Genomic DNA, 118,765 nt, shown 5'->3' on the forward strand with positions numbered 1-118,765 from the left:
AGCACATAAGACACTACCAGAAGATAGAAACACAAATATGAATATTTGTGAAGTTTTATTTTATTATCTCGAAGCAAAATTACAGAAATTTGAGGCTCTTTGCCTCAATCCTTAAACGCTCTTGCTCTTCAAAAATCTGCATGCCTTTCCTATCTAAAGGAGCAGCCACTCGAAAAGAAGATTTAAGCAATGATTTTAAATCTCTGTTATCTCGCTTTAGTGCCTCTATCTTCATGTTGGACTCCAGAAGAAGCCGTTGAAGGATAGCAATATTCTCGTGGAGTTTGTCAACCCCACCAGTCCTGGATTGTAGTCGCTGAGAATATGCGACAATGGCTGAAGAGTATCGGGTACCGAGACTCACAAGCTCGTAAATAAGTTTATTATCTGACTTATTAGTCAGATCATTATTAGATTGCATAATAGCACCTACGGAAGAAGCAGAAATAATTGGTGAACGAGGTGCAGGTAACCTTGTGTTGCATGTCTCGACGCTTCAAATGTCCGTCCGATCCCAAACGGAATTTGGGGGCGTCACACTTATTCTCAGTCAATCTTGAATATAATTCATTTGCTCTTTCAGGTAAACTCTTTTCATCAAGTCTCTTTCCTAGCATTTCTGCAAGTTCATCTTGAATCTTTGTCAAACTTGGACTTTGAGACACTACTGCAGTTACAACTTTATTAAACAAACTCTCAGCTTTGACTCTTCTAGCTATTTCTTTGGCCATTTCGGTCTTTCCGATCCCACCCATACCACATAATGCAATCGTGTCGATCTGCTTATCCCTTAGAGCCTCCAAAACATTTCCAATTATTGATTTTCTCAATTCAAAATCTTTAAAACGTTCTGTGGATGTTGATCTAACTTCCAATGGAGTTTTAATGTTGTACACCCGATCATATTTTTCACGGCCTTCTCTTAGCAAGTCATTAATAGCTTGAGTATTTTTTTGGGCTTTCTTACTCAAGGAATAGCGTAGCTTCAGATTTGGATATCAACGATTCAAGCACATTCTATTAGCTTTGACATCTTCTTCAAGGAATTCTTGCACTTCTTCAATTTTTTCCCCACATTTGTAGGAAATCATATAGGCAAACTGTTCTCCAATTGGACCAACCAAGTATTCTCCTATTTTTCCAATAATTGAAAAAATAATTTCCATTTTTTCAAAAGTAGTTTTTTTGTTTTTGTATTTATATATTATATTTTAAAACGTTTTTGTTAAATAACACCAAAAAACAAAAAAATCAGTGAAACATTCGGCTAAAAGTATATTAAAGAAACGCTAAAATGAAACGAATAGTTTTTGGAATATCACACGGAACGAGCATATGAACTTATCAATGCTTTTTGGAGAATATGTCGACGAAGATGACCACTTTTGGGGCACAAGGGGCATAATCCATAGATATTTAGTTCGTAAGCCCAAGTCAAACCAGGTCCATTTGGTTTGGGGTTTGATATCACAGAAGTTTAAAAAATAATAATAATAATAAATAAATATTTCAACCACTTTTTTGTAATAATTCTTCTCAAACTTTAAATTGACTATCTGACACCAAAATTTTTAATTTGAGGTCCGTTTGTTTCGTCGTAGAACTGTTTTTGGAAATAATTTTCATAATTTCTTGGTGCTTGTCAGCTTCGAAGAGCTTTGTAAAGTTAGGGGTTGCTTGCGAATTTAGATGAGATAAGAAATTCTTATTGCAAAAATTCTCATAATTTCCTCTTCAAACAATACTTAAATACAAAATACTTTTCACTTTTAATCTACAGTATTTTATATAATCATTAAAACTTTTCAAACTTTTAAACAAAACACAAAAAATAATACAAGTTTTTCAAACTTTAAAACAAAACTAATATTAAAAAAAATTATATTCAAATAATTTTTTAACTTTATAATATTTTTGTATAACATTTTTTCTATCATTTTCCCAACACAATAATTTATCTGAACTCAAATCAGTTCACTCTATTAAGAAACTATTTCACTATTATTTACAAAATTTTATTCTCATCTCATTACCCAAACGTACCTTTAGTCAACACAAAATGATTTTAATCAATAAAAAATCAAAGCCATTTTTTTAAAATCTTTTTTAGCTCATAAGATTTGAAAACAAGCTTCCAATCTTACGCCATGGAGAGACTATATAAATCTTAAAAGCATGTAGGATAAAAAGTTGATCAATTAAACGGCACAAAGAGATATTTTTCTATAATAATAAATATCTATGCTATTACTACAGTAATGAATAGTAAAATCACATTCCATTTCCGTGTTTTATGTTTTCACTCTTTCTTTTGATTTTTGTGTATACTGTCCGTGTAAAAGTTTTTAAGTTGTGATTATAATACAAATATTTTTCTGATTGTGCAGTCTAAATTTGTATTTTTTTGACTTGAATGATGAATTGTGCCAGTGATGTTTTTTATGTGATTTCCAACGGTTGTATTGGTACTAAATCTGCTGTTATGTCTCCTCTGTCAGTTGGTCACATTAGCGTGCGCATAGAAGTTACTCTTAACTTTGGTTGCTATGCGTATAGGTAATGACAATTTGTCAGATATCATAAAAAAATATTAAAATTCTACTGTATATAAGTGGGAATCCGTTCTACTACAGTGTTTTCATTTAAATTTTTTTTCAATTTTACCCTTAGTTATATTTAAAAATTGCAAGCTGTTTGCTTTTATTTCTATTTTGCAGACAAATAATTTAGTCTTTTTACCTTCCTGACCGACAAATGTTTTGATCTATTTTCACTCCACTCCACTCCACTCTGCTCTGCTCCTCTATTTTCGCTTCCCAGAAAAATCTCTCCCTCCCGAGTTCTCTCTTTCGAGTAAGACCTTGTCTTTTCTCTCTCTCCGCCTCGCCTTGCTTCGGTTGCCACCGTCAGCAGTCGCGGAGCAGGCCGGACAATGGCCATCCTTCAAGCAGCAACAGCTCTCTCACAATCTCTCCTACATTTCCCTCTCGCAGCCATGATGCAGTCACAGTAAGGAAGGCCTTCTCTCTCCGTCTCTATTTCTACATTTCTCCAATCTCTTAGCCGCTGCCCACACCGCCAGCATCAAGTCCAGCTTCGCTGCTGCCAAATACGGGGAGGGATCTTCTTTGGTTGCCCAAATAATCTGGGGTGGTTAAGAAAAAACAAATTGGGATTTGATTGGATCTTGTTTGGTTGCCCAAATAATCTGAGGCAGTTAAGAAAAAAAAATTGGGATTTGATTCTTTTATTTCTTTTGTAGTCCTATCTGTTGTGCGGAAGCAAACAACTGAGTTGAATGTCTAAAAAGATTGATTAATGTCTAAGCAAGCAACGGACACCAGCCCCGTTGCAGTTCTCACGGAAATGCCACCGTGAGCCTCATCACCAGAGCAACCCCAACACTGAGAGCCACCTCCAGCAGCCACTGATTTCGGCTCAACCACCCTAAAGCAAAAAATTTGGTTTTTCCCCCACTCTCTCGTTGCTTTTGAAGAAAAGGGTAATTTTCTGATTTTTTTTTTTGTGCATGTTTATTTTCTGATTTTTTTTTTTCTTTTGCATGTTTGTTTTCTGACAAAAAAAATGTATGCATTTCATTTTTTTTGGTTTGCAAGTCATTGAGTTATTGTCTTTTTATTTTTTTCTTTAATTGATCTTGCTTTGTGTTTTTTGCAGGAATTTTGGATTGTGGACTGGTTTTTGTTGATGTTTTTATCTGCTTTGTCGATTGGTTTGGTTTTTTCTGTTCATTCTTACAGTTTATGAAAATATTGGTTTTTATGGCTTGCATGATTTCTTATTACTGTTATGATCATGATTTTTATTGTTCTTTGATAATCAGTATACTTTAATTCCTAACTTTTAATGCATATGGGACAAAAAATGTTTATATATAATGCTTCCTGTTATATGAAGCTTTTCATTCTGTTTCTTCAATTTTCTTTTTATTAAGGGTGCTTATATCAAATATTTTGTGGTTGGAGGGGGTGATTGCAATTTGAGTAGTAGTTCGAAGGGGGGTCTTGTGCATTTTTCACCTTATTTTATTAATACGATTTTTTTGGAATTATGTTTTTTTGGCCAAATTTACAAGAGAGCCAACATTGCATATTCTGCCCTGTGAACTAGGTTAGGGGAGCAGAACTTTCTCTTAAAGAACAGGTGACTCTTTTGGATATCCAGTCTTAGATATTTATGTCCTTTAACAACAAAGTGTAGATTATTTTTTAAATATGAAGTGCAATTAGCTATAATACACTGATGTTTGAGACTAAAGTACTTTATGATTTCTGTTTTTGATTGTCAAGAGAATATCTTCAATTTAATAGGTAAGTTCTTTTGTTTCCACCATGTTAGGCCTTACTTAATGGACCTCAGAAGCACAAATAAGACTCATATTAATGTAAGTTTCTCATATTGACATCTCTTTTACATTTTTCTTAATAATTTGTTCAGTTGCATAAATAGCGTCAACAAAAATGAAATTCGCTTGTCATTTGTAGCCATTCTACAACATGTTCTGTGATGTTTGCAGGATGGTGCCATTGAGCCTTAATGTCATTGCGAACTTTTGAAAGAGACACTATCGATTTGGTAATAGTAGGTAGGCCACTCATTAATATCTAACTTATGCTATCAAATGTTTGGATCAGATTATAGTATTTCAGTCCATTTTATGATGAATTTGCCTTTGAGTCGGACTATTGTATTTTATGTTAATAGCAGTTTATGGTGTCTTTTTTTAGGGATTGGATATTTGTAAAAAACAAGCAGTTCAAATTTATGGCCATAGGTGTGCATTTGGGTTTTTGTGACTGTTACATGGGTTGATGTATTGACGGAAAATTCCTAAATATAAGAAAGATTAAAAAAAATAGAAGGGACATTTTTGTGGACTTCTGATGTTGTTGGAGTGGTATCTTATATTAATTGATATGTTATAGTTTTCTAATTATGAATTAAGAAAGAACCCGAGTAGGTCGCTTCAGTGTGCGTGTTTAGCTACATAGTGGAGATAGAACCTGAATAGTTCACTTCAGCATGAATGTTTCAAAAAAAAAAAATCCAATATTTTGTCTCAATTATTTTCTGGGTGATTATTTTCAAGAATAATTTTCAAGAATAATGATAGCCTTACCACTATTTTACCACTCTTTTACCATTTTTTTTAATTTTTTAATTTTTTTAAAATTTTTCTTTTACTTAATGATTAAGCAAGTGACTATCACTAAAATTATATATTTTAAAAATTTTTTCTTAATGGCTAAGGATGTTAAAAAAATATTTAAAAGAAAATGATAAAAAAGTAAATACATTACAAGTGGTAAAATAGTAGTAAAAGAGTGGTAAGTGTATCATTACCCTATTTTCAAACTCCACTTTTACTCATGGATACTATATGTTAGAGTTTCTAAGAGACTTGGACTCGCCCTCGTTCTTGAAGAATAATGAGTGCATTCCAAATGAATCACTTTTTTAATCTGGAAAACAGCACACCCAAATGTCTCCGCCGTCGTTGTCTTTAATGTATGTACTTGGGAATCTTTTATGGATGGCTAACAACTGGATTTTGACATGTATCAGTCCTGAATTCCGTTGGAAATAATATCAACCTCCATTTCCCATTATTTCAAAATAAACAAAAACAGTTAAGTTTATTGGATATATTAAACTTTGTAAGGACAAAAAGAACTTCCCGGACATAGTTTTTATTGGCAGGGGTTCTATTGAGTCTTATTGAGAGTTTCCTACCTCATACAGCTCAACAGTACGTTCTTTTGGTGTCCTATTTTTTTAGTTTACCATATGTAATTGATAATTGAATGAGATTTGAAAAAATAGGATTTTGTGAAATAAGGTTTTGATATTCAGTAACTTCTGTTAAAAAAATAATTGCAGAAATCCGACATTTATCTATGCATCCGCCTAGGACTTAGATCTGAAGTTCTTTTGTTTAACACAAGTTTGTGAATTAGAGCTTTAATTTCATAACTTTTTTTTTCTTTATCAAGCTTAAATCCATAATTAATTCTCACTATTTGTCTAATATTTATGATATTATTTAATTTTATGATGGGTACAATTTTAAATTCAGTTTATTCGAACTAACACACACACACACACACACATATATATATATATATATATATATATATATTATGTCTCTCACACCTATCAAAAAAATTCTCACTTAATTTTTTTATTAAAAGTTATTATTTTTATTAAAAATTTTATCTCACCTAACTAGGTAAACGTGTGCAACGCGTTGTCCTGACCTAGTTATATATATACACACCAAACAATAAAAACCTTTTTTTATGAAAATTTTCTCAATTGACGAACAAACACGAGAAAATAATTTGTTCTCTAGACTCTTGTAAAAGAATCTGCTAAAACAATTTCCATAAAACAAATGTTTTTTATCCAAACCTAAGGACCCCTGCCACAATTATGTTTCTCCAAAAGTTTGAGATATATTTGACTTTTACTAATTTTGACATTTTTTTTAATAAAAAACTTAATTTCAAGCTAAATATATTTTAAACATTAAAACAAAGGATTTTAAAGAGAAGTATTTATCCAATTATTTATCCATCTCTCTACAATCAAAGACTATACGCTCGCCGTGGATCTATAAGTTAATGATCCACATAGATCCACGACTTGCACTCGTGGGTCTGTGAGCTTTATGACCCATGGCCGCAACTGTGGGTCTGCAAGTTTTATAACCCATGGCTGCTGTTATGGGTTTGTGAGTTTTATGACCACAACCATGGTTGTAAGTTTGTAAGCCTTTGGAGCCACAATTGTGGTTGCGGATATGTAAGCTTTCTATTAGGGGCGAGCATGCACCCGAATGCCCGCACATTACAATAACTAGAGGCCCGAGCCCAAGCCTACTTGGGTTTTCACCTGTACACCTGGCCCAGTATATATTTATATATAAATATATTAAAAAAAATAGATATGATATTTACAACCTTAGAATGTATAAGCCCCGTTCACTATCTCAAAAAGTGGATCCCACTCTTTTCAAAATGCACACTCTTAGGGGTGTATAGAAACCGATCAAACCGGCCATCCCACTCTCTCTCTCTCTCTCTCTCTCTATTTCATCGCATCTGTAGCCCCAAGCCCTATCCAGTCGCAGTCACCCCCAACCCCATCTAGTCACCATCACAATCTCTCTCTTTCTTTTCCTCTCGCCATTGTCCCCAACCCCTAACCCCAGGTATATATATATATATATATATATATATCTCTCTCTCTCTTGCCATGGGTCAATCCTCCATTGGCCCTTAGCATCTAGATAAGGGCACCCACCCATGGAGAACGGGACACAGGGTCCCATCTCCCATCATCCCCCATCATCCCCGCATGCCCATGCGATGTTGGGGGTGTGGCTGGACGTTGCTGGCTCGGGAGGTATGGGTAGCACCCATAAGCTTCATGAACCACAATAGTGATTGTGAATCTGTGTTTTTGTGGAGAGATATGTAGATCTATGCACAATTGTGAGTTTTTCGTTGGTGTTTTGTAATTTGTTTGATGTATTTACTTAAGCTATATACTTTTACAAAATAAAGAAATTTAAAAAAAAAATCACATTTTAAAATTTACAACCCGAAAATAAAATAAATTTCAATTCTATCTATCCAGGAGTGTTGTTGGCAAGCCTGTGACGCCCCCAAATCCCCACGCCCGAACACGGGGAAATCGGGACGTCCGAATGGTGACAACCCGGATCACCATCCTATCGACGGGTGCCAAGTGTGTGCAAAAGCAACAGAGTGCACAAGATAAACACAGCGAAAAGCAAGTCAATAACTAAGTATCAGAATTTTTTTTTTCTTAACGTAATACAAGCTGTTTAAAACTTACATAAATAAAATGTTTCAAAACACAAATACAGCTTTAAAACAAACATAAGGCATAGCATCAGCAACCCGGCGGAGCCGCATCCTCGGGCTCAGCCTCCTCCTCCTCGTCCTCGAACTCTGCACCAAAAGCTACGGAACCAAAAATGGTTTCGCAGGTAAGTATAACCCAAACACTACCAGATAAAAACACATATAACTCAAACAACATACATGCAAGAACAACCAAAACACATGCCCCGCAAAACACATTTTTACCACGCACGCCAAAAACCCATTTGGCCCATAAGAACATATCCACAAAACAAAACCTCGTCATTATCCCAGATAATGGCCCAAACCACCATTTTCCCAGAAAATGGCCCATATCCGAAAAACCATAACACAACCCGCTCCGTATGCACCATGATCTCCCCTAGGGATCATCCGCACACCCTGGCTCAGTGCCACACCGTAGAGAACGGCTACGCGTGTGACACCTAAACGAGCGATGCCCAGACTCGCGCCAAGCGCGTACCGGGCCAGGCCATCCTCTAGCCCTCGCCAGCGAAGGGCCACGGAGTCGGTGAATAGAGCGATGCCTAGACTCGCGCTCAGCACGTACCGGGCTAGACCCATCCTCTAGTTTCCGCTCCCGGAGTCAGTGAATAGAGCGATGCCTAGACTCGCGCTCAGCGCGTACCGGGCTAGACCCATCCTCTAGTTCTGCTCCCGTCATCGCGAAGGGCCACGGAGTCGGTGAATAGAGCGATGCCTAGACTCGCGCCAAGCGCGTACCGGGCTAGACCCATTCTCTAGTACCGATCTCGTCAGCGCCCAGCGACAACTCAGGGGACGTCACTCAGTATTGACCGCTCCCGAGTGACCAGAGGAGCTCCACCGTGATAATAACCCATCCCGGCTTGGGCTCGTGAGACACACGCACCCAAACACCCAAAAACGCCGATAAACATGATTACCCAAATAAAACAAAATGCACATGTACGCAATATGTAACGCACGCAAACAATATGCAACGCACGCAAATAAAATGCAACGCACGCAAAGAAATTGCAACGCACGCCACACGGCACAACCAAATCAACCAAACACAACCAACCAAACAAAACACTCCATCCTCAATCCATCCGACCCCCGAAACTCCTCGGACTCAGTCCGGAATCAACAACCAACAACAATAAAATAATTGAATGAGCAATATATATTTAAATCTGAAAGTAGGGTTTGGAAAATACTTACAGCGCTATATGGCAATTTTAGAAAACACGAGGCGATGCGAACGGCGGAAAAACAGCAACGTCACAGTGGAAATTCACTGTGGCCGTGGGTCTGAAAAACCCACTTTTGAACGGGGACAAACTAGGACACGAGATTGATAGGGGATGGTCAAGGGATGGTTGTGAAGCTATTGGAAGTGATGGACGGCCGTGGGTAGCGGCGGAATCGCCGGAAATGGCCGAAAATAGCAAATCGGAAACTAAGCTCGTAGGAGCTGTTTCGGTGGTCGTTGGAGGTCGGAAATGGGTGGGTTAGGACGGCAAGGGGCCGGTGATGAAGTGGTGAAGAAATGGTGGCCGGAGGTGGAGCGACGGCGGCGGATCGGAGCAAAATCCGTGGAGGCTTTGGAGGCTTTTTCCGGCCAAATGGCCGGCCGGTTGGGGGTGAGTTTGGGTGGGGTGGTGCGCCGGAGGGAGGGGGAGCTTTTGGGACCGGTGGGGGGCCGAGTGGTGGCCTGACGGCGGTGGGCCGGAGGAGAGAAGGTCACGGCGCGAGGGAGAGGGAGGAGAGAGAGAGAGCCGATCGGGGGGGGTTCGAACACGGGGAGAGAGAAAAGAAAAAAAGAAAAAGAAGAAAAAAGAAAAAGAAGGGAAAAAGGAAAGAAGAAGAAAGAAAAAAAAGAAAAAGGAAAAAGAAAAAGAAAGAAAAAGGAAAAGAGATGTAGGGAAAAGAGGAGATCTAATCCTCATTCCGGGAAACAAAACTAACCCGCCAAGAAGAGATTAAAAACCACAAAATAACTAAAGAAACTAAAACACAACATCAAATAAATTAAAAGAAATAACTAATATATTAATTAAAATAAAAACACCTATTTCAGCGAAAATACACACAAGAACGGGTCATCACAAAGCCCTTGCAACCTGGCTTGCTGCCCAATCCGCTAGGGGATATACGGGCAAGTTTTGCTTGCCACGGGTGAGGGTGTAGATGGCACAAAAAAAACCCATGCGGCGAGAGTACCCCACTCGTCCACCCATATAATATATATATATATATATATATAGATAAATTGAAAACCTTATATAAATACATAAAACCTTAAACTTTTATCTCTCTTCTCACTTTCCCATCACCGCTACCTCTTTTCTCTCTCCATTCTCTTCCTTTTTATCATTTTCTTCTCTTCTTCTCCTTCGTTCCATGTCAACACTACGCCTCTCTACTAGCTCACTTTATCTTATGTGGACATCCCACCTCTCTACAACCAAAGACCATAGCCTTGCTGTGGATCTATAAGTTAATGATCCATGGCTGCGCTTGTGGGTCTGTGAGCTTTATGACCCATGGCCACAACCGTGGGTCTATTTGCTTTTGCTACCCCTTTTAACTATTCAATTGGGCTATAAGTTATAAGGACAAATGGACATAGCTCCATTTTTTTTAATATATTTACCTAAAATATAACTTTATAGCAAAATATATGTGAACTATACATTCTTTGGTTGTTTAATATTAGCTGCAATATGAGATCTTGTCTAAAGCCAACAAATAAAGGAGAAACAGAACAAAGAAGTATATAGCACTACTAAATATCAAAGAAGTATTCCATTGAAAAAAAGAAAATAGCTTTGAATTGGAACAAAAACATGATGAAGAAGAAGGGAAAGTTTCTGAAGCTAACCTCTACGGCCTTCTCTAGAAAGCAGAGAATTATATGTATGCCACAGAACTGTAGGTATGGATTTGAGAAAAAAGTGATGATGGAAAACAAGAGCAGAGCAGCAGCAGAGCAATATTGAGCAAAATGTACATAGGGGAATGAACATCATGCCATGTCTCTACTTATAATATGAGTCTAAACGCCTTTCACAAGAAAATGAAGATCTGGTTCTTTCTTGGGAATTTTGTTGATGATGTCCTTTTCTTCACATACATTCCTACGTCCTTCCTTGCTAACCAATCTCAAGAAAGGATATATGTAAGCAAGTGCAGATTCACTTTCAACAATGGCAACTCGCTATCATTTCATTAATTAGTTCTGAGAAAAGTAAAGAAGAAGAATAAACTATTAAATAATAAAAGGAGAATGGAAAAGGGAATGTGATTCTTGCTTGGCCATTTTGCATGGAAGATCTTTTCTTTACAAGCACTCCTACGTTCCTTCAAAATCTCTCTCAACGACTATTTCTATTGCATATATGCGCTCATTAATTCTCTCTTGACGCCATAGGAGCTCCTAGCGACACAAGATTTCATTTTTAAGGTTGAGAGGGCGAAGGAAAGGTTTGAGCAGGTTTTGGTTCATCTTTTTATTCCAATATTCTTTTGAAATATGCCAAATGTATGTGCATTTGATCAGTTAAATTCCTTATAGGTCTGAACTGTGAAGGTGATTGAGTTGAGGGAAAAACATTTAAAACTGAAAGTTCCTTTGCTTTTGAGATTTTTCTTCATATTTTTAGTGAGATGGTGTGGTGCATGGAAATTATGGTTAGTAATTATTATACGTCTTCTTTTGGATTTACAGTTCGTTTGTCTACTATCAAGCTAGGGAAGCAAATTCAATAAGAATACCATACTGTTTTGAACAAAGGAAATTCAATTTTTTCTAAATGCTAAAGAGAAATAGATACTTTTCACATGGCATATGGGCTCCATACTTAATACATTCGAGTGGTTTTTCCTTAGATGTTATTAAAATTTTCAAGAAAAAAAGAAGAAGAAATATTTACACTTTATACTAAAACTACAATATGGCCAAGAAATTTCTAATTCTAACCAAAAGTTGTCAAGTGTCGTGAAAATTCACTTGTTCTTGATTAATTGGACTTTTTTTTGTTTTTTTGAGAAACAATGAAACACTTCGCATGAAAGCAAGAATGAGGAAGTGTTGGGGAGCTGGTCTGTAATTTATTAAAACAACTTCATGTACAGTTGATCGTTTTATTTTTCCTGCAGATCATAGAAAAATTTATCCAAACAAATCTCGAATACCCAAGTCACCAAGTGGTCTGAATTGAGTTTTTAATGACATGTGGAGCAGATAGACCAGATAGTCTTGGACCTTCAAAAGCTTAAAGCTAATAAGAAATATTTGATTAATCACTTCATCGGTATTCTAATGTGCTTTTCATATGTGGATTTAAAGTTTAAAAAACTTTTATGTCCACGCATGGACTGTGCACCGAGGGTCAATGGTGACCCACCAACGATAACATATTTTGCCATGTCAGCACATATATAAAAATGAGAAATTCTATTTGCAGTTCCTAAGTGAGTACTGTATGTGTAAGTCATTTATTAAATGAGAAAAAATATTATTTTAGGAGGGATCTTTTTATAATTTTAAAACATTTTAAATATAAAATTACCCAGACTTGCATTGCAGTTCCCAAATAAGAATTATATGTAGCATTGTTCTATAAAAATTTGCTGACGTGGCATGCCAAGTCAGCTTCAATTCGCCAAGATCAATGTTGACTGAACTAAAGTACTGGCAGCTAAATCCACGTGCACACGGCTGATCTAGATTTTAAAACTCATATGCTTGATGTAGGATGTTGGACGAGTAATTCTAAATTATTTTTATTTTGTTTATTCTTTATTTTAGTAAATTGTTATTTTATAATTCAAAAAATTGGATTATTGTCCGATCAAGATTAGAGTTCTGTTATAGTCAAATTAATTAGAATAAAAGTGCTTTTATTTGAAATAGAAGTCCTCTATAATCTTAGGTTGTAATGAGACATCATCCCTTAACAAAAAATAAGAATAAAAATATGAGATTAGTCATGAGACTCTTTTCCTTTCGAAGGTCTATCTCTATTTTTTATTCTATTTTTCATTTGTTTAAAGAGGTTAGAGTGAAGTCTAGGGTTCCCAACTTTAGAATGATTAGAACCGAAGTTTTATTTGTTTGATAATTCAAAAAAAAAAAAAAAAATCCTTACCATACACAAGTTAGCCTAGAAGATCCTCCATAATAGATTGAAAAACAGGCACGCAAAATATTAGTTTGTGATTGGAGTTTGAACCCATTTATTGCGATCACAACAGAGTGGATCCAAAAGCTCAATCTTCATGTTAATAGAAGAGTATTGAGGCAGATATAGACATCCCTGTACACAAATAGACTGAAAAAGAAACAAAGGAAAAGTTCAAAGAGAATGTGATTCATTCTTGCTGGCCATTTTGCCATCGTTCAAAGTTTCATTTCTTTACAAGCATTTATACCTTCCTTTGAAACCACTCCCCAATGGTATAAAAGCAGATTTCAGCTTTACATTCTTCTTAAAAACTTGTGAAGTTTTTCGTTGCATACTCTGAAAAATTAATTAAGAGAATAACTTACATTCTCATGTGAAGTTTTTCATTGTAGCCGTGGGTCGTTTCTTCAGAAATTATAGTCCACAAGCATTGAACTCTATCAAGAGACTCAAAACTATCGGTCTAGATAAACCATATGGCAAGCAGTGATGGTTGCCATGATAAACCATTTATATATATGGTCATCTTCTGAATATTGATATAGGAAAGCACATCTTTCGCAACAGACATGGATTACACTTTGGCACAATACAAGCCTGAGACTTTTGAATCTCTTGCTTACTTTTGAAAAATTCTATTAGCAAGCCTTTATATTGACAAATATCTCAGCGCTGATTTAGAAGCCTTCAACATCAGTTACATTAAAATAAGATTGGTGTTTTAATATTTTCTAAAAAAATTATGTACTTACAGTATGTGGGGGAAGAAGGCAAATGCCAGCTTTTATATTGTATTCAAAAGTATGAGGGAACGATATGGGGTCAAGCAACATGTATTTCAAATGTGGTGTTTATGACGCACCAGCTGATTTGAGTACCTATATGGAACCGACACTACAACAAAAATAGGTTTTAGTGACAGATGAAACATGTCACAAGAAATGCAAAAAACGTCAAGAAATATATTTGGTGACGGTTTCTGACCGTCACCACAACTGTCACGTAATGTGCGTCACGGATTACATTTGGTGACAGTTTACTGTACAAGCGTCACTAAAAATATTTTTAGTGACGGTTGGAGATGTGCCGTTTGAAATAACGTTCGAACGTATTATTTTCTGTGACGGTTAGAATCTGTCACAGAATATAACGTTCGAACTTAAAATTATACGTTCGAACGTAAAAAAGACAAGCTGACATCCGAACGAGAAAAGGTAACGTTTGTTGATTATAGTTCGGACGTATAATGTAAACGTTCAAACGTTTATACGTGCGAACGTTACGTTCGAATCTCGAATCCAACGAAAATGAAATAATGTCCGAACGTTTGTATCATGACGTTCGGACGTTAATTCGAATGTTAAGAGAGTAGAGTTCGAACGTAAAGTGTACGTTCGGATGTTTGTAACGTTAAACTTTTTTGACATTCGAACGTTTTTTTAAATTGGGTTTAAACGTTCGAACGTTTTGTTACTATTTTGCATGGTTACGTTCGAACGTATTTTTGAACGTTTAATACTGTTGAAACGTATTTTTTTTACATTCGAACGTACATATCAGAAATGCTAAACTCATCCACTTAATAAACAAACCAATTGTTTCACATTACAGTACATATTTCACAACCAATATTGTTTGAAACTGTTTTCAAATTAGATGTTAAAAACGTAATACAGAAATAAGATTCATTTCTTTTTCTTTCCTCGCCCAGCACGATTCTGTTGCAATGACATAACACGCTCCATTTGCAGCATCATCTCCCGCTGCACTTGCTCTTGGACCTCACTACGGATTCTTTCCTCATGTTCTCTTTGTTGGTCCTGCAAACGCGTCTCTAAATGAGACTGTCGCTCTAAGAGGGACTCCAACTCTTGCTGTCTAGACCTCATATACTCATTCTCGCGTCGTGCAGCTTCTAAATCTTTGATAAGATTATTAATTTGTGATGTCGATGAGGTTGAGGAAGATGAACCGGAATGCTTGAAAGATCGTCCCAAACCTCTTGCCATACTAGAGTTGGGCCCAAGCACCTGTGAAAAAATGTCCAAGTCACTAGGAGAGGAATCCCCAGAAGCTGACTGCATCTCCATCATTTTTCCCTGCAGTTTGAAAGATCAAAACACACAATAAGTAACATATTAAAAGAAATACAAATAAAAATTAATTTAATCACGTGTTACATAATTTATTCAACAAAAGGAACACCGCTTACATAATTAATTGCAGCTGCAGGATCCATCCACTCACTATGCTCATTAGTGTGAGCAGCAGCATAGACATGAATGAGGGAAAAGTTTTCAGGATCATCATGTTTCTAAGAAAACGACATTAGCAATTTGAAAAAGACAATATTAGTACTTATATAAAATAATAATAAGAAAAAATATGAATTATTGCGTTTATTAATTACCATTTTTTCAGCAAGACGATGAAATGATCTTGAACCAGCACGATGGTGAATAGTCAGAGCAGATCTATTATTTGCATTTGTAGAACTTAAGTGCTACAAAAATAATTCTCACCGTTAATTGTAATATATGTACATACATATAATATAAACAACAAATATAAATGTAAATAATTATAGAAAATAAATCTAGAATACCTGATATTCTGGAGAGGCAAAAAGATCACAACACTTTATCCAGTCGTCTAATTTCATCTGCTGGAAAGGGGACTGTGCAGCCTCTTCAAACGACTCAAATTTCTTGAAATGGTCGTGACATCGTCCCTTGTGACGTCGGAATAGTGTAGCCATTAACTCATTCACAGTTCTCAAATCCTCGCTACGACCAAAGTCGAGGTCAAATTCATCCTAATTATAAATTAATTACGTTAAAAATATAATAAACTAATGTAGGTGAAAAAAATGATATAATAAGTAAACTCACCAGCACACGACTCCGAATGTGTTCCTTAATCTCATTCGGCACATCTCTCCAGGAGCGCACATAAAATGGAGCGTAAGCTCGAATTACTGTGCCAATATAGGAGGAAAGCGCTGCTGCACTATCATTCACTCCTCCAGTGGAATTATCAGGAATTGTGATTTTCAATTTACCATGCCTTCGATTTTTCTCAAGTGAGATGCCGCGTGTATAGCCACGACCGCGACGAGCCAATTGTTCATCAACTAATAGATGATAGTATAATTTTGAAGGTTATATATATTATTTATTGAAACAAACATCTTCAAGTATATATAGTATTAACGTAAACATTCCTTACCGGTAGGTGTCGACTGTGCATCGTTCTCTGTAATGTTAACTTCATCTTCGGGAACAGACTCCTCAGGTGGGGAGTCCTCAATGGGTTCAGGACTTGGACTCGGTGGAGGAGGCACATTTCTCCTTTGTCTTTTTGGCGGCATACTTGGAAATGATTATATATAACAAAAAAATATTATTAGAATAAATTTATATTTATTATAAAATTCTATAATGGTTGTATATGAATAAACTTTTAGTACTTTTAGTCTTCATCTTCGGATGTATTTTCCATGTTTGTTTCAGAATCTCTCTGTATAACATCTTCGTCATCATCATCAAGCTCTTGTTCGTCATCCTTATCCACTTCCCCCCCGGATTCTTGTTCGTCTTCTTCTTCTGACTCTTCTTCTGTACTTTTCTCACTTTCTTCAATTGAGTGATAATTTAATGAAGACGGGTCGAGATGGATGAGTGGGACGTCATCTCTACATAAGGGGAGCAACTCGAGTGCACCGAGGTCAACAAATAAGTTAATACCCCCTCCTCCATCTTCCTGGTAGGCCTCTACATTGAAAAAGTCATCTTCATCTCCACTATTATCATAATCTGCACTCGTTCCTACTTCATATATATTTCGAGGGACAAATTTTTGTACAACTCGCCAAGTTATCTCTCCACTATCTTCATCAGCACTTTTCATTGGATCAATCAAGTAATAGATTTGAGTAGCTTGACAAGCCAGTACGAATGGATCATCTTCGTACCATTTAGATGCAGTATTGACACTCGTAAAATGATTATCCCTATATATTGAATCCCGACCACCGCCTAGATCCCACCAATCACATTTGAAGACATATGTTATAGACCCACCCAGATATTTCAATCCGATAATATCACGAATGACACCATAATAATCAATATCATCTGTTCCATGACTCCCCTCGACCAAGACACCACAGTTTTGAGTTTTTCTATTACGTTCACGGTCCAGAGTATGGAATCTATAACCTCGAACTGTGCATGCAGTGTATCGAAGTGCTCTGTTTGATGGACCACAGGCCAATGCATACAATTCAAAAGAGACTGATTCGGGATCACGAGCACGTTGTTCCAATATCTAACAAAATAAATAATGTCATTTATTATATATGCTCTAGAGTTAAAACTTTCATCATGTAACATATAGTATAGAGTTTAGTTCATACACGTTGTTCAAACCATCCAGAAAATTCTGACTCGTGTCTTGCCACTATATCCTCGACGCCTTCCATCTTAAGTTTGTCCATGTGCTCACTGTATAGTATATATTATCATATTATTTTACATAACAATAGTTAAAGTTGTATATAATCTTTAGAATTATTTAAACCTTGTACAACGACATACCTGAGATAGTGATCAATCTCCTGACAATTATTTAGTACGTACCACCGAACTTTACCCAACTCTGTATCAAGTAAATCGTAACCCGTTTGTGCACCCAAAGGTCGTACATTCTGAGAAAACACTGATAGCTCACGAGAAGGCGGAGCAGCAAGATCAGCATTTCGTTCTTGACGAATAAATCGTGTCTCAACACCACGAAGATATAAAGAGCAAAATGTTAACCATTCATCGTGTATATAGGCCTCTGCTATTGAACCCTCAGCTCTGGCTTTATTCCCAACAGTGCGCTTTAGTCGACCTAAATATCTTTCAACTGGATACATCCAACGGAACTGTACTGGTCCACCCAACATGATCTCCCGGGGTAAATGTATTGCTAAATGGACCATGACATCAAAAAATGACGGTGGAAAGATTTGCTCAAATTTACATAGTATAGTAGCAATGTCTTCTTCCAGTTTCTGCAGCATATCTCGCTTCACTACCCGAGCACACAAATCCTTAAAAAACATACACAGTTCAGTTATGGCAACACGTACAGCAGATGTTAGCTTCCCACGAATTCCCACCGGTAATAACTTCTGTAAAAATACGTGACAGTCATGACTTTTCAATCCACCAATTTTCCAGTCATCATGACTTACGCATCTACTGATATTTGAAGCATAACCATCTGGCAACTTCACACCTTGCAACCATTTGCAGAAGTCCATCCTCTCCTCCCTTGTCATTGTAAAACATGCATGCGGCATGACCACCCTCTCACCATCCACTCGTAAATGCAAATTATGTTTAATTCCCATTCTCTCAAGATCTTTCCTTGTCTTAATCGTATCTTTCGTCTTTTTATTGATGCTCGTCAATGTACCCAGTATATTATCACAAATATTCTTCTCAATATGCATTACATCCAAACTATGTCGCAACATGCAGGACGACCAATACGGCAACTCAAAAAAAATACTACGCTTTGTCCAATTCAATTCTGTTACGCCTCGTTTTCTCTTGTTCTTTCCCCGACCTTTGCCAAAATTGTTCGCTGCCACATGTACCAATTGTTCCAGGATCTCTTCCCCAGACAACTCATTTGGTGCAATTCTATCTTCTACGCGTCCATCAAACTTAGCGGATTCTGTTCTCCATGCATGATTAGTTGGTAGATAACGTCGATGACCCATGAAACACAACTTTTGAGAATATTTTAACCACTCACTAGTAGTTTCTTTATTACACGTCGGACACGCTAACTTTCCTTTAGTACTCCAGCCAGAAAGATTCCCATATGCCGGAAAGTCATTTATCGTCCACATTACCGCAGCATGCATCTAAAAAGTTGTTGATGTGGATGCATCATAAGTTCTGACGCCTGCTTCCCATAACTCTTTCAACTCTTCAATCAACGGCTGCAAATATACGTCAATGTCATTCCCAGGTGATCTCGGGCCGGGGATAAGCAAAGTTAACAAAAAGTTGGGCGCCTTCATGCACCTCCATGGTGGAAGATTGTACGGAATCAACACTACAGGCCAAGTGCTATAACTTGTACTCATATTTCCAAAAGGGTTGAATCCATCAGTTGTGAGTCCGAGACGCACGTTCCTTGCTTCTATCCCAAACTCTGGATACTGATTATCGAAAGATTGCCACGCAAGTGAGTCAGCAGGGTGCCTCATAAATCCATCATTTTGAACTCTTTTCTCTTTGTGCCACTTCATATCGTGAGCTATTTTCTTACACATGTATAATCTTTGCAACCGGGGTTTCAATGGGAAATATCGCAATACTTTAACCGGAACGCTTTTCTTATCCTTCCACCTCGACTCTCCGCATACAGGACATGCTTGTTTCTCCTCGTTCTCATTCCAAAATAAAACACAATCATTCTTGCACGCATGTATGGACTTATACTCAAATCCTAATCCCTTTCTCAACTGTTTCGCTTCATAAAAGTTCTTCGGCAATGCAGATCCTTCGGGAAGCACTTCGTTAAATAAGTCTAATACCATGTTAATTGCTTTGGTTGACATTCCACACAATGATTTTATGTGAAGCAACCGCATAATAAACGACATTTTAGAATGTTTTGTACAACCTGGATAAAGCTCACGCTTTGCATCTTCCCACATTTCTGGAAAATTATCTGAATCATTCCGTCGCCCACTTGAGCCATTGTCGTCAACCTCATCCATAAACATCCCAGCTCCAATGTCACTCAACATCTCCTCCATCTCATCTCGCTCATAATCATCATCCACGTTGTGTAAATTTTCCCGCTGACTGAATAAGTCATCCGCTGATTCAGCATACGGCTCACCATGCAGTACCCATCGAGTATAGCCCAAATCCATACCATTCACAAATATATGACTTTCAGCATCATCCAATCCTATCGCACACAAATTTTTACAACCTCGACATGGACACTTAATGTAACCACGACTATCAGCAGACGCCTTTGCAAAATCAATGAAGGCCCTTACTCCACGCGCATAGGGTATGTAATCTTTTCCAAGTCTATCGCGTAGACGCATCCAACTTTTATCCATTTCTAAAAACATCTAATTTTTTAGTAATTAAGGTAAAGTTAAATACACATGCATGTCATGATACATCATGTTCAAAGTACTCTTTCTCAAGGTAGTTGGTCCTATCCCATTCGAGATTATATTCTCCATATTGCACAAGTCCCGTCACTCTACTACTTTGAACGTTAGTAAAAATTTCGGCAGCACTTCCCCATAGTTCTCCAAGTATACATGTTCACATATAGGGATTATGACCCTAAGAACAGTATACCCGAAGAACAAATGAGGAAGACACCGAAACTTCATACTAAACGTTCAAAGTAGGAATAACGTTTATGTGCAATACAGATAATATAATCTCAAACTGTCCACACTGGACAATTCAAGAATTAATGTACACCTAATTGTACACTAATTCCCAAACGGGTCTAAGGTTATTTATGCAATGTTATACAATATCTAACAAAAAAGTCTACAAATAAATTAGCGCACATTGTTTGAATTATACCGATGTACTAATAATATTTATATTATTAATGATTGATAACATTTAGGAATTATTTGTAGACTTATATAATTCCTAATTTATTATATTATATGTCATTTATCAGCTATATAATATATAACACTATTATAAAATATCTTATAATTACTATTATAAGTTACTAATAACACTTATATTTTATTTGTTATTATATAGCATAAAATGACAATTTTTACTTATTTATCTCGTATTTAATATAATAGCAAGTAAATTAGATTATAATTACTAGTGCCACTATATATTGATAACACTTAATTATTATCAGTTATTATATAATTATTACTATTATTGCCAAAATTATTATAATTATTATAATAATTTTTATTATTAAATAAGTAATCCATATTATAATTACTTATCTATTTCTTATTAATCATTTTTTAATACTATACATTACATGATAATTATTATTATGGATTAATATTAATATATACTCTATACTATATATTATTAGATAAAATATTTAAAAATTATTGAGCTATTAGATAAATAAGTATTATTATTTGATAATACTTATTTATATTATCATTTTAGTAATACGATTTTTTATATATACTATATAGTTATGCCTTATAATTGACACTTAGGGTCATGTGATAATTTATTATATTAGTTATTTAACTAATTATATATATAATAGTTATAATTGTAATATTATAATTTATAATTATGATCATCCAATAAATTATATACCAAAATTGTTATTCTTACACAAATAATCACACTATTTATTTATACAATAAATTGTTATATATATTCTTTTATAACAACAAATTATTAAAATAGACACATAAACTAACAAATAATTATTATTCAAAAACATACACTATACTAAAACATTATCACATTAAGAATAAACATATTCAATAACAATAATTTTTCTTTTTAATTCATCCAAACAACACAAACTTAATCACAAATTATATCCACAATAAAATATAACAATAGAGTTTAGTATATATACCTGTGCTTTAAATAAATTCTTCTTCAAAAATCACAACTTCTCAACAATTCACAACAAATGATCCTTCAAAAAATACACAATACTAGTTAGTTAAATATATATGAAATAAAACATTGATAATTATCATGTATATTACAAATAAAAAATGAGAAAAACCATTTACCTTAATGCTTAAAAAAATACCTTTGCAAACATATACTCACTATATACCCTCCACTTCTTCTCTTCCTCTCTCTAAAACTCTCTCTCTCCCCACTGCTTTCCACTTCCCCGCTCCGTCTCTCTAAAACTCTCTCTGTCTCTCACTCTAACACGCACGGAGGAAAGCAGAAATGAATCTGCTTTCCCGTGCGTGAAAGTTTTAATTTCTGCTTGTTATGCGATTAACGTTCGGACGTTCATTAATAAACGTTCGGACGTTTAATTTTACGTGCGAACGTTTAAGCATTAACGTTCGAACGTAAACTTATCCCGCCCCATAATTATACAGTACGTTCGCACGTATGTACGTCCATCCAACGTATTCGTCATCAACGTTCGAACGTTTATATAGTACGTTAGAACGTACTGTGCAAATTTGGTTTAAGCGGGAAATTTCCCTCCGAATTTATTATAACGTCCGAACGTCCGAATTTAAGTTCGAACGTTAATATTATTATTTACATATTATATATTTAGTATATTCCTCATAATATACTTATATATTAAATTATAAATTATACAATATTAATTAATATATAATTTGTACCAATTATATAATATATAAGTCTAATATTATATAAGAACGTATATATATATATATATATATTATAACTTTATATAAATATAATATATATAAAATATATATTATATTATAACTATAATATATAATAAGTATATTATATATTATAGTTATAACAAGTATAGTTTTAATATATTATATTGGAAAAATTGTATATTATCCTAGTATAGTATACTTTAATATAGTATATCTTATAACTATATTACTTTTCTAATAACTATATTAAAGTAATATAGTTATTAGATAATGTAGTATAAATATTATATAATATATTATCTATACTATACTTATAATATAGTATAAGTATTATATACTATATTATCTATATTATAGTCTATAATATAGTATAAGTATTATATAGTATGTTATCTATATATAATAACTATATAATATCGTATAATATATTATATAGTAAATATATTATAGATATAATATAGTACTAGTACTATGTTATATATACTACTTGTATATAATATAGTATATATACTACAAATATAGTGTAATATATAGTATACTATACATATACTTTATATGTATATACTATATATATTATATACTATATAATTACTATATAATATACTATAGTTATTATATAGATACTATAGTATATACACTATAGTATTGGATATATAAATAACTATATAATACTACTATATAATATATACTATATATATTAACATTATATACTACTATATAATATATACTATATATATTAACATATTAAATAGTATTAAATATATATATTAATATTATTACAATAATATATACAATAATATTATATAAGTATACACTAGATATAATATAATATATTAGTATATATAATATAATATATAATAACATACGAATATATATTATATCTATATATACTATATAATACGTATATAATATACGTATATAATATAGTATACTATATTATTATATACTATATAATATAGGTTTTAATAATACGTATATAACACTATATACATATTAAAACTACATACTATATAACACTATATAGTATACACTATATAGAACATAAGTGTAATATACTATATACTATATAGTATAACACTATATAGTATATAGTATACATTATATACTATATAGTATAACACTATATAGTATATAGTATACATTATATACACGTATAACAGTATATAGTATACGCTATATACACTATTAACACTATATAGTATATAATATACGTATATTATACGTATATAATATTATACATTATATAATATATAATATATAATATTATATATCATATTATATAGTAATATATAGGTAATATAATATATATTATATTATATATATTATATAATATATATAATATAATATATAGTGTAAAAACGTTCGAATGTTATGACCAAAACGTTCAGACGTTTTGATTGACGTCCGAACATAATAGACGACGCACGTTCGCATGTATACGTGACGTCCGAACGTAAAAGTTATACGTTCGCACGTATGCTTTTAAGTCCGAACGTAATCTACATAACGTTCGCATGTGGAGTTAACGTCCGAACGTTAATTAATTAAAGTTCGGACGTTAACTGTATATAAGGCCAGGCACGACGGTTTCCAGGCCATAACTTGTACGAAACCGGTTATAAAACTCAAACTCTCTCATCCTCTCCGCCACGCACGCCGCCGCAACCGTCGCCATCCGCCACCGCAACCGTCACTAAAAGGTAATGTACCCTCTCCCTCTTCTATTTCCTTGCTTTTAATCGGTGGGTTTCAAAAATTTGAAACCCACCGTAGCCTGGTTATAAACTTGCATTTCCGGCCACCATTCGCAGTAAAATGATAGAATAGGACCGTAGAAACATTTCCCATTTTTGAAATGCATATTTTGGTTGTTTGTGGCTTCAAAACATGCGTTTCGAAGCTTTCGGTAATGGCTGAGTCGACTCAGCGATTCCGTGTCGTAACGTTCGGACGTCACGACACAACGTCCGAACGTGTGACCTTTTGTATTCTTTACGTTCGCACGTTATATTGTTACGTGCGAACGTATTAGTTTTACGTGCGAACGTTTTTATCCAACGTTTTAACGTAACGTTGGATAAAACGTTCGAACGTAAACCGTTGATCTTCTTCGGCTAATAAGAACGTCCGAACGTATGACGGTTCAAATTCATTACGTCCGAACGTTTAGGTAATACGTTCGGACGTAATGAACTTATTCGCACGTTTTTATCGAACGTTTGAATGAAACGTTCGATAAGAACGTCCGAACGTAGCATCTTTGTATATTCGGACCTATTTTAACGTGCGAACGTACATTGTATTAACGTTCGAACGTTTCCTATTAAAATTTTTTTATATTGTTTCTTTTAGGTATTATTATTTTATATATTGAAAAAGTGAGTTTCTTTAAAAGTTTTACTCACAAAATTATGTAAATTTATAAGGATGATATTTTAATTTTTAGTATAATCTATATATGTCATAATACGTATGTATCTGTGATTATAATCATTTTTTTTAAATGTTATAACTTATATATTTTTTTTAATTTTCAAGATATGGCTCAATATATGACGACAAGGAAGCGAGGGAGGGATGGAGGCAATCCGGACATCGCTCGACTGGGGGCACGAACTGTTATGGGGGAACGAGAAATCCTCATTAATGAGTTTGATGAGCTCAGCTGGGAGCAAAAGACGCTGAGAGACATCTTCGTCACCAGAGGCTGGGGCCCCATATGCACATTGAGGGGAAAGATTTACCCCACAATGGTTCGAGAGTTTTACATTGGGATGGCCACCATGCCTAACGATGCATCATCCCATACTCTCAGTGTACGCGGTGTACAGTTTCAGTTCTCGGCGGATGTTCTCGCCGACTTGCTCCAAGATTCCGCGTATGCTACCTGAGTCGACAGCTGCTTAGGCTGATGACATAGCAGCTGCATTTTCCCTGGGCATATTCGAGGTAGATCCAGCCGCTTCTGCTTCATCTTCGGGCCCTGTTGAGTTTATGCCCAGTCATGAAGAAGATCGACCCGAGGGCGATCCTATTGCTGCTGAGGTTGGTGAGGATGAGCGGGACCAGGATTTCTACATCCTCACTGGCTCGGACCGCACAAAGCTCGATAGGCCGAACTCCTTTAGCCAGAATCAGCTGCTGCCTTTCTTTCGCATGTTGCACATTTTTGTTGCAACAAATGTAGACCCGGTGGCACATAAGAGCACATTCAGTCGGGCTCGTGCACAGTTCCTGATTGGCTTGGCACGTGGTGAGTCCATTGACTTGCCCCTTGTTATATTTGAGCGGATCCGTTACGAGGCCAGCATCGTTACCACGGATAATCTCCCGTACGGAGTCATCATCAGCCGCTTATTACTAGCCCGGGGAGTGCCACGACAGGCGGAGGAGATGGTGATAAACCAGATGAGCCCTATCGACATAACCACACACCGCCGGAGCATTGGACAGGGGAGAGGCTCAGCTCGGCGTCAGTCTGGTCCTACGCCAGATCTTGTTCCCCCGACTGAGTCTGGGGCCGATGTTGCTCACCCGTCGGCGAGTACTAGTCAGCAGCCGGGAGTTACATCTGCTGGGGATGTGCGACCTGCTTGGGTTGATACAATGATGACAGATATGAAGGCGCATATAGACCGACAGATCGATAGACAGATTGCACATATAGATCAGGCTGTCGCACATCTTGCACATCATGTAGATGTGCTAAACAATAAGGTTGAGACATTGACTGAGGAGTTTCGATCTTTCGTAAACCAGCAGTTCTGAAAGTGATTTGTAAAAATTTATCATTCGATCGTTTTTTATTTTCGACATATGTAATGGACACACATATTTAATGTATGTATTGTGTAGCTTAATTTCTACTCTTAATTTTTTTTAATATCACGTTACTCAACCTTACTATTAAAAAAATATATATTATGGTTAATTTATGTAATTTAACATATAATGTTCGAACTTTATCACATTAACGTTCGAACATTGGCGCTAATATATTCACGTTCGCACGTAAATAGTTAAAACGTTCGAACGTTCGCGCTAATTTTTTTACGTTCGCACGTAATTTATACATAACATTCGAACGTTACTGTGACGTGCGAACGTATTATGTGAAACGTCCGAACGTTTTGAAATTCTTGCCCAACATTTAGTGACAGTTCTCACAAACCGTCACAGTAAATACGTTTTAGTCACAGTTTGGAAACCGTCACTATTTATAATCTGTCACTAAAAGCCATATTTGTTGTAGTGCGAGCTGGAAATGGATCAAATTAACTTAGTAACAGCGCCTGAATAAAACCACTAAAGGAAACACCATCAAGGAACTGCATAGTTGCCACAATATCAACTTCTATATAATATTATGTAAAAATGAACGTACATAAAATGTGACATATATAAGATGTGATACATTTATAAGTTGGATGATCCTTTATTATATACTTCTTTATTATCTAATAGTGATAAATGTACCACATCTTTTATAGTGAGATGAAAGTGAGATGTGAGTGTGGTGTATAACATTACTCAAATAAATGATTTAGAAGAGAAAAACAAATATTGCCCAAATCCAATAAAGATTAATCATTTCTTACCATATTTATACAAATCTACTTTCTTTAAAGTAGTTCAACACTATCAACGTATATGCTAGACCCGAATGCCCTCATTTCAATTTGAGTTTGCATGATTAAGCGCTATCAAACATTGTAACTCATAAGCGCTATCGAACATTGTAACTCACAAGCTGGGTAAGCATTAGATACACCTATAAAAATGAGAAATTCTATTTGCAATTCCAAATAACTAATATCTAAGAGATATATTGAAACATTCTCTACTATCTTCCTCTTACACAGGTGTAGCTTGGAGGGTAGACTATCCTTGCAAAGTCTCCATGCAAACACTCTAACTTTATTGGGTACCTGAATTTTCCAGATGGCTTTCCACAATTTCTGGTTTTGACTGGCAGTAGAACTCTCAGCAGCTTCCTGTTTTGAAAGATCTTTGAAGAACCTATAGCCACTTCGAACACTAAATACCCCATTTTTCTCTTGCTGCCACATCCATACGTCTTCATGTTGGCTAGGACTGAGGAGGATTTTCAGGATGTCTGAAGATACTTTTGGATTGAAGAGAGCTCTAACCTTTGAAACATCCCACCAATATGTCTCTTCGTTTATCAAAGAATCAACTCTTGCTGAGAGATCCCTCTCCTCATTTCCAGATACTTCACTCAACAAAGAACAGTGGCCTGGAACCCAAATGTCTTGCCATATCCGTGCCTTAGCTCCATTCCCAATTCTCCATTGGCACCCTTTTTTTAGCATATTTCTAACTTCCCAGATTCCTCTCTAGGTGTATGAAGCATTGTGGCCCAACTGAGACTCAAAGAAAGAAGAGTTACGAAAATATTTTGCCTTGTACAGCTTATGGACTAAAGAGTCTTCTGACTTGAGCACCCTCCAAGCCTGTTTAGCTAACAGAGCCAAATTGAACAACTTGAGATCTCTGAAGCCCATCCCATCTTAGATTTTGGCACACAGAGTTTATCCCAAGAAATCCAATGAATTCTTCTCCCATCATTCCTTTGTCCCCACCAGAAACGAGCCATCATTTTCTCTATTTCTCGGCACAAGACTGTTGGTAATTTAAAGCAACTCATGCAAAGGATGGGATTGAAAAAGCAACAGCTTTTAGTAAAATCTAAAGACCTCCTTGAGACAATAGTTTTTCCTTCCAACTTTGGAACCTTTTCCATACTCTACTTTTCATTTCAGCAAAGGCAACAGATTTAGCTTTCCCCACCATGGGAGGTAACCCAAGGTATTTCTCGTATTGTTGCACCGTACTCCCACCCCACATAGCCATAATTGATTCTCTCATATTAGTAGGCACATTAGAGCTGAAATTCATGGCAGTTTTCTGTTTATTAATCATCTGGCCAGAGGCTTGTTCCTACTTCCTCAACAAAGCTTGAATGTTAACTGACGTTGCCACATCCGCATTACAGAATACTATGGAGTCATCAGCAAAGAGTATATGGTTGATACTAGGTGCCCCCTACAGATCTTGATACCCTTTACGGTTCTCTCCATCTCAGCTTTTTTAAGTAAGACAATTAGAGCTTCAGTGCATAAGAGGAATAGATAGGGAGACAAAGGGTCCCCTTGTCTAATTCCTCGAGAGAGAAGGAAAGGTTTAGTAGGGTTACCATTCACCAAAATAGAAAAAGAAACTGAGGTTACACACTTCATGATGAGATTAACCAAACTGTGTGGGAATCCCAACTTCCTCAAGACTCTTTCCATGAAATCCCATTCCACACGGTCATAAGCTTTGGACATGTCTAACTTTAGTGACATGAACCCCTTTTTCCCCTTCCTTCTGTGTTTCAGATAGTGTATCAACTCATAGGCTACTAACACGTTGTCAGTAATAAGTCTCCCAGGAACAAATGCAGATTGTGTATCAGAAATAATGGAAGGTAACACACCTTTCAAGCAATTAGTAATAACTTTAGCTATTAGCTTATAAATTACATTACACAAACTAATAGGTTTAAAATTAGAGACTGAAATAGGTGAGCATGTTTTAGGTATCAACACTATCAAGGTATGATTTAAGCCCGTAGGAAGCTGACCTGTATTGAGAACTTCAAGTACAGCAGTAGTAACTTTGTCTCCAACGATGTGCCAATATTTTTGAAAGAATATTGGTGACATCCCATCTGAGCCCGGGGCTTTTCTAGGATGCATTTGCTTAAAGCAGTAGAAACTTCTTCAGCAGTGTAGGCTTTCTCCAGCTCAGTATTCATAAAAGCAGTCACCTTTGGTTCCATCCATTCTAGTATATCCACAGAGCCTCTATCAGAGGAAGTGGTAAATAAGGAACAAAAATACTCTCTTATCAACAAATCTCTGTGTACTCCCTCTCGCCAAGCGCCATTTCCATCCTGTAACCTCTGGATAAGATTTTTCTTCCTTCTTTGGGAGGCTTTCTGATGAAAAAATTTCTTATTTTTGTCCACACAATACATCCACTAAACCTTTGATCTCTGCTGCCACATAAGTTCCTCCCTCTCCAGCCATAACTAAACCTCTTCCCTTGCTATCTGGTGCTCTTCAATTTTCTCATAGGTGGGATCTGAGGATTGAAGGTTTTTCAGCTCCTCTTGGGCCACTTTGATCTGCTGGTGAACATTCCCAAATTTCTGTTGGTTCCACCCATTTAATCTACTCCCACAAGTTGAAATTAGCTTCATGGAAAGGGCCATATGATCTCCACCTCGTGTTCCTTGCCAAATGTCCTTGATGATTTCCTCACAGTCAGGGTGTCCAACCCACATAGCCTCAAATCTTAACATCCTTTTCCATTTTTGTTTATTAGAGAAGCCCTCAGTATTTATCCACACAGGGAGGTGATCTGAGTAAGATACATCCCCATGTAGAACTTTAGAATCAGGAAATAAATCCAATCAACTGGAATTTGCTACGGAACAGTCAATTATTTCACAAATATGTGCTCCTGCTTCTCTTCTATTGCACCATGTATAAGCAGGACCAGAGAAGCCCAAGTCCATCAATTGACAATCCGAGAGAACATCATGAAAAGCATCTAGCTGGCATTGTGGTCTCATTCTGTCGCCCCACTTGTCATTATGGTCTAACACTTCATTAAAGTCCCCATACACCAGCCAAGGTTTATCAATTGAGCTAGCAATGGTTCAGAGTAAATCCCAAGTTTGGTTTTGTTTAGAAGTTTTGGGATGGCTGTAGAAGCCCGTGAGAAATCATTCCCTAATACTCCCATCATTACTACTAATTCTAGCATGTATATGGTTAGCCGAGAAACTAAGAACTTGCAAATTAACATCTGCATTCCATAATAATACCGGCCCACCACTTCGGCCACAACAATCAACCGTAAGGCAGTTGAGAAAACCTAACCTGGCTCTGTAGTTGTCCATCACACGAGAGGTAATTTTTGTCTCTTGCAAAAAGACCACATCGGGAGCTTCCTTCCTGATTAAATCAAGAAGAGTTCTGAATCCTCATGGTTTCCCAAGCCCACTAGGATTCCAGCTTAGCAGCTTCATTGGACCCGACAAGGCTACCCTGCAGCTTCCACCGATCCGTTGTGTTCCTCAACCACCAGCAAACCCTCAGGTAAGCGTGTGGAGATCTTCTTTGCCATCCTCGCATCATCATGTTCGATAGTTGGAGCTGGCCGTTTTCGACCAGCCTTGGTAGTGGGTGGGTTGTTTGCTTCAGTCCCAGTGGTCACTACCCGCTTTCTGATTCTGGTTCTTTATTTGGGCCGAGAGAGCCCATCAGAAGTGGTCTCTGGTGGACCCAGCAAATGATCCTGTGAAGGCCCATGAGAAGGTGAACTCGAGACCCTGGCCCTTGAAGGGGTTTCCTGACGGTTGGATATGACCTCATCCGAGACTTTGGCAGCTCCTTCTTCCTCAGAGTGTACCTGTTTGCTCAGGTCATCTTCATTCAAAATCACCCCATCTATCCGTTTATCTCGAGGTTGTTGTTCAAAAATAGGAACATTGAAAAGCTATGCAGGCTCAACTGCCTCATCCTCCTTATCACGGATATTTGAATCTCCCGGTTGTTCATCCTACGAAATTTGAGTGTGTCCCTTGGAGAGAGCCGCAGGACTCGGGACGGGATGCTTTCTAGTGGTACTATCTTTCTGTCCGTGCTGCTGGTTGTTGGCTCCCCATCCGGTTGACGGTGCCGCCCTCAACCATTGTCCATAGGGAAGGCTCTCACCTTCAGAATCTGTGCTTCGAGATTTCCAAATGTCACACTCACGGTGGGAGTGCCCCAAACTTCCACACTGGTAGCAAAAATCCGGCAACCTCTCATAGGTGAACCGAACCCAGTAATCTCGATGGTCACCCAGGCTTATCTTCTTCCGCTGTAACAGGGGCTTTGTGATGTCCAGTGCTAGTCGGACTCTCATATACTCCCCCCAGGCTAGATCGTCATAGTCTAAATCCACCTCGATAACCTTACCCAACGTGTCCCCAATCAATTTTCCAACATATTCATTACATGCAATCATTGGTAAATCATGGATTCTTACCCAAAAGTCTGCTGTTGTCATAGAAACTTTATGTGCCTGTAAATGGCCCTCAAACACCTTGGTTAGCACCAGCTGTTTGTTGAAAGTCCATGGGCCATTGTGAAGAACTCGTATCTTGTCTCTAGGGTCATCAAATTCCACCAACATCAGACCCAAAGTTAGGTCACGGAACTTAATGCTAGGGGTGCTAGACCCCCCCCCCCACCCCCCGCCCTCGCATGGGGCGGATGGGGAAAATCTCCCCCGTCCCCCGCCCCAGTGTGCGGGGGCGGGGTACCCCGTCCCGCATGACGGGGATGACGGGGTACGGGGTGGGGGGTAATCCGTCCGCCCCCCGCACCCCCCTTCTGTGCCTTGGGCCCAGAAGCATTTTCTGGGCTGAAAATGGCCCAGAAGCAATTTCTGGGCCATTTTGGGCCCAGAAACCTCAGCAATGGGCCAAAATGGCCCACAAGTATGTATTTTTGGCCCAAAAAAAGCTTGTAGGCCATTTTCATTTTTCAGCCCATAAAATTATAAGTAAAAAGGAAAAAAAATTTAAAAACCAGAATAAAAAAAAAAAAAAAGTGTTATGAATGGTAATTGATTTTATGGCTAATAAAAGTTACTAGTCTAAGAGTCTAATATGTAATAAACTAATAATAATAACTAATCTATTACAAAATTGAAAGGCTAAACAATTACAAACATAAAAGTGTCCAAGGGACATTGTATCAACATTACAAATTATTGAATACAAAATTTGAACAAATAATTAAAAATTGAATATTCTAAAGAGGCTTGTCAGCTGTGGCTTGTCTTTGAGTCAAGGGGTGTGACAGTTGGGGCGGCCCGGGCTTGCGCACATTTTTATGTTGCAGAGGTGCTAGACGTTTCATGTGTTACTACAAAAATTAATATTAAAATTAATAACAATGAAATGGAAATGAATATAAATAAATTAAAATAATAAAATAAAAAACAATTACCAGGTGGTCCAAATCCAGACTGATCACCACCCTCATCGGTCTCCTTAAAATCTAAAATATCCGGAACATGAATATCATTTCCTATCGTCCAACTCTGTGTGCATATCAATGCCTCTACAGTTGTAGGAGACAATGAACTACAGAAAGGATCCAATATACGACCTCCGGTACTAAAGGCTGACTCTGAGGCAACGGTGCTAATAGGGATGGCCAAAATACAACGGGCAATCTCAGAAATGATGGGATATTTCTTTGAGGCATTCTTCCACCATCCTAATATATCGAAATGATCATCATCATCTTGGACCATATCCGCTGACAAATAGTTGTCTAACTCAAAAACGACCTCTGTAGATTGATGGACTAGTGTGGGATTCTGTGCGAGGGTCTTAGTCCACGGCATTCTGCGCTTCTTTGTAGGAGGCCCGATCACGGTGTCTGTAGAAGGTGTTGGGGTCGGTGTATGTGTCTTCGATGTAGTACCACCCTTAATTGCCATAAACTCGTCATACAATTTTTTCAGGGTATCTCGGGCCAATTCACCAATAATTTCAGTCCATACCTGATCGTGAACAAGTCCCAACCCATATAACAAGCCTGAAACTTTCAGACGGGGATCAAGAATAACAGCCACATATAAGAAAATATTCATTCTAGTCAAATCTCCCCAATACTTGTCATATTTTAGCATCATGGTCACTGCCATCCCCCTCATCCTTTCATTGGAACCCCTACGCATATCTTCTAATTCTTCTTTTACCCTACATATTTGTTGACAAAACCCATGGGATGTAGGGTACAAAGAACCAGATATATTCAATGTGACATCATAAAATAATCCAAGAAAATCAACGAAAGTAGAAACTACCACCCAATCATCATCATTAGACTTTCGTGATCCCTCGTGCTCATCAAAGTATTTGACATATTGGATGTCTTCATCACCCAATAATTGAAAGGCTGCCCTATATTCTTGGGCCGCCTCCAACATCAAGAAGGTTGAATTCCATCTGGTAGGAACATCAGTACAAAGACCCTTCTTCGATGTTATGCCCGCAGCCTTTGCAGCAACTTTGAATTTCTCCAATCTAGAAGGAGAAGACCTCACCCATTTCACTGTCATTCTAACTCGTGCAACCGAGTCATCAACATCTTTCAACCCCTCAGTCACAATTAAATTCAAAATATGTGCAGCACATCTAACATGCAAGTATTCACCACCCAAGAATGTCTTCTTTGCATCTTTAAGATAATTCTTTAGATATCCCAATGTGACATCATTAGACGACGCATTATCAACTGACACAGACAAAACCTTTTCCAACCCCCACTCCTTTATTGCGGCCTCCAAGGCCTTCCCAATCGTCTCACCCTTATGATCAGTTATTTGACAAAATTTAATAATCTTCTTGTGCAGAACCCAATCAGCATCAACAAAATGCACAGTCAATGACATGTAATTCATATTTTGGATTGAAGTCCAAGTATCGGTAGTGAGGCAAACTACCAAACCCGCCAATTGGCCCCTCAAAACATCTTTATCACGGAGGTACATCTTCTTAATATCCTTTGCCACAGTGTGACAAGAAGGAAGTACAAAACTCGGTTCCAACTCTTGGACAAATTCTTGGAACCCTTTACCCTCCACAAACTGAAAAGGCAGCTCTTCCATGACAATCATACGAGCTAACTTCCTTCTACACTCATCGGGGTTATACTTCGTATACCCCTTCAATGTTGGCCCCCCGGCCCCACTACTCCTATCCGTCATTTTAAAATCTAGCCTAGATTGACCCTTCTCTACTAAGGATTTTAAAATTGGACTCTTCTTGCATTATTCCTCTAGATGGACCTTCAGCTGGGATGTGCCATGTTTCCTATAGTGACATCCATACATTTTCCCACAGTGATTACATTTAGCTTGTGGGTTGTTGGGGTCACCACCCTCTAGTTTGGTAAAGTGTTGCCAAACTATGGATACAGGTTTCTTGTCCTGTGTGGGCTTCGGAGCAGGGCAAGGTGTACTCGTTATACGGGTAGGAGTAGGGTTAGTTTCTAGGGTAGGGGTGTTGGCTGGGGAAGGCGAGCTATCACTGAAATCCGAAGACATTCCTGATTCTCCAACAAAAAAAAATAAAAATAAAATTCAAAGTGCAATCCAACACAATCAGGGCAAACTGCATACAAAATCAAATACATCAAAAAAATAATTGGGTTTCGGATTGGAACCCCAAATTGGGGTTCCAATCCGAAACCCGACAATCAAATTAGGCCCCTCATTGATTGAAACCCCTAATATTATTTTTCATGATTACACAAATAAATATTCACTCACTTACTTTATTATGATCTTGACAGACACCAAACGTCTCAATTCATGCATGTATTATTTTTAATGAATAACCTATACAAATTAGTGATTTTCTCTTGATTATGATCTTTAATTCTTACCACTCTTTTGTCATAAATAAATAACCCGTCAATTTTTGTTATTTTATTTTAACGTAATGTCATGATTCAAACTCAAATACTTATTCTAATATTTTGTGAAATCAACATTTCCGACACTCACATACATAAATATAAAACGTTACTTTCATATTTGTCTATAATATATTACCAACTTTTTGAATTTGGGATTTAGGGGTTTCAATCAATGAAACCCCAAAAAAAAATTAGAATCCGAAACCCTAAATCAAATTAGGGGTTCCATTGATTGAAACCCCTAATTCAATAAATCTCGTGGTGCAAAAAGGGCATTTTAGTACTTAGTAGTACCTTTTAGATAGCAAGTAGCATTATTTATTTTTAAATTACTAGTGATGAAAACTGAAATATGAGATTTTAGATTAAAAAAACGTATATTTTTAATTAATAATATTCGTGATAATACAAGTTATATATATATATATACACTATATAAAGTTCAAACTAAACTAAAGTTTATAAGATTTTGTGATAAAATTAATATTTTTATAATTTCTTATTTGATTGAGGATATGCCAATGATTATAAAAAAAATATATCACAAAAATCTTATAAACGTAAGTAATAAAAATTGTATAATCACCTATATTATTAAGATTTCCACCCCAAAATTAATACTTTTTTTATAGTTCTGACCCCAAGTTTTACAAACCAGCACACTTTATGACAAGTTATTATCATTTTTGAAAGAAGAAATTGGACTTCTTTTGGCCATTACATGTGATAAATAAATAATGCTACAAATGAGTTTGGGTATAGCAATTAGACTATAGTACTCTTCTCTTTGGATAAATACCAAGTGTTGATAAAAATATGATAGAAATAAAATATTAAAAAAATAAATTCTAATGTCGTATAGTATTTTATTTTATTTTATTCTGAGTTACTTATGTATTATTTTCTATTTTATTAATGAATTTTATTTATTGATTTCTTTAGACATATCATTTCCAAACGTAAATATTTTTTTGATTATTGGATAAAGTTAATAGTTTAATAATAAAATTGATATTAATAACAGTACTATTTCAGCCAAATCTACTATTTCCAATGTAATATGGCTTGTTCCCCTAATTTCCTGCAGTATTTTATTTCCTACAATTTTAGATTATATAAATATTGAATTTAATTGTTACATTTCTTATTATTCTTAATTTTTTAATAGTTTACAAACTAGTTTCTAAACCCCATAAAAAAAATAGGGTTTCGGATTGGAACCCCAAATTGGGGTTCCAATCGGAAACCCTAAATCAAATTTAGGGGTTTCAATAGTTGAAACCCCTAAATCAAATGTAGGGGTTTCAATAGTTGAAACCCCTAAATCAAATTAGGGTTTCGGATTGGAACTCTAATTTAATTTAGGGTCCCAATCCGAAACCCTAACCCCTAAATTGATTTAGGGGTTTCAAATCATGAAACCCCTAAATCAATTTAGGGGTTAGGGTTTCAATGAAATTTACAAAAAAAAAAAAAACAATCCAATGAATCCAAAAAAATACCAATCCGAAACAATCACACAATCACACGAATCCACAGCACACAATTCAGAAATCCCATCCTTCATCTCCGATTCAACCCCATCCTACCTCCAATCTCTGATCAAAACTCAAAAAAAAAATAAATAAATAAAAAATCAACGGAGAAAATCAAAAGAGGAGGAGAAAATTTACCGTGCGGCGTCGTGCGCCGTGCGAGAGAGAGGGAGGATGGAATACGTGCGGCGGACGGACTGGTTGCGAGAGGGAGGAGGGAACACCGAACACGGGGGCGTTGCAAACGGGGAAGGCCGAAGGGGGACTCAGGACTCGGGAGGGGAGGGGAATCAGGGGATCGGGGGGGGGGGGGGGGTATGGGTTAGGGTTAACCCATTAATCAAACGGTGCCGTTTTGTGGTGGACAAAACGGTGTCGTTTCAGTTAGTGAGTTAATAATAAAACCCTTGAAATGAAACGGCGCCGTTTTGTCCACCACAAAACGGCGCCGTTTCATTTAAGTATCCGGTTATTATATATATAATATATAATATATTATATTATATATATATATAACCGGTGCGGGGCGGGGGAAAAACGGACCGAGGGGAGTCCGTTTCCGTCCCCCGCCTCCGCTGGGGGTGGCCATACAGGCCGGGGGGCCCCGCCCCAGCCCTAACGGTGCGGGGCGCCCCACCCCGCCCTATGCGGGGGCGGGGCAAACGGGGCGGGTCAGCGGGTTCCGGGGCCCCGCTGTCCACCCCTACTTAATGCTCTTCGTTGGTCTCCAAACTTGCCGCATTGTCTGTTTAAATGCCTCCCGAAAGAAATATCGCTCTGTGAGGAGCTTGACCATCAAGGATTTCTCACCATGAGCTCTAACATCCTCAAGCCGTCCTGTTTCAACCATTACCCCTGCCGATTCCTCTGCAGTAAGGGAAAGTTTCTCGTAAAGTACCCGTAGTTCTTCTTCCATGACTATTCCTGCCATAACCGTAACGGCCTCCGTACCCCTACCTGAAGGGAGAGAAAAGCGACCCTCAACCACCTACACAGGGTAGGAAAAGGCCTCTATGCTACTCTACAAAGAGAGCAGAGAGAGGATGACACCTTAGTGAGAAATTTTCCCAAATGACTAATATCTCAAATGACTAATAGCTTAGACAATCAATGCCCAGTTGCAATTGTTCCAGCATCAACATGATGAACCTGCATATAAAGTTGTGTGATATTGCAATTACATATAAACTTTTACATGATTGAAAACTTAACAACTATCCCAAAAACATTAGTAGATAGGAATGGTGGTTTTCATCATTTAGCTGATATCAATGCACATAATCTGCAACCCAAATTAAACTCAAGAAAAAATGCAAATTTTCGACCATCATAAAGGTAACAACAAATTAATGAGATTTTTTCTAAGGGAGCTAGTTAGAAGACAAGTGTGTAAAATTATTTAAATTCTACTTAATCACAGCTTAACAATTAGATTATCCAAACGTTTCTTATTATCCAACATACAGTGGAACTCACCATAGTAGAGTACTAGGGAAATTCTCAAAAAGATGCATAGTGCATTGACATAAAATGTAAGATTGATTGGAAACTTAGAGTATCTCAAAATATTTGTGAATAGTAGTAAAATTGTTTTTTGTGTATCGTCAAATTGAACAGATCATGGTGGGTATCTAATCCCATTTTCTTTTGATGATACAAATTATGTCACATAGCTTTTGTGTGGTATAAAGTCTTTTAAATAAAATTATTCTTAAAAAATAATTTTTTTATGTGAGATCTAAATTTATTCAATTTTTTCAAAAGAAGCACACAAGACTCCTAAAATTGTAAATATTATTTTTTTCTAAATATATATATATATCTACTATTACTCAATTAAAAATTATGATTTATTTTTATGCTGACTTGAAATCAATTTATTTTTATTTTTATTTTTATTTTTATTTTTATTTTTATTTTTTTGCTTTTTCTTTTTTGAAGTAAACTTTCATTCCATATCAACGGGTACCTATACAACTCTTATCAAGAATCACTGTGCTTTACACTTCTCTTGGACAGTCTTCCATCCAAACTTTTTCAATCTCACTAGACAAGCCTAGCCTAGTTTTGACAAACAATGAGCTATGTTATTTCCCTTTTGATTAATGTTTTGAATCGAACACCTATGCCTACCAGACAAAACCTTCCTAACATCCTCAATTAATTGACCATACCAACTCCAACATTCCTCCTTGTTGTTTACAGCCCTTACCACTTCTAGCGCATCACCCTAAAAAACAACCTCTCCATATTCAACACGGCACAGACCTGCAATGCTCCCATAGAGCCAAAGTCTCTACAATCACAAGGTGAGCCACCCCTTCTCGGCTTGAACACAGAGTCAGTTGCACTTCCCCATTTGCATCCCTAATGATGATCCCAACCCCTATCCTTTTCAACTTTGAGTCATAAGCAGCATCTGAATTTATCTTAATTATATCACCCACTGGTGCCTGCCAACTTATAATCCTCTCTACTAATACACCAATACTTGTACTCCCCATTTGGCTATTTTGGGTTACCTGTAATTCCTCTATTTGGATGATTTTTGCTTTAATATCCACATCCGAATGAGTAAATGTTTTCTTAAATTTTAGCTAAAAATCATAGTTCCTTAAATTTTTTTTCTAAATTTTAATCATCTTTTCAAAACCTTCTACATATCACTCCCTATTTTCTCTTTATTCTATTAAAATAATATTTCTCTATTATTTGTTTATTATTTTTTAACTTATTTCTTTTTACATTTTCTTAACTATTCAGTTATTTATCTTTCTCCTTGTATTTTGAACTATTAATTTCTAATAATTTTAAAAATAAATAAATTATTTATCTATTGAAGATTGTAATATTTTCAAAATTTTTCGTTTTTAATGATAATATTTTTTTCAAAAACCATCTTTTTGGGAAATGACTATAATTTAGGCGATGGGGGTTTTGAATCTTTGATCAGTCGGATGCCAATGCGGAGGGGAGTCTATATCATGTGCGGCGGCAAGGGTTAAGCGGTCTACGGCTTCAGTATGATTCAGGAAATGTCTTGAGGTAAGGGCATGAATGTAATTTTGTTATTTCAGTAAGGGTCTTTAAGTCATTTTGTTTTTGTGTAATGGTTGAGCCCGATAATGGGCTAGTTATTTTAGTGGGTCAAGTGTTTTGACTAAGTCCAGTTATTTTTCAAGTGGGTTGCAATGTGTTAGAACGTGGGTAGTTGCCTTTGGGCTGTGCCATCGTGCTAGTATTGGGTCATTCATGTAGTTGTTTTGATCACAAATCTGTACGATAAGTGGTTTAGAGTATACACCATCTATGATGTGGGGGAAAAAAGGAAATGCGAGTTTTTCTTAATGGTATCCAAAAGTAAGAGGGATTAGGGGTGTGCAACTGGATCCAAATCCGAATCCGGATATCTAGCAATAACCAGATCTAGATGCTAAAACTTGGGCGATTATCTGCCTAACCGTCCAGATTAATCTGGAAATAATTTTGGCGACTAATCGGATTCAATCCGGATATTTAGATTGTAATTGGATATCTAGGTTTTTCAATTTTTTTTTACTACAAACCTGGATATTCGAGTTATAACTGGATTTAATTATAACTTGAATATCCAGGTTTTTAGTACCTTTTTCTGTTTTTTAAAAAAAAATTATGATATCATGCTTAAATTGCCCAGATTTTTTTAAAAATAATTTAAACACTTTTTAAAAGATTTTTATGTAAAAAAAATTAAAGAACAAAATAAATAAAAATTTAAAATAGATAATATTGTTGTCACATCACAACGCAAAATATAAATTTACAAAGAACAAAATAAATAAAAATACAAAATAGATAATATTGTTGTTACATCACAATACAAAACATAAATTTACAAAGAACAAAATAAATAATAATACATTACAACTAATTAAACTAATACAAAACAATGCAAAATAAATAACATTGTTGAATATTTTTTTGTACAAGTACTGATCAAACAGCTTGTATTATCAAATTTGCAACAAAAACAATATTTTTTAGAGAGAGAGAGAGAGAGGAAAAAAACCCAGTTATGGAAAACCGAGTTAAAAACCAGATCCGTAACCAAATTTTCGGGTTTTGAATTGGACCAGAAAAAATCCGACCCAATTCTACACCCCTAATGAGTGGAATGATAGAGGGGAGCAGGCAACAAGTGTTTTAAATGTGGTGTTTATGATGTGCCAATTGATTCAAGTAACTACATGGAATAGAGTTGGAAATGAATCAAATTTTATAGCAGAATACATCACTAAAGCAAATACCATCAAGGAACTCCATAATTGTCCCGATATCGACCTCTACATATTATTATGCAAACCTATTTTTTTAAAATAGTTCAGCATTATCAACATATAATCTGGACTCGAATGCCCCATATCAATTTGGGTTTGCATCATTGTAGTTGTTGAACAATGTAACTCATAAGCTGGGTAGGCATTATATACACCTAGAAATTAGAAAGTAATTCAAGTTTACTTGAAGTTGAATCGTGTTTTAAAAAATAGGAACACTACAAGAAAAACGGATTTTTGTGATCAATTTATTGCAACAAAAAGACTATTCGCAACTAATTTTGGTCACAAAAACTCATTTTTCTTGTAGTGAAAGCGACCGTGTCATTCAATTTGATTCCCAATAATAATGCCACATGCAAAAGTTTCTTATCCAAACGCAAAGCGGAACTCGACATAGTGGAGCACTTGGGAAATTCTCAAAAAGATGCATGGTGCAGTGACATACAATGTAAGATTGATTGGTCTTTCAAGTGTCAATATGCATAAATTAGGCTTGTTTGGTCACTTAAAGTTTCTCAGAATATCTATGAATAGTAATGAAATGGTTTATACATAGCAGTGAAATTGTTTGAATTAAGATGTTTTATTAGGTTTTTGAAAAATTAGAGAAAAAATTGAATAAAAATATTATAAAGTAAATAAATTGTTTGAATATAATTTTTGTTTTAAAATTTGAAAAATTTATTTCATTTATTGTGTTTTGTTTGGAAATTGAGAAAAGTTGTATTAGGTTTTGTGTTTGGAGAATGATTAGATAATAATTAGATGAAAAAGTTGATGATTTGAAATAAAAAAGTATTTTGTGTTTTAGTAATGTTTGGAAAGAAAATATCTAAGAATACATTGTTAACCAAACACGGCATATTTCCTTAAGATAGGAAAGTAATACGATGTTTTTCCCCTACAAAACCATATTTCTGAAGAATTATTCTATTATCAAATTTGTGTATAGAACAAATTATCCACATCATTTAAATAATAAAATTTGATTTGTAATATTCAAATTTTAAAATTTATCTTCCAAATCAAATTATATCATGTAAACAATATGTGGTATAGAGACTTTAGAATATAAGCAGTCATTTCTAAATTACAAATTTTTTCAACAAGGTTTAAAACATTGAACTCTTTGTTGGGCTTGGCAACATGTACAAAAATTTTCAACTAATCCATATAGAAAGTGAATCATATATGTATTGTTAACTTGGAGAACTTACCTTAATTGAATCTATGGAATTATAGATGCCAATGAGCCTTGGTAAGTTATTTAATGATAGTAACTCTAGGAGATGAAAGGTATTAGGTGGAGTACTATCCGATGTGGCTTCGAGTAGATATTCTAAATCTTCACATCTATAAATTATTAGATTCTTCAAGTTGCATGGTAAAATTCATTTTTCCTCTCTCAAACCAAATATGTTTCGAATTTTTTGCAATATCCAAATTCAAAACTACAACATTCTTCAACACATCCCCAATTCTTGAATTCTCTCATGTACAACTCTTCTAGTCCATATAAACCAGATAATACACCAACTGCTATTTGCTTTAGAGATCTACATCCCTTCATATCCGATAACTTTAATTAACTAAGATTTCCTATTTCGACGGCAAATCCTTGATATTTGAATTACGAAAGTTAAGAATTTCTAGGGTTCCAAGAGTTCCAATTGCCTATACATCACCTAAGTGAACACTCCAGATTCAGCATCTAAACGTTCTGGATTGATGGTGGCAACGATGTCAAGGAGTAGCAACCTTTTTGCAAAAAAAACATCTTCAGCACCTTCATCCCATTAAACAAATTGCTTGGGAGCATTTTTGAATGGTTTAAATGATAGTCGCAAAAGCTGAACTTTGGGACACTTTAACTCAGTAGGAAGCCCTTTCATTTCTCCAAGTAAAAGAAGAATTGCGGTGTAATGTCATATCTATCTTTCTATGGCCATTCTTCAAGTTCTCTATCCAACACTACCAAACCATTTTTGTCTCTGGATGCAATTGATATAACAAAATCTTGTACAAAATCATGCATTTTGATGCATTCGACCTTGAAGCTATCTAACAAGAGATTTGATCTTTTAAGATTCTTAACTATTGGGTGGGTTTGATACACGCCGGCTTGAGGGAACACTTGAAGAGACGGGCCGTGCTGTGAAGGTAAAGTGTCGACGGCAAGAAGGGCAAGAAGATGAAGACCAAGAAAAGTAGTATGGAGACTGGGCTCGTATGGACCTTAAGGAAATAAAGAGGCCGTAGGCCTAGAAGATTAATTAGAATTGCTTTCAGTGGCCGTGGGGCTTATGTTATAGTAAGGGTACTTTCGTATTATGTTAGTAAGGGTACTTTCGTATTTGTACCTGCTTTATTATATAAGCCTAGTAGCTAGGAATGTAAGGATTATCCAGAATATTCCTAGAAGTGTCTACACAATTAAAATATTGTTAATGGATTATGCATATGTAAATGACATTTTTGATGAATATAAGATAAATTTAAATTGTCTATTCCATTCACGTAAGTCTTCATATTGAAATAATTATTTTATTATTATATAATAATAAAATAATATAAGATAAATTTGACTTTGACTATTCACATCAAATCTTCATATTGAATTATCTATTTATTTATTTATTATATAATAAAGAGTAATTAATAATTAAAAATTATTTAATTTATTTAATTATTAATTTATTTTATTTTATCATAATTTATTATTTTACCTATTATATGTTAATTAATAATTATATTCAAATTAAATTATGGGTTAAAAAATTATATTTTTCAATTATATGTACTCTAATTTCCAATCCAACCATATTTTTTTCTACCAAACATTTTAAAAATATCCAAAGGAGAGAGGAATGGTTACAGAAAAACAATAAAATAAAAATTTACTCCGGGTACAGTAACAACTAAATTTGATTTTATCTTTAGATTTATTGTAACTAAAAACTAAAGAATTAATATTGGGTAATCTGTTGCAAGCAACTTTTATCTCTAACATTTAAAAAGTGACATATTAGAGGAGCCGCCCTCAAAATAGGCAAGACCATATTCAATACATGGCATACTTGCGACAATTTCACTCTTCATCTACACCACCTAGGCACTCCAGGCTTCAAATAGCTCATCAAAATCACCTTTATCCACATCCACTTCCCAGACTGGCAAAATCGCATCAGCACCCAACTGCATTGAATGTCCCGTCGTAAGCACAACTTCCCACACCTAAGACCACGAATTTACATTGAGACAGCTGCAACTGACTTTAAAGTCCTTTACGCTCTCGGAGAAAGAAGGGCGAGAAGGGTGAGTCGAGCAGGGACAGAGGAGAGAGAATTGGTAGGGATTTAACCCTCTGGTTCTAACCTTTCAGGAAAAGTGGCAAATTGTCGCAGACTTCATGTTCTTAGAGCTCAGGGAGGTTTAAGATTTCGAGAGGTAGGAAGACTGGAAGAGCATATAGAACCTGAAGACGACAGCGGTTTGGCTCTCAAAAGAGAGTGGGCCCTGTGGGCTTTGTTATCCAACTGGACTATTGTATTCTTCATGGGCCTCATGTGTAATGTATAAATTTAGGCCCAAACAAAGCATATCACTTTTTTCTCCAAATGTATGGGCTCCGTCAAAGGAGATAATATTTGCAAAAGAAATACTATTTATCAAATGCCATTCATCTATAGTCTCTTCTCATTTAAAAGAGAGTTTTAAAAATAGTTTAACGTTGTATGTGTATCTGTAATTTTTCTACATATTTTCCAATTATTTGATATTATATCAGGAAATTATGAAAAGACGATGAATATCACTCTTTTTTTTTTTAAATCACACTTTCAAATATGGTGGTATTACCCTATAAAAATTATTGAAATCTTTTATTTGAATTTCAGATTTTACATATTTTCCCTTCCATGTAAAATGTAGTTGTAAAAGGTGTTGAAATTTGAATGGATTTCATTAACACAAATTTTTAATAGCGGATCTCACTCTTTTTCAAAGAGAGTACACATGAGTTGCACGCTCTAAGATTGTATGTAGCATTACTCATCATTTAATATTGTTTCAAAAGATGGTGAGAAAATGATAGCTAAAATTCAAAAAGACAATGAATATCATTTTTTCTTTTAAGAATTACCCGGTATAAATTTCTTTAAATGTCACTCATTACTTCTGAATTTAAATTACTAACAAATATGATTATATACTAAGACAGTAAATATTATATACTAACAAATATGAAGATTATTTTTATTACATGACAACTGCTCAATTGGATCAGTATGATTAAATAACTATCTTTTATGTTTTTAATTGGTTATTTTTCAAACCTTCTCTCTCTTTTATTATTTCATTTGTCTCTTTTTTTTTTTTTTCTGAATAAGTTAAAATTAATTAAAATTAACAATATGGTACGAGGTGCTGGGGTTCTCAACATATACCCCCAAAACAAAAAGTTACAATGCAAAATATAAGACAGGCAAACTCTTTGAGATCGATTGTAAGATCATTGGATGTCTATTCGAGCTCTTTTCTGTAGATTCTCTCCCATGCATCTACAAATATTACTACTCTTACTACTTCCTCTCGTTTATGGCATTATGGACTGGCCATATCTCTTTTTCTTATGTTCAACTTTTAGCTTCTTAAGGTTATCTAGGATCAATACAATTTGAGTCTTTTGATTGTGTTTCATGCCAATTTGAAAAATAAACACATTTTTGGTTTAATAAAAGTGATCATTTTCTTCTGCACATTTTGATTTGATTCATTTTGGTATTTGGTGACTCACTCCCATTTTCACATAAGGGGTCTCGTTATTTTGTTATATTTGTTGATGATTGTTGTCCCTATACTTGGATATATCTCTTATAGCATTATTCTGAATTTGCTCAAATTTATAAAAATGTTCACAAAATAATACAAATTCAATTTTCTCGTACAATCAAAATCCTTCGTTCAAACAATGTTTTAAAATATGATTACAAATCTTTTCTCGATTTCTTGAGTCAACAAAGAATGCTCACATTATTCGTGCCCATATACTGGTCAACAAAATAGACAAACAGAAAGAAAAAATCGTCACACTTTAGACATCCTAAGAGCCATTCTCATTTTGAGGTAAGGCTGCTCTAATTGTTGTCTGCACAATCAATGTGCCTTCTCTTACTGTCCATAATGATATTATTCATCAATGGACGTCGACTGCTTTCATCAATGGAGTTCAAAAATTTGAGGTGAAGGATTGAAGGCTTGGTGACTTACACTTCAAATGTGTAATTTCTGCTGCTCCAGCTACTACATGGAATCAAGGTAGAGAGACTTCAAGATATATATAAAAGCATTAGATGATAACTAAGATCATTTTGTATTTGCCTATTCCTTTTAAATTTAATCCCCACATTGAATTATTCATTTACTCTCTATATAATAATAAAATATTATTAATTTAATAATTTTTTATTTAATTTATTTTTATCACATTTTGTAGTTCTACCAATTAAATGTTAATAATAATAATTATTATATTGTAATTAAATTAATATTAAAAACTTGTATTTTTTAAGGTCATTTAATGCTAATAACTAAAAATCTTTGATTAAACTCATCTAAAATTCCATATAAATTTCTTAATTACTAACCAAATATCTACATTTTCTATCAAATTATATTCTTTTACCAAAATTTCTTCGCAAACTTTCATCTATCAATTACAGCAACATACAAGTTACAAAAAACACCTACACAAATCTGCACTTTCCAACAAGAAATTAGCATGTCTAGCAACATACTTGTGCTTATGTCAACAACACATAACAACAGCACAAAAAGAAACACCCAGATTACAACCCAATTCGTACAATACACACATCTTTTATGCTAAATAAAAAAACTCAGATCTATCATACTAAGTTGCAAAAATCATCCATATACTAAGTTACAAAAACCATCCACATAAAATCTGCAATTCCAACAACACATAATAGCATCACAAAACACAGTTTTCAAAGAGTTTCAGCAATGTCGACCAGCCACAAATGGTGTTCTGAGTAGTACCTGCAAAAACACAGCCATTCATAAATGTTGGCACAGTAGAAAGTATGCAGACTTTAATAAGATAAACAAGATAAACTAAATGAGACAGACTTTAATAGTTTTCTAATTATTAATTTTCTTATAGCCACATATATAAATTCTGCAATATTAAGACCAGAATTAATGTAAACTGTGGTTCTTGCAATTGTGAGCAGAAAAAATGCAAACTGTGATTTTGGCAAATCTAATCATACTTCTCCCTCTATGAGTATACAAGAAAAAACACCCATGAAAGTGCCAATGCAATATCCCCAACAACCATCCTCAGAACAACCACGAAAATGTGAAGAAGCACACACCCCTTGGAAAAGAAACTTTGCAACTCTGTCCTTGACAATAGAAGCAAACCAGAAGTTGATTTATTGTCTTATTTCAGGTTTGTATTTATACAAAACTATTTACAAAACTAATGAGATAATGACCCAAAACATTACAAATTACCCAAGATGACCAACAAAATAACCCAGAATATTATATCTCATTTTTTTACAAACAAAACAAGAATTGCAATCTTTAGCAGTGTTGATTTCCCGACATCAATAATTCTTCAACTACAGACAATGTGTTCAGAAAACAACTAGACAGTGTGCATCACACTTTGCAACAAATGTTGTTTTAACATGTTAGATTACACAAATCATGTGCAGGCACATATCAAGGTGAATTGGCACATATAAAGGTGCAGGCACATAAGTAGAATCAGTCACATATCAAGATGCGGGTACATGTACGGTTCCTATACATGTAAGAGAATTCTGAAACTAAAGGAGAACTTTGTCCCTCAAACAATCTAAGGAATTTTGAGACTTAAGTGATGCTCTCCAGGCAAAGGTGGGAAATACAAGCAAGTCTCAAAGCAACACTTCTAATTGTTATGCTCCAACATGAAACTTAATTTAAGATGATCTCAAACATATAGCAGCCTCAAACTGAAAGTATGGGCATCTCATATATTGCTGCCAATGGCATTAAGATCATCTCAAGACCCCAAAAACTTTCCCAACTTACTGCATCACGGAAAAAGCTCAACTTAATCGAAAATAAGAGGCTGTCTTTTCTATATTTTAAAGGCTAAGCATGCATATTTATTGTATTTTTTTAATCTTAATCTTAAGCATCCCGCTCACTTTCCTAGTTGAGGTTTCCTTCTTTTTCAGCCTAATGAAAAATAGGTAGCTCAAGAACATTTAAGTAACCAGTGGCTAGTAGAAGGATAATGCACATGCATAACTCTTGTCCACTTCAACCATTTTATAACAAAAACTAAGAGTTATCTCCCAAACTCCAAAATAACCCATAAGGAATAACACGGGAAAAGAAAAACTAAAACTGTTAAAGCATATACACATACAGGATACATAAAATAGAATTTCTAAGCTCTCCCTCTTTTTTTCATTTTTTTGAATGAATTTAATTTTTGGTTCCCTAGCAGTACTCAGATTTCAGTCTAGTTATTCTGGGAGGAATAACAGGACTTATATGGCAAAGGTAATGGCTACAACGTAAACTACCATGTTAAAAAAAAAAAAAAAAAAAAAAAATCAAGAAATCTCCATCAAAATCAAGACGTCCCCGTTCTTCCCCTCTTACTATTTTTTCAAACAAAAAGTCAACAATAACCATGTTCAACAGTAATAAATTAATCAAGAAATCTCCCTCAAATTGCAAATTAAAAAAAAAAAAACCATGCTCAACAGTAAGAAAATAATCAAGAAAAATTCCCAAATCACAGCAATAACCATGCTTGAGAGAAATTTTACAAATCACATTAATAAGGGCAAACGACTGCTAGAAATTATGAGAGAGTTAGGAGAAGAGATAAACCAAAGAAATTAACAATCAAGCTGTCGTCGAGCGTTTTGTGGCTGTCGTCGAGGAGGAGGGGCTCAGTCATGGAGAGGGTGTGGTGAATGTCGATCGGTAGGGGTTTCGGGAGTGAGAATAAAAATGGAGAGAGGGATTTCGAGAGTGAGCGAGAGGAAGGAGAGAGGAATTTCTGGAGTAAGACTGGTGGCAAGTTTGGAGAGAGTGGGAGTTTCTCTATCTCTCTCACAAGGCACAGCCGTTGGGTTATGGAAGTGAAGGTTTATGGCAGTGAGAGAGAGTTGCGAGAGTGAGGGAGAGAATGGGGAAAGTTACCAGAGTGAGTGAAGGTTCAGTGAAGAGAATGGGAGAGTTACAAACTTACAAGAGTGAGGGAGAGAATGGAGAGAAGGTTCCCTGAAGAGAATGGGAGAGAATACAGTGAGAATGGGAGGGTCTCAATAGCGGGAGGGTTTCTCGCGAAATTGAGAGGAGCGAGAAATAAATATTATAGTGTGTAGTTAGGTTACTATAATCTCTGTCTTCCCTTAAAGAATAGGCTACATGTGTCTTCTTAGATAGGGGAAAGTTGATACATGCATTAGGAATTAGGTCTATAATACTTGTGTTGATCTTTATTTGAATATTTGAAATTTCTTCCAACTGGTACAAATAACTACCTCATAAAATTAAAAAGAGAGAAATAATACATAATTTCTAATGTACAGGAGAAGTAGAGAATTAATAGAAAATTCACCTCGTAAAGAGGACCAAGACTACCGGCCAAGATATTGAGAAGATCAGAAATCTAAGATATCTGAAATTCAATAAAAAAAAAAAAAAGAGTCAAAATTTGGGAATCGGTCAAATATAGAAATTTACCCTTCTGTCCATGCAGGTAGGAAATCCAAAAAGCGAAGTATACTAAATTGTAAAGAAACTGAAATTCAAAAAGAATAATTTTAAGGAACAAAAACATTGAATCACGTGATTGAACCCCTAAAAGCAAAGAGAATCCATATATCAAAACCACGTCGTGAAACTCAATTATTAACTCATAAGACGCCTAGCAATTGGAAAATTGATTGATAGTACTCTTGGGTATCTAAATACTGGGTATCTAAATACTACGTTACTACGAGTATATGTTATTTGAGTTTTATAATTAATTATATGCATCTCTACTATTACTGTAAAATGATCAACAAATAGTTCAAGTAAAGACTTTACCATTAAGCAATGTTTGCTATAAATTGTAACATACCTTTTCCTTTATAATAGTTTTGGATCCACGCACTCCCTTTAGCTCAGGTGTTTTTGTACTTGTTGAAACAAACATTTTTAATTTGGGGCATCCAATTATTTGTATTCTATTCAGAGATGGCCATTCAAGAGCATGATTATCTTCTTTGTAAAAACATTCCAACTTTGGTAAATTCATGACAATGAGCCTCTTCACTAGAGGAAATGCAATCACATCTCTATTCTCTTCATCTCCCGATTCTTTTGCAAGGATTTCTTCCATTTCTTTGCAACCCCTTACCATTATTTCCTCTAATTTCACAAGAAGTTTTGCTATGGTTGGTGTGAATAAACATTTCAAACTATGACATCTCCGTACTTCTAGACATCTCAAGTAATTGAATCCCTTAATTTCTCGTGGGCCTTTCTTCCATATATGCAGCAGCTTCGGTAAAGAACTTAAGTACAACAGTGTCAAATTGTTGAAGATATTGCTTTCTTCAGCATTTAGTCCCTCAAGTTCAAATATTACTTCCAATAAATCACATCCATGTGCAGAAAGTTGTTGTAGATTTTCCCAACTTTCAATCAAGTTGTGTCGAAACAGAGACAACATCTTCGTTTGATTTTCAGCCTCACTCACATTTTGCTTCTCTTGCTTTGCCAATGTAACCTACCAAAACATCAAAAAGTGTGAAGGAGTATATATAATATTTAAAAAAATGACACTTTCAAGTAGGCTCGTACGTAGTCGTAGGAGGATATTTTTACGCTCAACTTCAATTTGAGAACATAAATGACCACATTTTCTAAATTACAAGGCCAAACTAGCAAAATCAATATTTTGTTATTGCAAATAACCGTTTTATTTTATTTTATTTATAGTCTAATGAAAGTCTAACATATTTAAATGAATTGTCCAAAGTTCCTTCTGGAGCTTTAGAAAAAATATTGATAAAAAATAAAAAATAAAAAAAATAATTAATGCAATTGTATAAGGAAGTGTCCAAATAACTTACTCTTTTATTTATAGTCTAGTGGAACTCTAGGATCTTTAAGCCTCATTTGGATGTTGAGATAGTTTTATCTCATCTCATCTCATCCAATCTCATCTCAATATCCAAACATCACTGAAACACATAATTTTTAATTTTTAATTTTTAAATCTCCAACTACTCATTACCTAATTATTACAAATTTTCTAAATTTTCAAACAAAACACAAAAAATTCAATTTTTTAAAATTTCAAAATAAAAATAATATTAAAAAAATAATATTTTGATAATATTTGAATTTTATAATATTTTTATTCAATATTTTCTTTCTCATTTTTCAAAATCCCATAAAATATCTTAACTCAAACTATTTTACTATTATTTACAAACCATTTCACTATTATTCACATATTTCTCATCTTATTTCAAAATCTAAATGAGGCCTAAATTAATTTTAGTAAAAAAAATATATAAAAGAAATAACAAGAATAAAAATAATTAATGCTATTATCGAAGTGTTTCAAAAAAGTTATAAATGAAAAGAATAATAATCCATATAGAAAGTGAATCATATATGTAGTGTTAATTGGGAGAACCTACCTCAACTGAATCCGTGGAATTAAATATGCCAGTGAGCCTTGGTAAGTACTCTAATGATAGTGATCACTCCAGGAGATGGAAGGTATTAGGTGGAGAACTATCCGATGTGGCTTCGAGTAGATATTCTAAATCTTCACATCCAGAAATTTTTAGATCCTTCAAGCTGCATGGTAAAATTCCTTTGTGCTCTTTCTCAAACCAAATGTGTTTTGAATTTTTGCCAATTTCCAACTCCAAAACTACAGCTTTCTTCAATAGTGAACGAATTGTTTGGTGTTCCTCAAGATCACTTGCATCCTCTATTTCGAGTATCAAAGTATTTTCAAATAAATATCTCTCATTTCCCCAATTATCTATATCACCAATCTCTATATTAAATCTGAAATCGGAGTTACTGAAGTGCAAAACTTTTGGCAAGCACAAGATACTTGGTACACTGATTTCTAAAACCACCAGTTGACTGGAATAATGAATTAGTTCAGCAAGGCTTGCATTATTATTTGTTACTTCTCCATTTCCCTCCATCGTAGTCGTACATCCCCAATTCTTGAATCCTCCCACGTATAATTCTTCTAGTCGAGATAAACCAGATAATACACCAGCTGCAATTCTTTTTAGAGAATCACATCCCTTCATATCCAGTAATTTTAATCGACTAAGATTTCTTATTTCCAATGGCAATTCCTCAATCTCTGAATTAGGAAAGCCAAGAATTTCTAGGTTTCTAAGGGTTCCAATTGCCGACACATCTCCTAAGAGACAACTCTGTAGATTCAGCATCCGAAGGTTCTGGAGGATCTGGATTGATAGTGGCAAAGATGTTAAGGAGAAGCAACCTTTTTCCATAGACAACATCTCCAGCTCCTTCATGCCGTTAAAGAAATTGTCTGGGAATGTTTTTGAATGGTTTAGACATGATAGTCGCAAAAGCTGAAGTTTGGGACACTTCAATTCAGTAGGATGCCCTTTCATTTCTTCAAGTAAAAGAGAAATTGCGGTGTAACTATCATATGATCTATCCGTCGGTGGCCAATCTTTGAGTCCTTTGTCCAACTTTACCATAAAACCATGTTCTTCTTTGGATGCAATTGATATGGCAACATCTCGTACAACATCATGCATTTTGACACATTCGTCCTTGTTGCTATCCAACAAGAGATTTGATCTTCTAAGATTCCGAACTATTGCATGGACATCTAATCTTGTTTTTTCCACAGTATCATAGCCTTCAAAAAACCTTTTTGCAACTCCATACCTGACTAAATGTTCAATCGGGACATCATAATCTTCAGGATACAAGCAACATAGCAAAAAGCATGATTTGGCTACATCACTTTCCAAATAATCGTAACTGAACCTTATGCTGGAATATAGCTTTGCCTGCAGATCAAAGATGTCGTGTGGCATAGGCCTTTCAAGTTGCTGAAGCATGGCTTTCCACTCATTTTTGTCGCTTTTGGATCTAAGAGCACTTCCAACTACCGCAATGGCAAGGGGTAAACATGCACATTCCTGCGCAACCTGTTTTGCAATTGAGATTAGATCAGAGGCATTGATATAATCGCCAGCCATTTCTATGAAAAGATTCCACGCTTCTTCCTCAGATAAAAGTTCAACTGGAAAAATCTTCGGCTGAATGCTCATCCCATTGCAAGTATCTTTATTTCTGGTCGTCAACAAGATTTTGCAACTCTTTTCTTTAATTGCACGGTAAACTCCAATATCCTCAAGATTTAGTGGTTCCCAAACATCATCCAATATCACAAGAACATTCTTATTCTCAGTCAATCTTGAATATAATTCTTTTGCTCTTCCAAGTAAACTCTCTGTATTGAGTCTGGGACCTAGCTTTTCTGCAAGTTCGGCTTGAATCTTTGTCAAACTTGGACTTTGAGACACCGTTGCAAAGGCAACTTTATGGAATAAATTTTCAGATTTCACTCTTCTCTCAATCTCTTTGGCCATTTCTGTCTTGCCGATCCCTCCCATACCCCATAATGCAATCGTGTCGATATCTTCATTCTTTAGATCATTCAAAACATTTTGAACTGTTGATTTTCGTAATTCAAAATCCTTAAACCATTGACATGTAGATGATGATCTTACTTCCCTTGGAGGTGAAGGGTTGTACACCCTAGCATATCTTCCACCTTCTTCTTCTAGTAACTCAACGATAGCTCGAGTATTCTTTTGAGCTTTCTTACCCAAGGAATAGCGTAGCTTCAAATCAGGACACCAACTATTCAAGCACTTCGTATTAGCTTCGTCATCTTCTTCAAGTAATTTCTGGATTTCTTCAATTTTTTTCTCCACATTTGTTAGCCAGGTGTTAACTTCACTTGCAACTACTTCATGATTCCATTGAGCTTCAATAACATATTGTTGCATTGCATCGTACTTCTCAACTATCCTCTTAAATTTATCTTTAAGAGTTGCAATACTGCTCTTGTACAAAACAAAATAGCCAAACTGTTCTCCAACTGGACCAACTGAGTAGTCTATTGTTTTTCCCACGATTGACGAAATGAACTCCATTTTTCCAAAAGTAGTTTTTCTGTTTTTGTATTTTTTTTTCTTCTAAAAGCACAAGACGAAATATGCCTCCTGCCCATTTACCAATCAAAGAAGCAAAACAGAAAAAGAGCTAGTCAAAAATTGGAATATCATAGAAAAAGAAGCTAATAGATCGATGTCACCACGTTGTAAGAAAAGAAGGCTATTATGGCAAGGGACATCTCAACTAGCAACACGTTTTTTGTATAAAATTCTCTCGTCGATATACGATTCATTATATTCATAATTCAGATCATGTGGTGAGTATAGAATACTTTTTCATTATTTGATGATACAATTACTGACACAGTTAAATGGTAAATATAGATATATTCTTGTAACGTTTTAACAGTGGTGAAAAGAATAGATCTACGTGATAATGGGAATAATGCAAGTTTTTAAAATAAAATAATATTTATATTTTTAATTTTACGCAAATAATCTTATATACTGGAATGTTAGTCATGAAAAATATAAATATTTTAAAAATTCAAAATTCAAATTAAAAATAAAAAATTGATTAAATGAGAGTATGATTTAATACGAATAACATATAATAATAACATTAGCTTCGCAGATCTTCTGATGTGAGTTGCTTCCCAAAACTTTAGCTGTGAAAGAACAAGTTATGTATTCCAAATAAAAACTCTAGAGTTGTGGCTAGAATCATCACTATGATTAATATTTCTAATAAGTGAGGAAGAAATTAGTACGCACCTCTTAGTTTTGCAAGATCATGAAGAACTCCTCCTTTCAGCGCTTGATCTGTGTTTCCAGCAGTCCCCCTTTCTCATACAGACAACCTCAACCAATCTATCATGAAAAGATAGATCATCTTAACACACCACAAAAGTTGAAGGAAGGTCCATATATAGACTCAAGGTCATCATTTATTCAACATAAACATCTCATCCTCATTCAACAAAAGACCCAAACAAAAATGAATACAGCAAAGTATTTTTAAGCTAAAGTATTTGATCTGATAATATAAAACCAAAAAAGGAATGTTGATGCGCGGTTTGATTCTATCGGGTTTTTTCCTCTCGAAGACGTAGGTCTTCGTAGGGGTCTTTTCCTGCCGTTCGGCAGTCCCTTTCGTCCCTTTGCTTTTCCATTTAGGCAGCTGAGGCATGGAAGCCGATTTAGATGACTTGTATCAAAGGCTTTCCCTGACCGAACAGGAGAATGAGGCCGTGGTGGTGGAATCGGGCGATTTGGAGGAATCTTCTCTGTGTAATGGTAAGGGTCTCGTTTTATCCCTTTTCACTGAAAAACATTTTAATCGAGAGGCATTCAAGGTCACGATGAAGAGAGCTTGGAGACTGGTGCGTGGGGTGAAATTCCGTGATCTCCACTCCAATCTTTTTCTGGCCGATTTTGAAGATCTGCGCGATAAAGAGAAGGTGCTAAGAGAAGGCCCCTGGTCCTTCGATAAGCACCTCCTTCTAGTCCAGGAAGTGGACGGCAGAAAGCAAGTGCAGCAAATAAAAATCCGAGAGGCATCATTTTGGGTCCGTCTACACGACCTCCCTCTCCGGGCTCGAAACGACCGAGTAGGCCATCGTATTGGGGCAAAAATCGAGAGGGTGCTGGAAGTTGATCTGGATTCTGGTGAGTTAGCGTGGGGGGATTTCCTTCGAGTTCGAGTGTCACTGGATATAAGAAAACCTCTGCTAAGGGGAACCCGATTCTCCATGGGTTCTGAAGATGCTTGCTGGGTGCGATTTTCGTATGAGCGATTATCCACGTTCTGTTTTTATTGTGGTTGTCTGGGTCATGGAGATAGGGAGTGTGATCGTAAATCTCAAGCAGATCCGGGTGCCTCTGAGGACTCTTTCCCGTATGGTGCCTGGTTGAGGGCTTCGAGTTATGGAGACTCCTTTCGCGATGGACGAACTTGGGCTCAACGAACTGGGCAGCGATCAAACCGTCGGGCCTCTCCTCCAGTTTCCCCCGGTACAGGGGACGGTGGTGCAGCTGGTTCTCGGGATGAAATGGCCCCTGTTTCCTCGACGCCAGTTACGGAAATAGATGGTAAGGTTTCAGATGGTTTTGTTCCTGCTGAGATTGGAGAAACAATTGTTAATGGGGAAATGGTTTTCTGTAACATCTCGAATCAAAATTCTGGTGAGGGGGTCGACCACCTGTTTGCTGAAATTCCTGAAATGGAAGCCCCTCTTCCTGAAACGGAATCAAACTTGGGTGCTAAAGGGGATGGGCTCGATTTGGGTGATGGGCCGGGGGCTGGGCATTCTCTGCAAACCGTGGAACCTCATGGGGTTTCTTCAGTTGGCAAAGGGTTGGACGGCAGCGCTCAAGGTCTTGCTTCGGAGGATCGGCCTGATGGTGTGTCTAGCAGGAAATGGAAGAGGATGTCTTGTATTTCCTCTGCCTCTCAGACCATGGCTAGGGAGGCTCTTTCCTCCCAAACAACTCTGAAGAGAAAGGCCTATTCTCCCGATGGTTATGAGAAGGGGAGACCAACTAAACGAGGTGGATCTTCTCGGGTTCCTCAGTCTGAACCTCCCCTTGGGGATGATTTTGTATCGGTGGTGGCTGGTAATCAGCCCCGCCGAAGGCAATGAAGATCCTCAGCTGGAATGTCCGTGGGCTTGGGAACCCACGGGGCATTCGAACTCTCTGTGATTTGGTTCGGAGAGAAGCTCCCGACATTTTGTTTCTTCAGGAAACGCGTTTGAATGCGAAGGAATTTGAGGTTTGCAAATTTAAATTGGGCTTTGTTAATTGTTTAGTTGTTGATTGTATTGGTAGAAAGGGTGGTCTTGCTTTATTGTGGGGTAGGGATATTTCGTTAACTATATTGAACTATTCAAAGTGTCATATTGATAGCCGGATTGATGATGTTATGGGTGTGGGTACTTGGTATCTAACGGGTATCTATGGATTCCCGGAAGTTTCTCAACGTGTTAAAACTTGGGATGTGCTCCGTTATTTAAATCGACGAGAAGGGGAGGCATGGATGGTGTTTGGGGACTTTAATGAGGTGTTGGATCATGATGAAAAATGTGGAGGTTTACCTAGACCAAACTGGCAGATTAATGCTTTTAGGGGGGTGGTTGATGACTGTTTGCTAAAGATTTGGGGTTTAAAGGTAACCAGTATACATGGCGAAATGGTAGAGGAGGGGAGTGGAGCATTTGTGAGAGACTGGACCGTGTACTGGCAAACCAACCATGGTGTGAAATTTTCCCATCTGCTGGTGTATCCCATGGTGTGGCTGCTTATTCTGACCACTCTCCCATTTGGGTGAACACGGAAGCTGACAGTGAATATGGACATGTTAATCGCCCATTTCGTTTTGAAGAAATGTGGGTGGGGGAAAAAGATTGTGAGGCAATTATTAAAGCCAACTGGAGGGGTGCTGAAGGGGGTCATGATTTGGGTCATATTATTCAGAATATTAAAGAGTGTGGGATTCAACTGAGTGTGTGGAATAGGAATTGTTTTGGTAATGTGCAGAAGCAGTTGAAGTTGGCTAGGCTGAATATGGAACTGCTTAATGTTTCGGATCCAACAGGGGAGTGTAAAGCTGATCATATCAAGGCTAGAGAGGATGTTCAGAAATGGTTGGAGCGGGCTGAAGTTATGTGGCGACAACGTTCAAAAGCCTTGTGGCTGAAAGAGGGGGATAAAAATTCTAAATATTTCCACATGAAAGCCTCTCAAAGAAGAAAAAAGAATAGGCTGGACAAATTAAAAGATGGGGATGGGGTGTGGAGAACTGGTATTCAGCGCGATAAAATTCTGTTAGACTATTTTGGAGCTCTTTTTGAAAGTTCTAATCCAAGAAGTTCTACTAATTTTCTGGATACACTTACTGATCGAGTTACCCCGGAGATGAATTTGGAACTAAGTCAGCAATTTTCAGAATCTGAAGTGTGGAATGCATTGACAAAAATGAATCCCTCTCCGGCACCAGGACCGGATGGAATGTCTCCTGCATTCTTCCAGAAATACTGGCATGTGGTTGGTTCTTCCATGAAGGGTGCGATTCTTCAGGCTTTAAATACAGGTGTTTTTCCTACCTCCCTCAACCACACTTATATTTCCCTTATCCCCAAGAAGAAATGCCCTTCCGTTGTTGCTGACTATAGGCCCATTAGCTTGTGTAATGTGGCTTATAAAATAATTTCTAAAGTCATTGCTAATCGCTTGAAGGCTGTGTTGCCTTATATTATTGGGGACAGTCAAAGTGCCTTCGTCCCGGGTCGGTTAATTACTGATAATGTTTTAATTGCTTATGAGTTGATTCATTATCTAAAGCATAAGAGGTCTGGATCTCAAGGTTATATGTCTTTGAAGTTAGATATGAGTAAGGCTTACGACAGGGTTGAATGGAGTTTTATTCAAAGGGTGATGGAAGTTATGGGTTTTCAGTCGAACTTTATTTCATTGGTGATGTACTGTGTTAAAACAATTTCCTTTTCTGTTTTAATTAATGGTGTTCCTAAAGGGCCTATTATTCCTACTCGGGGGTTGAGACAAGGGGATCCTTTATCCCCTCATCTTTTCCTTCTTTGTTCCGAAGGTCTCTCTTCTTTGCTGAATGTGGCTGGGGTTAGAAAGGAGGTTTCGGGGCTGAAAATATGCAGAAACGCTCCTAACATCAATCATTTGCTTTTTGCGGATGATAGTGTTATTTTTTGTAAGGCGGATGTGGAGGAGAATAAAAGGGTCCAAGAGGTGTTAGATGTTTATGAGAAAGTTTCTGGGCAGAAAATTAATAAGGATAAAACATCTATGGTATTTAGCAAAAATGTCAGCCAAGAGGTACAGCTGGAGATCCGCTCTTTGTGGGGAAATGGGGATATCCAGCAGTATGAGAAGTATCTTGGGTTGCCTCCAATAGTTGGTAGATCAAAAACCAGGGCTTTTCAATCCATAAAGCAACGGGTGTGGCAAAAATTGCAAAGTTGGAAGGAAAAATTATTGTCTCAAGGGGGAAAGGAAATCTTACTCAAGGCTGTAGCGCTTTCGATCCCAACTTACTAGATGAGTTGTTTTTTATTGCCGGCCTCTTTCTGTGCTGATTTAGAGGGTCTCATGTCCAATTTCTGGTGGGGGCAAAAAAAAGAGGAAAGAAGAATTCACTGGGTTAGTTGGCGTAAGATGTGTGAGGCGAAGTGCAGGGGTGGTTTGGGATTTAAAAACTTAAGATCTTTCAACCTGGCTCTCCTGGCAAAACAAGGTTGGCGTTTAATGCAGAATAATGATTCGGTGTTACATAAGCTTCTTAAAGCTCGTTACTTCTCCAAGTCTTGTTTTTTAGAATCCAACTTGGGGCATTGTCCATCATTTACATGGAGAAGTATTTGGGAGGCAAAGCGTTGGCTGAAGGAAGGTTGTATTTGGAGGATCGGGGATGGGCAAAAGGCTAGTTTATGGCATGATAAGTGGCTGCCAGGCCACCAAACTTTAGCTTCAGAACAGGGGATAGCCGAGACCCATAGAGAGGATGTTGTGGCTTCGGTTCTTCAGGAGGATAATATGGGATGGGATATTCAAAAACTGAGAACTCTCTTCAGTCCAAGTTTGGTGGGCGAAATCATAAAAATTATGGTATTTCCGAGTGGTACAGCAGATAAATTGATTTGGAACTTTGAACGAAATGGGCTGTTTTCAGTTAAAAGCTGCTATAGGTTGATTATGGAGCTATCTCGGATTGAATCTTCGGAATCCTCAAATACTAGATCTCAACAGCGGTTGTGGAAAGCTTTATGGAAGATGCCGGTGCCAAATAAAATAAAAATTTTTGCTTGGAGAGCTTGTATGGATAGTCTTCCATCAAAGGTGAAGTTGATGCAGAAGAAGGTGATTCAGAATACTTGCTGCAGTTTCTGTTCCTGCCCGGTAGAAGATTTCCTTCATGCAGTTTTCTCTTGCAACCAGGTGCAAGGTTCATGGTATCATTTTTTCCCTCTGTTACATAATTTTCAGCCGAGTAGTTTCGTTGAATTGGCTATGCAATTTGTGGTTGGGCAAGACTTGTCTAATTTGGCAAGATTTTTCTGTATTGCATGGGGTTTTTGGTTTAGAAGGAATAAGCTTGCATTTGATAATAAGATACTATCTCCTTCTCATGTTATCTCCCATGCCTTGGATCTGTTATATAGTTATAGAGCTGTTGTGGTGAAGTCTCGGGTGCAAGCCAGGTCTCACTTTAGCTGGAAAGCACCTCCTGCAGGGGTGTTAAAACTTAATACTGATGGGGCTATCTTTTCAGATGTTCACAAGGCTGGTATAGGTGCCATTTTGCGTGACTCTACTGGGCATGTCCTTATGGCTGTTTCTAAAATTGAACTAGAATTGGAAGACCCTGAAACCGTGGAGCTCCTGGGTGTGTTCAGAGGCATGCAATTGTGTATTTCCATGGGCATCTCGGCTCTTGAGGTGGAAAGTGATTGTTTGCTACTTGTTAAAGCCTTGCAGCAGGATGATATGTCTAATTCTTGGATCAGAAATTTATTTGCAGAAGTGAAACGCTTATGTTCTTATTTTTCAAGTGTTTCTTTTGTTCATGTGTATAGAGAGGGCAATAGAGCTGCTCACTTACTTGCTAGAAATGCTTGAAGAGTAGAGGATATTGATATGTGGTGGGATAGTATTCCAGATTTTCTTTCTCAAGTCCTATGGCTTGATAAATGTCTGTAATCGCTTTTTATCCAATGAAGATGATTGTTCCTATCAAAAAAAAAAAAAAAAAAAACCAAAAAGACAATTAATACTGCAAATATAAATCAAAACCTGATATGGACAAGCGTGACCCTGAAAATAGCATCAATTTGGTATTTTACTATTTTAGATAGTTAATTTCAGACAACCTTACTTTCTAAGATAAATTTAAAAAAAAAATTAAATTATATATTTTTTCAACCTCATGTACCGATTGTACGTGTATTCAAACTTTATTTTACTCTTTTTTTTTTTTTCACTTCATCGAAGAAGTTGAATTGAAAATTAATGACGAGTTTTCATGACGAATCATTTCCTTTTGTCTTGTAGTGTCGGTTGCAGAATACTTTTGTCGACAGTGTTCAATGCCACTTTTCGATTATTTCATCGGAGTTTGATGCATGATACACTTTAATTTATGGAGCCGATTTTAAAAGTATTTTCAAGGTAACGTTAACACACATATATCGTGAATAAGTAATTAAAAATTAGTTTGTGACCAATTAAAAGTAATTTATTGGATGCATTAATAAGTGAGGATGAAATTAGTAAGAACCTCTTAATTTTGCAAGATCAACTACTTCTTTCAGCTCTTCTGAGTTTTCAATATTCCCTCTTTCTCAGACGGACAACCTCAGCCAATCTATCCCCTGCAAAAAGAAAGATAAAAGTGTAACTCCGAGCCCACAATATGCAAAAATTTAACAATGAAATACATAATAAATTTCTTAGCCACACTTTTACATGTGCATGTTTTGTTTAAATATTATCAAAAGTGATTGACGCTCTTTTTGACATATGCAAAAGGTATAGATGATTTTGTTTGAATATTTTGAAAAGTAAATAATACTCATCTTGTCATATGTGAAAAGTAAAAATATTATATTTGAAACTTTTGAAAAGTGAATAATATTTTCTTTGACAATTGCAAAAATGAGAAATTTTTATTTGAAATTTTGAAAAATGAGTAGTGCTCCTTTTTGACTTGTAAATCTTTTTACATTTGAAAATAAGGTCTCATATGCCTATAAATAGCTCAATTGAAATCTTCAAATTTACAACAAGAGCATACGCACATCAATTACAATTTTTACAACATTTATTGAAAGTTTTCAATATCTTTTCTCTAAGCACTTAGCCTTAACTCTTATTCATTTTAAGAGTGTGATACCCCGTAATTTATCATAATTTTATTGAAGGAGTATTTTAATTTAAATAAAATATTGGTACTTTTGTTTTAAATTTATCAGGTTTTTAATTGGATTTATTTTATGATTTTTTTTAAGTTGTAAAATTTATTTTGATGTACTTTCTTAATATTAATTAATTTTTTGTGTTTAAATTACTTTTTAATTTAAATTATTATTTTTTTAGATTTTAAATTATGTTGTTAATTTTTACTAATTATTTCTTCTATTTTAGAAAGATACTGTGTTTAAATTATTTTATTTAATTTATTGCTTTTAAAATTGTTTCTCGTTGGATTAGTTTCATGACCTAAAATGTGAGAATTAGACCTCATTTCTTTTCCTTATCTTTTTCTTTTTCTTTTTCTTTTTTCCTTCTTTCTTTTCTTTCTTCCCATTTTTCTCCAATCTCTCTCTCTCTCCTCCCGCGCAACAGCTCTCTCCTCTCTTCCCGTTGTTTTTTTTCCATCCCGCTGTAGCGCTGTCGTCCGTCGGCCATGCTTCTCAAGCCCCCTCCCATCCTCTTCCCCACCTACCAGCATCCATCCCCTTTCATTTTCAGACCACCTAGTGCCGCCGATAGTCACCACGAGTCACTCCAAGCCGCGACGTCCATTAGCTCTAGGGCCGCCGTCACTCCACCTTTGTCCACTATTTCTTCACCACTTCATCACTGGCCTCTTGCTGACCTAATCCACCCATTTCCAGCTCTGATCTATCACCGGAGCAACCACCACGAACTAAAATCTGATTGGGCCATTTTTTACTTCCACTGCCATTTTCCTTGTCACCCACGATTAACCACCACTTCCACTAGCTTCACCAACACATCTAAACCCTTTCCTATCAATTCCAAGTCTTAGTTTGTCCCCCTTCAAAAATGAGTATTTTGAGACCCATGGCCTTAGTGCGATTTGCACTATTACGTTGCCTTGCTGTTGCTTTTTGCACTTCTGTGATCCTTCGAAAAATATTTTATAGCACTCTAAGTATTTTTCAAACTTCTTTTAAGATTTAAATATATTTTTGATTTAACAATACATTGTGTTTTCGTTGGTTGTGCCGGACTGAGTTCAAGGAGTCAGGGGTTGGTTGGATTGGAGGATGAAGATATTTATGTGATTGGTTGATGTTGAAATTTGTTGGTTATTGGATATTGGTTTCATGTCATACATTGCATAGTATACGCATATTCATGTTTGTAAAATGAAAAGTGGGCTTTCGCATAATTGCATGCATGATCATGTGTTGGAAATGAAAACTGGATTTTCATGTGATAGATGATCTTGGATATGTTTGAAATGAATGGATTGAAAGGTTTGAGTCAGAAGTACTATAGGGATGGTGGTAAGCAGGGACGGTGGTAAAGTCCCGCCTACGATTCCCGCATATGGTGCAAGCTTAAAGATGGTAATAAGTAGGGATGGTAGTAAAGTCCTACCTATGATTCCTACCTACAGACGGAGTTGTAGGGATGGTGGTAAGCAGGGACGGTGGTAGAATCCTACCTGTGATTCCCGCCTACAGTGTTCTGATGGTTTGGTTAATGAACAATTTTATGAAAAAATAGCGAGATTGGATTTTTAGACCAAAATGAAATTTTGGTATGTGTGGAAAATGTGGATTTTTGGACCTCATGCATATAGCATCATGTTCATGCATATTGTTGTTGCTTTATATATTTTTATCTTGTGGGTTGTTTGGATTATTACTTACATGCGATACAGTCTTTTGTATCGTAGATTTTTACTGATTATTTGTAATATTTTTAGTACATTTGTTTTTAAGCGAGTTTGTATTTAAACAAATTCTGGTATTTAGTCGATTGACTTTATTATTTCGTTGCATTCTTTGTTGTACACGTGTTACATTTACACACTTAACACGTGGCGATGGGATGTGTGACCCGTATTGTCGTCATCCCAGATGCCTCGATTCCCAAGTTTCAATATTTGGTGGTCGGGGGCATCTCAAAGAGATATATAGTTTGCACTGTAGTGTTCTTATTTCACTCATTGAATAGTATTTTCTGATAACCTATTTACTATCTCTTCTTGTATTAGTAAAAGAGTGTATAATCCTCGTACATATAAAATGTATTCTACACAGGAAATAATTGAATCACTACGTGTAATGTGATTGCAAGTGTAAAGAATGTTCTACACAGATTCTTTGTAATAGTGTTGCTCAAAAGTGTAATAAATTTTTATCTCCACCTGAAGGAGATTGAATAGTGAATTTGAGAGTTCTCAAGGGGTAGCTTGAGGCGAGGATATAGGTAGTGAGACCAAACCTCATTAAAATACTGAGTTTACTTCTCTCATATCCTTACTCGTTATATTTACTGTTGCTTCGTATTATGTTAATATTTCATATTGTATATTTGATTTATAATTGTGAATTTTTAAAACCAATACAATTCAATCCCTCTTTTGTCAGTTATCTAGGCAACAATAGGTATCAGAACAAAGACTCTTTTGTAAGACCAACTATCTTTTGAGTTAAAATCTTATATCTAACATTATAGCTACATTTGGTAAAAGTCAATCTAACAGCTGACATCTACTATTTTACCAAGACAATTACATATTATAGAAAGCCAGAATGAGAATTTTTCTTTAGGCTTAAGGTTGAGCATTTGGAAATGCGACAACCTTATATCCTAACAAAAGTTGTCAATGGAATAAATGTCAAAAATGAAGAATAAGAGGTAGATCGTGAAGATGAGAGAATTTTAACAGCTATAAATCTCTTATATCAATAGGAACAAGTTCAATAGAATAATGATTTGCAAGACGGCAAAAGAAACTTGGGATACATTGGAAGTTACTTATGAATGAACTTTGCAAGTTAAATAATCAAAAATTTATATTCTTACTCATGATTATGAAATGTTTAAAATGAATTACGATGAATCTATTTCTAGTATATACACTTGTTTCACTAACATCATAAACAATTTGACAACTCTCGGCAAAGTCTATTCTAACATTGAGATAGTAAAAAAAATTTTCAACTCTCTGCCAAAATATTGAGAATCAAAAGTGATAACAATTCTTGAAACTAGAAATTTAAATCCGAAATAAATGAACTTATCGACTCATTTATCACCAATGAGTACACATTGAAAAGATGTAAAGATAGAATTAAAAGATTCTTAAAGAGAAATAAAGCTCATTCATGAAATCTTTCAAAATATTTTTTAAGAAAAATATAGGTAAAAATGATTTTTTAATTTATTATAAATACAATAAATATAGACATATTAAAAGTAATTTTTGCATGCATTAATAAGTGAGAGGAAGAAATTAGTAAGCACCTCTTAACTTTGCAGGATGAACTCCTCCTTTCCGCTCTTGATCTGAGTTTCCAGCATTCCCCACCCCTTCTCATACAGACAACCTCAACCAATCTTATCTTTGAAAAAGAAAAACAAAAGTGCTTAACTCTCCCCTCTCCTCTCCTGATAATGCTCTATGGTATCGGCCAGGCTGTAATCAATCATGTTTTCCATTTACGTTTGCCTGTACAGGAAACCGTGTGAAAAAAAGCGAAAAAAATAAATAACTCTGACTTTTTAATTTATTATAAATACAAATAAATATAGACAAATTAAAAATAATTTTTGCAAGATCAACTCCTCCTTTCAACTCTTTAATCTGAGTTTTCAACATTCCCCCTTTCTCAGACGGACAACCTCAGCCAATCTATCCTTTGCAAAAAGAAAGACACCAGTGTCTAACTCTGAGGTTGTAGTCATGCTTTTGTAACTCTGAGCGCACAATTTACAAAATTTTAGTAACGAAAAATAAACAATAAATTTCTTAACCACAATTTTTGTGGGTCAGTCAAACAAAGGACGCGGACTTTGATTATTTAGATCATGTGGTGGGTATCTAATCCCATTTTCTTTTGTCTTTTAGTGTCGGCGTCCAGCATAATACTTTTTTACCATTTGATGATATAATTATTGGTACACTTAAATGGTAAATATAGATATTCATTCTTGTAACGTTTTAAAACTAGTGAAAAGAATAGATCTACATGATAATGGGAATAATACAAATTTTATAAAATAAAATATTATTTATATTTACAATTTTATGCACATAATCTTACATACTAACATGTTAATCATGAAAAATATAAAACTTTTCAAAATTCAAAATTCAAATTAAAAATAAAAAATTGATTAAATAAGACTATTGTTGAATAGGAATAACATATAATATTGACATCTCAAGTACTATCAACACGTATTTTTGTATCAAATTATATAGTCTATATAATACGATTCATTATATTAATAAACATCATGAACAAGTATTTAAAAAGTTTGTGACCAATTAAAAGTAATTTTTGCATGCATTAATAAGTGAGAGGAAGAAATTAGTAAGCACCTCTTAATTTTGCAGGATCAACTCCTCCTTTCCGCGCGCTCTTGATCTGAGTTTCCAGCATTCCCCGCCCCTTCTCATACAGACAACCTCAACCAATCTTATCTCTGAAAAAGAAAAACAAAAGTGCCTAACTTTCCCCTCTCCTCTCCTGATAATGCTCTATGGTATCGGCCAGGCTGTAATCAATCATCTTTTCCATTTACGTTTGCCTGTACAGGAAACCGCGTGAAAAAAAGCGAAAAAGATAAATAACTCTGACCCCACAATCTGCATAAAAGTTAATGAAGAAAATAGACAAAAGATCTCTAAAGCCAATCTATCCTCCGCAAAGTGGAAGACAAAAGTGACAAGTATGACGTTGTAGCCATTTCCTGTTGTCTTGTAGTGTCGGTGAGTTATGTTGTAGTTAGAGATATTTGCTGAATTGAAAAGAACTATTCATTAGTCCAAACATTATATATTATATTTTTTTTTAAATTTTTTTTTAAAATGTATTCTTTTTCAATAAATTGAATTATTCTACTATTATCTATATACAATATTTGATTAAAAAAAAAAAGTGTCACGTGTTGTAAGAACATATGTTTAGAATTTTTCATTTACAAATAGAACAACGGATGAATCAAGTGAGATCTGGTTTGGAATCTTTGGATAGAGTTGGATCTTTCCTGAATCGACACCACCTCCCAACAAATAGATCAACGGATAAATCATCCAGATCCCAACACAACACGCTAAAAAAAATAATGAAAGAAAATTATGAGAATTAAAAATATTTGATCTCTTCTATTATTGAATAAACTTAAAACTAGATTTAAACTTAACGCTATATTTTTAGATCCAAGTACAACTCAAATTTCATTATGTACGTAGTGATTGTTATGCATTCATTTACCTTTTTTTTTTTTTTTTTCACTTCATTAAAGAAATCGAATGAAAAATGAGGAGTGATTTGGCTAAGCAAATAACTTAATTCCATCAAAATAAAATAAAAATAATTTGTATAGTTTTAGATGTGCAAACTTCACACAATCACTTTAACAAAAATGAGTCCCGATCCACATAATATATATACATTTTTTTAAATCTACTTTTCAGGGTGAGTCATTTTTTAAATTAGTGTAGAGCTAGTAATTGCATATCCAAAATAATGAATAATATTAGATATAGTTTTAGAGTATATAAGTCACACGCACTTTCTTTAAAAATAAAGTTGGATTCACTAATTTTTTTTAATATGAATATCAAATTTACCAATTTTTTACAAAAAGCGTGCAAGACTTGCATATGATAGAATTGCAATATAACTTCTCTAAAAATATATCTACCATTCGGTGTTTCTTGGAGCGTATATAGCTTGGATTATTCTTTTACTAGGTGTGTGTTTCTAGGAAAATATTTTAGGAATTTGTAAAGGATTTGTGCATCAACAATATGCATGAAAAAATGCCTATAAAAAACAATATATGAAAAAATAAAAGCAAAAAAAAAAATTACTCTAATCAGTGGCCACCTTCGGTGGAATTCGTCTGTGGACGTAGGAGTGTCCTATTTTGTTTACCCCTCTCTCCACTTCTTAAAAAGTAGGGTAGTGATAGGCTTAGTACTCTATCACTACTTATTTACTACTTATAAGATAGTAGGAATTTTTTATTTTTTTATCATTTTCTTTTAAGTATTTTTTTAACATATTTAGTCATTAAGAAAAAATTAAAAAAATAGATAATTTTACTAATAGTCACTTCCTTAACCATTAAGTAAAATAAAAAATTAAAAAAAATCAAATACAAAATGGGTAGTAAATAAGTAGTGGAAATGTAGTAATCCTATTATTTTAAAAAATCATAAAATTCATTATTAAAGAATTAATTTTTTTATTCAATTGTTTTAAAGCAATTACACAACAATTATACAATTCACGTTTACAAATATTTGTTCTAAGATTCATTTACCAAATACCAAAAACGAGAAACAAATTTAAGCAATTAATTTATACTAAATTAGGAAACTTCATGAGACTTGCATCCGCTATATATGATCCTCAATACATCTCAAATTTCTTGCACGTATTCAATTAGAAGAGTAATGAAGTTTTGCAGAGTTAATTTGATAAAAAAATAAAAATTGGAATCTTTTATTAAAAATTAATTTTTTCATATAAGTTTCAGATTTATTTATTTTTTAAAAATAAAAAATATATATAAAATTTACACATTTTAAAATTATAAATATCATTCTTCTTATCAGAATAGTAGTCACATCTTAGACTCTCAGCTGCCTCACCTTTAATTCCCTCTGCGTTAAATTAAAGTAAAATACAACTTATAAAGTTGTCTTCTTCTTCTATTTTATTTTTCCTCAGTAACTGTAACAGATAACGTCAAATCATTTCGAAGCCTAGACATCTTTTTGTTGTAAGGAGTGTTGTATAATACTGACGGCAGTGAGAAGCATGGAGAATAGATGTAAATAATAAAATATTCTAAAAATATTTGAAGTATTACCGATATCCAAACGTAGTATAAAATCTAAAAATATTGTATTATCGATATTCAAATACAATCCTTTATTATTAATATGGAAAATAATAAAGGATTATTACATTTTCACTACTTATTTATTACTTATTTTGTATTTGATTTTTTTAAAAATTTTTTTATTTTATTTAATAGTTAAGGAAGTAACTATTTGTAAAATTATATAATTTTTTAATTTTTTCTTAATGGCTAAGGATGTTAAAAAAATACTTAAAAGAAAATGATAAAAAAAATAAAAATTTCTAATACCTTGTAAATAGTAAATGGATAGTGATAAGATAGTAAGTCTATCACTATCCTTAAAATATACAAAACAAATATTTGTCAAAGTGAAACGAGAGAAAAAGACAAAAACAAGAAAAATGAAACACATGAGGTGGAATGAAACACAAATAATTTTGATCTTACAGGTCAGAAAAACTAGCTAAACAACAAACAAAAATTCAAGTAATTGATCAGACGAAACTAGATATCTTATCGAAAGAAAAATTAGTAGCAAAAAGATAAATGACAATCTTCATTTTTTTTTATTTTTTTAATAAGGGAGCAGGGAGTTCAAATCAGATTTTTCATTTAGAGAACTAAACTATATGCCATTAGAGTATTCACATTGGCTTCTTTAAATTACTTTTTATCTTCAAATTTAACTCATTTTATCAAAAGTTAGCCCACATTGAATTAGCCAATCCCTTTTCATTTCAAATATGAGCTACAGTAATTTTATCTTTTTCTTGAAAGATGAAAAGTCCTATAGAAAATCTATATCAATTATTTATTAATTTCATCTTTTTCTCCTATGTTATTTTGTTATATTTTGAGATTATTATATTATAGATTATATATATGGAATCTTTATTCATATGAGATTTTATCATCTATGTATATATGAGATTATTATGTTATAAATCGTTGGATTGTGAAAATGAAAATGAATATGATTGTTGGAGGTTATTGAATATTAGGAAAATAAAATAAAAAAGTAATTAAAAAAATTTATTAAAGAAATATAAATAATAAAAAATAATAATATTTTATTATTATAGAGAATGTGATAGCTAATCCAATGAAGATTTTAAATGTTAAGTGATTAGTTAAAAGTTAAAAAGTTACATATTTTTTAAATTTTGAATATTGTGATAGCCAATCCAATGTCAATGCTCTTAGGTCATCAGATTCTTAGCACATTCATATTTATCACTTTAGAAGCAAAAAATTCCCATAACAATGATTTAAGAACTAACTCAATCATGGAATCACTCTTATCTAAAGCAAGTCTTCCACTAACATTTGTATGGTTTGTAAGATTTCTAAAAATTTTTATCCAAAATTTAAGTGAAAAGAGTATAAGGGATTGTATAGATGTAATCAGTGAGCCAATAATCCAACTGGCAAAAATGAAAAAAATCTTAATCAATGAATAAAATCTCTCTTCCATATAACAGACAGCATCAAAGAAAATACCAATTAAAGATCTAGTGTCACTTTTGTCTTTGGACTTTACTTTTTAGGGTCTATTTGGAGTTGCGTTAAGAGTCTTAAAAAGTGTCTTAAATATTCTTAAAAGCTCTTTAATGAAAAAAATTAGGTCGTTTGGGTATTACATATTAAAATATTTTTAATTTCAAATAAGCTAAAATTTACGCTCGAGAAAAAACATCATTTTGATGTTTTTTCTCAAACGTGCTTTTCTGGATAATGCGGAACGTAATTCAAATTTTAAAAAGACTGTCAATAGACGAAAATATCCATACAACTTTAAGATAATTACAACTTTCAAACTTTCAAGGATATGATCATAATTTTTAAAAATTTAAATAATCGTCATTTCTACCTCATAAAGTATTTTTTTAATTTGTTTCCAAACAAATAATATATTTGAAAGGTTTTAAACATATGGTTATCGAAAAGTAAATAACTTTTTAATAGTAGAACTTATTAATTAAATTATAAGTTATAAACCTTAAAATTATAAACTATATTTTTCACCACAATTCCAAACATGCACTTACTTTATGAGAAAAGTCCCTCTCTCTCAATCAACTCGATCAGCCACTCGTTCTCTCTAAAACAATAAACAATCCTCCCCCACCTACCTTACTGGGCTCCTCCGTCACTCTTGTCATATGCCCATGACCCACGGCCTGATCCGTGAATTAGACTAGTTTAGGTCTTCTGTTGACTTAATCACCTCTATGAGGAAATGTGTTAGATAAGGTTACTTCGAATTAATTATCTAAAGCGGAGAGAAATTTTTACAAGCTCTAATATTTGCTTGTCTTACCATCCACACCAAATTGTTATGATTGGACTTCTACATTACTTAGAATGCCACTAGGCTCTCCCAAAATAATTCCACACTTTAAGATCAAGAGTTTAAATAATTACTCTAGGAAATTGTAAAAATAGATAGAGAGGCAATTGCTTGTACGTACCTTCACTTTTTCCAAACTCATCAAAACTAACTTACGTAAAATCTCATTTAAAGAGTCCGTTGATTGGTTAGTTAATTAATTGCTAGTAGTGGAAGTTAATTAACTACTCGTGACGGGTAGTTAATTAATTGATTGTGATATAGAGTTAATTAATTGATTGTAAGTTCTCCTACAAAAAAAGATAGAATGACCAACATCCGCCTGTAATGGATAGTGGCTATTTTTCCATTTCAACGTTTTTTCAAATGCCTGTACGTGAAAATCTCATTAGCGGCATTTGTATATAATTTAGTGGCATTTCTTTAAACGCCACCAGCTTTCTTAAATTAACAGCGTTTATTGAACCGCCACCATTAGTTCGTTGCCATCCCATTGCATAAAATAGCTAGTATGTCGCTGGCACATCATATAAAATTGGTAGCATTTATTTAAATGCCACCAATATTACGTTGGCGACACATTGAATACATTAACAAAAAACACCGTTGCTAGTACGGTGTCGGCGTATCATATAAATTGATGGTATTTATTTAAACGTTACTAATAATACGTTGGGAGACACATTAAATAAATTAACGGTATTTAAATAAATGTCGCCACTAATTCAAATAGCGGCGTTACCATAAACGCTGCTGCTAGTATGTTGTCGGCGCATCATATAAATTGATGATATTTATTTAAATGCCATCAATACTACGTTGTGATACATTTATTAAATTAACGACATTAATACAAACGCCGCCACTAATTAAAATAGCAGCATTACCATAAACACTACTGCTATTACATTGCTGGCGCATCATATAAATTGTGGACATTTATTTAAATGTCACTAATAGTACGTTGGCGACACACTGAATAAATTAACGACGTTTATCTAAACGTTGCCACTAGTTCGTTGTCGATGCATTGCATTAAAACATATCAATAATATGATATACTACAATAAAAAATATAATATATAAATTAATAATAAATATGATATAATGGATCATTATTCCTATAATGAAAAAAAATTACAAATCAAATCACATGAAAGTGATTTAATAACAACTATATATAAAATCATTAATGGACCATTTTGAAACTCTGTTACATATATATATGAGATTAGCCAAACAGAATTTGCACGGCTTTCCACATGCCTCTTGTAAAAGTCTACTTCATCTCTTCCTTTCACAAACAATATTGCAGAAGTGCTTCTAGTACCATAACTTCCTATGCATGAGCGAGGGACATCAGAAATTGTCAGATAATAGATGGAAAGTGGAAAAAAGTTAGCAAAATAAGAAGCAATGATCTTTTTATTTCCCTTTTCCAAACATACATATATTTAATATAATTAATTCACTATGTTAATTAGATACATATATTTAATTCACTATGATACACTCAAAACAACACAAAAAAATAATGATCAGAGGGACAGAGGGAAATGTTAATCCCCATGACTTTCTGCATTTCTTCATGTCAACGTGTATGCCGTATGGGGTGGCAAGTTATATAAAATAATATAAGAAGAAATATGAATATTATTGAAGCAGTACTTCATAGCTTGAAATAAGTAATAAACTTGAGATCAGGATTTTTGATCCTCCAGTGCATGCAGTCCCCTGGAAAGTTCAACAAACTACATCAACAAACAAGCATGAACATAAAGAAGCAAAGCTTGATGAAGAGCATGGACAGATGTGTTGCACACAAAACTATTCAAGAATCACACAAGACGATAAAGACAATATTTAAGTAGTGTACAAGTTTACAAACATTCAGCATAAACCCTCTTCTCTCCTCTGTTTTGCACACACACCATTTACACATCAAAGCTCTCCTTTTATAGGAGAAGTTCTGCTAAATATCAACCAATATTAATGACAAATGGTGAGCTGCAGCAACTATCTTCAATCTGCAAATATATAGGATGGTGTAGAGCTAGGACGGTGTAGACCAATTACTTTGGACAGTGCAGACTAGTCTTTGGACTTCTTGGTTTCACACTTAGATGGTTTTCAACAATCACCACATACACTCAAGTGTGCTAATACTAGGCTGCTTACAAACTATTGCATCATTCAAGTGATTGCACCGGCGCCAATGCACCTCGAAGGTGCTTAGCAGTGTGTGATATTGATCAAGTCCAAGTAGTGTTGAAACTTAATCCCTGTGACAACTTCTGTCAACATATTTGCTGGATTGTCTTCAGTGCCAATCTTCTGAACTAGAATGTCCCTTTCTTCTAATATCTCACATACAAAGTGAAATCAGACATCAATGTATTTCGTTTGAGAGTGATACACTTGATTCTTGGCCAAATATATTGTGCCTTAGCTATCACAGTAAAAGGTAATCTCTTGTTACTTAAAGCCCAAATATGTTACCAGTCCTTGTAACTAAATGGCTTCTTTCACAGCTTCTGTTACAGCCATGTATTCAGCCTCCGTGGATGATAGTGCAATTGTAGACTGCAAATTTGATCACCAACTAACTGGTCCTTTAGCCATAACAAACACATATCCAGTTGTCGATTAGCATTTGTCAAGATCACCTATATAGTTTGAGTCAATATATCCAGTTACTAGACTATTTTCACTCTTCTCAAACTTCAAACTAAAATCTACGGTCCCTAGAATATACCTTAAAATCCACTTAGCCACATGCCAGTGTATCTTTCCAAGTTTATGCATATATCGGCTGACTAAGCTGACGGCCTAGGAGATATCAGGCTGTATACACACCATGGCATACATTAGGCTTCCAACAACACTTGCATATAGAACATTCTTCATGCAGTCTCGCTCTTCATCATCTTTAGGAGACTGCAATGCACTGAGCTTGAAATATGGGGGCATTGGAGTACTCACCGGCTTCGTTTTCAAGTCCATGTTGAAGCGTTGTAATACTCTCTTCAGATACTGCTTCTGAGTAAGTTGAGTTGTACAATTCATCCTATCTCTGTTAATTTCTATCCCCAATATTTTTCGTGCTTCTCCTAGATCTTTTATTTCAAACTCATGACTCGGCTGAGCTTTTAAACGATTTATCTCCACCTTTCTTTTACATGTAATCAACATATCATCTACATATACAAGCAATTATACGAAAGATCCATTTGTAAATTTTTTGAAATATATATAATGATCATATTGGCAATGAGTATATTTCAGGTCCATCATAAAGCGGTCGAAACGCTTGTACCATTACCGAGGTGACTGTTTCAATCCATAGAGAGACTTCTTTAGACTGCAAACCCATTTTTCTTTTCCAGCTACTTTAAAACCTTCTGGTTGAGACAGATAAATCTCATCTTTCATATCACCAAGTAAGAAGCTGTCTTCACATCAAGTTGTCTTAACTCAAAATTATTTTGTGCAACCAAAGCTAGCAATATCCAAATGGATGAATGCTTCACAACAATATAAAATGCTTCACTATAGTCAATTCCCTCTATCTAAAAGTAGCCCTTGGCTACCAATCTTGCTTTGTATCGTACTTCATTTTTAGCAGCTTGATCATCTTTTTGATTGAAAACCCACTTACAGCCAATTGACTTCTTTTCTTGTAGAAGCGGCACAAGCTCCCAAGTCTGGTTCTGGTGAAGAGACAGCATCTCTTCATTCATTGCTTTGGTCCATTCAACTTGTTCACTAGACTGTATGGATTCTTTGTAAGTGGTTGAGATCTTACCCCTTTCAGCTTGTAGTGCATATGTCACGAAGTCTACATAACGTGTCAGTACACGTTTCTCTCGTTTCGGCTTGTTTGTTGCTATTGATTATGTTTTAACTTGGAGGTACTATGACTAGACTATCAACCTCATCTTATCCATGCTGTCCATCTGTGTCTCCTGAATCTTTTGAAGTAGTAAACTCTACCTTTTGCGAATCACTGGGTGTTTCACCATCTTGACTGCCTTCATTGGAATCTTTATGTCACATAAGCATCTCAGATTCATTGAATGTAACATCTCTACAAATGATTACCTTCTTAGACTCTATGCACCAGAGTCTATACCCTTTTACACCAGTACTAAAGCCTAAGAATTTTGCTTTCTTGGCTCTAGGATCAAGCTTACTTTCTTTAGCATGATAGTAAGCTATACATCCAAAAACGTGTAAAGAGTCATAATCAGTAGCATGTGTACCTTTCCAAATTTCAATGGGAGTCTTCTCGCCATTCGTAGCTGCGAATACTCGATTGATGAGGTGGTAGGCATATGTCACAGCTTCAGTCCAAAATTGTTTACTAAATGCAGCATTCAGTAACATATATCGCACTTTCTCTAGCAAAGTACGGTTTATCTGTTTTGCCACACTATTCTATTGTGGTGTTTCTCGTACTGTGAAGTGTCTGACAATTCTCTCTCTCTGGTATACTTCCATGAAGGGGTCTAAAGTGTACTCCCATTCATTATCTGATCTGAGTCACTTGATTTTTCTACCAGTCTAAGTTTCAATCATTTTCTTCTAAATAAGGAAGATATTCAGCACTTCATCTTTATTATTATATATTATACACCCACACACGATGAGAATAATTGTCTACAAAAGTTACAAACCAATGCTTACCTCCCAAAAATGCAATCTTGGTAGGTCCCCAAACATCGGAGTGTCCATAGTCAAGTATCTCTTGTGTATTGTGATTCTGAACTTGATCCGTGTCTGCTTCCTCAATACACAGTGCTCATAGAAAGACAATTTACCAGTCTTGGCACCTTGAGTATGCCTTACCTCACCAGTGTTTGCCAAGCTTTCTCCGACGTGTCTCATACACATATGTTAAAGATTGGTGGTGTTAACATCAGTCTCATCTAGCTTCTCACAGCCTGTAGAGCTTATCTAGCTTCTCACAACCTGTGGAAGCTCTACCATCAACAGTATTTCCTTGCAAGAAGTACAAGTTTCATAGCCTCAAACCCTTCATAGCCACCTGATCTCCCATTACTATTGTCAGAATTTTGATAGTTCCATCGTATAGCTTCAACTGAATGCTTCATATTCCTTGAGTTTTACAGGCACTGTCGTTGCTCATAAGTACTGCTCCACTATCAATATTTGTGAAATCAGTAAACCAGACACATGTGATAATTACATTCAGAATCCATAATCCATTCATCAAAATGACAAATGGATGATGAACTTGACAAGGCAATGTCTGAATCTTCATCTCTGTCCACGATATTGGCTGTGGTGGGTTGATTCTTCTGTTGTCCCTTCAGTTTGGGACAATCATTCTTCCAGTGCCATTTGTTGTGACAAAAAGAACACTCGTCTTTGGCGATTTTTCTCCCGACTGATGAACCACGTGATGTGGCCCGAGTTTTCGATTGAAAACCTTTCTGCTTTGCTGGATACTTTGATCGTGATCTCCTTCTTACTGTTAATACATCACTTTATGTATCTAGTTGTACCTACTTATCTTTTCTGCAGTACTCATTACTAATCAAAGAACTACATACATCGTTAAAATGATTTTTTCCTTCCCATACAATAGTGTAGTAATTAAATGCTCATATGTATCAGACAAAGAGTTTAATAATAGTAAAGCCTTATCTTCATCTTGGATCTCAACATCCAAGTTTAGTATATCAGCAAAAATTTGATTGTAACTATTGAGGTGTTCAGACATAGAAATACCTTCACGTAATTGGAATATGAAGAGCTTTTTTTTCAAGTACAAATGACTCTCAATGCTCTTCTTCATGAACTTATCTTCTAATTTTTAGTAAAGTTCACTTGCTTTTGTCTCTCTTATGATAAAATACTTCTAATCTTTGGCCAGGGATAAATGGATTGTACTACAAGCTTAGGTATTAAACTTTTTCTAATCCTTTTCGATCAAATCATCTGGTTTTTCTTCTAACGTGATATCCAACTCTTGTTGGATCAAAACGTCCGTCACTTCGCATTGCCACATGCCAAAGTTGTTACTTCCATCGAACTTCTCAACTTCAAACTTGGTATTCGAAACTGTGGACCTAAGCCCAGAGTTGCTTGCATTTCTAGAGCTTCTATCTCCCCTAGAACCTTCCATATGAATTTTGAAAAAATTAGAAAATAAATTTCAAAATTCTAACCATACAGATGAGTCCGAAATGATCTAAATAGTTGGAAAACACTATTTGATCATTGAAATCAGACTCCAAATCGCTTAGATCAAGCCCAAAATTGATCTGAAATTTGAACGGTCCAAATCGTCTAGTGTGTGTGCTACACGCGCTGAGGCAGGGCATCTGGGGTATGTGAGGCGCGTGTGATGCATGCGCAGAGAGTAAGTAGGGTGCATGGGGGCGGGTGTATGTCATGCGCCTTCAACCTTCAATTGCGCATGGGGGTGCGTGAGCACGTGATGTTCAATCTTTTTCAACCTCCAGCTGCGAGTGGGGCGCATGAGTGCACGCTCCAACCTTTTAGCGGCCATGCGGGCTCCTTCGATGTCTATTTTTTATTCCGTTTGCGGCAACATATTCATTTTAACGCGAGGAACTCCCTGGAGTTGTCAAAAGTTGATTCCGGTCAACTTGATCTCTGGACAACCCGAACCAACGGCTCTGATACCAATTGTTACACAAAAAACTGTTCAAGAATCACACAAGACGATAGAGACAATATTAAAATGGTTCGGCAACATCCCTACATCCAGTGGAGTAAAATTCACTAAGTTTGTACAAGTTTACAAACACTCAGCATAAAGTCTCTTCTCTCCTCTGTTTTGCACACACACCATTTACAAATCAGAGCTCTCATTTTATAGGAGAAGTTCTGCTAAATATTAACCAATATTGAGAACAAATGGTGAGCTACAGCAGCTATCTTCAATTTGCAACTATATAGGACAGTGCAGAGCTTGGACGGTGCAGACTAGTCTTTGGACTTCTTGGTTTCACACTTAGGTGGTTTTCAACAAGATGAAAAATGAGAGAAGAACCAAAAAGGGGCACAAGGTGGCTGGGAGGCGGCAGTACTATACTGTGGAAGGGAGAAATATTATTAATGTGATGAGAAAGAGAGAGAATGGAGAGAGAAAGCTTGATTTGAGTGGGGGTTTACGCATAAAACGGCGTGGGAGTTGCGGACAGTGATGCTGAATATCAACTGGGCAGTGAAGGCTTGTTTTTTGGCGTCTTCTATTGCTGCTTGTGGTGGCTTCATGGCCCAACTGCAGCAAGACATGGCCCTCGGTTTGGAGAACAATGCTCTATTCGTCTTGCTTAAAATAGAGGCTACAGGTTCAGTATTATATGCAGGACGTGGTTGCTGGTTTGATCTAATTCGCATCTCACTTGTAGCTTCCGAAGCAACTTTCCAAGTGCGGAGGGTGCACGTGGTGGCGTTGGTTGGAGGGACTTTTGTTGTGCATGAGAGGACTCGGCTGCATTGGGTGGTGGTCATACACGGCTGTGATCTGTCATGGCCTCTCTCAATCGTGAGGCAGCGGCATGGAGTAACGGCATGAGGCGGAGGCAGTGGAGTGGAGAAGCTCATGTGGTAGTGGGTGATCTTGTTCGGTTCTCCTTCGATGAAGGTAGATGTGTGCGTGGGCGGGGCTGCATCTCGTTGGCATGTGTAAACTTGTTGGCTGATAAATGAGGGAATAAAAGGCGCTTCATACTATAATTTGTAGGGCTGCAAGCAGTGAGAGGGAAGTTCGAATTTTATGAAAATTTGAGGGGAGGCACCAACTTAAGTTTTCATTAGGCAGTGGCGCTTTATACTATATAATATTTTTTATATTATATATAATAATATTCTATAATATATATAATAATATTTTACTATATATAAGATAATGTTATTATAATTTTATGTTAATATACTATATATATAATAATGTTATTATAATCTTAAATATGAATATTTATTTGATCATAAGCTTTAAATAAAATATATATTAATAAAATTTTATGGCTTAATAAATTCTCAATATATTAATCCTTTTAATAATTATATTAGTAAATTAGTAATACTAATATACATTAGTATATAATGTATATTAATTACTATATAATGTATATTAATTACAATTTATACTTTATGATCTTATATTGACAACCAATGGCCAATATACTTTATAATGGATATTGAAGGACCTAGGGAATAAATGGAAAGATTACAAGCACGAATTGAAGAAAAAGTTACTTCATGAAAAAGACACCTTTATAGCACAAGTTGTGGTGCTAGCAAGTCTCAATATGGTAGCAACTAGCAGAGTTGGCCAATTTTTGGTTTGATCTAGAATATAAGGTAACAACACGCGCATTTCTCTTATAGATTTAGAAAGTCAATCAACTAGTTATTTTAATCATAATTCTCATAATCTTTGTGATGTTGTAGTCAAAATGTAATAAAAAAAAGAGTGTCATAAGCAGGTGGTTGTTCACAACGGAGGATCAAAAGTTATGCAAGATATGCCCATGATGCACTATTTATTTAATTAGTATTTATTTACTGTTGAATATTTGTTAGTTCTTTCTTTTCGATATATGTGTTTAATCTAAAATATTGAACGTAGCAAAAATTGACTGGGATATTGCCAAGTCGAGCCCAGTTGTTTGTCATGACCCATAAGAGAAAGGATAGCACCCACTACAATGATGAGATGAGGAAGAAAGTAGTATGTTTATTTTCAAATTTATTACTTTTTAAATTTAATAGATTTATAAGATGAAGAATGTGTATTTTTTATTATCTATTATAGATTGAGATTGATGAACTTTTAACACAGAACACAAGTCCAATAGAAATGGGGTCTAGAAGAACCATGACTTGGGCATTATATATGTTTATTCTAAAGTTATGGGCCAAGAATGGCCTAGAGGTGTGCGTGGTTTGGGGTTTGGGCCAACTCCTAGAGGGCAAACTTGTCAACATTCACTACCAACCTCTACACAAGAAGATGGTATATTCAAAGAAAAGTTTAATAAAATGCGGAACAAATTAACTGAATTGTGAAACTTAGTAAACACATTTGTGCATGCACATGTGAGCACCCCATATATGTTTAGTTGATATTCAACCTTATTTTAGAATTTTTGGACCCTCATTTGAATTTATTTTCAGGCTTCAAGACAAAATCAAATAGAGAATGAAGAGGAAGAGAAAGATAAAGAAGAGAGGAATGATGAAGAGGAAGAAGAAGAAGAGGAAGAGAACGACGAGGATGAGGATTGAGGGGATTATAAGTGAAGAATCTCAAATTATATTAAAATTTTAGTTTAATGGTATTTGCAACTTTCCTTAATTAAGATAATATTTATAGTTATGCCATATATCAACGTTTGCTCCGTTTTGCTAAGTTGGAATTGGAACGGATTGTAAAAGTTTTGAAGTCAGGTGTTAGGTGAAGTGGTGGATTATGCATTAGTTTTGCTACTCTTTTTGGAAGTTGTGAATCTTAGGAAGATGCCCTTTAGTAGTTTGGTTCATGACCCATTCTTTGAATGAATAATTAGTGATTTATAAAGAAATATTATTATTCAAGTCCCTTGATCAATTGTCGGCATTTTTTTAAATGCTGCCAAATCTATATATTATTACCGGCGTAACAATATAAACATTGGAAGACTACTAATTTATCGGCGTAAAATTGATTAATTGTAGACATTTTTTTAACAATATAAACGCCGAAAAACTCAATAATTTATTGGCGTAAATTTGATCACTTTTTGGCATTTTTTTAACGCCACCAAAGCAATATATTATTACCAGTGTAATAATATAAGTGCTTAGAAACAGCTAATTTACTGGCGTAAAATTGATATATTTTCAGCCCTTTTTTAAACACTGCCAAAGATAGATGTTATTACCAACGTAACAATATAAACACCGGAAAATTCAATTATTTACTAGCATAAACAATAAGTGCCAACAATAATATATTTGTACCGGTGCATAAACAACCGTCGATAATATAAACACCAGCAATTCTTACTTTTATTGTAGTGCCAATCTTTGAGTTCTCTGTCCAAATTTACCATAAAACCATTTTCTTCTTTGGATGTAATTGATATGGCAACATCTCGTACAACATCATGCATTTTGACGCATTAGTCCTTGTTGCTATCCAACAAGAGATTTGATCTTTTATGATTCCAAATTATTGCATGGACATTTACGCTTGTTTCTTCCACATTATCCAAGCCTTTAAAAAACCTTTTTGCAACTCCATACTTGACTAAATGTTCAACTGGAACATCATAATCTTCGGGATACAAACAACATAGCAAAAAACATGATTTGCCCTTGTCACTTTTTAAATATTTGTAACTGAACTCTATGCTGGAATATACATTTGCATGAAAACCATAAATATTTTGTGAGTTAGACATTTGAAGTTGCTGAAGCGCGGCTTTCCATTGATTTTTTATGCTTTTGTTGCTAAGAGCATTTCCAATTCTCGCAATAGCAAGGGGTAAACCTGCACATTCCTCCAAGACCTATTTTCCAAGTGAGATTAGATCGTAGGTATTGACACAATCACCTGCCATTTCTATGAAAATATTCCACGCTTCTTCTTTAGATAAAAGTCCAACTGGAAAAATCTTCTGAGTTTTCATTGCATTGCAAGTTTCTTCGTTTCTTGATGTCAACAAGATTTTGCAGCTCTTTTCTTGAACTGCATAATAAACTCCAATAGCCTCAATACAAGTGGTTTCCAAACATCATCCAATATCACAAGGACATTCTTATTCTCAGTCAATCTTGAATATAGTTCCTTTGCTCTTCCAGGTAAACTCTCTTCATCAAGTCTGAGACCTAGCATTTTTACAAGTTCGCCTTGAATCTTTCTCGAGCTTGGACTTTGGGACACTCCCGCAAGGGCAACTTTATGGAATAAATTACTAGATTCACTCTTCTCTCAATCTCTTTGGCCATTTCTATCTTGCCAATCCCTCCCATATTGCATAATGCAATCGTGTCTATATTTTTATCCTTTAGAGCTTCCAAAACATTTCGAGTCATCAATTTTCATGATTCAAAATCTTTAAACTGTTGATATGTGGATGATGATCTTACTTCCAATGGAGGTTGAGTGTTGTACACCCTATCATATTTTCCACATTCTTCTAGCAATTGAACGACAGCTCGAGTATTCTTTTGAGCTTTCTTATCCAAGGAATAGCGTAGCTTCAAATCAGGACACCAACCATTCAAGCACTTTGTATTAGCTTTGACATCTTTTTCAAGGAATTTCTGCGTTTCTTCAATTTTTTCTCCACATTTGTCAACCAAGTCTGTACTTCACTTGCAACTACTTGTTGATTCCATTGGGCTCCATCAACATATTGTTACATTGCCTCCTTCTTCTCAAGTAGCTTCGGGATTTTCTCTTCGAGAATTGCAATATTGCTCTTGTAGGAAATAATATAGCCAAACTTGTGCACAATAGTGTATTCTCCTATTTTTCCAATAACCGAAAAAATAATTTCAATTTTTCCAATTCAATCAATTCAATTCATTATTATTTATAAAAAAAAAAAATTAAATCAGTTTAACATTTATCCAAACGCAGCCTAACTCTCTACTCTCCTGATAATGCTCTATGGGACGGGTCAGGTTGTAAACATGTTTTCCATTTACGTTTGCCATTACAGAAACCGCGAGAAAAAAAGCAAAAAAGACAAGTAACTCTGATCCCACAATATTGCAAAAAGTTGAGGAAAATACACAAAAGATCTCTTAGCCAATCCATCCTCCGCAAAAAGTCAATGGAAGTAATGTTTTACTAACTTGGAGCCCACAATCACAAAACTTTAATGATGAAATACACGAGATTTCTTAGTCATTTCCTTTTGTCTTGTTGTGTCGGTTGCAGAATACTGTTGTCGACTGTGTTCAAGGCCACTTTTCGATTATTTGATCAGAGTTCGATGATACACTTTAATTTATGGATACTGATGATTTTGAGCACTACCTGATCATGTTCTATATATATCTATTTCTCACTTATTGATGAATATTTATTTGATTAACTGCAGGTGAGTTATGTTGTAGTTAGAGATATTTGCTGATTATTTTCATATCTGAATTAAAAAAATAAAAACGATGCATATAGTGCAAAAGATGCCGTCTGTGTTCAAGGCCACTTAATCGAAAGATCAACGGATAAATCAAGTCAGATATGGTTTGGATAGAGTTGGATCTTTCTTGAGTCGACATCAGCTCCCGACGGATGAGATATTAAAAAAAAAAATAATGGAACAAAATTATGAGAATTAACAATATTTAATCTTTATAGGAGAAACTTAAAATTAGATTTAAACTTAACGCTATATTTTTAGATCCATAACTCAAATTTCATCCCAAAATATAGCGAAAAACAAAATAGCTCATGATATATTAGCCGGAGAAATGATAGTTATAATTGTGAGTGTGCAAATACCGTATAATTATTTTTAAAAAAATTAATTTTTTAATAATAAATTTTAATCTTTTTTAAAAAGATTCTACGATACTTACACACTCAATAAATATATATAAAGTTACTCTAACACGTAGTTTAACAACTATATTACAAGACCAGACGAAGTAATGCGACATTTTTGCCCAAAATGGTAGGCTGAATATTTCTCCGAAGGGTTGGATCGGAGCCCGCGATATAGAGGAACATAAGCCCAAAAACTATAAGCCTGTCCAACGGAGACTAAGGCTGCAAACTGCCGAAACAAAAGGATACGAAATTCAAATCGTCATTATAATTTTAAGGTGTATAAGTTTTACTATATAAAAAAAAAGAATTATTATTAAAAAATGGTAATGATACATACAGCCTCGAAATATGTAGTTTCTATTTACTCCTTTTGAAAAGAAGTGGAGCCACTATTAAAAAATAATTTTTTTATGTGATACCAGATATATCTACTTTTTTTAAAAAGAATACGCGTAGATTACATACTTTAGGACTGCAAATAATATTTAAAAAAAAAAAATATAATTCTTTATGTGAGTCTCAGTTTTACCTATTTCTTTCAAAAAAACGTTTGAGACTTGCAAATATCAATTATGAGAATTTGCAGTTTGAGACTGGCAAATTATATATGTAGAATGTAGAAATATCAAAGTCAGAGGTGTGTTGGTTTAACTAATGATTCTTTTAATAGATGTGTGTTTCTTAGAAAATATTTTGTGTTCAAATTATATTTTGGGAATTTGTGTATCAACAATATGAATGAAAAAAAAAATGCATAAATGCATTATGTGGGCTTGACGTTTGCTATTATATTGATATCATTCTCAATCACCATCAGATCAAGCTAATCTTTTGTTTACCCCTCCCCTCGACTTGCTTAAAAGTACCAAGAGCAAGTCAATTGCTGGCCGGCCATCCAATCACAATGTTCTTCATATGGCAAGCAGTGATGGTGGCCATAAACCATTTATGTGGTCATCTTCTGAAGGAGGACACAATATTGATATAGGAAAGCACATCTTTTACAACAGATCATTGAAAAATATTAGTGATGTTCATCTGGGTTGGGGTTTTTCGAAACAATCCAGGTCGGTACCCACATAGGAAAACTCGGGTACACCTGGTCGGGCTTGGCAAATGACTAGAACCTCTTTTGGGATGCCTTATGAGAGCTAAAAACTTTCAACTGTACTGATCAGTTCAAAGTTTAAACGGGGGATCAATATAGTCCTTGTAGACGGATCTATTTCAGTTTAATATATTCCAAGTTGGCATCATGATCATAGCCTCGTTCTATAACAGATGAAACTGAAATGAGATGCAAGTTATTTAATGTGTGTGTGTGTGTATGAGAGAGAGAGAGAGAGAGAGAGAGAGAGAGAGAGAGAGAGAGAGAGAGAGAGAGAGAGAGAGAGAGACATGAGAGTTCGGTAGCAAACCAAGATATATTTCTCTTTCCCCAAGCTACCATTAATATTGAATTAGCAGTGAGATTAGACAGACTTGGCATGGTTTGAATCTTTTAATTAATTGAAGTGCTGCAACACAATATGCATTGCCTGCAAAATGGGTCCCCCTTTTGCTGATGAGAAAAAGTCACAATATTCACCTTAAATTATCTTCAACTTGAATGTGCACTCTCGGTCCTGTAGTTTATGGTCCCTATTCAACTTTCTCAGTAATTTATGATATACATCTCAAAAATGGTACATACCATCCTGCTGTCCATGCTATGTTATGAATTTCAAACCTCTGATTTGGAAAACTGTCTTGCCTTCTTTGAATTGCTGTTGGTGGGTTGAAGTTCATCAATGTTTGACTTTGACTTTTTAGGAGTCTTAACATACTCTGTTGCCGCGTGGAGGAGGTTGTCCTAGCTAACCAGCTCTATATAAAATGAGCTAGGTAGGTTGTGGAGGAAGAAAAGAACAGAAGTAGCAATCATTGAATAGGTAATCGAAACCACAAAAAGGAGCTATTAAGGTGGCCATTTTCACGACAACTTCAGCTTCTTGTAACTCCAATATTTAGAAAAGACACAAGATAGAAAATAAAAATGAATACCAATTTCTAAGTTTTTGGGATAAGAGGTTATTTCATATGATATTAAAATAGAGGTTCTTAGTTCGAATCCTGACTCTACACTCTATCCCATCAGCTATACTAATTGAGAATGAGTTTAGCCCACACATGATGGAGTGTTAAGAATATAATATAAATAAATAAATAAATAATTTCTTCTAAACAGCTTAAACTTTTGGAATAAATGGTGATGTAACATAATCACAAGTAATGGTGATTGGTATTGACCTATCTATTAGGCTCTTGGTGGTAACCAGGCAGTCACCACCCTGCAACTAGGATCTACAAAGGAGACATGGATATTATACTTCTTAACTGGTGGCTGCAAATCTGTACGATAAGTGGTGCAGATTAAATATTCACTATCCATGATGCGCTGGGAAGAAGAGAAATGAGAGTTTTTATTGATGGCCATCCAAAAGTACGAGGGGAACGATATTAGAGGGGCAGGCAACAAGTATTTCAAATGTGGTGTTTATCATGATGCGCCAGCTGGTTCGAGTAACTACATGGAATTGAGTTGAAAATGGATTAAACTTTACAAAAAGTAACAACTGAATGATTCGCTAAAGAAAATACCACCAGAGAATTGCTTAATTGTCCCGATATTGGCTTCTACATATTATTAAAACAATGAACGTAAATTCAATAAATAGGCCTTGTTTGTTTCGAAGATGAAATAAGATGAGTTGAATTAAGATTAAAGTTAAATGTTAAATAAAATATTGTTAAAATATTTATTTCTAATATTATTTTTATTTTAAGATTTGAAAAAATTGAATTGTTTATTTTATTTTATGTGGAAATTTGAAAAAATTATATTGATTAGATAAGATGAAATGAGTTGAGAGGAGTTGTGAAAAAAACAAGGCCGTGTTTCTTTATGCAAATCTACTTTTTAAAAATAGTTCACCACCATCAACATATAATATGAACTTGGATACGCCATATCAGGTTGGGTTTGCATCAATATAGTTGTCAAATATTGTAACTCATAAGCTGGGTAGGCATTAGATACACCTAGAAATTTCAAAAATCATTCGAGTTTACGTGAAGTTGAATCATGTTCTCAGAAATAAGAAGCAACTGTATCATTCAATTTGATTCCCAATAACATCATATAATTTGATTCGTTCACTCTTACTTCTAAATCAAAATGACTAATATCTAAAACAACAATGCTACGTACAGACAACTTTGTGGACGAAATGCGTACTCTGTTGGTGATGCGGCGAAGTCTACAATTGTTAAAAAACAAAAGAGAAAGGGAAAGAAGACGGGAGGTAAGAACCTGTACCCACACAGAGAGAGAGAGGGGACCTACCAAAATTGCAGCAAGCAAGCTAGAGGGATTTCTTTTTAATATGGAGAGCTTGCGTTTTGAAGTTATGCTAAGTACAGTTATGGAGTGTACAAGTGCCGCGCAATCATTTTGAAAAAGAATAAAATCTACGATTAAAAAGTTAGTTTTTTTTTTTTTCATATGGATCCCCTATTAGTTCATTTTTTTTTTTAAGTGAGTGCGCGATACTTGCACAATCCACAACCACAAATGTCATTTCTCAACTTTTAAATGATTGAAAACTTACCACTATCCCCAAAACATTAGCTGATAGGAATGGTGGTTTTCATCATTTAACTGATATCAAAGCACAAGGATTGAAACCCAAATTAAACTCAAGAAAAAATGCTAAATTTCTCTACTATCATAGAGGAAACAATCAAAGTAGTAGTTCTCGGCCGGTTAGTCTATGCGCAGTTACAAGACATATAGTGTGTAAAATTATCTAAACTCTACTTAATCGTGGCTTAATAATTAGATTACCCACATCCAATTGTTTTCTTATCTGAACGGTGGAAGTCACCATAGTAGAGCACTGGGGAAATTCTCAAAAAGATGCATAGCGCATTGACATATAATGTAAGAGTGATTACTCTTTCAAGTGTCAATACAAAGAAATTGAGGCTTGTTTCAGAATAATAGTGAAATAGTTTAAAAATATTAGTGAAATTATTTGAGTTAAGATGTTTTTGTTTAGTTTTGAGAAATAAAAGAAAAAATTTGAATAAAAATATTATAAAGTTAAAAAATTATTTAAATATAATTTTAAAATATTTTTTTGTTTTGAAACTTGAAAAAATTGTATTTTTTTTTCGGTTTTTTTTGTAAGTTTTAAAAAAATTGTATTAAATTTTGTGTTTAGACAATGATTAGGTAATCGTTAGATGAAAATATAGAAAATTTGAAATTGACAAAATCCTCCTGCAAAATTTTTGCCCGAACTTAACATTCTCAAGTGGGAGAGAGGAGACATAGAGTTTGCATTTTGTACTGAAGACAACTGAAATTTATATTGCAACGAGGTAAAGACTAAGCTCACGAAGATCAATTAGGCCCCTTCTACAAGAAATTAGCCCTTTTGCAGCGCTTAAAATCGTTGCAAATACATTCAAAAAACGCTGTAATTGATCAATTGCAGCTATTACCCTCCTTGCATGTTCGACAGTATAAACGTGATTTTTTTGATCAATAACAATGTTATTGAAAAAACGCTGCAAAAGCCTTCATTTGCAACGTTTTTAAACCGCTGCAAAGTCACTAATTTCACGCTGCAAAAGGCCACCCCATCTGACTACCATGGCATTTGATTAATTGCAGCGAAATTTATCCTTGCTATGTCATTAAATTTCGCTGCAATAGCCAGCCAACAACAGCAGCGCTACAATTGGTTCGTTGCTTTTATACTTTTTTGCAACACTTAAAATCGCTGCAATTAATCTATAGGCGCTGCAATTGATATACGTCAAAAGCAACATATCATTTTAGCGCCGCTTTTGTAACTAATTGCAGCGTGTACTAATCGCTGCAATAAACAAGAAAAACGCTGCAATAGATTATGCCAAAGCAACAATTTTTTTTCGTTGCGTTAGTTCACTTACAACGTAATTAAATCGCTGCAAATAGGTAAATAGCGCTGCAATAGAATAGAAACTAATGCAACATATTTATTTTCGTTGCTTTGAATTGTTGTTGCAACGCCCTGTAATCGTTGCTTTTGAGTATTTGCAACGTTAAGAAACGCTGCAAATGAGTAATTGCAGCAATTTTGAAAATTATTTTGTAACGCTCGGATTTAATGGTTCTGTATTTGCAGCGATCAAAAAACGCTGCAAAAGATGGCTTTACAGTTTTTTTTTTCCTCCGCTTCGGCTTATAACTAAGTCAACTAACTTAGTTAAATGTCCAATTTAGTGACTAACTTAAAATAATAAATTAATATGTCCAAATAATATTATTAATTGTTAGTTATTTATATGTCCAAATAATAGTTTATTTGTGTTTTAATACCTTAAACCCAATTAAAAATATTTTCAATATTTTTTCACCTATATGAAACGACACCTAGCTGATAATCACTTTATTAAGTACTTATAAATTAGTAAACATAATAAAAAATTCATGGCCACGCCTTATATACACTAATAAATATCTTGGATAAAAAATCTTGTGATATAAATCAAACACAGAGGGAATCTAATCCTCTTTGGGAATTCACATTAATATAGTTATGGGCTATACAATGGGGTGGACCAAATGAAACTTTTCTAACTACTAAATATATAGTGCAACCAGTCTTGCTCTTTTATATTTAAAAATGTTATTTACACCAAGTGCACCTGGGCATTGTAGGCAGGATATATAAACTTCTCGGTTTGCATCATGCGGGGGAAATTGATCTGTTGCATTCTTTATAACGTCTTTCTCTCCAACTCCAGCCTAGCAGTGATAACAGAAATGACTAGTCAGATGATTGCAAATTGCTGGAAAGTAGCGATTTATTATTATCAAGAACAGAAAGAAGTCCCAAAAATTCACAAAGACATGATACTTCTAAAAACTATTCTAGTAATATGGTATTTTTTATTATGAAGAACTCAACAAATGCCTACTGTAGCAACTTAGCTGAAAAACGTACACGGGGTAAGTGTGCACTGGAGAATCATGCACACTCTCTACTTCACTATCCACTATTTCTGCATCCTTAGGATACATCTATAGCAGGACAATCATCAAAACCAATCAACCAAGATTACAACAGTCACTGGTATGGAATGTCCAATACATTCAGCAATAGATGTGATCATATTCAACAACTGAGATCCAAAAAAACTCTACATTACAACTTCCAAACATCTCCAAATCATTACATTTAATTAGAATATGGACATATCTAATTAAGGACTGCACCATGCAATACCCAGCAGTATACAACATGGGAGTTTATGATGGCTAGAAAGAAATTTTGCTACATGTAACCAATAACAATTGCTGCTCCTAACATTTAAATTTCACAGAAAGTGTAGCAACAAAGTGTCTATGACCAAGGCATTGAACTCATATACTTTAATTGTTAGGTGATTTAAGTTTTAAAATTTCCACCTCATGTAGCAACTTAGCACCTAGTATGAGACAGGAAAAAAAAAAAACAAAAATCATTTCAATGCATCATAGACCATAATGTTCATCATCAATGAATATATTGGGTGCATCTTATACAATTTGTTCAAGAAGATAACAAATTTAGGAAAACAGTTATCCTAAAGATGTACCTATTGCATTCACGTTGGAATAAGCAAGAAAAGCAGAATTCCTCCAATACCTGATATACATAAACTTCCAATTTTTCGATGCTATTCAAATCCTAACCTAAAATCTGGATAATTCGGGATTTCAAGCAAAAGGGAATGTCAATCAGCGGTTACGGTGCAATTTAAAACTATAACCTAGTAAATTTAGGCCTAATTTCATAAAACCAACATCTACAGCGATAAAAAAATACAGATATAAATGAAATAAAATAAAAAATTGGTGAAAGAAAATAATGGCAGCTTTCAGATTCCAACATCTACCATAACCTCTACATGCTAATAAGCTCCCATTTATGCAAAGCAGCGAGCGCGGATGAAGGGGGAGAGAGAGGAAAATGAGTAGAATCAATACCTGTGGTGACGGAAGGACTGCAACAATTGTTAGGTTTGACAATGGCAACGTCCGATGCAAAGAGAACCCCGGAATAAAATACACCGACAGTAATCACAAACCCACACAGTGGGATGGGGAGGAAACGAGGACCGTGGCTTCCTCGGAAGGGAAATGAGGTGGTGGAGATTCTAGGGTTCGGAACGTAGGCGAGAATGGAGGTAGATTTCCAGCCAAAGATATGAAGTTGGTCTCCTGGGTACTGAAGGTAGGAGAAATGGGCAAGAGGCGCGAAGTGGAGAACTCTGAACTCGGTAACAGAGGTTTCGGGGGGGAAAAACAAATTCTCCTCCGTTTTCGCGCCCGTAGCCAGTAGCAACGATATTAGGCCGCTGCAAGAAGTTTTTTTTTTTTTGCAACGCATATTGTTGTCGCTATAGACTCAAATTTCACTGCAAAAAACTAAGTAAAGCGCCCCGCTTCATTAAACCGTGGATCGATGTAAAAATATTGCAAGGAGTAATATTTTGCTGCAAAAGGATATCTATTGCAGCGATTTTAATTGCAGCATAATTAAAAACGCTGCAAAAGGCCTAATTTCTTGTAGTGTTTCTTTCTCGTATGACCGATATGTAAGGTTTTTCTTTTAGATTAAACTAGATTTTATCAATCATTTTTTAGGAATTTTGCTTAATTTCTCAATGAATAGGAAAATTTGGGGTTGTTTGGGAATATAGATGATTTCATCTTATCTCATCTTATCTCTTGATCAAATACAAGCATTTTTCAATTTCAAATATTCAAAATTTTCATCTTATATTATCTAATTATTATAACTTTTCCAAACTTCTAAACATACAAAAAAAAAAATACAAAAAAAAGAAATCAATTTTTTCAAATAAAACAATTATTAAAAAATTATATTCTAACAATATTTTAACTTTATAATATTTTTATTCAACTTTTTCTCTCATTTTCTAAAATCCAATAACTTAACTCAAAAAATATAATGCCATAACAATATCAAATTCACTGGGGGAGCTACAAGTATACAACAATTTAACTGTAGCATTACCTTCAGACCCATAAAATCAACTTATTACAAAATGATATAACCTGCCACATGACAGCCATGTAACCTCCAATTGCAGGCTCTCTGTCCCTAAAAGAGTTGCTTCACAATTCCATACACTTTGCAGGTTTCTTCAATCACGGACAGAATTTGACTACTGGTACTGTCAAAACTATTGGCACAGGTACTTGTAAAACTCAACCTGCTTCAGTACTGCACGAGCTGGAAGAAAAATAGCTTTGCCACTCAATTTCAGGTAAGATGCATTTGTCTTTTAAAAAGGGTTGAGAACTGATATAAAAACATACAAAAAAAAGGCCATGAATATCCAGGAATATCTTACAAAAAAACATATAATAAAAGGCTCTAACATAAAAAGCCAACGATTATCTAGTAAAAATATCTCTGATGCCTTTATCCAGGTAAAGAAATTCATGAAATATCCAGAAATTCTACATGGAGTATTAATTAAAACCTAAACATCTCCACTAGCTCTAGTTAATACTCAGATTAGCTAGAGGTTCCAAGACAACTGATGTAACAACCCGCCCCTTCTTCTCTTGAATGGTCACGAGTCTCATTCTACATGCTGAATCTCGATGGTGTGTTTTTTAAAATATCAAGTGATTTCTAAAGCAGGTCCAGTGTTTTAAAGCTCTCGTGTATTTTAAATGTCTGAAAAATATTTTAAATGGGATGTTTATAGTGTTATTGAACCAAGCTTGAATTAAAAAAGGACAATAATAATATTTTGAGAGCTCCAAAAATATTATAATTGTAGAAAATCATTTTATCTAAATAATTTTAGTTTTTTAAAAATATTCTGAGATTTAAATTATGTTGAAAACTCTAATTAATTAGATGATTTTATTCTCTTAAATCTATTTAGCAAAATTTCATCATTTATTTAATGATGAAAGAATATTATTTTATAAACTAAAGTAAGTTTAGATTATGATATAGTATTTCTATTTTAACCCTCACCGTTAGATCAAATTTGAGACCATAAGATGAAGGGCCTAGATTAAATACCAAAACCCCTAGCTTTTCCCCTTCACTTTCCCTTTTTCCCTCTCTCTCCTCCCTCTCACTCAGCTCACGTGGGCAACACCTCCTCTGTGACGCCCCCAACTTCCACATACAGACACGTGGAAATCGAGGTTTCGGGATAATGACAACACGGGTCACGCATCCCATTGCTAAGTGCCAAATGTGTGCGCAAGCACAAGTGTATAACAAAAATAACGCAGCGGAATAATAAAGTCAGTCGATTAAGTACCAGAATTTGCTTAAATACAAACTCGCTTAAAAGCAAGCATACTAAAAATATTACAAATAACCAATAAAAATATAATACAAACCTAAAGTAATAACTGAAATGGAGAAATAAGTCACAACCCACAAGAGAGTGATTCCCGATCACTCATCCGGCAGAGCCGCATCCTCAGGCTCAACCTCTTCACCTGCACCAAAATCTACAGTACTAAAGATGGTACCGCATGTAGGTAATAAACCAAACAAACCTCAAGATAAAATATATTAAGCAACAATAGTATGATGGACATGATGCCATATGCATGAGGTCCGAAAATCCACATTTTCCACGCACGCCAAAATCCCATTTTGGCCCAAAAATCCAATCTCACAATTTTTCCAGAAAATGGCCTATTAACCAAACCATCAGAGCACTGTAGGTGGGAATCACAAGCGAGACTCTACCACTATCCCTGTGCGTGCACCATAGGCGGGACTCTACCATCGTCCCTGCTTACCACCATCCCTACAAGTCCATCTGTGGGCGGCGATTCCCCCTCTCAGCTCAACTGCCTTGTCATGCGCCACCTATAGTCCTACTAGCCACCATCATCGGCTCCCCCTTTTGCCGGCGACCCCAACCCCCCAATACGTAGTTCCCTTTCTTCCCAAAATGGGTATCGCACGCAGCCCTCTACACAGGTTGTCCACTCTTGAGCCGCCGTCATTAGCCCCCAGCCCCATTGAGAACCAACAGGACGTCGCCGACGAGCCCCCTACTCCTTCCCCCTCCCTCACGTAGCCCGTAGCTAGCCCAAATGCAGCCCTCTCTCTCTCACATGGTTTGCATCTCACGACCCAGATCCGCCGCCACGGCCTCCAGCTGCCACCACCAGCTCCACCGACCTCCCTAAGCTCTTCCATGCCCAGCCATGGCCTCCCCTTAGCTTCCCCCTCCATTTCCCTATCTTGAAGCCCATATTCAAGCCCTTGAAACCCATGACTCCACTGTGCTCCACCACCCCAGCCACCACGAGGCCATCATGAGCCTCCCCTAACCCATTCCTAAGCTAAACCGCCACTTTATATGTAACAACCGGCTAGAAATTCAATGGTGGAATTTCTATAAGTTTTAAAAATCTCGTGAAAACCCCATAAGTTTTCATGAACCGACTGATCACATAGGTTTTAGTCTGTCAACAAAGTTAGTGTTATCAGTCACTAAGATGCAAAAAATACTATTTTTAATTATTTGAGATAGTTAGAAGTATCAGAATACTTTATGGTCTACGCCATTAGACTCAGTTGATTATTTAGGATTTTATGGCGCAATAACCCATTTTCATATTTTTGGACGAAATGCCTGTTGGAAACTGTGAATTTATTTCTAGGGGTACTTTGGGGTTGAATTTCGGAAAACAATTTTTCATTGTAGGTTCATATGAATATTTAGGATTCTTTCAATACTAAGTTTATTGAAACGCACCAAATACAGTGTTTTCAAAATCACAGTATGGAATATCTAAATTAGGTTAGAGAAGTTTTATTTGGATACTTGGCAAGATCTTAGTCACACATAATGAATAGTATTAGATACTTGGCACCATGAGGAACGTTTGATGGATTTGAAGGAATCAAGGTGTGAGATCATGCCACCTAAGCAAAAACTCTATTCCATCCGACCAATCAAATTGTGCCAAACCAAAGAGGATTTACATCCTAGTAAAACACTTCATGGTTGGAATCCAATTGAGAATCCAAAACCATAGTTGAAACTGAAATCCTAAACGGTTTTATCCAAACCATAAAGTTGACCTCCAAAAACCTAACTGAATAGGTTTATAGCATTGTGTTTAATCGCGTAATTAAATTACTTCCACATGTTATTGATCCTTCAAATTTATGTTAGAAAATCATTATCCAACCTTTTAAAACTTGGATTTGTACTTGGTAGCAACCCAAACCCTCTTAAAACTAAATTGAGGCCCATTCGGTTAATGCACATTAAGGCCCATGAATTTGGCCACATTAACATTGCTTTTTGGCTAAGTTTTGCACTCCCACTTGGCTGACCAAATATTTCAAAAAGGAGCCTAGAAGGTTCTAGAAGGGATAAGCTAAAGGGGCCATCTCACTCTTTCAACTCAACACTCCAGCATGAGGAAATATCTTAGGATAATTTTGTCCACTTTTTGGGTTGTCAAGAGCAACACTCAAGCTCACTCTCAGCCCTCTTTTCATCCCTCACTTGTCCAAGAAGTCTTCCAGCACAATTCACACTCATTCCATCTCTTTTTCCCACATTTCCTAGAAAGAAAATAAAAGACTCTCTCAGATAGTTTTTCAGAGTTCTCTTACACGCCCATTTCAAAACTTATGTAAGTGTGTTCTTACAAAGTTTCCTTCATGAAAATTGTTCATTTTTTAGTTGAGTTTACGTGAATACCTTATTTGTTCCATTTGAAGATACTTTTTTTAGTTGAATGTTCTTTAAACCCCAGAAAGGTCATTCTGGATGATAAACAGGAGAGTTTGTTATATTTTGAAGTTTTTGACCAAGCTAATAGATATATCTTGGTGCGAAATATTTATGGATTATTTTTAACATGTGTATATTATTATTGGTTGAGGATTTCTTTCATGATTAATGGTTTTGATGAAAGATTTTCTTAGATCTAGAAACTTAGAAATTGGATGAGGAAAAATAGTTTCTGTTTTGAGAAAGTTTAAATCTTTTGTGGTTTAAACCTATTCCAATGGCTTTGATAATTTTATTGAAGGATCATAAGCCTCATATTTACATGTTAGAATATTGGTTTGAATATATTCAATGTTAGACTCAAAGATATGAATTTTATGCAAGGAGATATTCGGATAGGCCAAAGTGTTGATGTTCTTGGCTAAATTTATGTTTTGGTTGATTTTTAACCATGTGATCTTGAATTTGAAGTTTAGATATGTTTTAGGATACCTTTTTAAATATGATGTTTTGGTTTGAAGATTACATCATTATAAATCATGGATCAAAAGGTTGATCAAAAGAAGTTAGAAACAAAAATCTGTTTTTGAACTTAGAGAGAGACCGAAAAGTTCAAATATGATTTGAGTGATTTTGATGACTTTTGTTCATGATTCAAAATATGGTTATTCTTAAGAATATGTTATGAATATTTTAGAAGTAACAGTTGAATTTTTGAAGTTCTTGGAGATGCTTTGAAATAGATTAAATCATTTGATTCAAGGGTTTGCTTTTTTAGTTAAAAAGTTTGAATCCTTTTTCTAAAAATTTTGGTGGTGATGATTAGCATATTTTTAGTGGATGTTTTAAGTAAACATAGGATGGAAAGATCTTTGTTGCAAAAATTTGGTTTGATCATGAGTTTTGAAATTGGAAGAATTGCAACAAATGCCAAGGAAAAAGCCTATGCAAGTTTCGGCCCCTATAGCATTTTCATAGTTATGTTTAGTTTTAAATTTTTCTCAATTAATATTTGAGTTTAGGATAAAATTTATATGAGGTATGTAAATTTTGGTGATTATTGGAGTTAGGATGCAAAATCCTTAAGTTAGGGATAAAATTGTTATTTTTCCACATATAGAGGGTAAAATGGTAATTTTGCTCTAAGTTAGTATTTTTTCTCTATTTCTAATAGTTAGTGATTAATTTATAACTTTTAGAAATCACATTTTTCAATTCCACGTGATTGCACTTGATTTGCTTAGAAAATGTGAAGATAGAGGTAAGTTAGGTTTTAACTTACTAGCAGTTTACTATTTAAATAGATGTGAAACTCCTATGTGTCAATCACAACCCTAAGTGCTAGGATGGGGTAATATTTTACTGAAACTCTTTTGTTCATGCTGGAGTGTCTAAATAGGTGTGAAATTATCTGAGTTGACGAAATATTGTCAATGGGTGGCGGGCGGGGGCCTAACTAGCTAGTCATCAGAGTGTGCGATACACTAACGCTGATGGAAACACATTTCATTTTAGCAATTCATGGGGCCACAACAACTGTGGAGTATGAAGTATAGGGTCACAACAATTATGGCACATACACTACGTGAGACACAACCATTGTGACACGTAGAATACATGGGGCCATAACAACTTTTGAGTATGTATTAACGATCAAGTTCATGTTAAGTCAAGTTTTAGATCAAGTTCATTTTAAGTCATGTTTCAGATTAATTTCATGTAAGTCAAGTCTCATATCAAGTTTAGATCAAGTCAAGCCTAAGTTTAAGTTTAGTTCACGTTTCAGTTTATGTTATATCAGTTATGCTACGTTGTATGTTAAGTTGTGCTATGATTACTTATGAATTTGATTATGCATTTATTCTTTTTTTACCATGCATGCATCATTAACTTGTATGGACGTTTTTTGTTAACTTGTTGAGATTTGTAATCAAATCTTACTGTGGTAGTCCCAACTACCATTCCCCCGAAATGGTAGATCTTGTTACCAAACTCGAAGGAAAATTGGGATCTGACCAACTGGACATGGTCGACTGAGCGACGGTGCGGCGTTAATATTAATATAGTAGTTAACTTAAATTACTACTTGTACTGTACAATTGTATCTCCAATACTCCTTTGATCATAGCCATTTTGGACTTGCGTTATGATTTCAGTTATGTAATATGTCTTTATGTATGCAGTATGTTTTAAGCATGTGAGATATTTATAGTTTGGTGCATAGTATGCTAAAGAAAAAAAGTGTCCACTTCGAATATTGCATAATGTTATATGCATGTTAGGAGCATTACATCTTATATATCATGAACGGGAGCAGGTAACCTTGTGTTGCATGTCTCAACGCTTTAAATATCTGTCTGATCCCAAACGAAATTTGTGAGCATCACATTAAAGTAAATAACAGAGTGTTAAACAAATGTTTGACAAAGTGCCTCAAAGGATTTCAATTCATTCATATTTTTCAGATACATGGTATTGTGCCATATTACAAACTTATATACACAAACTTCAAATAACAACTTTCCACAATTTACGGTATTCTCAGATACACGGCATTATCTCATCCTTCTCATTCATTCTAGATCATTCTAATGTGTAACCGAATCAAAACTTGCATCTTCACATGTATTGCTGTTGCATTCCTCTTGTGTGGTTGAGCAATTTCTTTCTTTAATAGCTCCCTGCAATTCAAGCGGCATTGGCAAAAACTAAGAAGTGGACAGTGGTTTTGTTAAAATGTCAGCTATTTGATCTTTGCTGGAAATAAATGATACTTGAAGAGTTTTAGCAGCTACACAATCTCGCACAAGGTGATAATCCAATTCTACATGTTTAGTGCAAGAGTGTAGAATTGGATTAACCAATAGGTAGGTAGCCCACAAGTTATCAAAACACAACGTTGGTGGTTTAGACAAATATTCCAAGCTCTTTTAAGAGAGATTGGATCCATATAAGCTCACAAGTTGTATTGGCAACAACTTTAGACTTAGCCTCCGTGGATGGTCTAGCAATTGTGGTTGCTTTTTGGAACCCCATGACACAAGATACGATCCATAGTAGACACAAAACCCACCAATGGACTTTCTATCATCAAGATAGCCGGCCCAGTTAGGATTAGAGAAAGCTGAAAGATTGCATAAGGATGATGGAGAAAAATGAAGACCAAAGTTGTGAGTGAGTTTAAGGTAATAGAGGATTCTTTTGACTACCTACCAATGAGGTAGTCATGGACAATACATGTATTGACAGACTTTGTTGATAGTGAAACAAATATCCGGTAGAGTGAATGCTAGGTATTGTAGGCTGCCTACTACACTAAGACACTAAGATAGAGATGAGGATCCACAAATGTGGGTTGTAAGTTTAGTAGAAGTAGACATTGGGGTTGATACTGGTTTTGCATTGGACATGTTTGTACGATGCAGCAGATCAGTAATGTATTTGTATTGGCACATGAACAAACCATGAGAATTTCAGAAAACCTCAATACCTAGAAAATAATGAAGCTGACCAAGATTTTTGACCAGAAATGATGCACCAAGAGCAAGTATAAAATCATAGATAAGAGAAGAACTAGAACCTGTTACTATAATATCAACATAGATTAACACAAAGATCACATGTGATGAATTACGAAAGATAAATAATGAAGAATCTGATCTAGACTCAATAAAACCTAAAGAAAACAGTCTGATGCTCAATTTTGAAAACCAGGCTTGAGAGGCCTGTTTAAGGCCATAAATTGCCTTTTTCAGTTTGCATACATAAGTGGGGAAGTCAGGATTTACAAAACCTTGTGGTTGTCACATATACATGGCCTTCTCCAGATCACCATGTAAAAATTCATTTTCTATATCTAGTTGATGTAACAACCAGTTTGAGGAAATAGCCAATGAGAGTTGAATCCAAATAGTAACTGGTTTGACAACGGGGAAAAAAGTTTATTCTAGTCTAGGCCTTCTTGCTGATGGAAACCTTTAGTTACAAGGCGAGCCTTGCGCCTTTCCAAGGATCCATCAGCCTTCCTTTTTGTTTTGATGATCCACTTGGGTCCCAAATCCATTAAAGGAAGATGAAGGAGGAACTAGATCCCAGGCATGATTTTGTAACAAGGCTTGAAATTCAATTTTCATGGCTTCACGCCATTCATGAAATTTGGAAGCTTCAATGTAAGATTGTGGTTCTTCTGGAATTGTGGAGGTGGTGAGTGAAAGTGAGGGTTTGCTAGAGGGCAAGGGATTGTGCCATCTGTGTGAGTGAGTGATGGGCCCCAAGGCGGACCAAGTCGTAAAGATCCTTTGCAAGTTTCAGATGGGGTAATTAAAAGATCAAGAGCTAAGAAGATCAAGGAAGCTATTCATCGATGAGGGTGCAATCCACTTAAGACGTGTTTAGCAAAAGCTCAACATTCAAGATGGGCTTGAGAGGAGGAGATCCAGTTTTCATTCATGTGATACGCTACGGAAGACACGATTTGGGTCTATTGTTATTGAAGGCCTTGGACTTATTTATTTCATTAAAAGAGCTTATTTTATTAGTTTAGAATAAGTGGGCTTGAGGATGTCAGCCCACACATATATCTTATTTCTAATGAACTAGGGTTTTTGGGAAGGTCTTGTATTTTGGCCAATTGCTTATTTGGAAAGTTATTATTTTATGTGAACTAGGGTTTTAGAAGTTACTGTAGCACCGCACTGTTCACGCTACAGTACCGCGGCTCACTTAGGGTTTTTAGGGATTGTTATTTAAACCACTTGTAGCCTCATTTGAGGAGATAAGACATTATTGAAATTGATGAATTTTATTCATTGTGAGTTTCGTTTATCTCCTCTTGTTCTTGATTGAACGTTTGAACTTATCAAAGGTAAATCACAACTTTTGTGGCGTTCCTCCTTTGTAATCTGGGTTCTTGAAACGAGTTCTTCAACAGGTCTAGATTTTCATATAATCTAGGTTCTTGAAACGAGTTCTCAGCGGGTCTAGATTCTCCATCCATAGACTTGAGTTTAGCTTTCTTGGGTTGGTTTTCCAATATTGTTGTTGGGTCTCAAAGCGAGTCGATTGGGGTTCATATCATTTGGTATTCAGAGGTCGGATTCCAATCAGGTCTGATTATATCTTTTATTTATTGTATTGTTAATTCTAGGACTTCAATGTTCTAGGGTTGCCAAAAAAAAAAAAGGTGCAGAAATTCGTTTTTCCTAGGGTTGCCAAAATTTGCATCATTTAGGGTTTGAAATTTATAGGGTTTCATTGATTCCCTTCTATTTCCTTGTCAATTTGTATGTGTTTGAATTCAATTGTTTGATTATCACAATTGAATATTCCTTTTTGTGGTTGAATTGTTGAGAAAAGAAAAGAAAAGAAAGGAAAAAAAATTCAAAAAAGAAAAAAGAAAAAAAGAAAATGATTTTGGGTATAGTTGTTTGAAATACTTTGCCATATGAAATTGATTTGGCATTGATTGAGCCTTATCTTTAAAGGGACTGAATACATCTTTCTAGTTGGTATCTTGTCTTATAGTTATCCTTCCATTCCAATAATTTCCTTGATTCCCTTGTCATTTTATTCCTTCTGTGTTTCTCTTGTTCTTGTTTCTAGGACCTAATTATTAATTGGAATAAAACAAGGTTGTATTATCTTGATTTAGTTCAATTAGTTCTTAAAGAACTTGAGTGGGAAAACTAGAGGTAAAAGGCAAGAGAGTGAGAGATCATTATCGGAAAGAAAAACCAATTAAAAGTGAAACATGAGTGGAGTGCCATTATTCGAGTGTAAACACGTAAGGATGCGTGTGAGGGTTTTTCCACTAACATTCTTTTTTGTGAAGCGCGTACTATGTCTCACAATAGTGACTTAACACTGAAGGGGGTGGCAGAAAATTCATTCTTTGTGTTGTAGTCTATGCAACAAAATTTTGATAGATGGATCACCATACTCCTCATTGTGTTGCAGTCTGTGCAACAAAATTTGACATTGGAGAAAGTGAGGAATATGATGGATCAACAAGGTGCATTGATTAGAAATCTGCAACATGGGGGAGATAGGAGGAGACGTAAGCCTAGTATTAAACATGAGTATAAGAATGAGGAGTATGGTGAGTCTTTTGTTGTTAGGCGTGCTCTCAATACACAAAGTAAAATCGATGATACAGAGCAGCAAAGAGAGAGCATTTTTCATACTAGATGCCACATCAACAATAAGGTATCTAGTATGATCATTGATGGGGGAAGCTGTACTAATGTGGCTAGCACTACTTTAGTTGAGAAATTGAATTTACCTACTTTGAAACACCCTAGACCATACAAGTTGCAGCAGTTGAATGATTGTGGGGAGATTATAGTAAATAAGCAAGTGTTAGTTTCTTTTTCAATTGGAAAGTACAAGGATGATGTACTTTGTGATGTAGTGCCTATGCATGATGGCCATATTTTGTTGGAGAGGCCGTGGCAATGTGATAGGAGAGTGATCCATGATGGGTTTAGAAACATGTACAATTTTGAAAAGGATGAAAAAACAATCAAACTTGCTCCTTTAACTCCAACACAGGTCCATGAGGACCAACTGAAGTTGAAAAATAAAGTTGATCAAAAAAGAAAGAGTGAAGTGAGGTTGATCAAAAAAGAATGAAAGAAATTGAGATTGATAAAAAAAGAAAGAGTGAAAGTGAAGTTGACCAAAAAAGAAAGAGGGAAACTGAGATTGATCAAGAGAGGGAGAGTAAAAGTGAGGTTGAGCAAAAAAGAAAGAGTGGGAGTGAGGTTGAAAAAGAAAGAAATATTGAGGCAGAAAATGAGAGAGAGAGAAATATGAGAGAGGAAAGAAATGAGAGTGAGCTTGAAATCTAAAAAAAAAAGAGGGTGAAAAGAAAAGCAAGAGTGACAAAAATGAGAGAAAAACAAAAATAGAAGTGAGTTTTTATGCTAAGGCGAGGTTTTATACTAAAGAATTTAATGACTCTTTGCCTAGTGTTGTTGTTTCTTTGTTGTAAGGCTATGAGATCATGATTCCTACTTGTGTGTTTAGTGGATTGCCACCTATTAGAGAGATAGAGTATTACATTGGTTTTGTGCCGGGTGCGACAATTACTAACCGACCTCTCTTTGAAGAACATGAGTCCTTGACACACTTGAAGGAACAAGGTAAGTTGTTGACTAGAATGCATGCTAAGTGGGAGGAATGTATTAAGACTTTTCCTCATGTAATCAAATACAAGCATGGTAAGGAAAATCTTGTGGTTGATGCATTATCAAGAAGGTATGTCATTGTCTTCATTTTAGATGCAAAGCTATTGAGATTTGAATATGATAAGAAATTGCATACTAATGATGATGACTTTGCTAGTGTGTATGGAGTATGTGAGAAAGCATCATTTGGTAAGTGCTATAGACTAGATTGGTATTTGTTTAAAGAGAAAAGATTTTATGAGCCTACTAGTCTTATTCATGATTTGCTTGTGCATAGATGTGGTTTGATGGATCATTTTGGTGTAAAAAAGATTTTAGACGTGTTGCATAATCGTTTGTGGGAGTATCATTTGCCATTCATTGACTTCTTACATGAACATTTGCGGGAGTATCATTTGCCTTTAATTGAGTTTTCACATAATTGGAGTGGTCATTTTGGTGTCAAGAAAACTTTGGACATTTTGCATGAATATTTCTTTTGGCGTAAGATGAAACGAGCCGTCAATCACACTTGTGAAAGGTGCATTACATGTAGAAAGACCAAATTTAAGTTTTTGCTACTGGGTTGTTATACCCTTACCCGTTCCTAATAAGCCATTGATAGACATATCTATAAACTTTGTTTTAGGGCTGCCTAGGACAAAAGGGGGTAGAGATTATTTTTTGTACTTGTGGATAGATTTAGCAAAATGTCACATTTCATTCCATGTCATAAAAATGATGATGCCACAAACATAGCTAACTTATTATTCAGGGGGATAGTATGACTTCATGGTGTACCTAAGAGTATTGTTTCTAATACTCAGCCCTCATGCACTGTTGTTCATAAGAATTTAAAAAGTTGGGAAGATTGTTTGTCATTTATAAAGTTTGCATATAATAAGACCTTGCATACTACTACTTCATATTCCCCTTTTGAAGTTGTTTATTATTTTAATCCACTTACTCCTTTAAATCTGGTACTTTTGCTTGTTGATGACAGGAGTAGCTTGGATAGACCTTTTCAAATTCTTGAGAAAATAAATAATACTTCACATCTAGTGGATCTTCTAGGTAAGTACCATATTTGCACTACTTTCAATGTTTCTAATCTTTTTCCCTTTGATCCAGGTGGAGATTCGAGGTCGAATCTTTTTGAGGATAGGGGGAATGGGCCCCAAGGTGGCCAAGTCATAAAGATCATTTGCAAGTTTCAAATGGGGTAATTACAAGATCAAGAGCTAAGAAGATCAAGGAAGCTATGCATGGATGAGGGTGCAATCCACTTGAGACGTGTTTAGCAAAAACCCAACATTCAAGATGGGCTTGAGAGGAAGAGATCCAGTTTTCATCCATGTGATACGCTACGGAAGACACGACTTGGGCCTATTGTTATTGAAGGCCTTGGACTTATTTATTTCATTAAAAGAGCTTATTTTTTTAGTTTAGAATAAGTGGGCTTGAGGATGTCAGCCCACACATATGTCTTGTTTCTAATGAACTAGGGTTTTTGGGAAGGCCTTGTATTTTAGCCATGGGCTTATTAGGAAAGTTATTATTTTTTGTGAACTAGGGTTTTAGAAGTTACTGTAGCACCGCACTGTTCACGTTACAGTACCCGCGGCTCACTTAGGATTTTTAGGGATTGTTATTTAAACCACTTGTAGCCTCATTTGAGGAGATAAAACAATATTGAAATTGATGAATTTTATTCGTTGTGAGTTGAGGTTATCTCCTCTTGTTCTTGATTGAACGTTTGAACTTATCAAAGGTAAATCATAACCTTTGTAGCATTCCTCCTTTGTAATCTGGGTTCTTGAGACGGGTTCTTCAACAGGTCTATATTTTCATATAATCTAGGTTCTTGAAACGAGTTCTCAGCGGGTCTAGATTCTCCATCCATAGACTTGAGTTTGGCTTTCTTGGGTTGGTTTTCCAATATTGTTGTTGGGTCTCAAAGCGAGTCGATTGGGATTCACATTAGTGAGAGGACAATGAATATTTACGTTAGATTGAGTAACCATGGGGTGATTATTCTGCATTGGGACAGCGGAAGGTGGGCGATCATGATGAGGTGATGAAGACCCAGGAGATGAAGTCGAAGACTCTGGAATCTGAGTGGGTGAATGTGACGAGGTGAAAGGAGTTAAGGAGAAGTGGGCAGATGTAGGTGGGCCAGACTCGAGATGTGAGGGATCTGGAGAAGACATGGCACGTGGTACGTGCAATTGAGTGGATGTGGGCCAGGAGGTAATGTGAAGACCCGAAGAAGCAATTTGTGAAGGAGTAGGTATCTGTACCGAAGCAAAGGGGAAATGGGCCTCATTGAATTGCACATCTTGGGAGACATAGACATGGCCCAACTGAACGTGAAGGCAATGATAGCCTTTGCAGTCTGGGCTGTAGCCCATAAACACATAGAGTTTGGATCGCAGATCCATTTTATGATGGTTGAAAGGCCTTAAGTAGGGCCAGCAGGCCAAGCCAAATGTGCGAGGAAACTTGTAATCAGGTGGATGATGGAAGAGAGTTTGAAAAGGTGATTTATGATTGAGAATTGGAGTTGGCATTTGATTAATGAGAAATACGGCTGTTTGAAAAGACTCATACCAATATTGAGATGGCATTGATACCTAAGTTAAAAGTGAGAGGCCAGTCTCGACAATATGGTGATGATGGTGTTCTACACTTCCATTTTAGGCATGAGAATAGGGGCATGTAATACGATGAACAATACCACATGATTGAAGTAATTTTTGAAGAGGGCGAACTTCCCCTCCCCAATTGGATTGCACAGCCAAGACAATTTTTGAAAAATAATTACTAACATAACGTAAAAAGGTTAAAAAGAAATTAGACACAATGGATTTTGATTGAAGTGGAAATAACCATATGTATTTGGTAAAATCATCTACAATGGATAAGTAGAACCTACACCTAGTTGTGGATAACATGGGGGTAGGGCCCCAAACATCAAGAAAAAGTAATGAAAAAGGTTGCTTAGATCTAGAAGCAAATAAGGGGTGAGGTAAGGCATGTATTTTAGATTGTGAACATGATGCACAAGATTGATCAGTTTTGCGAGTAGTCATAGGGAGTTCAAACCGATGGATTGTTAGAGAGGTGATCTTATTTGAGGGGTGACCAAGGTGCATATGCCATTTTTGAGGGCTTGTTTTTTCACCAAGGAAGGCTTGAGGAGAAGCTATGGTTGAGGTCGTGACATCATGAGGTAGGACATACAAGCCATTTTCAATGGTGCCCTGAAGCAGTACCTTCTGGTTGTGTAAATCCTTCACAAAGAAACAATTGGAGTGAAATTTGAAGTAAACAAAATTATCAAGACAAAATTGATGAACTGAGAGTAAGTTTATAGCAATTGAAGGAATATGAAGAATATGAGAAAGAAGAAAATTTCCAGTTGAGGAGCGAAGATGAGCTGAACCTGTGTGTTGAATTAGCAGTGATGAGCCATCTCTAATACTGACTTGATTAGATCCTTGATAGGATATACAGTCCAAATTTAGGTTTTTGAAGTCTGCTGTGAAGTGATTAGTAGCAGCCGTCTCTGGGAACCAAGCATTGTACTGAGGTGGTGGTGTGGGCATGGATGTAAAATTGGTCGACAGAGAGGATGGGGCTGGTGCTTGATAACTTTGATTAAATCTATAGTAGCAAGAGAGCAAGGCGGTCTATGACACACTTGACAAGGTGGTCTGGTGTCTGGTCAATTAGAGAAATAATTTGAGGGACCCCTACTCTGACCTCGTCCTTGACAAAAGGATTGACCCCCTCATCCCCTATGTGATGTCTGAAAGGATGGAGGTGTTTTTGTGGTAGTAAGGTTGGTTTTCAGTGGATTGCCCATGAGAAGTGTTTGGGCTTGATGGTTGAGGTGAGATTCATGGTTTAATAAGTAGCTGTAGATCTAATGGGGAGATAAGGCATCGAGTCTAATTCTGAGAGAGGTAACCAAAGAATCGTAGTCGATGCCGAGACCAACCAGTATATACACAGAGAATTCGGATGGGGAAAGAGTTTTACCATCAGCTCCAAGTCAGGCAGCAAGTGTCTTAGCTTTGTGAAAATATTTTGTAATCATCCCAGCCGCTTTCTTAAGTGAAACAAGCTGGTATCGCATTTGCATTACATGAGCTGAAGACTGAGCTGGGAACAGATTGTGCAAGGTGGTCCAAACTTCATGCGAAGTGGTGCACACCAAAACCTATGAAAGAACATGATCAGACAAGGATGAATTAATGGCCGAAATTATAAGCTGATCAAGCAAAAGCCATCGGGTGTGTTCTGGGTTAGAATTATTATTAATCGTTGGTGGAGGGATGATGGAAGTGCCATCAACATGGCTGTACAATTGGTTGCCTTTTAAGGAAATGAACCGTTTGGGTTTTCCAAAGTAAGTAATTTTCAATATTGAGTTTAATGGTAATAAAATGGCTAGCTGAATTTAGAATTGTGTTGATGGGGGTGGATCTGGGATTTTTCTGAGGAGTCTGAAGAGGCCATAGTGGCTGAAGAACAGAGAAGAAGAAAAAATGGTGATGGACGTGAGTCCCGTAGTAGGCTATAGATACCATGCTAAAGTAAATAACAAAGTGCTAAACAAGTGTTTGACAAAGTGCCTCAAAGCATTTCAATTCATTCATAATTTTCTAATGGGAAACTCTGTATGCAAGATAGTTGGCACAAGATGCGCATGAAAAAACTGGTGGGAGTCTACGTGGAAAGTAAAACGGTGCATTTAAGAATTTTTTACCAGTGCATTTCATCCCAATTTTTCATTTTCTGAAACCCACCTCCCACATCCCAATTTCCTCCCTCTCCCTCCTCAATCTTCACCCTCATTCATCTCCCTCCTCTGTATCACTCCCCATGATGGGTTTTTGAAACTCCCGCCATCTCCCTCCTCTATCTCCTCCATGTCCCAACCCGAGATGGGTTTCTAAACCCTAACCAGAGATATAAGGCTATGGCTGCCAAAGCATATTTGTTCTCATAATATTATTTAGGAGATTATATTTTAAAAGTTTTGGTGATCTTACTGATTTTTAATAGAGATTCTGACAAGAAGACATTTGAGCATCTACAAAAAAAAGGATTTGATGCTACTTGTGCTTCTCAAACTGAAGGGATTTGGTCGATAGAACTCTCTAGACGAGAAGAAAAAGTAATCCTTGAATGGAATGGACCCTTAGCTTCTTTGCCTAAGGACAAGGGCTCTACTTTTTCCTTTTTCCCATTCCTAGGTCACAAAGCCTATTTACCAACTTTTGACACACTACAGCTTGGAACTAAAAACTTGAGCCAATAGAAAGGCATTTTAGGACGAAAGTTAACGGAAAATGCTTAATAATGATCTTATCTTGTCCTTAAAAATGGAAGAAATGAACCCACTTACCACATATGATGACTAAGAATAGTGGAGGAGAAGTGTACAAAGCTGCCAGAGGAGTGGGTTGCATAATTCGAGGTGGTTTAATTCATACTGATATGGCAAGTCTGCGCAAGTCACCTGCGCCAAGTCTCCTGCCTGTAGCGGAATTGTTTTCTGATACACGGTATTGTGCCATATTATAAAGAGTAATGCTACTCAACCTCCAAACACCACATTTTTTTAAATTTTTAATATTTTTTAGTTTATTCTTGAGGCCTTAGCTGGTGGGGTGAGTGATGCTGGGTAGATCGGATGAGGATGAGGATCAGGAAGGTAGCACGAAGATTGTTGATCTAGAGGATATTGGGGGAAAAGGGCCATCAAGGAAGTCGGCGTTAATGGCTGAAAGTAAAGGGAAATTGAATGGAAAAAAAAGAGATGGTGACTCTGGTGATTAGGGCGAGCTTACATAAGTGTTAAAGAAATAAATTGCTCAGCATACAAGTGGAACACAACAGCAATACATGTGAAGATGCAAGCTATGATTCAGTTACACATAAGAATGATCTATAATGAATGAGAAGGATGAGAGAATATTCTCAGTGGACAGGTGTTATTTGATCCGTAAATTGTGGAAAGTTGTTATTTGAAGTTTGTGTATATAAATTTGTAATATATTTTTTTTAATGGAAAACCTTTCATTAAAAAGGATATAAGTAGTACATTGGTCTCTCAGCCCAAAGGATTAGAGCAATTATATTAGGGAATGATCCCTACCATAAGCTAATATCACTAAGGACAATCACAACTTCGGATGATCACAACTTCTGACCTGAAAAAACAAGTCAAATTCTAACTTTTCTAGCCTCCCAACACATAAATTCCTTTGCGGCTAGCATTGTCTTGTCCAGCGCCTCCAGACTAACAGTCTGGACGGCATCTCTCTGTCTTAGAACAATGTCTGAGACAGACCTCCTAACAAAGCTCCCCCTCCCATGGAGTGGAGCACAAAACTCTATAGTCTTAGAATGCAAAACTGCACCATTATCTAAGACGCCAACCTTCAAAAGCCCAACCACCTTAGCACTTGATCTAGGCCTCAAATACTACATCAAAATCACCGTTATCCACATCCCCTTCCTAGATTGGCAAAACCTTGTTGGCACCCTATGCTCTCATCTGCTTCGAATAGTCCCTCGCAACCGCATTGAATTTCGGGCCATAAAAACTTCTTCCCACGCCGAAGACCGCAAATTTACACTGAGATAGCAACAGAGACCCGACTCTAAAGTCCTCTGCACTCTCGGAGAGCCAACTTGAGAAGAACTTGGCATTTGGAGGGGGCTTTCCATCTTCCCAGGTGGAAGAAATGATTAAAACTAGTGATTCTTTCGGAGGTCCTCAGGCTCGTAGTCCTTGGGATCGACAAGATCGAACGACAGATTGTTCAACGATAAAAGATCAAACAGACGGCGAGCTAGGGCTTCTGAGGTACTAGTTTGAGAAATAGAGAAGATCTTGGCTTCCGAATGAGAGAGATTAGGGTTAGTGTTACAGATAGGGTTTAAGGAGAATTTGAGTTGTCTGAGGCAGTGAGACTTGTAGAAGCAATAGAATGTAGAGGTAGAAAGAAGGACAAGAAGGGTGAGTCTAGCAGGGACAGAGGAAAGGGACATGGTGGGGATTGAACCCTCTCGTTCTAACCTTCCAGGGAAAGTGGCCAATTGTCGCAGACTTCATGTTCTTAGAGCTCAAGGAGGTTTAAGATTTTGAGAGGTAGGAAGACTGGAAAAGCATATAGAACGAGAAGATGGCAGCGGTTTGGCACTCAAAAGAGAGTGGGCCCTATGTGCTTTGTTATCCAATTGGACTTTTGTATTCTTTATGGGCCTCATGCTTAATGTATGGATTTAGGCCCAAACAGAGCACATCACTTTTCTCTCCGAATATATGGGCTCTGTCAAAGGAGATAATATTGAGAAAGAGATACTATTTATCAAATGCCATTCTTATTTAATGTATATCATTCACCTGTTTGCTTATTTGCCAATCATTTAAGAGAAATGATATTTGAAGTTCTAAGATATGCAAGCTCCGTCCACTTCTTTTGAAAAAAGTGGATAAATCTTGATTTTACATAAAAGTACTAATTTTTAATGGCGAACCCTACTTTTTTTCCAAGAGAGTATGTTTGGCTTGTACACCCTAATACTTTATCTAACATTACTCATTATTTAATATTATTTCAGAAGATGACAAAAGAATGATAGCTAAAATTTAAAAACACGATGAATATCATTTTTCTTTTTAAGAATTGCCAGACATAAGTTTCTTTAAATGTCACTCATTACTCTCAAATTTAAATTACTAACAAATATGATTATATAATAAGTCGATAAGTATTAGATCAGTAGGAGTGGTACTCTTTAATTCTCTATATGCATTGGATTATTCAATATGAAGATTATTTTTGTAATAGACTTACACGACAACAACTCAATTGGATCAGTATGATTAAAGAAGACTATCTTTTATGTTTTTAATTGGTTATTTCTCAAACTTGCTCTCTCTTTATTATTTCATTTGTCTTTTTTTTTTTTTGAATAAGTTAAAATTAATTAAAATTAACAATATGGTAAGAGGGGATAGGGTTCTCAACATATAGTACCCCATAACAAAAAGTTATGATGCTAAATATAAAAACAAACAAAAAGATAAAACCTAATTATTTTTTGTCCTATATTTCTTGGGGGAAGAGGACGTATTGCCTTTGTGAATTAGGTTTTAAGCTAACATTTTCTAATTATGGTATTGATGTACAAGATCTTTAGACAGGCAAGCTCTTTGGGATTGACCGTAAGATTATTGGACGTCTATTCGAGCTCTTTTCTTTGCAGATTCTCTCCCATGCATCTACAAATGCTACTACTCTCACTATTTTCTCTCCTTCATGGCATTATGGACTAGGCCAAGCCTCTTTTTCTTAAGTTCAACTTTTAGCTTCTCAAGGTTATCTAGGATCCGTAAAATTTGAGTATTTTGATTGTGTTTCATGCTAATTTGAAAAATAAACACATTTTTGGTTTAATAAAAGTGATCATTTTCTTCTACACATTTTGATTTGATTCATTGGGGTATTTGTCAACCCGCTCCCATTTTCACATAGGGGGTCTCATTATTTTGTAACATTTGTTGATGATTATTATCCCTATACTTGGATAGATCTCTTATAGCATTATTCTAAATTTGCTCACATTTATAAAAACTTTCACAAAATGGTACAATTTCAATTTTCTTGTACCATCAAAATCCTTTGTTCAAACAATATTATAAAATATAATTACAAATATTTTCTTGATTTTTAGATTCAACAAAGAATACTGTCACATTATAGCTAAGAGCATTCTTATTGGATTGGCCAAATGTAAATTCAATTTTAACTAACATCACATGAGTTTGTATTTACCTATTCCTTTCAAATTTAATCCCCACATTGAATTATCCTTTTACTCTCTACATAATAATAAAATATTATTAATTTAATAATTTTTTATATAATTTATTTTTATCACATTTTGTAGTTCTACCAATTAAATGTTAATAATAATAATAATAATAATTATATTCTAATTAAATTAATATTAAAATAATTATATTTTTAAATGTCATTTAATGCTAATAACTAAAAATAGTTGATTAAAATTATCTAAAATTCTACATAAATTTCTTAATTTCTAACCAAATATTTACATTTTCCATCAAATTATATTCTTTTACCAAAATTTCTTCCCAAACTTTCATCTATCAATTACAGCAACATACTAGTTACAAAAACACCTACACAAATTTGCACTTCCAACAAGAAATTACCATATCTAGCAACATACTTGTGCTCATGTCAACAACATATAACAACAGCACAAAAAAAAAAAAAAAACCCAGATGACAACCAAATTCGTACAATACACACATCTTTTATGCTAAATAAAACAACCCAAATCTATTATACTAAGTTACAACAACCATCCACATAAAATCTGCAATTCCAACAACACATAATAACATCAAAAAACACAGTTTTCAAAGAGTTTCAGCAATGTCGACCAGCCACAAGGGTGTTCTGAGTGGTACCTGCAAAAACACAACCATCCATAAATGTTGGCACAACAGAAAGTATGCAGACTTTAATAAGATAAACTAAATGAGACAGACTTTAATAGTTTTCTAACTATTAATTTTCTTATAGCCACATATATAAATTCTACAATATTAAGCCCATAATTAATGCAAACTGTGAGCAGAAAATGCACATTGTGGTTCTTGCTATTGTGAGCAGAAAAAATGCAAACTGTGGTTTTGGCAAATCTAATCATACTTCTCCCTCCATGAGTATTCAAGAAAAAACACTCATGAAAATGCCAATGCAGTATGCCCAACAACCTGCCTCAAAACAATCACGAAAATGTGAAGAAGCACACACCCCTTGGAAAAGAAAGTTTGCAACTCTCTGTTCTTGACAATAGAAGCAAACTAGAGAAGCAAACCAGAAAGTTGATTGATTGTCTTATTTCAGGTTTGTATTTATACAAAACTATTTACAAAACTGATGAGATAATGACCCAAAACATTACAAATTACCCAAGATCACCAACAAAAAAACCCAAAATAGTATATCTCAATTTTTTTACAAACAAAACAAGAATTGCAGTCTTTAGCAGTGTTGATTTCCCGACATCATTAATTCATCAACTATAGAGAATGTGTCAGAAAACAACTAGACAGTGTGCATCAAACTTTGCAACAAATGTTATTTTAGCATATAAAGGTGCAGGCACATAAGTAGAATCAGTCACATATCAAGGTGCTGGTACATGTAAGGTTCCTATACATGTAAGAGAATTCTGAAACTAAAGGAGAATTATGTCCCTCAAACAACCTAAGGAATGTTGAGACTTAAGTGATGCTCTCCAGGCAAAGTTGGGAAATACAAGCAAGTCAAAGCAGAACTTCGAATTGTTATGCTCCAACATGAAACTTAATTTAAGCATGATCTCAAACGTATCACAGCCTCAAACTGAAAGTATAGGCATCTCATATAGTGCTGCCAATGGCACTAAGATCATCTCAAGACACCAAAAACTTTCCCAACTTAATGCATCATGGAAAAAGCTCAACTTAATCGAAAGTGAGAAGCTATCTTTTCTATATTTTATTGGCTAAGCTTGCATATTTATTGTATTTTTTTAATCTTAATCTTAAGCATCCAGCTCACTTTCCTAGTTGAGGTTTCCTTCTTTTTCAGCCAAATGAAAAATAGGTAGCTCAAGAACATTTAAGTAATCAGTGGCTAGCAGAAGGATAATTCACATGCATAACTCTTGTCCACTTCAACCATTTTATAACAAAAACTAAGAGGTCTTTCCCAAACTCCAAAATAACGCATAAGGAATAACACAGGAAAAGAAAAACCAAAACTATGTTAAAGCATTTACACATACAGGAAACATAAAATAGAATTTCTAAGCTCTCCCTCTTTTTTTCATTTGTTTGAATGAATTTAATTCTTGGTTCCCTAGCAGTACTCAGATTTTCACTCTAGTTATTATGGGAGGAACAACAAGACTTCTATGGCAAAGGTAATGGCTACAACGTCAACTACCATGTTCAAACAAAAAATCAAGAAATCTCCATCAAAATCAAGAAGTCCCCATTCTTCACCTCTTACTATTTTTTCAAACAAAAAGTCAACAATAACCATGCTCAATAGTAAGAAATTAATCAAGAAATCTCCGTCAAATCGTAAATATATAATAAAAAAAGGAGACCATGCTCAACAGTAAGAAAATAATCAAGAAAAATTTCCAAATCACAACAATAACCATGCTTGAGAGAAATTTTACAAATCATGATAATAAGAGCAAACGACTGCTAGAAATTATGAGAGAGTTAGGAGAAGAGATAAACCACAGAAATTAACCATTAAGTTGTCGTCGAGCATTTTGTGGCTGTCGTCAAGGAGAAGGGGCTCAGTCATGGAGAGGGTGTGGTGAATGTCGATCGGTAGGGGTTTTTGGAGTGAGAATAAAAATGAAGAGAGGGATTTCGAGAGTGAGCGAGAGGAAGGAGAGAGGGATTTCTGGAGTAAGACTGGTGGTAGGTTTGGAGAGAGTGGGAGTTTCTCTATCTCACTCACAAGGCTCAGTCGTTGGGTTATGGGAGTTAGGGGTGTTCAACCGGGTTTCGGACCAGGTATCCGAGTATACCCGGGCCGAAACCCGGGTTGAAAACACGGGCCGGGTTCCGGCCCAATTATACTCGGGTTATGACCCGGTCTGAAACCTAGATTAATCCGGGTTTTTACAACCCGGAAATCCGGGTTCGAGATTAAACCCAGGTTTTTTTTTTCATCATTTTTTAACTGAAATCTTTTTGTTACTAATTTTTTCATGTTAAAAAAAATGTTTATAAAAATCCAATATTTATTGCAAGTTTTTCAAGAAATATTGTTGAAATGCAAAATTTTTTTGTTATATAAAAACTTATATTTTTTATATCATTATCCATGATGATAAAAATATCAACTAATTATAATTAACATATTCATATCAGCTAACGCTATAAACAACTAATTAACCTAAAAAGAAAAAAAAAATCATTACATATTACATTGTTTGAACTGATTTGCTTAGAACATTACACAACACATACATTGTTTTAATTAAACTCCAATACACAACAACAAACATGAACTAATTTGGTAAGAACATTCTTGCTACCACTACACCCAAAGGACTATAAAAATGGACATTGCTCTTCAGAAGTCCAATAATAGTCCAGAGAAAGACGTAGTCTCAAAATGTTGAAATGAACCTTTAAACCTGCAAAATAACACACCTATACCTGCATAACTGAAAAACAAGTTTGAATGCTAAGGATTCATTGACAAAGTAATTATTATGCTGTGAAGATGCTGCCAACCCGCCAAGAAAAGCAAGAAAGAGTATTATCAAGGCTTAACTGTTTTTAATTGGCTGCCTGATGTAGTTAAACATCAATAGAGCTGTTCTATTATCTATTTGGAGATTAAAATTCAAACATATTTCATCACCTAAAATATTAGAAACTTCTAATACCTTTAGCGGCAGCAAGCAAGGTAGATTTCTCCTAAGAAAAATAGAAAGTATCATTTTTATAGAAATTCTGCTCAGCATTTATCATTTGTCTGATCTTAATTTGAATCTCTTGACCCATTTTCAGAGCAAACGTGAGCTCCAATAAGGGCAATAGGCCCTGCTATCATATTTTTTTTTGAACTTACAAACAGCATTAAAAAACTTGAGGAGGTCAATCTTGCCAGCATTTACAAAAGCATTTTAGTTGGTGGTGACTGGATTACACAAGTTTCAAATGCATATAAATATATATATATATATATATATCTATATATATACAATAGTGCAGTGCTTTATGCGACCAATCTTGCAAAACTCTCAATGATTTGCAAAATGCTATCAAATAACTACATTTTTCTCCAATAAACTTCGAGCTAACTCATGATTCAAACATTAAATACAGTGCTTGAGCTATAAAAAAAAAACATCAAAGGATTCGATCCAAGGAAGAGTTGAATATCGCAATCAAAACATCTGGAATGTGTGCAAGAAAATTTGAACCTGAAATGTGTCAGAATTTAGAAATTGAATGGGTTATACACTAATGACTTCAAGGAAAATTTGATAGATAAGAGTATAAAATGCCATGCACTGAAAATTTGATATAAATGTACTGCTAGCTAGCTATTTCAAGGAAGCATCGTATTTGTCTATAATTTGGATGTGCTGAACTGCATGTTGTAGTTATGGTACTGGTACTATAAGCTATTCCACAAATCTGATACTATGAGCATGCTCATGACATCTTTCATATGACTATTTTCACTAAGGAATAGATCTAGATACTCATCCTTAAAACTCATACCGACGGATGAAGAAAATACAGAGCACCCAACAGTTGTGCACCCCCTGACAGAAAGCAAAGGGTTTCTTCCTTTGTTAAATCTCCCCGATAGCCACTGGCATCCACTGGTTTGGGACCTTCTGCAAATCTGGAAAAAGAAAAAAAAAAAAGGCCGGAGTGATGGTGAAGAACCCCAAAATATGGCACCAAAATCTCTGAACAACCCCAAAATATCACTACATTCGGAGATCTTTCACTGGTCAAGAGGAAGCAAGAGTACTAGAAGAAGATGGAAAGAGATGTTTCTAGAAACCAAAAAAAGGAGGTATGCCTACGATGGCTATATGAAATGGAATCAAGTTCTTACACTTATAAAACTTGGTATCTGCCTGTGGGTAACCTTCCGTCGACCATTCTGGAGAAATTGGTCCACTGCTGCTCGAGCTGCCCCAACCTTGTCATTGGCAATAGCAGGCAGGCAGGTCCCAGTCACAACTGCTCCTGACAGAAAGCTAGAAGATGGACAGAGGGACGACATTTCGACTAGAGAAGGCCATGTTTACTCGACTGATAAGAGAGAGAGAGAGAGAGAGAGAGAGAGAGAGAGAGAGAGAGAGAGAGAGAGAGAGAGAGAGAGAGGGGGCAGAGATAAGGCAGTGGCGGCTAGGGTTTCAGAATATGAACGAGAGAGAGGGGGGCGGGGATATGTGGGGGAAAAGGAAAATAAATAAAGGAAACCGAGTACCGTGTTTTTAATCCGGTACCCGAATTTTAAATCCGTACTCGGACCGCATATGTCTGGGTTTTGCAATCCGGGTTTCGGTCTGGAGTTAATCCAAGCCGGAATCCGGTTTTGGGCCGGATAAAATCCAGCCCGGATGAATAGTCCTAATGGGAGTGAAGGGTTATGGCAGTGAGAGAGAATTGCAAGAGTGAGGGAGAGAATGGGGAGAGTTACGGGAGTGAGTGAAGGTTGAGTGAAGAGAATGGGAGAGAATACAGTGAGGGAGAGAATGGAGAGAAGGTTCAGTGAAGAGAATGGGAGGGTTTCCCAAGAAATTTGAGAGGAGCGAGAAGTAAATGTTATAGTGTGTAGTTAGGTTACTATACATCCACATATTTTAGCTAAGCCAATGAGAAGGCTTGGGGACTTGTACTTCAGATGTGTAGGTTATGCTACTTCGGCTAATTTAGATAAAGATTTTAGATGAAATGAGATGAGATGAGATGGTTTTAAATGAGTTGAATAAAATATTATTATTATTATTATTATTATTATTATTATTATTATTATTATTTTAGAATTCGAAAAAGTTGAATTGAGATTTTAAAAAGTTGAATTATTTATTATATTATGTGTAGAAATTTGGCAAAAGTGTAATAATGAGATGAGATGCGATGAGATGGGTTGAGAAAGTTTCCCAATCCAAACAAGGCCTTAAGCTACCATATGAAATCAAAGTAGAGACTTCAAGATATTTAAAAAAGTATTAGATGATAACTAAGATCAGTATGGCTAAATGAGCTTGTAACTTGAAACATAAATTATCATGCGGATTGAGAAGCAAATACAAGGTTTGTGAAATCACAACTTGTCTCAAAAGTTTTAGGATATATGTAGATTTAATTATTTGTATTATATTTTTAACATTCTCCCTCTTACGGGCCAAGCAATATATCAATGAATTGGCCGCACACATAGAATATTTAATTAAATGAGGTAGAGTATAGAGTCAGGATTCAAACTCATGGCCTCTGATCTGCTAATGATTAGGTAATAATTAGATAAAAAAGTTGAAAATTTAAAATTGAAAAATATTTTCTATTTGTGTGATGTTTGAGAATGAAATATCTGTGAATATCTTATTACCCAAGCAAGCCCTAAATAAAATAGCTAATAGATGGAGAGTGTTGTCTAGGGATTAGAAAGAGTAGGGGAAGAAATATGCTAAATTCATATGTCATTTGAAATTTCCACGTTTAGGGTGCCTAGCAGACATCTTGTTTATATACTAAAAACAATTGAAATATCTCTTGGAATAGGAAAAAAATGTTGCTACATTTAGATAAGGAAACATTTTGTTGCAGCAAGGCAAACACCAAGCTCGTGAAGATCAATTAGCTAGGCCCGTTTCTTTCTCGTATGATCGAGATGTAAGGTTTTGCTCTAAGATTAAACTAGAGTTTATCAACCATTTTTCAGGAGTTTTGCTTAATGTCTCAAAGAATAGGAAACTTTGGGGCAGTTTGGGAATAGAGATGATGCATTTCATCTCATCTAAGAATTTCGTATCTGCTTTCTTTTCTAAACATTAATCAAATAAAAATATTTTTTAATTTTAAATCTTTAATTTTTTACCTAATTATTACTTAATCATTATAATTTTCCAAACCTCTAAACAAAACATAAAAAAACAATTCATAATTTTTAAATCCCAAAACAAAAATAATATTCTAACAATATTTTAACTTAATAATATTTTTATTCAACTTTTTCTCTATTATTTCCCAAAATCCAAAAAAACATCTTTTAACTCAAACTATTTACCAC

General features: G+C 35.3%; 2 protein-coding genes across 2 annotated transcripts; both read right to left on the reverse strand.

Annotated features, from left to right (window-relative positions):
- Positions 1-30,788: 30,788 nt before the first annotated feature.
- Positions 30,789-31,727, reverse strand: LOC122298809 (uncharacterized protein At4g02000-like). Its single transcript, XM_043108662.1, has 2 exons — positions 31,265-31,727; positions 30,789-30,997 (listed from the first exon to the last, which is right to left on the reverse strand). The coding sequence occupies exons 1-2, from the start codon at positions 31,725-31,727 to the stop codon at positions 30,789-30,791; spliced, it is 672 nt and encodes a 223-aa protein (XP_042964596.1).
- Positions 31,728-46,716: 14,989 nt separating this feature from the next.
- Positions 46,717-81,464, reverse strand: LOC122299086 (leucine-rich repeat protein soc-2 homolog). The gene is made up of 5 exons (XM_043109017.1): positions 81,409-81,464; positions 51,626-52,695; positions 50,053-50,703; positions 49,546-49,605; positions 46,717-46,946 (listed from the first exon to the last, which is right to left on the reverse strand). The coding sequence occupies exons 1-2, from the start codon at positions 81,458-81,460 to the stop codon at positions 51,689-51,691; spliced, it is 1,059 nt and encodes a 352-aa protein (XP_042964951.1). The 5' UTR covers positions 81,461-81,464; the 3' UTR covers positions 46,717-46,946; positions 49,546-49,605; positions 50,053-50,703; positions 51,626-51,688.
- Positions 81,465-118,765: the final 37,301 nt, after the last annotated feature.

Source organism: Carya illinoinensis, chromosome 16 (genome assembly GCF_018687715.1).
Source record: "Carya illinoinensis cultivar Pawnee chromosome 16, C.illinoinensisPawnee_v1, whole genome shotgun sequence".
NCBI lineage: Eukaryota > Viridiplantae > Streptophyta > Magnoliopsida > Fagales > Juglandaceae > Carya > Carya illinoinensis.

Excerpts from the sequence above, each read along its gene's own strand:
- LOC122298809 (XM_043108662.1), bottom strand. The coding sequence starts at position 31,727 with ATGTTGGTGGAATTTGATGACCCTAGAGACAAGATACGAGTTCTTCAC. Across the intron at positions 30,998-31,264 it reads TCGAAGCACAGATTCTGAAG|ATGGGGTGATTTTGAATGAA; the intron begins GTGAGAGCCTTC and ends ATAAACGGATAG.
- LOC122299086 (XM_043109017.1), bottom strand. The coding sequence starts at position 81,460 with ATGCATGATGTTGTACGAGATGTTGCCATATCAATTACATCCAAAGAA. Across the intron at positions 52,696-81,408 it reads AATTACATCCAAAGAAGAAA|ATGGTTTTATGGTAAAGTTG; the intron begins ATGGTTTTATGG and ends CCAAAGAAGAAC.